Below are 144,179 nucleotides of genomic sequence, written 5' to 3'. Positions count from 1 at the left end.
GTCTCACGAGTTGCAGAGGGTCTCATTAAGTAGCTGAGGCTGTCCGCAAACCCAGATCCTTCTGTCTCAGCCTCCCAAGTACTAGCATTACAAGCGTGTACCACCATGCCAAACTGACCAAATGGTCTTTGACCAAAAGAATTCTAACTCTTGTATATGTTTAGAAGGTCACTGCTTCCCAAACTCGGTCTTTCTGGACATTATATGAAGATGTGCATTCTGGTGTTGTCTGCCTGGGATGGGTGTTTGAATTTGTACATTACAAGCCTCAAGGCGATACTTATTTTGCATGTGCAGAAGGTTATACGTTCTTCAAAGGAAGACTCTCAGGCAACCTGAGTTATCAGAGAAATTAGAAAATGTAACTGATCAGCCTTGGCAGGGTATGTGACTCTGAGGCATGCTTGAGAGTCCAAGTTTGAGGTGCAAACTTGAGTCCATCATGTACTCGTACACCACTGGACACGCTACTGGACTAGTTTGAACTTTAGATTCCTTCTCTGAGAAACAGACACATGGGAATTTTTTTTTTTCAAGAAGGTGAAATTAGATGATACTATTACTTGTCAGGCTCTTAGTTGAACATGGTTCTGGATAAATATAAATTATTGTTGGCATAAAGAAAAACCACAAAGACCATGTGTGAGGAATCACTCTGCAGTATGAGCCTTTAACGCTTTCCCTTCAATGGTATCCATTTACGGAACTCCTTCTAGATGCACTGGAGACAAACTGGGAAAAGCTCTGGCCTTTGACTCAGGAAGTTGGCTGTTGTCTCTGCTGCAAACGTGTCAAAGTCATACTGTTGCCTGGGCCTCAGTGTACAGGCTGGTCCAAAGAAAAGATTGATTCCATTGCTTCCTGTTGCAAACATCTTAGCGATGTATTTTGGCTCCCCCTTAGCTATAACACTGAGCTCCCAAGAACCAGTTCCTCTTTAATGAACAATGAGGGGAGAAGGCTTATCAGACTTGGATGAGAAGCTCAGACCCACAAGAATCCGCTAAGCAGGGATCTATTTTAAAATCCAGTTCTTTTTAGCAACAGAAAGCCAGGACAGTGATTTAATTACTGATGGCCTACATCAGAGGCAAAATTAGAGCCAGCAGCCCCAAATCAGGGCAGGCAGCGGGTTAGCTGGCAGTCTCGGAGAGAAGGCGTCCTCTGAATCTCCCCACTACCTTTTCTCTTCTTAGGTCTCTGATGTGCAGATCTTCTGACTTGAAAACGAATATACTTGGGGCTCTATGACTTTGTCCATTTTGAGAACGATTTTATAAACATCTGTCAGCTCCTGTCTGAATCATACATAAATGTGTATATGAATCATTTCCCCTTCCCTGCCCACCCCCATTCTTGCACACAAAAAAACACCCTTCCCCCTACCAGTAATTGCATATAATAAGGGAAATAGGGGTTTTATGATTATTATGCTAAAAATGTTCCTTATGTGATGCCTCAGAGGCTGGTAATTACTTGGAGAGGAGGGACTTCCCTGCGAGAGGGATTCTAGGGGACACGTAAAGGTTAGTTCTTGCCCTAGGAGAACAGTTTGTCCTAAGGAGGGCTTGACCACTACTGTGGTCCAAACAGAGAAGAACAGGAACATCGTACGAGCCTCAAGGTGATGATCAGTAGAGACTGAGTTTTTAGGGACAGAAACATCCTGAAACCTACTGAGTGAAGCATAGGGGATTTGGTAGAAGATGTAGGCTTTTGAGGGAAATGACTTGGACTCAGATTTCTACTTTACCACTGACTAGAGGTACTCAACTCAATGGGAGACCATTTTGTTGGACTGATTACCTAGCCTCTTTTTATATGTGTATTACTGGGGATTGGACCCAGGGATATTCTACCACCACTGCGCATACTCCCAGCTTTTTTTATTTTGAAACTAGGTCTATCTAAGTTGCCCAGGATGGCCTAGAACCTCTGATCCTTCTTTCTCAGCCTCCCAAGTACTGGGATTAGAAGTGTGCACTATTGTACCCACCTATAATATAAAGAGAATAACTATCTTTGTCTTAGAGATCTTGTAAAGAATACTTGGGATGTTGCCAGAAACATCATCTTAGCTGTAATAATAATACCAAGACCAATAAAAACATTCGGAATACTTCCTAATGAGTAGATTTTAGGCATTTTTCTACTTCCTCCAGTGTAAAATTAAGAGTCAGATTGTCAGATAGACAGCCTATAGGCCAGAATCTATCTGCAGATTGTTTTGTTTGCTGTTTATAGTAATGGTTAAAGTGATTGTTTTTTAAATGTGTTACTTTCCAGCATTTGAAAACAGATGTTTTACAATTCTGTATCACAATCCACATTTCTTGAAACTTTCTGAAATGTCAGACCTGAGAAACCCCAGGGGCACAGTCCTGCGTGACAGGCTTCAGGTAGAGGTGAGGCAGTGCACCACCCTCTTTGGGGAAGTCACCTTCCTCCCCTTGGCCACAGTCTCCTCCACTCTGCCACTCACTACAGCTTTGCTGTTGTATGTCATGCATCTTGCCTTCTCGAGTTGTGTCTGCCATCCCTTGATAGGATGCCAAGTTCTATCACCATGTTTTATTATGGTGTGACCAGCAATGGAAATCATACTCATGTTCTTAGACATAGAAACATCCAATAATGATCTGAAGAAACACCAAATAATAGGATTCAGCAGCCTATTTGGGGCACCTGCCGAGATCGTGATATATTATTTAAAATCTGATGCTCTTCCCACATTCAGGCTGACTGGGGAGGAGTTTATCAGTATCACCTGAGACAGCCTTATCCTAGACCACGAATTCATACCTTATCTGAGACAGACCAGGTTCTCTTGCCCAAAGGTTCTGAACAGGAATGGGGAGAAGCTAAAGATGTAGCAGCTGATGGCAGTGTTGAAACTAAAAGCCGGGCGTGGTGGCGCACGCTTGTAATCCCCGCGCTTGGGAGGCTGAGACAGGAGGATCGCACGGGTTCGAAGCCAGCCTCAGCTACTTAGTGAGGCTCTCAGCAACTTAGTGAGACCTTGTTTCCAAATGAAATATAAAAAAGGTCTGGGGAGTATAGCCCAGAGATAGAAAGCCTCTGGGTTCCACCCCCAGTACAACCAAAAAAAAAAAAAAAAAAAAAAAACAAAGAAAGAAAGAAAAAGAAACTAAAAGCTCAGACACAGTCAATCTGGAAGGAGAATAAGCCAGATGCCATGCAAACCCAAGTTTTGGAGGAGCAGGTGTTAGCCAGGAGTCTCCTGAGGGCTGTATGCCAAGAGAACTCAGAAGGCAGAGGAGACTTGCAGAGGGTCAGTAGATATGATCATGGAAAGAGAGTGGGTTCAATTCTTGACCGTCTGACCCCTGGAGTAGAGCTGAGTGGTCATACAAGCCTCACCAAGATCCATTCTTCGGTCTTGATTCTTTCTTTCTTTCTTTCTTTCTTCTTTCTATGACATGGTCCTCTTGTATACTCCTCTACTTCCCACACTACTCCCTCCCACTCCTTTACTGACTTATGCACGAGATCGGTTCCTTCGATTTAGGGTCCCATCACTTCTTGATGATCTCATTGTAACACTACTTGCATCACATAAAAGTTTTCAGATATATATTTATTTAAAATACCTACCGTAATCACAGCATTTGGACATTTGGGAGGCTAGGACTAGAGGATCACTGTTCACGGACAGCCACAGCTATTTAGTGTGGTCCTTTGCAACTCAGTGAGACCCAGTTTAAAAATAAAAAAGAATAAAAATAGGGCTTGGAGTGTAGCTCGAAGGTAGAATGCCCCTGGGTTTCACCTCTAGTACTACAGACACACAATATATATATATATATATATAATCTCCCAGCCGGGTGGCACATGTCGGTAATCCCAGGGAAAGCTCACTAAATGCTGTGTGTACGTATGTTACTATCACTTTGAACTACATTATGATGTGAGACTATAGTGCACCAATAAAAGTATAAACAATATAAAATAAAAAAGCTATAGCTCAGAGGTAAAATCCCTTGGGTTCAATCTCCAGTAACACACACACACACACACACACACACACACACACAATAAAAATAATAAAATAAAATATAGATAATTACAAAATCTCATCCTATTAAAATGAAGGTCAATTATTTTGGCAAAACTTAATCTGTCTGCTTCATAGCACGACTTGCCAGAAAGCAGAAACTCAGAAAATGTGTTAAGTCATGAGAAAATGAATACACTGCACTTGCGTCTCCTGCAGAGACCCAAGCCATCCCCTGTATGCTGCCCAAAGCCCCGCCGCGCTGGATGCCTTTCATTCTCTCTCATTTGCCAAGTTATTCTCTGCCTTGGACACTTGAAGGTACCTATTTGTTTACCATGTATTTATCTGTGTGTAGCTCACTGTGATGTTTTATTTTCTCATCTAACTATGAAATTAACACCTCCTCCTCCTCCTTCCCCTCTCCCTTTCCCCTCCCCCTCCTCCTTCTTTATCTGTGTGTGGCATTGTGGGTTGAACCCAGGGCATTCTACCTCTGAACTACACATCCCAATACACACACACACACACACACACACACACACATATATATATATATATATAAATACATATATATGTATATATGTAGTTATATAAATACATATATACATATATGTATTTATATATACATATATAAATACATATATACATATATACATATATAAATACATATATACATATATATACATATTTATTTATTTATTTATTTTGAATCAGTGTCTAAGTTGTTGAGGATCTTGCTAAAGTAACTGAGACTGGCCTCCAACTTGCGATCCTCCTGTCTCAGCTTCCTAAGTAGTGGGATTACAGGCCTGTGGCACAATACCCAGTTATGCCATTCAATTTTTGAGTCAAATATTTGACTTGCCTCGATAAACTCAGCACTGAGCACACTCTCTAGAACAGAGTAAGTAGTCAACAAATACATCTTTAATGAATGAACAGTTATCCATGATTACCTTTTATTTTCCTCACAAACCTCATTTTACATACGCAGCTTGATTTATGTATTTATCTGTTCACAATCAAAGCTTTGACTATGACAATTATAGCAACAAGCACAAAGCTTTACTGTATAGAACCTTTTACAATTAGATTTTTGATAAACTTGAAAAAAACAATGAACGTTAGCAATGAGCTGAGTGACATTGATCACCCACATTTCTAGAGTTTACAAGCTGCGTCGACATCTATCACAGCAGTTCATTCTCAGGACAATCTCGCGCAACAAAGGACACTTGAAACAAAGAGGGTAAACTAGCAAGGAGGAACTAGGATGAGATCCCAGGCTTTCTGTTTTTATTGACATCTTGCTCTATGATATAGACCACGTGGCTTCTATTTTTAAAACTATATTGGTGCTACTGTTATAACCACTTCTAGAAATGATCAACCAAGCATTTTCTGCAAACCACTGAGCTATGGATCTTCCCTTAATTCTATCAATTAAAAATTTTAAGAAAACTCTTGGGATTAGTACTTTTCTTTTTTTTTTTAAAGACAGGAAAAAAAAAACAAAAACAAAACTGAAGCTCAGAGAGATCCGAAAACTAATAAGTAGGTACTCTGAAATGTAAGTCAAGGTTTTTTTGACTTCAAACCAAATTCAAAACAACTATACTATAGTCTTTATTGTTACAAAAAAAGTGGAAGGAGAATATGTAGGACTTTGAAAGTCTCTTGTAGAGTGTAATCGAAAGCAGTGTTTTGAGTAAAAATCTCAGGCACTCAGAGGTAAAATGAGGAGTTATGCAAACCTAATGTGAAGAGAAAGCATGGAAAGACATGGCTGACTGTGAGCCACTTCACCAGTCTCCCTCTGATACAGGGCTTAATTAATGCACTTAATTGTTGAGAGATACATAATGAGATTATTCAGAGCCTTGGCTGCTCACGCCTTTCCTATTGTTAACTGTGTTGATATGTAATGACGCTCATGATGCCAACTGAATGAAAAGTCTTTTTTTTCCCAAGTGGGAGCAAATGTAATCACAGTGGATAATTTGATTCTGATGCTCTGTGTTTCCTCTCTTGTTTCAAATACCCATCATCTTTGTATGTAGGTGAAGGTGCATCACCATTTGGTAACTTACTGGTTACCCCCACACTTTCTCAAGCTCTGGAAAAAACACTATTTTTTTTTTTTGGTGGTACTGGGGTTCCTGGAAGCCCTTCTACCTCTGGACTACACTCCCAGACCTATTTTTACATTTTTATTTGGAAACAGGGTCTCCTAAGCCAGCACGCGCGGCTGGCTTCGAACCTGCGTGATCCTCCTGTCCACCACGCCCGGCAAAAAAAAAAAAAAAAAAAAAGAAAAAAAAACACTATTCTCTTCTGTGCTTCTTTGAGATAGACTTAGCACACACATGGAAGTGAGAACATGCAGTTTTTGTCTTTCTTTCTTAATCTGTTTCATTTAGAATGATATTCTCAAGGCTTATCAATTTTGAGGAAGGGAAGAGCAGAGAGAGGATGGTTAATGGACACAGAGGTGTGGTTGTATAGGTAGGAGAAATGACTCCTAATGTTCCATTGCATGGTAGGATAACTATGGCTGACAATAATTGATTATTTCACAATAGCTACCAGAGAGGATTTCGATTTTCCCCAATACAAAGGAATGTCAAGTGGGTGAGATGATGGGTATGCCAATCATCCTGATCTGACTAATACATATTGTATGCATGTATTGAAATGTCATGCTGTTCTCCCTAAATAAGTATTAGTATGTGTCAATTAAAATATTTTTAAAATATAAAAATTATAATCAGAAAATAGTTTAATACTAAAAATAGTTAAATGGTTGATTGCCACAAATGAAAAAAAGGGAACTTTTTTTTCACATGACACCATACTGGATTATCTGACATTCATGTTAAAAAACAAAGAAGGAAGAAGGAGAAAGGAATTGAACTCAACAGACCGGATTCTTTGTAAAGGTGGGGATTGGGTAGAGGCTAACTGGGTGAGGTGTGCATGTATGTCTACACAAGTCTTTTATCCCATTAAGATGAATGACTACAGTGCACCCATAAAAAACATTAAAAATAAAAAAGCATTGCATAGGAATGTCTTGAATCCATCTTTAGCTGGATCCTTATAAAACTCCTTGGTAATTCTATTTTAGAGATTAAAGGAGACTTTTATTTGGTTTATCCTTTGTCCAGAATTGAGAAAAATGTTAAAAGATTCAGCTGTCACATATAGAAATACACTCAGGGGACACATTGAGATGTTTGAAAAACAAGTAGAAAGGAAATGGAGGGTGTGGAGGTGAGGTTATTTCATATCAGCACCAAAGAACCCAAGTATCCATATTATCAAAGTAAAATTGATAATTACTGAGCGATTTGGTCAATCAAATGGTTGTATAATTTAGAATATTTAAAAAATATATTTATTGGTGCATTGTAATCATACATCCTAATGAGGTACAAGAAAGTAGAGGCATACACACACATCACTCATTTAGCCCTTCCCTAATGGCCACCCCATTCCCTCTCCCTTCCCTTCTTTTCATTTTGGTTACTGATTGACTTTGGTATGTTTATGACTGTAGGTCATGTACATTATGGAATGTCCCTCTTTCCCCCTCCATCCTCCTCAGTTACATCGCCTTACTTTCTCATTTATAGTTTCTCCTTCTTCATCTAGAGTTTCTCCTATGACCCTTTTTCTCCCTAGCTTCTGCATATTATGGAGAACATCAGATTTTTACTTTTTGTGACTGACTAATCTCACTTAGCATAATGTTCTTTAGTTCCATCTATTTCCCCACAAATTACATAAGTTTGTTCTTCTTTATGGCTATGTAAAATTACATTGTATTTGCATATATCCCAAAGTTTAGTAATCCATTCTTCCATTAATGGACATCTTGGCTGGTTCCATAGCTTGGTAACTATGAATTGTGCAGCTATGAACAATATATTTTATAACCTAATTCAAACCTTCATTGATATTAGCAGTGACTACAACAAAAACTGTACACTTTCAGAATCAAACTAGAAATTCTTCCCTAGTTGATCTCATCACATTTGAGTATTTATTTGGACTTTCATTCAGCCTTCCAAATCTGAGGCTGAGTTTAAAAGTAAATGTGCTTTATCAAGACCCTAACCTATTTGGGTGGCACAGGAAAGGGCTTTTCAAATAATTTTCCACTCAATTCAAACTCTGAAAGATTAAAGAACTCTTCTATATGCCCATTGGAGCAGTCCTCCTGGGTTTGGCCCATCACTAATATAAATCATTGAATTTGTTCTGTTTACAGAATACCCACTCATCACCCACCTTTGAATTTTTTTAGAGACATGGGGTCAGACCTGTTCACACCTTCACAAGACTACAAGCTTTGTGCCACCAAGTGAGCACTAGAGACGATTAGCTACTCACTGCTGTGGCTGGAGCCAAAGGTCTCCCCCATGGGGACTGGAAGAGGCATCCTCAGAAAGCAGCTCCATTCAGGCATCTAGTGAGGCTCTTGGCCAAGGAATACGCACCTCTTTCTTCCCTCCATCGTCAGGTTCAGCTTTTGTGTAGCAAGATAAAAGCAAACAATGGACACCCTTTCTCTCCTAGAGGTGACAAAAAGGGGAAAGAATAAAGCTATCTTTTGAGAACTCAGCTATTGAACTCCCTGCCACTCCAGGAACTTGACCTGAATCCACTTTCTGACAACCTCAGGAGGCCATTGCCCTTTGCTTTAAGAAGCTGTCAGCTTGGAAAGAGACCACCAAGAGGGAAGGGTTGCCTTCCAAAAGGGTGTTAAAGAATAGCAAAACTAAAAGGTCTCTTAATGATGACTGACTCCAACCTCCTTAATTTTTAAATGAAACTTCAAGGACAAAAAGGATTATTAAATTATAAGCCATACAGTCCATACTTGACTTTCCAAAATATTATTAGAGCTACGTGTTAATAAGTCAGAGTCAGCTTTCCACTTAAGAAAGAACCCTACTAGGTAGACTGTATCTCAGAGGGGGAAGAACAAATTCTGAATATTTACTGAGATTCTAAGATCTTATGTAAGGTTCAGTGTGTGTGTGTGTGTGTGTGTGTGTGTGTGTGTGTAATACTGGATATGAAACTCTAAGTCATTTTACCTTTGAGCTATACTCTGTCCCTATTTGTTTTCATTTTGAAACAGTCTCACTAAACTGTGGAGGGCCTCACTAAGTTGCTGAGGCTGGCTGCAAACTTGTGTCCTCCTGTCTCAGCCTCCCTAATACTGGGATTACAAATCTGTACCACCAATTCCTGCTTTCAGGAGCATCTTTTAATAGATTAAATTAAGACTAATTAATCTGATTATGATCAGTTTAGGATCATGATCTAATATTTTAGAAATAGTAGACACAATGAAACAAGTCTTTCGAGGCAAGATACTGAAAGAGTCTTGGGTTATAAACAGCTGGCTGGTGTTTTATTCTGAAGAGTTAATGAACCTTTCAGAGAATTCTGTGAATAAAGAAAAAATGACAACTAGCTTATCTCTGGACAAAATTTTCTGAAATAGGGAACTAATGCTGATGAAGTCAAGGGACTAATAAATGATATCAGAGTTGACAGTAAAATTTGTAGGGGGAGGCACTTTTGGTTCTAGGTCCTTCAACTTACAAACAAAACTGTGTTCTAGGTCACATGGCCACTTAGCTGCAGAAGATGAGCTCAAAGCCTGCTTTTCAATTCTCTTTCCATTAGTGTTTGATGACCCAAGAATGTATTGCTGTAACCAAATGAATTAAAAGCATCCAAGCATCCATGGACTTAATCCTTTTTTAAAGAAACATTTAGGGGAGAAAGTCAGAATAGTTAGAAATTAGGTATGTGGGAGAAGCTTGGAGATCTCAGAAAGAGGTCCCAACAAATGTGAATAGGTGACATTTGACATGTATTCATCAGAAGGAGCTCTCCCAACTGAAGGTGAGCAAGGACCAAAGAAAGCTATAGCTTGGGGACCTTTTGTATGCCTATGTGCCTGGATGGAGCCCAGCCAACAAGAGAAGACAGATAGCAGACAAGTTAGGGCTGGGAGGCAGGCACAGCTCACCAAGGCTCTGGAAGTATCTGGTGGGTTGTGTTGCTCCTGAGCATATGCAGAATGCTGCTGGTTGGCCTCATGGGAACTCACAATTGGAGCCACATTTCAACAGATGGTAAACAAGACCTATATCCACATTCTCCAAAAGAAGGGGTTGGGAAGTAAACAGTCACTCATTTTTCCCTGAACAAAGTGAAAAATACATCCACTAAGCCAGCTGTGGAACTTCACAGAGCAGTAAATTATCTTTTCTCATTTCTTTTGATTTGTTTGTAAGAAATGCATATGATTCCAGAATATCTTCCTCTTATTCTTATCCATTATCATGGTTCAACATCCATTTTCAATTTCTACTGTCGAGCTGAATGGTTTTTATGGTGTCTCAGCTAAAGAAAAATGAAAATGAATGCATATAGTGAAAGATAAGATTTATTTATTTTGTGAGTAGAAAGAGAACTTCTTGAAGTTTCCTTTGAAACCATAAAAGAACCTTTTAGTAGGATTTAATTAGGCATACCATTTCTTTTATTTAATCTTCACACAGGTACTAATTGGACAATTTGCATCATGTATACCGGCATTATCTATAGATGGTGATTAAAATTTGAGAGTGCTGTTTGAGGCTTACACGGAACTACTTAGTAGTCTGTGTGTGAGCTTATTGTGAAGCAGATCTCAAAAAGCCAAGAATTTGGTGACTAATAGAAAACAGCAAGGCACTGAATTCATCAACTAGAATACTCATTGTGTGCATTCAAACACAGAAAGATTTGTATATGCTGACATTTGGTTGTAGGTGAGCCGTTTTAAATCTCATTCTCTTTTCACTAGAAGAACTCAAGGAAGGAACCCTACCCTTGCAGGTAAAATTTATGGGCAGAATCTGTAGAAGTTAAAATGGTGCTTGTTTTAGGACAGACAGGCTTTCCATTAGGACAAGATAGGATGTCTGAAATTATCTGAGAAACAGTCCTGCCCAGCAGTTAAGGCTGTGAACCTTTTATTCTGAACAACTCTCCTCATGACTTTCAGAATTATTTAGCCTCTATTAGCCTCAGTTTCCCAGATTTCAATATTAGAATGATAACAGTAACTCACTCATAGGGTATCGATGAGGATAAAATCAGACTGTGTGAAGCTTCTAACTCAGGACCTAACCGTTTTCAATTTTTAGCTATTGTTTTTATATAGGATGTTTAAAAGATATAGTGGAGTAAATATTAAAAGAAATGTTTGCTGCGTTGGTGCCTCCCCGTGCCCCGCTTATGTGTGTATGTGTGCTTATGGAGGCAAGAAGATTGTAAGTTCAAGGCTAGTACATGATTACATCTAAAAATTAAAAATGAAATAGGCCTGAAAGTGGGAGTGCAGCTCAGAGGTTGAGAACTCCTTGGTTCAATCTTTAGTACCACAAAATCAATAAAGAACACAAATATGGGCCTGGTGGCTCACGCTTGTAATCCCAGTACTTAGGAGGCTGAGACAGGAGGATCACAGATTTTCTGCCTTAGCTACTTAGTCCATCTGAAACTCAAGGAAACCTTTTTTCAAAATAAAGCTTCTGTTCAGCAAAGGAAACTATCAAGAACCTCAATCAAGAGCCAACAGAATGGGAGAAGATTTTTGCCACCTAAATCACCGATAGAGGACTAATATCTAGAATATACAGAGAACTCAAGAAACTCAACACTAAGAAAACAAAGCATCCAATAACAAAATGGGCAAATGAACTAAATAGACACTTCACAAAAGAAGAAATTCAAATGGCCAATAAATGCATGAAAAAATGCTCAACATCACTGGCAATCAGAGAGATGCAAATCAAAACTACCCTGAGATTTCACCTAACTCCAACGAGAATGGCAATCATTCAAAACACAAACAACAACAGATGCTGGCGAGGATGTGGAGAAGTGGGAACTCTAAGACATTGTTGGTGGGATTGCAAATTAGTGCAATCACTTTGGAAAACAGTATGGAAAATCCTCAGAAGAATGGGAACAAACCTACCATTTGATCCAGCAATACTACTGTTGGGTATCTACCCAAAAGAAAAGAAACCAAACTACCAAACTAATGCATGTGTATCTATGTTCAGAGCTGCACAATTCACCATAGCCAAACTATGGGACCAGCCAAGATGTCCATCAACAGATGAATGGATTACAAAACTGTGGGATATGTACACAATGGAATTTTACTCAGCCATCAAAAAAGAACTCAATTCCATCATTTTCAGGGAAATGGATGGAACTGGAGGACATTACACTAAGTGAGATTAGTCAGTCACAAAAAATAAGAAATCAGATGCTTTCCCTAATATGTGAGAGTTAGGGAGAAATGGGTCATAGGAGGAACTCTTGAAAGAGGAAATCCTATAGAGGAGCAAACAAGAAAATCTAAAGGAGGAGAAAGGAGGGGGAAGAGGAAAATCTCTAAAATACACAAAGTACTTAAACATATTGAAGTCAACCACTAAGCCGAGCAAGGGAGGGAGGGACGGGGAGGGAATGGGGTGGGAATTGGGTAGGGGTTGAATCAGTGATGTGTACATGTATGTTGAAAAGCTATAGTCTCTTGTTTGCCTTTTTCTATTTCCTCATTGTACTCCTGAAGGAAAACATCTTTTACCCACTTCTATTTTTGCTTTTTCTGACTATACCCCACATATCTATATAATATGCCTGAAAACGATTTCTTGATTCATCAACTTTAGGTAATGTTTTCTCACTCCATTATATAAGAATTGAATATTTATTTGGTTCATTATTGTCCCTTCTTCTCTCCTTATCTTCACAATGTTTGATGGTTATATTAATATGTTCATTTCTTCTGTTGCTCATATTTATAACTTTCAAACAATATATTTGTACCTTTTATTAATTTAATTTTACATACTCTCTGGATGTTCTCTTCTAACTTGATAATCCTTGTTTCCCACTTCTTCCTTCCTTCCAAGATTGTTTGCTTGCTTCCTTCCTTCCTTCCTTCCTTCCTTCTTTTTCTTTCTCTTTTCTTTCTCTCTCTCTTTTTCTCTCCCTTTCTTCCTTTCTTTTCTCTCTGTCTGTCTTTCAGGATTGAAATCAGGGCTGTTCTATCACTGAGCTGCATCCTCAGCCAAATTTATTTATTTTTTATTTTTAAACAAGGTTTCTCTGAGTTACCACACATTACCCTCAAACCTGTGATCTTCCAGCCTCAGTCCCCCAAATATTTGAATTATCGGCATGAACCACTGCTCCTGGCTCCTTTCTCAATAATTTCTGAATGCCATCTCCGTGAATTCAGAATTTTTCTTAGGAGGGGATTCTTCAAATTAGAACCTGAGATGGAGATTCCTGGACATTTTATATATAGAGGGTGCACTTCAAGTGAGGCTCTGTAAAGGAAGGAAGCAATCTTGACAGAAAAAAATGGAAGAAGCCAATCAAGACTGGAGTGTTCAGCAGGAGTCTAACTTCAACTTGCTCTTAAGAGAAGATTAGAAGCTTGAATTTACTATTGGGGAAGGTCACTCTGGTTTTCCTCTATCAGGAATTCATTGCCAGGGAGCTTCCAGCAGGAGGAAGAGCCGCATTTTGCTGTTGTCTTGACCCTGTTAGCTAAGAGTAAAATGGCAGCTCTGAGCTGTTACCAGGTAGCATCCTCAGAAGCTTGGGAAGGGTACACAAGTAAGGAAGACCTGGGTGAAATATGAATAGTTTCTACCATACAATGTTTTAAGAACAAGGATATGATGAGGATGAGGATGACTTTTTTTTTATCTCTGTCCCCTTCTCCACTTCTGATTTCATATAAATTCTTACATTTCTTTGAGGTTCACTACATCCAGAGTATTTTCAGTTGAATTTTCTCATCTGGTCCTCAGCCAAATGTATTTACCACACACATACCAGCACCACAAGCTGGTATAATCAATAAAGCAATGGGAGGTCCTGGTGGTTTTATTTTGTGTGTTTTCAGAATTAAATACCTGATACGAAAGAAGTTACATGGCTTGTTTAAAAACCCTATAGTAACTGGAAAATATGGTACTTAATCCAATAATCTCACTTCAAGTATAGTATTCTATGGAAACACTTTTTCATAGCAATGTGCATTTGCTATCTATTTATTTTTTATATAATTGGCCTAACTTTTAGTTCCATTTCTTTTCTCTAAGTACGTGTCTTTCCCTCTTTTTTCTTCTCCTCCTCCTTCTCTTTCTCCTGCTTCTCAAGCACTTTAGAGTGTTCTCACAGTCTTCTCACTGGTCTTATTGTCTTAGCATACTCACAGCTATAATCCAAAGATCTGATCACTTTACTTAGAAAAAGCAAGATTTAGCTGCTCACAGTTTCCTTGGAGATTTTGGGCTTTAGTCCATGTGAACATGAGGACTTCAGCTCTTGAGATATGGAAGCAGGGAAGAAGGGAAGAAAAGCATAAGGCTTCACTCTCATATGATGAGTCCAGAAGGAAGGCAGTGAGCAAGGGGAGGAGGAGCCATATATAATTGTTAAAGAGGCACCCCAGGGGCCCACCTTCTGCTCCACAACTTACCAGCTCAGGCTACCACTAGACAAATCTATTACATTGGATTTATCCACTGCTGAGATTAAAACCAATCCTCATTTCCAAAATTTCTACCTTGTTTTTATGAGGGTCAGGGGACATTATATTTCCAATCCATTACACTTACTCATTTCCATAATTTTTCTTTGGCTCATGATATTTCTTCATCATGTGGAACACTTTTAAGTCACAAACAATGTACTAACATGGCTTAGGAAATGGGGATGTTGGTTACTTCACATGAAGCATCCCAAAGACATAATTGTCCCAGATCAAGCTTGTCACCACTGATGTCATTTGTACCAGGCTCTCTTCCTTCTTCCTATGTTTTGGTGTCATTGGTACCAGGTTCTCTTGCCTGCTTCCTCTGGCATTGCCTCACTGCTTAAGGCCAGTCGTGCCTGGATTGCAGAGAAGCTGGTGGAGTGCCAAGCTTCATGTTCTCACCACACACCCCATATGCAATGAAGGGAAAATTGATTTTTCATTCTCTTAATATAACAGAAGAGAAAAATATTTCTCAGAATCTCCCAATTTTTCTCAGGCCCCATTGAATGAATTAGACATATAACGATGCCTAAGTCACAAGAAAAGCTAGAAAATTGAATTCCTGTTATTTTTCAATTGTGTGTGTGTGTGTGTGTGTGTGTGTGTGTGTGTGTGTGTGTGTGTAGGAGCTATCTGACAGCCAGGAATAGGAATGTGAATTCTTTGAGAAAAAGCAACTGACAGACCCTATCTCTAGCATTTTTCCCATCATGGACACAAAAACATAGAGATGAGATGATACGTAGATGAATAATTGATTTAGCTCATTTCTTTTTTTGTGTATTTCTGGTTGGATCTTCATTAGTGAAGTGCCATGAATCCCAGTTAATGGAGTACTTATTTGTTTGTTTACTCTGTGGTTGTAATACAACACAAAGTATTCTGGTAGAATTGTTTTGTAATTGTATTCAATACAACAGATTCAATACAATATCCACCTGTAATCTGTAAAGTGATTCTTTTGTGGCAGATCTTGGGACATATACCATCAACTACTGAGATTGTTGTATCTGCCTTATTCTCTTTGGAGGAATAAAGATGGACTTTTGTGCATACTTGGAGCAGAGTTAGGGAGATGGCAAGAGCAGCCAGGAGTAGATATTTAATTCAGACTTCATAAGAGCTGATACACGTAATTCCAACACGACTAGGGCAAAAACAATGTTCTTTGACAGAGTGGACAAGCACTGAGTGTGCATTTCTCAGGGGTTAGCAGAGATAACTTCTTTTTTATTTTAAACAATTTTTTTTTTATTGAACATAAATGGTATACATTTAAACTATATTTGGTGCCCTCTCCCCCACTGCCCCCATTTTCCCTTCCCCCCTTCCACCAATGGTTGTCCAGGTTAACCATGTCATATTCATAATTTTACACATATTCAGATGTACACCCTCATTAATCAAGATCATCCTTCCTCCTCTCCTATCTTTTCATTCAAACTTTGCTGATATTTCCCCTCCATTATCTGGAGTCCCACTGGTATCCTCTGTGTTTCCTAGTTGGGGCATATTAGAGGAAACATATGTACCTTCTCCTTCTGTGTGTGGCTGATCTCACTTAACATCAACAGATGAATGGATAGCAAAACTTTGGGAAATACACACAATGGAATTCTATTCAGCCATAAAGAAGAACAAAATTATATCATTTGCAAGAAGATGGAAAGCCCTGGAGATCACTTCTTATAGAAAAATAAAATTCTGGAAGTCTATAGGATGGGGGCCTTGGAGGAAGTATTAAAAAAAAACAGCAGTTAATTATACAAAAAAAATATTGTCTCAGGTAAGTAATACCTGAACATAGGGGTATACCTGCCTTTCGGCTCTACTGTAATTAATGGATCAAACATTGTCTTTGGAATTTAGTAGTCCTAATCCTTCAGCTTCCCTATGTTGGCAACTTTTGCAAATCTTTATAAGGACATAGTGGTGGCCAAAAAAATCTGTACTTACATTCTTTTGTGTTCAAGGTGGATGGCAAGAAGCAGCCATTATTATTTTTTAAGTACCTTCTTTTTTGTTTATGAAAGTATCCTTTATTTATTTTTTGATTGGCATTGTAGTCATACATCCTAATGGGGTACATAATGGTGGAGGCATACATGTACTCATCACCCAGTTAGCCCTTACCCAATTCCTGTCCCATTCCCTCCCCATCCTCCTTGTATTTGGCTTAGTGATTAACTCTGGTATGTTTATCAATGTACATTTTTTGCATTAGAGAATTTCCCTCTTCCCCCTCCCATTCCCTCAGTTAGGCTGCCTTATTTGCTCATCTATAGTATCTCCTTCTTTGTCTAGAGTTCCTCCTATGACCCATTTTCTTCCTAGGTTCCACATATTAGAGAGAGCATCCGATTTCACTCTTTGGCCTAGAAAAAGAAATAGTTTGATTAAATAAAATCTGAACCACTTTAAAGCTAGCAGATTGTGTCTCACCCAAATAATGTAGACTAGAAGTGATGCTGAGAATTACATGACTAAAGAAATACAAAGTAGAAAGAAAGACCCTGGGTTTTATAAAAAACAGTTATCCACTATAGTTTCATTCTTAAAGGAATAAAACCTTGAGATTCACTGATTGTATTTCACTTCAATTTTTAAATTGTATTCATTATAATTATAATTTTATTAAATACGTGTTTCAAAGAAAAGATCTCATTTGCTAGTTTGGATACTGGGATTTACACAAAGCATATCATTCTGCTCCCTTTAGCATTATAGCATGGCAAATGAGAGATTACAATGCAGTTTCATATGGCGTCCACATGACTTGAGAAAATGAATCTATGCTGTCCTAGACCCCATCTCCCTGCCATGACAAGTGGCATGTAAAACATAAGCCACTTGGGCACACGCTTCCAGTTTGGGTGTAGACCAAAGGTGATTTACGTTGGGCCGAAAGTGAAATTCCTGGCAAGAATCTACTAGCAATGGGGTCAGCCCTTTGGTGACAACATGGAGGTGTGCCATCAGGTACATTTGTCACTTAACTCTAAGGGCAGGTATGAGGTGCTTTAATTATGTTAGGTAGAATTATGGGTAGGAAGAAAATCATAGTTGATGTAGAAAAGAATGTCAGAATAATTCCTTTGAATGGGTTACTTTTCCCGTGTGAGAATTTTGATGAGAAGTTAATAGTCTATATTTATACAATTACTAAATATATATATATATATAGATATAGATATATAGATATATAGATATATAGATATAGATATAGATATAGATATAGATTTATGTAAATATATATTTATTTTTTAAATGGTCAACTCTTTCAAATTTATCCTTTTATTCCCATGCTTACAAATCACTCTCTCTGAATACACTTTTTTGGTGCAAACTGTCTCAACTTGAATAGCAAAGAGGAGCTGAGTATGGTGGTGCATGCTTGTAATCCCAGCACTCAGGAGGCTGAGACCAGAGGATGGCGTTTCGTGGACAGCCTCAGCTACTTAATGAGGCTCTCTGTAACTTAGTGCGACTGTGTTTTAAAATAAAGAATAAAAAATAGGGCAGGGTGTGTAGCACAGAGGTCAAATGCCCCTGGGTTCCATCCCTAGACCCATAAATAAATAAATAAATAAATAAATAAATAAATAGCACAGAGGCTCTCATTGCCCACAGAAAAGCTCAAACTCTACTACTGGACATTTAAGCAAAGGAAATCTGGTATATTTTTTCAGACTTTGTTTCTGCTATTTTGGAATAAATCTGGATAGCCTTGTTTATGTTGTGTGCCTTTGTTTTTTATTGCTATATAAAAAATGACCATAAATTTAATAGCTTAAAGCAATAGAAATTTATTATCTCTTGATTTCTGTGGGCCAATGATGTGGGCATAGTGTAATTGGTTTTTTGCTCAGAGTCTTGCACCTATAATGTAGAGAGGCAGGCCACTATTCTTTGTGGATTTGGGGCCGTCTTCCCATATCATGCCTTTTCTATAACGGTCAGCCAGAGGTCACTTCTAACTCCCAAGGGCTCTGTGATTCCTTGCCATATGAGTCCTCACAGGCCATCTCACAACATTGAAACACATAGGAGAACCTCTTACATTACACTGGAGTCATGTATCACATCAGATTATTGGTTAGCCATCTGGTATATTCCATTATTTAGAAAAAGCAGGTCACTCATCAAGCAGAGAGAGTTACACAAAGATGGGGATAACAGGAGCAAGAATGATGGGAGCGTTTTAAAAGTCTACCATGTGGTGTAACAAGCAACCTCAAAATTTTATCCCTTAAAGTGGAACTAACTTTTATCTCTCACATACTGTCTAGGTGGAGAATTAGTTTAATGGAGATGCCATAGCCTTCTTCCACTATCAGGGAGGTAATAAAGGTCAACTGTAGTAGATCTTTCATCCACTCAGATATCTTTGGTCTAGGCAAATAACTTTGGCTACTTATAATTTTAAGAGGGTAAAGGAAGTACAATTCTACCTGATGCCCCAATGAAGAACTAGATATTTTAAATAACACAAAAGAGGGCTGAATTTCTCTCTCATTAAATGTATTTTTACTCTGTTCTGAAGAGAGTTAATCATTGTCTGTTTTCTGAAGAAAGCTGATCTCTAATGACATCACTGGCTCACTATGTCCTAAATCTCAGTGACCTTTCTTCTGTGTCCTTGTTTCCAGATAACTCTAGCACTGCAAGGTCCAGCTCAAGGGCCATTTCCTCAGCATCTTCTTTCCCCATCAAATTTAATTTTTCTTTTTCAGATTTCACATTACTCCCCTCCTTACTTCATCTATTTTGTATGAAATTTATAATGTTCTCATTGAATCTCAGTTAACTATCTGGGAGAGTGAACCTCTCACTTTAGATTATGAACATCTTGAGGACAGGAAAAATATCTGAACTGTGTTTTTCATTTAAGAATTTAACACATGCCTTATTCAATGTGATTCTAATGACTGCTGATAGAGTAAAACTGATCTTGCTATCCAGAATGTCTACTTTCAAAGGTAGCTTTTGGCAACCTTTGAATTATTTAAGGGGAAGGATTGCCTAATTTCTTTATTCCAACAATTTTTTTTAGAACTAGTTAAACTTTTTTCTGAGTATAGCCTAAATTCTTCTTGAAGCACTTTTTTGGTCCATTTTCTCTTGTTTACCCATAATGAAGATCATGGGACATGTATCTCAGTTGGAAGAAACTTCAATTCCCTGCGCATCGTTTAGGTCAGTGATTTGAAAGTTTCTGCTTATTTTAAGAAGCTGTCTACTTTATTAAAGCTGTACCTTAAGCAGAACTCAAAACTATAAAATAGCAGCAACCACTGAAAAGATGCTGATTTAATTGAAGTGGGTGTGATTAAATCTAGAGGCCTGGTCACTGAACATCTCATAACTAGTTTCTAGTATCCTGAGTGAATATCTTGCACCACTGTGGAATGCTAGGTATTTTGTTTACCACTTCTTGGCATTTATTTAAGTTTCAATATTGCAATTTGGAAAACAAAAGCTAGACACAGAGGCCACACAGATATATAACTGGGGATTTATTTAATAAATATTTATTAAACATTTAGAATATTGGAGTTTGATAGAGCAATCCTCTTGGAAATAATGGAAGCCATATTTGAATTCTCAGCTTCATGGTATATATCTTTACAATGATCATGTCTTTCATTTCATTTGTATCTATCATGTGGCTTAGCAAAGTCAAAGTTGAAGAATAAGTGGTTAATTTTAAAGTCTCAGTTTCTACCATAGATCTGAGAGTTGACTTCACACTGAGATCAAAGGCTGATGAGGTCCTAGCTCACAGCCAGAGCTGCTGTGAAGGTGTGTGGCTGTGCTATTCGTGCACCTTGAATTCCCGGAACTCTTCTCCTAAAACACGGGAGAAAATGTCAATGTCTTCGATGAGCATGCTCCCTCACTCTTGCTGAGAATTCATTTATATTTCATGCAGATTGGCAGCCATGTGCATGAAAAAAGAACAGGAAGGATAAGTTAGTCTTATCATCCAGCTGCACTTGCGCAGGGTGGTCCTGTGGTAACTCAGCTATAATTAGACATTAATTTTCTGCACACATGCCAAAGACTTCAGTACACTGACATTCCCTCAGTAGCTCTTATTGCCACAGCAATATTATAACATCCCAAGTAATCATGAAACACATATGCTGTGAGGAGGTTAGAGAATGCACATAGAAAGAAAAAACAAGTGGAAAATATGTTAACACTTGATAAAGTCTTAAATTATGTAATATGAGCTTTAAGTGGTCCTACAGTTTGGAAATGACACTAATCAGCATATATTAGAATAATTGGTAGAAGTGTTCAATGGGGAAGAAATATCAATGAGTCTTGAAAGATAAGTCAAATTTGGTCTGGATGGATGTTTGGAGGTCAAAAAGGCAGGTTATCATTTCAAACCACAGGTATGCTACGATCAAAGATATGAAGGATGGAAGAAACATGTTCATAGTAACTAAAATGCAATGAAGACTTGAACATATTATAATTCATATATATAATCACCTGATAGTGATAACATACAGCATAACTTCAAGGGGAGGTTGTTTTACTGTTTTTACAATGAATGAAACATAAGTGATTAAGTAACTTGTGTAAGACCATAGTGTTAGTAAATTATGAAGCTAAGGTTTAAACCTATGTTTCCATACCAAAGCCAACATTACTAAACAAAGCTCCATACTCTCTTTCGATACATATATGAAATAATGAATATTGTGGTCTGGACAGGGGTACGCTGAAGAAAGAGTGATAGGGTGTTGGATAATTTAGGCGTGGAGAGCATAGGTTAGTGATCATCAACTGGAGGCAATTTTGCCTACAAGAGATATTTGGCAGTATCTAGAGACATTTTGGCCTGTCATTCTTGCGGAGGGTTTGTTTCTTGCATTTAGTAGGTAAAGTTGAGAGATTTGCTAATAATTCTGTGTTGCACAGGGCAAACCCATACAACCAAGGATCACTTGGCCACAAATATCAATAGTGCTGAGCACTCTTATCATACATAGAACAAAGATGCTGAACTTGTATCTTTAAACAGTGGGTCTTTTACAATAGGTTGGAAAAGACCAGAGTAGTTGGAAAAGACCTAGAAAGGTTTGATATTTAATATCAGCTATTACCCATTGCCTAGTTCCCCAAGGCAGACTCTTAATTCCCCATCCCAAACTGACCCATTTCCAGTGTTTTCTGAAATCTCTTTTCCATCTTACCACTTATTTTTCTAACTACCCATGGCACTCCACCAACTTGCCATCTTATCCCACCTGGAACACAGCAAGGGGCTTCTGATTAGGCCAGCCATCTTCCACATGGAGCCTGCATTAAAAAAGTGCTCCATGGAGTAGATGCAGTAATTCTGACAAAAATGGTAAATTTAATCAAATCAATTACTGCATAAAATACTTCAAAGTCTTCCCAGTGCCTCAACTAGAGGGCCCTGTGTGGTCATTTGTGCTTCAGATCTTTTTCTTTCCTGTTCTCCTCTCAGCATTTAAGTTTCTTGGAAGGGCTTCTCTTCCTTCCCTTTAGGCTTTAAATAACAATTCCTTTGCTGAGACAATAATCCTTGAATTCATCTCTCATTCCTCACTATTTTTATCTGGACAATGCCTCTACATTCTCCCAATTCCAGACAGTGTATCACTAAGTCTCGATGTACACCCCATATTTCTCCGGTATGCTTTTAACATATCTGATTATTGAATTATTATCTATCTTCCATGATACACTGTGCTTATATGATGAGTATTGGCATTTAGTAGGGTCTCAATATTTTTTGAATTAACCAATAATGTAGCACAGACCTGAGCACTGATCAGGACAAGATCCAGGGCCTGATGCCATATTTCAAAATGTATGCAGCATTGCAGGACATACTGGTTTCAAAAACAAGAAATACCAGGAAAATAAGTATTCAGATGGTCATAGGATTTGGATAATTAATGGAATAAACCTTTGTAGAACCACAAAAGAAGCTATCATTTCCTGAGAAAAAGCCTCTTACCATTCCCCCTCCACCCTCAGCATGGTCACCGTGGCTTATTAAAATAATGTCTGTCTGATGACTAGGAACATTTCAGCCACGTAGATTATAGACAGTCTCATGCAATTATTTATACCTGAAGTTAAAATCACTGCTTTCCTCTCAACCTGAGAAGATACATAAAAGGTACAGAACATTCTCCTCAGAGCAGCAAGCCATTAAAATACCATTTTTTGCTGGGAGAACAAGTACTTCCCACATTTTCTTTATGAGAATGTCAAATTGATCTCTCTCTCTCTCTCTCTCTCTCTCTCTCTCTCTCTCTCTCTCTCTCAACTGCTATTAATTCCTAGCCTTTTTTTCTGAAGGAGGTTCCAGTTTCAAGACTAAATTTTCTACTGCTTAAGAAGGATACAGCTATAGCACCCTTACTTAAAATTTACTGACTGCCACATCAGTTTTTTTAAGTGGTATATAGAAAATCCATTTATTTGTTATAATTCAGGAAGATGGTGCACTACAGTTTGATTTTTGTCTTTATGTAATTGTCTCTAATGATCTTTAATTTCACTGTTGTAGTGAAAATGGGAGCCTTCTTACTAGGTGTTTGATTAATTGAACTTTAGCTCGACATGACAAAATGCATCAGGAAGATAACTTGTATGAAGACAACTTATGTTCCACTCAATAAAAGATAATAAATAGCTCAGCTCTCTCTTCTCCTCTATTTTTGAAGGATGGGTATACCTTTATTATTATAAATTTAACACAATATCATGGAATTATTGTTCTTGTAGAATTAGGTATGGGGCCAGTTCTAAAATATTTTTACACAGACCATTTCCTTCTTCCCGCCCTCCCTTTCTTTCTTTCTTCCTACATGTACAGATAAAATTTCTTCTCTGAATAAAACCTTGTTCTGTCTAGACCCTGAGGATTCAAGACAAAATTGCATGCAAATCCCTAACTCTCATAGAATTTAAATTATAATAAAGAAGAGAAAATAAAGCCATCACTAAAAAGCAAAATATAAAACAGTAGAGTTACAACAAAATAAGATGAAAATGGAGTGATGGAATGTTCATGTAAAGATGTGACAGAAGGGTGTTTTTATCAGAGAGACTAGCAAACAAAAAATGACCCTGAGCTAGAAATCAGCTTGGTCGATCTGTGGCCAGTGTGGCTGGAGTACAGGGGACCTTGGTGGTGGTGGGAGAAGTTGCGGAGTGTGCTTGGGCTGGGTCTGGAAATAAAGATAAGGCCTGAGCTTGTAAGGACTTGAGGACCACAATCAGGATTTTAAAATATCTAAAACTAGGAAACCCTTGGGAGAATTTGAAGCTCAAATTTGAGCTAACATTTTTCAGCATAAATATGATCCACACATGCAGGTAGACATGATATGCTCTGGGCATCTTCTCAATGATTAGGCTTTAGATCTCAGGCTCTTTTCTATTGGCAGGATTTTAGAAGGTGGTGCCTATAAAGCACTAGGTTGTAGGTGGCAGATAATCATTAGGGGTTGACAATATGAAAGAGCTTTCATAGATTATTGCAATGTTCTGGGATGAGAGGTAATGGTAAGGTGAACCAGGTGATAAATAGTGGAGACAGAGATGTGGATAAGCTTGACATAATGAATTGCTGCCCTGCTTCATAACCAGTGGAATGTGACCAGCTTCCACATGTCCATGTCTAAGAATTGCATCTTCTTGACCATAACTCCACTGTGTAGGAGGAGACGTAGCTTTCTTCAGAATCAAACAGTATTAAGTCAAAGTCTGAATGGTACTGATGTATTTATCTAGCTAGTTTCTAGTAAATTTCAGCCTTAAAATTTTTTGTTATTATTTCCGCATATTCAATACTTTTAGGATACTGAAATGATTTCACAAACTCTTTACTGCTTATACCATCTATGGAGCATCTACAAATTTGATTCACATATAATCAATGTCATTATCCAATCCAGACACAAACAATGTTTACTGAAACCCAGTTCCCACCAAGTCTGTGTGGAATGGTACTACAAATGCCCTCCTGATTGACATCTGTGTGCTACTCCGTATGCTAATTAGTGATTTACTTGGTTCAAAATACATCTAAATATGCCCTTACTGCCATATGTCTTTTCAAATTATGGAAACTTTATGCATCACATTTATCTCGTAGGAGAGATGCATTTGGTCCTGTAGATCCTTTACACTCCTCATTGCCCCACCTAAGTCTCCCTGTCAATATGAAAGCTTCTTGTCTTGCCATCATAGCGTCTAGTCTAGGCCAGATGGACCAAAACCAAGTACAGGCTTTGGGAATTGTATCCATTAAAGTAAGGGATTACCAATAAATTTTTGTTGCTGTTCAATGAAAATTTTACATGAATCTTTTACCTTTGGTTACTAAGAAGCTCAAAACCCATATTAATTTACATTTTTGAAACCTATCTGTATGTATATGGTACTTACCAATTTGTTTTCCACTTTATTAACATCCTTTCCCTTATACCTTCTATTGTTATCCTCTTCCAAATATTTATACATATTCTATACTTTTAAGTAGGCTTATGCTTGAATAATTATACACATGTTAAGACATATCTATACGTTAATGTACACACATGATGGAAGCATAATTTCATTCTCTAGTATTAAAATTAGCGAAACTTCAATATTGCTGCAATTTAATTTTTATTTTTTAAGTTTTTATTGGTGCATTGTAATCATACATCTTAATGGGGTACAAGATGGTAGAGACATATATGCACACATCACTCACATAGCCCTTCCCCAATTCCCACTCTATTCCCTCCCTCTCCCCCTTCTCATGTTTGGCTTAGTGATTGGCTTTGATATGTTTGTGAATGTACATCATGTACCTTAGGGAATTTTCCTCTTCCCTTTCCCATCACAACCAGTTAGGCCTCCTCACTTGCTCATCTATGAGTTTTCTTCCTTTGTCTAGAGTTTCTTTTATGACCCTTTTTCTTCCAAGCTTCCTCATATTAGAAAAGCATCAAATTTCTTACTTTTTGTGACTGACTACTTTTACTTAGCATACTGTTCTCCAACTTCATCTATTTTCCTGTAAATGACATAATTTTGTTCTTTTTTATGGGTGAGTAAAATTCCATTGTGTTTTATAGTTTAAAAATCTATTCATCTGCCAATGGACATCTTGACTATTTCCATACCTTGGCAATGTGAACTTGTGAAATGTGCAGCTATGAGCATAGAAACATATGCTTTAATTTCTTAGTTTGGTTTTCATTCTTTTTGGGTAGATACCTAGAAGTGATATTGCTGGATCATATGGTAGGTTGTTCAGGATCATCCATACTGTTTTCCAAAATGGTCACACTAATTTTAAATCCCACCAACAATGTATTATAACACTTCTCCACATCCTTGCTGGCATTTATTGTTTTTAATGATTGCCATTTTAGTTAGGTTAAATCTCGGTGTAATTCTCTCATGTCTTTAATATCTCTGAAGATTGTATTTAATAGTCCTGACTTCAGGCCAGCTGGGAAAAAGGACAATGTGGCTTTCCCAGTGATCAATGGCAGATGTATTCACAACTGTGTGTGTGTGTGTGTGTGTGTGTGTGTGTGTGTGTGTGTGTGTTCATATTGGGGTTGGAACACAGGGGCTTTTCTGCCTCCAGGCTATACTCCCAGACCTATTTTAGAGTTTATTTGGAAACAGGGTCTCACTAAGTTGCTGAGAGCCTCACTAAGTAGCCGAGGCTGGCTTTGAACCTGTGCAGTCCTCCTGTGTCAGCCTCCCAAGCGCTGGGATTACAAGCATACGCCACCACATCTGGCAAGGAATTGTTTTAAAGTCTTCACCTCAGGTGCTGGTTTCAGAAGACACCCAGGATATGAACCTATTTCTTCTTTCTCTCCACTGAATTCTTGAAAAAAATATACTAAAAACATAAAACAGATGAAGGATACTTTTAGTTGCTTGATAAAGTATCAAGTGACAGTCACTCAAGCCAGTGCTTTCTAACTGCAATATTATACACACACTGAAGTAACTGGAGGAAGCTAATTGGCCTTGGGTTGAAAGATCAAGACTCAGGCCCACCCAATGGGTTCGAAACTCCCTGACGTGAGAAGTGAGTTATGAGAGGCAGAATTCATCTGAGCCCACTAATCTGAATATGCAATCACTCATTCTTAAACCCCCTGATATTGACTTCCATGCCAACCAATGTGTTAAAATATCCAGTGGTAATGGACTACATGACTTGGAATGGAGAGAGACTGTTAGTAGACTGTTGGGGGAATTTAGGTAAAAAAAAATAAAATAAAGCACCAACATGGAGCCTCCAGAGCACATCTGACTTGACACCTCTTTTAGAACCTTGCATTTAGATTCTTGATCAGTGTTTAGGATATGAAGGAGTAGAGGTATGCTGGCATGGGTTCTCCACTGTAACACCAACAACAACAATAACAAGTTGCAATGATAATAAATTTTTTACTGACCATTCTATGATAGTCTATATCCTGAGTGCTAGACATAAGTCTGAGAGTAAAAGTATTGCAAGTCAGAATCTTGGTAATATGGTAAACTATAAGAAACGATGCAGACAAGAGAATGAGCAGTCTCTTATAGGCCTAGTGGGAGTGAATATGGGTGCAGTCACCAGTAAACCAATTTGGCTGGTGAAATTTTGCTCCAGAGATTCTGTCTCTAGAAATCTCTATTAAATTTGTGAGGGCTGCCATCACACAGTACCACAGCCTGGGTGACCTAAGAAGCAAATGTATTTTCTCGAGTCTGGAAAATGGAATTCCAAGGTCAGGATGTCAGCAGAGTCAGCTTCATCAGAGGCCTCTTGGCTGGTTACCACCATTCTTCTTCCCATTCCTGTATTTTCTTTTTTCTTAATTTATTTTTACAGTACTGGGGATGGAACCCAGGGGCATTATAATTCCAAGCTACACTTCCAGCTCTCTTTTATTCATTATTCTGAAACAGGGTCTCACTAAGTTGTGGACAGCCTCACTAAGTATCAATGGCTGTCCGCAAACCATTATCCTCCTGTCTAAACCTCCCAGGTACTAGTATTATAAGCATGCACCAACACGCTCAGATACATTTTCTTGCTTCTGTATTTGGTTTCTTTTTGTTGTTGTTGTTGTTGTTCAAATGGGTATTTAATAAGCACTTTTTATAGTAGCGATTCATTGACTTTTTTGTAAATGGGATTATTCATTTTTTAGCATCTTTTACTTTATTGGTGAAGTAGTCTCACATCAAAATGTGGATCATGTCGACAATGGCATATATTCACAAAGTACTTCATGCCCTCACCCCACCTGCTTCCTCATTTCTCTTCCTCCCAATACTGAGTGTCCAGGTTAACATGTTTTATTCACATTTAATGGTCACATGTAGCTTTTCCATTCATGAACCTCAGCCTTTTTCCTCCTCTACCTTTCCTTCTTGGCTTCACTGAGGTTTCCACTCCATTTTCTGGAGTCCCTTTGTTATCCTTAATACTACATAGTTTGAACATATTAGAGAGAGCATATGACCCTTTTCTTTCTGTGCTTGGCTAATCTCACTTAACATAATGTTCTCCAGGTCTTTCCATCTTCTTACAAATGACATAATTTTGTTCTTTTTATTGCTAAGTAGAATTCCATTTTGTGTATTTTTCATAATTTTGTAATCCTTTCATCTGTTGATGGATACCTAGGTTGGTTCTATATTTTTGTCATTGTGAATTATGCTACTATGAACATGAGTATGTACATATTACTATAGTTCCCTGAGTTAAACCCCTTTGGAAATATGCCCAGTAGTGGTATAGTCAGATCGTATGGTGGATACATTCCCGGTTTTCTAATAAATCTCCACACTGATCTCTATAGTGGCTGAATTAGTTTGCATTCCTACCAACAGTGTAAAAGAGTTCCTATTTCCCCATATCCTTGCCAACATTTGTTGGTATTTGACTTCTTTATGCTTGCCATTCTGGGGTTAGATAAAATCTCAGTGTAGTTTTTATTTGCATCTCTCTGATGGCTAATGATGTTGTACATTTTTTCATGTTTCTATTGGCCATTTGCATTTCTTCTTTTGTGAAGTATCCATTTAATTCAGTTGCCCATTTTTTGATTGGATTGTTTGTTTTGGTAATGTAAAGACTTTAAGCTCTTTTTAAATTCTAGATATCAGCCCTCTATCAGAGTTGTAGCTGGTAAAGATCTTCAACCATTCTGTAGGCCTTCTCTTTAGACTCTTGATGATTTCCTTTGATGAGCAGAAACTTTTTAGTTCAATGCCATCTCACTTCTTAATTCTTGTTTTAATTTCCTGTGCTTTGGAGGTCTTGTGCAGGAAGTTACTATCTGTGCCTATATGTTGGAGTGTTGAAACTATGCCCTACTCTACTAGCTTCGCAGACTCTGGTCTGATTTCTAGGTTTTTGATGCATTTTGAACTGATTCCTATGCACAGTGAGAGGTAAGGATTTAATTCCATTTTTCTACAAATAGCCAGTTTTTGTTCTCAGTTCTATTTATGTGGTGGATAACATGTACTGATTGCATATGTTGAACCAGACTTGCCTTCCTGGGATAAAATCAACTTGACCATGGTGTACAATTCTCTTGATATGACTATGAATGCATATAGCTAGTATTTTGTTTACAAGATTTGCATGTACATTCATCAAAGATATTGGGTTGTAATTTTCTTAAGGTATCTTTATTTTGTTTTGGTATTAATGTGATACTGGCCTCAGGGAAAGAGTTTGTAAGAATTCTATTTCTTTCAATTTCCCAGAACAAGTCAATATTGGAATTACTTCTTCTCTGAAAGTTTTGTATAATTCAGCTGGAAACCTGTCTTGGCTTGGGCTTTTCTTTTGTGGCAAAAATTTAACTGCTGCTTCTGTTTATTTGTTTGCTATTGCTTGGTTTTGGCTTGCTATGTCCTCTTGATTCAATTTAGGTAGATTATAGGTGCTAACAAATCTATTGATTTCTTCTATGTTTTCTATTCTATTGAAATGTCAATTCTCAAAATAGTTTCTGATAATCCTTTGAATTTCCCCACTGTCTGTGGTGATGTCTCCTCTTTATTTTCTGAGTTTAATTATTTGAGTTGATTCTCTCTCTCTCTCTTTTTTTTTTTTTTTGGTTAGGTTGGCAATGGATTGTCAATCTTATTAATCTTTTCAAAGACCCAGCTTTTTGTTTAGTTGATCCTTCATATTGTTTTTTTTATTATTCTCTATTTATTTTTTTCTGCTCTGATTGTAATTATGTCCTGCCTTCTGCTTTGGGATTAGATTGTTGCTATTTTTCTAAGTTCTTGAGATGTGTCATTAGGTTGTTTGCTTGGTGACACTCTGTTCTTATGTGAGTATTCAGTGCTATAACTTTCCTTTAAACACCACCTTCAAAGTGTTCCATAGATTTTGGCATGCTGTGTCTCTATTTTCATTTAAGTCCAGCACTTTTTCTATGTCTCCCATTATTTCTGATTTTATCAACTCCTCATTCAATAGTGTATCATTCATTCCCCATGTATTTATATTGTTTCTTTTGGTCTTTCTGTTGTTGATTTTTACTTTCACTCTGTTGTGATCTGAAAAGGTGCAGGAAATTATATTACATCTTGAGAATTTGATGGTACTTCCTCTGTGACCAAGGATATAATCTATTTTGGAAAAGGTTCCATGGGCAGCTAAGAAGAATGTGTATTCTGCCGTTCCTGGTTGAAATAGTCTATATATGTCTATTAGGTCCATTTGATTTATAGTTTTCTTTAGTTCTAAAGAGTCTTTACTCATCTTTTACCTTGAAGATAAATCTAGTGACATGAGTGATATGTTGACATCTCCCAATATTATTTTATTTGGGTCTATTTGAGACTTGATGTCCTGAATATTTTGTTTTACAAATGTGAGTGCACCCACATTTGGGGCATAAACAATTTATCATTATATCTTCTTGCTGGATTGTTCCCTTTAAAAAGAACTTCCCTGCTTTACCTCTTCTGAAGTAATTTAGCTTAAAGTCTCTTTTATTATACATCAGTGTTGCTATTGTCTGGTTGTACTTTCCTGTAGATCATTTCTCTGATCAAGTAGTAGCCATAAGGATATAGAGGTGACAGCAGGTTCATGCATCAATAAATGGTGTTATTTTCAATGGTGAGGATTAGATGAGGTGGGAGGAGCTGGGCTGCTGGGTTCAGGACTAGGGTAAAGTAGAAGATATGATCTAGTTGAGTAAGAGTTTAAGTATAATAAGGTAGCATCTGGGTTAGATGAGTGATAATGAATATATAGTAGGATTCTCGTAGTTATTGTAGAGTATTTAGGTATAGAGTTATGAAATAGCTTGAATATAAAAGAAGAAGATACAGAAAAAAAGAAAGAAAAGGTTTTGAAAGAAAAGTATATATAGGATAGAGGGAGGAAGCTTGTAAAAGGAATGGGGAAGGTAGCTAATGAACTTTCAGAAGATGATAAAACAAAAAAAGCTAAAATATTAACTATAGCAAATCAATGACAAAACCAACCAAAAAAAAAAAAAACTAACATTGAAAGAAGAGAGAAAAAAATTCTGAAAATTTACACATACAGGGCCAACTTGGCATCTGCAGACATCAAGTTCACTGTAGTGTCTGTGCACTGTAGTAGATTCTAGGGCATGTTCCAATATCTCTCATTTTCTTAGTAACCTATTGTCAGTCTTTGTACCCACTTTATGAATGTTTGCACCCCTCTCTCACCTCTCACTGCCTTGTGCTCATATCTCAGGTAAATGGGTGTCACTGTGTAAGCTGAGGGCTTTGTGCTTTCCAGTCCTGGGCCTGCACCTCCCTACTCACACTGGCAGAGGGTATCCAGTGTAATCTTGGAGCAACCCCTTGTAACCCTGTTTGAGTACTGTGCCCTGGACACTACAGGCCTTTCCTGTGTCTCTGTAGGTTATAACCCAACCACCTCAGGGGTGGACTGCCAAATCTTAGCCCACAGGGGTCCCTGCAGTCTCTGGGTTGTTGTCCCCTGAGAAACACAGTTACGCAGTTGCCTGTGGGCCTGGGACTATGAAGGTCACAGTGTGCGTGGCTGAGGGCACAGGGTTCTGATGAATGTACAGGCTTCTGCATATTTTTAAAATTTTTTTCTCTGTCCCTGATGTGTGGTGTTGGTCACTTAAGATGTTGGCGTGCTGCCCCCGCTTACTTCATCTCAAGTTCTTGGTTTTCTTTCTGGAATTCTTGGGGCTGCAGACCAAGCTGATAGAGTTGAGGGTGTTAGTCTAAGGTGGTGCCAGCTACACACCAGGTCAGCCACATGCTCAGGCTCTTTGCTGCCAATCTCGCATTCTGACTTTTGGATTTTATTTTGCCATGGTTCCCTTTTTTGTGTTTTTGTTCATATTTATCCTTGCTGCTTTGTTTTTCTTGCAAAGTGCCTGCCTTTTCGATAGTAGGTTTTAGTTTGTTACAGCTATTGAGAAGTGCTACATCCCAGAGTTGCCATGTTTCTGTATTTGGTTTCTAATTTCTCTTCTTATCAGTATAGCATCCATATTAGATTAAGGCCCCTCCTAATGACCTTTTTTTTAAAATACCTCTTTAAAGGTCTTATCTCTAAATATAATCATGTTCTGCTATACTTAGGATTAGGGATTTAACATAAGAATTTTGAGGGACATACAAATTATCTTGTACAAATGCTAGTTCTGGCAATATAGCTCAGTGGTAGAGTGAGCGATCCTCCTTGCCTAGCATGCATGAGGCCCTGGGTTTGATCCTGAACATTCCATTTCCCCCCTCAAAACTATAATCATAAATAGTTTTGCTGGGCATGGTAGTAATTGCCTATAAATCCAAGTACTTGGGAGGTTGAAACAGGAGAATTGAAGGTTAAAGGACACCCTCAGCAATATAGGAAGATTGTCAGCAATCCAGCTAGACCCTGATTTAAAATAAAAAGGGCTCTAAAATAGGATGCCCCTGTTCACACCTAGTATCAAAATTATTTGATTTGTCTATTTATTTTGTGGTACTGAGGATATAACCCAGGGGCATTCTACCTCCAAATTATACTCCAGCCTTATTCTTTATTCTTTATTTTGAAACAGGGTCTCACTGAGTTGCAAAGGGCCTCACTAAACAACTGAGGCTGTTCATGAACCATGATTCTTCTGTCTCAGTCTCCCAAATGCTGGAATTACAGGTATGAGCCACCATGTCAGGCACTGTAGATTGAACTCAGAAGTATTCCATCTCTAAGCTATACCCCCAGTCCTAATTTTTTATTTTTTGTTTTGAACCAAATTGCAGAGGGACTCATTTAGTTGCTAAGGCTGGTCTTGAACCTGTTTCCTCCTGTCTCAGCCTTCCAAATACTGGGATTACAAGAATGCACCACCACACCTGGCTTGAAGTAGTTTATTACAAAACATTTTATAACAGAAAAAAATCAATCTAAAATTACATCAACATGTGCTTAGTTAGAAAAATCATGTTTCATTCATATTTCAGAATAATAGGCAACTAGTTAAGAAAATAAAGTCATATGGGTGTGGTGGTGCACACCTGTAATCCTCGTACTTGGGAGACTGAAAAAGAAGGATCACAGGTTCGATACCAACCTCAGCAACTTTTCTAAGTTGAAACCTTTCTAGGTCTCTCAACAACTTAGCAAGACTCTGTTTCAAAAATAAAATAGAACTGGGAGTGTAGCTCAATGATAAATGTCTCTGGGTATAATCTCCAGTAACAAAGTTGGGAGAAAGAGAGAGAAACTAAAGTCAAAACATTACATGCCAATATGAAAATATCTCTAAACATACTGTAGAACAGAAAAAAAGCAAAGTACTGAGTAATATGTATCATATGAAAGAGTGTTGGTAAATAAGTATATGTTTATATGTATATATGTAATTTATATATGTATATATATGTAATTTATGAAATGGATACTAGAAAGACTAATATACAAAACTTGTTTACTGATGTAATCTGTGGGGAGAGGTACAGTGTAGAAGCAGAGGTGGGAGAATGTCAATGGCTTTATTGGTTTTTTATTTTTTGAAATTGGCATTGATTTCTTGGATATGATTCCAAATTCTTGTTTTGATTCAGCATAAACATTTATTCAGGATTTTTTATGCACTAAAGTCTCTTCTATACATCTCAGGTGTATCACCTTATGGCTTTTACACTTACCATGAACTATATACTGTTATTATCCTCAAACTGTGAATGGGCAAACTGAGTCAGGGAAAGGATCATGTCAGACAGCTGTTCAGTGGCTGAGCTCTGACTGAACCCCAGGCAGTCTGAATTCTCAACCTGGGTCCTTAATTACATATATGCTAACTGTTATTTCTAAAGCAATACTTCAACAAAAAAGTGTGCAAGAGTTAAAAAAAATCATCCATCTTTAGTTAGTTTCTAATTTGGACTTTAGGCTCAAACAATCCATCTTTCCTGCACTTAGACTTAAGAATAAGAAGAGATGTTCACTTTTGTGTACCCTCTAAATATCAGTGAGATGTAATAGAAGGAGATTGTCAAGGTATCTAGTTACCAGGAAATCAGCTTGGAGGCTCTATCCCACCATCATGTAGAAGCCACACTGGCAATGTCTCCAGGGCTCTTTCTTTGACTCACAAGGGATGAGATGATGATGGGATGATGCGGCTTCCTGATGTGTTACCCAGCATGGCTGTGAGGCTCACTTGAAACCTTGCATCTGGAATTCATTCATGGAGATCTTTCTATACACACCCAAGTCATTGTCCTGTAGTAAATATATCTCATATTGATTGGCAGATTTCCAGGAATCCACTAGAAGAAAATGCATGTATTTATAGAATTAAATCCTATGGGGATTTACAGGTTTTAAAAAAGTCTTGATCTTTGAGAGTGGAAAAGACATCATCACAAAATGAAGGACCTACAGAAACTAGTTTAGGTGCGATCACCTTGCTGGTAGTCGTATCTCACTCCTATTATCCTTCTTGTAATAGAGGAAGACATCAAAAAAGTTTATTGGATGAAGGTGAAAGGTAAAGACATAAGAGATATAGTCTTTGCTCTGAAAATGTTTTCCAAAGAAATGGGGAGATAAACATAGCTAATAGGTGAATAATTAGTTGATAAAGACTCTGTACTTTGCAAGATTAATAAGAAAGAGAAGTACAGAGCTATAAATATAGGCTCAGACAAGGACACATTTTGGAACTTGGAGAGATTATAGAAGTCAAAAGCCCATGGTTTTCGTTGTTTTACAGAGTCCTAGGAATATCTGGATTATCGTACAGTCAAAGAAGTGATTCTAGGTGGCATATCACATTCAATCAGGCAAGCTATACAATATTTCTTTCAAATATTAAGTTATCTGGAACCACTTTTTTTTTGTGGGTCTGGGGATGGAACCCAGGGGCATTCGACCTCCAAGCTATACCCCCTGCCCTATTTTTTATTCTTTATTTTGAAACCGGGTCTCACTGAGTTGCAGAAGGGCCTAAGTAGCGGAGGCTGTCCATGAACTGTGATCCTCCGATCTCAGCCTCCCAAATGCTGGGATTACAAGCTTGCGCCACCACGCCTGGCCGGAACCACTTTTTGAACAAATCATCTGTGGCTAAAGCAATTTGATTTTCCTTTGTTAGCAGAGGGGATACGTTACTCAGCTTTCTGTTGCTGTCACAAAATACCTAAGATAATCAACTTTAAAACAGGAAAGGCTTATTTTGACTCATAGTTACAGAGTTGCTTGGTCCTGTTGCTTTAGGACTATGGTGGTGCAGTGCATCATGGTGGGAATACATGGCAGAAGAGGCCTGGTTAACTCGTGTTGGCCAAGAAGCAGAGAAAAAGAAGGGATTAGGGTCCCAATATCCCATTTAAAAGCACACCTTCATGGCTTAACCTCCTCCCACTGGGCCCAACCCCTCAAGGGTTCTACCACCTCCCAATATCAGCATAGCTGGGGACCGAGCCACTAACACACGGGCCTTTGGGGAACATTTAATATCTCAACTATATCAGGAAAAAATTAAGGTTTGTGCAGAAGTTGCTGCATCTAAAATCCTACAGAGTTCAAACTTTCCCACTGTAATGATGGAGATTGTGACATGCAACTTACAATAAATGTAATGAAAAAGAAACCATGCCAGGTATTGTGGCACATGATTATAATCCCTGTACTTGAAAGGCAGAGACAGGAAGATCACAGGTTCAGGGCCAGCCATAGTAATGGAGACCCTCAAGAACATAGCGAGACCAGTTGTAAGGAAAAAAATAAAAGTAAAAGGACTGAGGTTATTGCTCAGAGCTAGAATGCCCCTTGAATCAATGAAGAGAGGAGGGGGAGGAGGAGGAAGAGGAGGAGGAGGAGGAGGAAGAAGAGGAAGAGGAGGAGGAGGAGAAGAGGAGGAGAAGAGGAGGAGAAGAGGAGGAGGAGGAGGAGGAGGAAGAGGAAGAGGAGGAGGAGGAGAAGAGGAGGAGAAGAGGAGGAGGAGGAGGAGGAGAGGAGGAGGAGGAGGAGAGAGGAGGAGGAGGAGGAAGAGGAGGAGAGGAGGAGGAAGAGAAGAGGAGGAGGAAGAGATGAGGAGGAGGAAGAGGAGAGGAGGAGGAGAGGAGAAGGAGAGGAGGAGGAGGAGGAAGAGAGGAGGAGGAGAAAAAGAATAAAGAAAAACAGTAAGCTAAAACCCCCAAGTTTTGAATCATAAAATGCTTTGTAGTTGGTGTAAGTCGTAAAATAATGAAATAAGGTTGGCTAAAATTATCTGCCTTTTTGTTTTTACTGTTTAACTTTAAATAATCAGTTATATTTTGGACCAAGTTTTGGGCAAAATCTTGAACAGACAATAATTTGCAGAAAATTGCTGAATCAGACAAAGCAGAAGGTTCAGTGTGTTGAAAAAGGTGGGCTGGTCTTCCCCGAAAGCAGCAGCATGTTTGGATCTACTCCTTGTCTCCTGATGAAGTGTATGCTAATTCAAGTAAAAACTTATATACACAGTTATAACTTGTCTTATTCATTTCCAATTGGAGAGGTATTTTCTTTTGTTCTTTATACCTATTAAAATCATAAAATATGTTTCCATAAAAACTTTTACCTGAATTTGCTTGAAATATTTTTTTGTCCATCTGGACTAAAATCCTTGCATATTTTGGGAAATGTAATGAAGATTGATAATGTTTATCTTCCATATCCCTCAGCATTTTTCAAGGATTAGATAAAATGGACCAAAAAATAAAAAAGAAAAGAAAAAAGTCAACAGATTGTTTTTGAAAAGGATTTTGCAATTTTACAGCATCACTTGCCAAGAAAAATGGCTGAATAAATATCATGTCCCAGTGTAAACATAAAAAGAGAATTGGTTTATCCTATTTCAGGTCTTGGTCCATATGGCTGTAAGAGTTCCCAGAGGGCACTCTAAACACTGTAAAAAAAAATTGTCAGAAAGTGCTCCTTCTATCCACCAACACAATAAGTTGAAATGTTGAATATTATAAGTTATCTAGAATATTGAACAGTATGACTTAATATTATTGAATAGTATGAATTAATGTCTAGGATGTAAAGGAGATTGCCTTGGGAGTCTATGGTCCCAGATTTCTAGCATTTCTGTGCAACCTTAGGTTCATCTGTGAATTGTATCACCACACAGAAATGTCTGTCTGCAAGGAAATGGAAAACCTTATTTTAATGTCTTGTAAAAATAGGAATTTTATTGCCTCATGCATGGAGTAGACAGGGGATTCAGCACTGCCGTAGCAGTACAATGATTCTTTGTGCTTACGTATGGCTCCTCTTGGTCATTAAGATGGCCATGAGATGCCTCAGACCTCATTTTCATTGGCCATGAAGAAGCAAAGTACAATATGTTTTTTAATTAAATTTATGTTTATGTACAGGAAGAAATGTTCTATCCAAAAATCTTTTCCTAATTTTTTATCTTTTCCCAAATAACACCACCTGTATGTGCAAGTAGGAGTAGGAAATTGAGAATCTTGGCTTTCTATATTTTATAGTGTAGGAAGGCAAGAGGATAGTAAGTTGTAGAGACATTTGGGACAGAGAAGGCATCATGCTTTCCATAGGAAGGTCAACTTGGTAAAGTTTATCCACAGAGCCACTGTGGCATATGAATCTGAGCATCACTTTTCCCCCATGTCTAAATGCTAGATTGGTTTTTGCCAACTCTCCCCTCAAAATTTACCTATATAAATACCTGATAATTTACTGGATGATTTATATCTCTGGGATGAGTTTATACTAAATAAGTAATTATAAATAAAGACTTTCTTTGCCCTGCCATAATATATATCTGTATTCTTTGCTAGCAGAATTCATCTCTCCTTCCTCTGGCAACAGAAAATCCAGTTTTCAATTGGGAAGCTAACTACCCACCCATCAGTCCATATGGCTGGAGAGGGGCTGGACTCATCTCTGTGGGGGCCCATAGCTCATACTGGAGACAGCACATGGCTGTCCTTTAAAAGTTATGTTAAACGTACTGATTTCTCAGTAAGGTCTATGAGCTGTTTTGAGTTTATGTGAAATGAACCTAACACTGTGGTTGGTCCTGCTGAGGAAGAGAGGCTCCATTTTTGGTTAGCTTAGTAAGAGTCTAAGCTCAAAAATATCAAGGAACACTGATAGAGTGTTCTGGAAGGTGAAACCAATATGGAGAACGAGGTAAAAGAGAAAAAAGAGACAACATCCTAACCTTATGTGTCTACTACTTGAATCCAGCCTGATCTGACTCTAATTCCCCAACCGTTTTTAATTTTGCTTAATTTGGCTTAAGTTGATGTTCTGTCTCCTGATAATGACAATACTGTGAATAAGATTCAAACTAAATAAAACTTTTTCTTTCAAAGTAGACTGCATCCTCACTCAGAGAAGTAAATTTCTCTTGGTGAAAGTCTAAGCACAAGGTCACACCACTGTGGCAGGCAGGTAAATTTCATCTCATTAACTCACATTACATTTTATATTTATATGTCACTAAATACGTGTGTATAAGCAGATTTTAAGATGATAGTACCTTATGTTACTGGCTCGTAGAATCAATGTTCAAGAACCAGAGTTCTTGTTCTGACCCTATAAACAGTTTGATCTGTGGTCTTGTCAGCTACTTGAGCTTTCTGAGCCTTAGCACTTCCGTTTCTAAAATTGAGTTCATAACATCTGCTATATCAACCTGCCAGTTGAGGCTCAAACATGACAAAATATGCCATGGTCCTCTATGAGGATACACACACACACACACACAGGAGAGGGAGGGAGGGAAGAAGAGAGAGGGAGAGGGAGAGGGGGAGGGGGAGGGAGAAGGGGAGGGGGAGGAGAGGGGTAGGGGAAGGGGGAGGGAGGGGGAGGGAGGGGGGGAGGGAGAGGGAGAGGGAGAGGGAGAGACCACAAAAGCATAACATATTTCACCTCTTTATATTCATAAAATTTTATTGAAATAAAGTCATGTTCCATTGTTTAAGTATTGCCCATGACTGCTTTTGTGCTAAAATGTAGAATTTTATTAGAAACCACAGTCTACAAAATCTGTTATATGAACATTTACAATAGAAGTTTGCTGACCTTCAATCTGGAATCAGGACACAGCTTTTAATAATACAAGGAGAAAAACTCTTATACCTAATCATCATCCCTTGAGAAATTAGTGCAAATTCACTTGCTCCTTTCTTTTTATATTTCCACTCTTCTCAACTATGGTTTTAACAGCATCGACACTGCAAAACTGAGTAGCATGAAAAAACGGAAATGGGGAGTCATTAAAGAGTGTTCCTTTAAAATATGCATTGCACACAGCTGCAGAACTAAAATTTGATTATTATTCTATTGGAACAAAGACATTGTGGACATCTAGACTGGTGCTTTAAAATTCATGCAAAAAAATGTCTCAAGATAGAAGCCAAAGAATAACTTCTGCTTCATCAGCTGTCCTCATCATGTCAGCTGTTTGCATGTGGTCCACACATGTTGGATCCATTGCTCAAAGAATCTTGTCCTCATGACTTTACAGAGGGAGGAATAAAATTATAGCCTTTACTCTATACGATGAATCACTTAGCAAAGCTGTGCATCAAGTAAGTATTCACTCAGTGGAATAAATATTATTTACAGAGGTCTACTATGGACCTGGTATGGTCCCAGGCACTAGAGGTAAGACTTTTGAGAAGCAAATGGCTACTCTGGATCCCTGATCATATGGCAGTTAAATTATATTGTGGGAATGCAGCTTTCATTTAGATTCTACTTGATGCTGATATGCAGTTACTTAGCTCTTCCTTAAACAGAGCTAGCCATGACTGGAAAGGTGCAATCATTAGAGGAGTAGTTACTATTATTGTTATTAATTGCAACAAAACTTCAGCTTTCTTCTGAAGGTGAACTCAGCACAGAAAGCATGTAAAACTCTCTCCCCACCTCACATCTTCTCAGACAACGAATCACTTAGCAAAACTGTGCATCAAGTAAGTATTGAAAGGGTTCTCCACATCAATGTCAATTCCTGAAATTTCATAATCTTTCTGGCTTTGAAGTTCAGAACTCTAGTTAGGAATTTATTGAATAGAAACTAATGTGTTCATTCTAAATTATCCTGAGGTTTTGTAAAAGTTGAGACTTGCATCAAAAGTACTGTGGGGCTCAGATAAACTTATTTTATACTTATGTATTAAATAATATTTATTTATGAAATAAAAATAATAATTTATTATTAGAATCTTACTAATTCTAAGAAGCACCTATTATTATTCACCTCACCCTGAAAACTAGAGCCAGTTACCTCTTGAAAAAATTGAGTTGGAGGATATAAGATCTTTTTATTTCTAGAAATTTCTAATTAATGAAATGTTGGGTAGCATATCTTTTTACTAATTTTAGGTTTAGCATAAAAGTGTTTTGTCTTGCTTTGTGTGTGACCCCTTGTGACAGCATATAGATTCACTCTAGATAACATTATCCTACAAGAATAAACGGCATGGGCTCTTATTACTCTCATTACTAAAATTCTTCTAATGTTCTCAGTCTTTGCCCTACTTAAAGTGTATTGATTTGAACAGTGAAATTGCACCCAACAACAGATTAAATAGCTCCTTTCTTCTCACAGTGTCTTCCAGGATTTCTTTCTCATCTGTTTAATTTTTGCCTATTACGGCCAGAGTAGGATCATTGGTTTCAATCAGAAAAACCTGTACTGATTTCAAAAGTACTTTTTTTGGAAATGCTTGGAGCATGCAGGTAGTTTTGTAGTGTGAATGGTTGAAATGAGATGCCAGGATGGTCATCCTATCTTCTTATTACCAAGAAACCCTTGAGAGTTTCCCCACCATCCTCCCTAGACAAAAGCCTGGTAGGATAGTCATTGTAAACAACACAAAACTTAATGGTCTAAAACAACATTGACTTGCTCACATATCAGTATTATAATCAGGAACAGCTCAAATTCCAAGGGGTGGGAGGAACTAAAAGCTTACTAACTCTCATGTCTGGTACCTGATCAAAGAAGACACATGATTCCAGGAGCTGAAAGATGTTGGACTCCTCTATGACTGCCTAATACCATAGAGTCTTACCACATTCTCTCTCCAGCCTGAGAGCTTCAAGGTGTGAAGACTTTATATCTGTTGGCTTATTACCTGCAAGGTGTATGTCCCAAAAGAATAAGACAATTCAAATCTCTCCAGCTCTTCATAGCCTACACCCAAGAATAATTTCCACTCTTGTCACCCCCACTGGATTTCAAAAGGGATGAATAGATTCTATTTCTCAATGGAGACATATCAAGATTGCATTATAAGAAGTACATGTGGTATAGTAGATATTAGTAATATTAGTGTGGACATTTTGGTCAAGGCAGTTTGTCAAAGATAAGCACAGGGACTCTACCCTACCTCTTGCTATTGAGAACATACTGTATTTTAGAAATTTGTTTAAACTGGAGTGTAGTATTAAGAGGAGTTTTAAGTGTCATTTCTCATACTCATTACCTCCCTGTCTCTGAGTATACAAGTTTTAAAAATTAGTGGAAATTACCCTCCTCATTCTCTGCCCATCTCTCAGCATCTGTAGAACTCTTCATCTTCCAGCACTGCCCTTGATCTACAGCTTCTACCCAGAACCCACATCCCTTCAGCCTATCACTGCTGTCTTTTCATGAGAGCCTCCTTCCAGCTGTCACCCCTCACCATTCCTACTCCACCATTACTCTGTCTTCAGCAGAACTTACAGTGATTGCCCCACTTTCAATCAAAGACCCCCAACATTACTCCACTGCCCACACCAACTCATTTTGATCTAGTGTATAATACCCTTGGGACCTTGGCAACCAGACTAGAAATACTTCTGTTTGCTTGAATCTGGCATTTCAAGTTTCAGCCACCCAACATGGATGATGGGGCAGGGTACACCTTTGTTACTATGACTCTGGTCCACATTTACAGGTTTTGTAGGAACGGTTGTTGTTTGTAGTTTTCCTCTTTTTTATCTGCCATTTTTCTTTTTCAATATCAATAGTTTCCCCATTGTTGTCATCTAAAGTTTTTATAGAATTTCACTTAGCTCATGATGAGCATTTAGTTTGCTTTCAATTCAGAACAGTTGTAAGTAACATTACAGTCAAAACTCTTCTACAAAGCTCTTTCCATACATGCTTGTCTTGGATTCTGTTTTTGGAAAACAAACTCAGAGAGATTTTTATTCAGATGCTTGATAGGAAATGCATTTGGAAATAGCACCAGTTAGGCAGTGAGGGATATGGTGCAGTTCAAACAGAGGCTTAATCCAATCCTTTAGAATGGCCTGAAACTGGGCTGCCCAGGACTTTGTATCCTGGACACATTGGTCACTGGGCATGAGATACCCTGAGGGTAGGATACAAATTGAGTACAGCATTTCCCTTGGCTCAGAGCTATTCCAGGGAAGCAAATCTCACCAATACACAGTATTATTGACATCGGGGAAAATTAGTGTCTTGAAAGAGGGACATAGGCAAAGTAACACTCTACCCATTGCAATACCTGATTATTCTTCAGATAAATTCACAAAGATAAATCTTCTGGATCAGCTGATAAATACATTGAAAAGACTAATTTGGAACAAAACATAATTTCCATACTTAATTTTTTTCAATTTATCAAGACTTTTTATGGTTACACAGATTGTCGGTCTTGGCAAATGTATGTGTACACTTGAAAAGAACCATATTTGGCTGATGTGTAATGGAGTATTCTATAAATGCCAGGTCAAGTTGTTTGAAAGTGTTCTTCAAGAAGTTTGCATCTTGACTTCTTTGTAACTTGTTGATCTGTCAGCCATTTGAAAAGAGTATAAAAAATTCCAACTATAAATATTAATTGTGTATAACTTGCAATCCTCTGCTTCTTTTTATTTTGCTTCCTGAATGTTGAAGCTCTGTTAGTAGTATTTGAACTTTTAGAATTGCCACACAACCTTGATAAATTGACCTGCTTAACACTATAAAATCACTTTTGTTTCCTTTGGAAATATGTGCTTGGAAATTCCCTTTGTAAATTAGCCATATTAGCTCCCTTTTGACTAATGTTAGAATACTGCATACTTTCCTTCCTTTACATTTTTAACCTAACATGTCTTTATATTTTATGTTTTTCTAATGTGAAGCATATATTTGGATCATAAACTTTTATTTAATTTTAAAATATCTGATGTTTCACTGCTGTGCTTAGAGTATTTCTCTTTAGTATAACTGTTGACATGATTAGGTTTAATTGTATTGTCTGATTTGTTTTCTAGTTGTCCTGTTAGTTGTTTCCTTTTTCTTCATTTAATGCCTTCTTTTGAATTAAATAGGTATGATTCTATTTAATCTTCCTTATTGAAATTATTTTTTAAAAAAAGTTTTGTTAGTGAAGATTGAACCCAGTGGCATTCTATCACTCCGATATTATACTTTTGTTTTTATTTTAAAACAGGATGTCACTAAGTAGCCTCACTCAATTCCTGAGGCTAGCTTGGATCCTATATTCCTCCTGTCTCAGTCTCCCAAGTACTGCAATTATTATAGATATGAGCCACCATACCAAGATTCCCTTATTGGCTTATTGACCATTACTTTTTACTTTATTTTAATTTGTTTCTTTAGGGCATATAGTCAGTATTTCTAACTTATCAGAATCGAGAGGGATCTTAGCAAAATGATTTATTAGAAAATATCAACCCTCAACCTCTCACAAAAGCAACAATTATTCAGCCCTCCCTGAACAGAAACAGACCAGCAAGTTCTCCCAGTCCAGAGTCCAAAGGAAGAGAGAGAGAGAGAGAGAGAGAGAGAGAGAGAGAGAGAGAGAGAGAGAGAGAGAGAGAGAGAGAAGAATCATAGAAAGGACTGCTCAGAATACTTGCATACTTGTGACCTCTGGAGAGAGGAAAACACACAGACTGGAGACTACCAATATCAGCTACGTGGCAGGTGCCATCATGGTCCCTGGTGGCTGTCTCTTCAAAGGACCTGTGTAGCCTTTGCCACCGAGGACCTCAGTGAAAGAAGCAATGTAATAATAGTAGGGGACGACAATAACCTACTTTTAACAACAGATACATCATCTAGAAAGAAAATCAATAGGAAAACATTGGGCTTAAATGACATGTTGGGCCTAATGGACCTAACAGACATATCTAGAACATTCCACAACACAGCAGCAGGTGCACATCCTTCTCAAGCAGAGAGGGAACATTCTTCAGGATAAGTCTTAGCAAAATTAAGCTGAAACCTTTCCAAGTGTATTATCTGGCCATAATTATATAAAATTAGAAATCAATAAGAAGAAAACAAGAAAGCTGGGCATGGCAGCGCACACTTGAAATCCCAGCATTTGGGAGGCTGAGACTAGAGGACCATGGTTCATGGACAGCCTCAGCTACTAGTGAGGCCCTCAGCAACTCAGTGAGACCCTTTTTCAAAATAAAGACTAATACATAGGAGAGGGGGTATAGCTCGGAAGTCAAATACCACTGGTTTCCATCACCAGACCTGAAAAAATAAAGAAAACAAGCTAACTCACAAGTAGGTGAAAATGACACATATTTATGACCAACCAATGGATCAAAGATAAACAGAAAAGCAAATTCATATTTTATTTTTTATTAAACCTATTTAATGGGTCTATAAAAACAAAAACTGTATATATTATTGGAGTAACATGATGTTTTAATCCATTTATACATTAAGTAGTATTTAAATTAGCTTAAACATGTAACACCTTAAATATTCATCATTTTTTATGGTAAAAAGATACAAAATCCCTTCTTCTAGATTTTTGAAATGTACAGTGCAGTGCTGTTTTCTATAATGACCCTACTGTAAAATTGCATGCCATAGCCAATTGTCCCTGTCTAATTGTAACTCAGGACTCATTGATCAGCCTTCTGTATCCTTCCCACTCCACCATTCTCCACAGCCTCTGGCACCCACCTTTCTACTCTCAGCTTCTCTCAGAACAACTTCTTCAGATCCCACCTATGAGTGAGGTTGTGCAGAACTTATCTTTCTGTACCTGGCTTAGTTCACTTAATATAATGACTTCCATTTCTACCTATGTTGTTGCAAATGACAGATCGTATTTTTATGGATGAATAGTATTGCCCTGTGTTTATGTGTCACATTTTGTTCACCCAGGTCAGTTGATGCTTTTATTTTTTAGGTTGCCTTTTTTTCTTGGCTATCGTAAATTGTGCTGGGATGAACATGCAAGTGCAGGCATCTCTCTGAAATGCTGATTTCATTGCCTATGGTTCTATTTTTAATTTTTGGAAGAACTTCCCTCCTGTTTTTCACAATTCTTGTATTAATTTACATTTCTGCCCATGATTCACAAGTGTTCTCTTTTCTCCACATCCCTGCCAGTATTTGTTATCTTTAGTCTCTTTGATAGCCATTTCTTCTAGGAGAGAAAACTTATTGTGATAAATTATCAATAAGATAACTTATTGATTTTTTTCTTGATAATTACTGATGTTAAATTTTTTCTCAAATATCTGTTTGCCATTGTTAGGTCTTCTTTTGAGAAATATTTATGTCTATTGCCCATTTTTAAATTATTTTCTTTACTATTGAGCTTTTGGAGTTTTTATATGTTGTTATCATCAACCTCTAATCAGTGCACACATGTTTTATCCTCCTTGTAGGTTTTCCCTTTATTCTGCTGATAGATATCTTTTCTCTCCACAAGCCTTTCTGTTTAGTGAAATATCATTTGTCAATTTTTGCTTTTGTTTCTTAACCTTTGGGGAGTTTTCCAAAAATCTCTTCCCATTCTAATATTTGAAAGCATTTTTCTATATTTTCTTTAAGTAGCTTCATATTTTATATTTAAGTCTTTTATCTACCTTGAGTTGATTTTTGTAAGCTGTGAGAGATAGATATGTAATTTCATTCTTTTGCATGTGGATATCCAATTTTTTCAGCACCATTTGTTGAAAAGACTATCATTTTTCCATTGTGTGTCCTTAGCACAGTTGTCACAAATCAGTTGGCTGTAGATGCATGGATTCAATTCTTGGCTTTCTATTTTGTTGGTATGAGTGTCTATATTTATACATATATTATGCTGCTTTTATTTTTAGTATGTCTTGATGTCAGGTAACATAATGCCTCCTGCTTTGTTCTTTTTGCTCAACAAATCTTTGGCTTTGAGAATTTTTGTGGTTCACATTAATTTTAGGATTCATTTTTCTAGTTCTTTGAATTATGGCATTGGTATTATGATAGAAATTGACTTGAACCTATAAATCACTTTGAGTAGTATGCACATTTTAATAATATCAGTTCTTAGAACACATGAACATAAAATGGCTCTCCATTTTATTTATGCTTTATAATTTTATTAAAAGATGTATCACCTTTTGATTAAATGTATTTTTAAGTATTTCCTTTCCTTTTTACTTTATTTTCTTTCATAACTTTTATCAATGAGTTGCTTTCTTAATTTCTATTTTAGATAACTTGCTGGCCTATAGTGATGCTACTGATTTTTAATGTTGATTTTATAGCCTATAATTCTGCTGAATGTATTTATTATTTCTAATCAATTATTTAACAGAATCTTTGGGAACTTTCTACTTATAACATCATGATATATGCCAACAGTGGTAATTTGACTTCTTTTCCAGTCTGGGTACTCTGGTACTCTGGTTTCTGTTGCTTGATAATTCTGGCTCAAACCCCCATCATTCTGTTAAAAGAAATGGTGAGAGTAGACATCATTTTGTTCCAAATCATAGAGAGAAGGCTTTCAGCTTTTTCCCACTCAGTCTAACATTAGCTATCAGTTTATTATAAAATTTTCTTTATTGTGTTGAGGCACATTTCATCTGCATTTAATTTGTTAAATACTTTTACCATAAAGAAACACGGAGTTTTGTTAAATGACTTTCTGCATTGCACCGAGGTGGTCATGCCATCTTTCATTCGGTTTCTGTAGTGTATCAATTTGTGTATGTTGAATCATCCTGCATCCTTAGAATAAATCCTACTTGATCATGGTGAATATTTTTTTTATTGAGCTCTTGGTTCCATTTGCAAGTATTCTGTTGAGGATTTTTGCATCTGTGTTCATTAAGGATACTGGAATGTAGTTTGCTTTTGTTGTTTTGTCCTTATTTGGATTTGGTATCAGGATAATGTTGGTCTCATATAATGTGTTTGGAAAAATTCTTTCCCTTTTATATTTTGGAATAACTTAAGGAATAATTTCTTAGTTCTCTTTTTAAATGTATGGTAGAACTAGGCAGTGAAGCTATCTGTTTGAGGGGCCTTTACTTTGATGAGAGACTTTTTTATTACTGATTTCATTATTTGTTATTAATCTGTTCATTTTTTCTATTTCTTCAGATTCCATCTTGGTAAAGTGTATGGGTCCAGAAATTTACCTATTTCTTCTAAGTTATCAGGATTTTAGACTTATAATTGTACTTCCCTCTGTCCCTATGGACTACTTACCAATTCAAGTTTCCATTATGTCTAATAGTAAGCCCCTAGTGAGTATTTCTTTCCACGTATGTCCCCGTGGCTGGCCACAACCAGCTTTACACACAGGAACCGTTTGTTAAATATATTGATGGGTATTGCTCCAGATTGCTGCTGGAAGGAATGAGTTCAGCTTATGCTGAAGTGTACGGCTGAATTGTCTATTTCTGTTGGGTCCATGCCTGCTGACTGCTTTCCCTGATGGTCTGTCGTTGTTAGCCTCACAGCAGTCCACAGTTTCTTCCCGAATGCCTCTGGAATCTGCAGTGCTGCAACAGCAGGCTCCTTCAGTGTAGCCTGTCACAGGTGGGACTGCCACTGGTCTCTAGTCTGTTTACCAGGCCAGTCCTGCAGACCAATTTATAGGCCTCTGCTGTTTATTCTGTTTCTGGTTCCTCTGCTTTTCGACTTTCATTTTTGTTGTTGTGTGACTTTTTCACTGCTTTTCTTCCCTGATGGAGGAATAGTCTTCCCAGTGGTTGAGTTGTAGATCTCAGTGCACTAGGGTTTAGGGTTATGCTGCCAACCTCAAAGCCACCATCTTGAATCTGCTGTTGTTGGGCACCACTCTGGATCTCTGGAGGATGTGGTGAGCTCGGCCATCATTGCTGTAGGTCATGACCGCACAGGTGTTGCCAAACACTTACAATTTCAATGAGCTGCAACAGCTTACTTTGTTTCAAGTTGTTAGCTTTTTTTACTGGCGGTCTCTGACTATCCCTGCACAGTGAGACAAAATGGTGCCTCCGTGGTGCCCACTATGCTCCCATCTCAGCTTCCCAAATACTAGGATTACAAGCATGAACCACTATGCTTGGCTACACTCACTCTTCTCTCTCTCTCTCTCTCTCTCTCTCTCTCTCTCTCTCTCTCTCTCTCTCTCTGCGGTACTAGATGGAACCCAGGGGCATTCTACCTCTGAGTTATAGCCCCATCCCTATCTATCTATCTATCTATCTATCTATCTATCTATCATCTATTCTTTCTTTCTTTCTTTCTTTCTTTTTTCTTTCTTTTGTTTCTTTTGGTGGTACTGGGGTTCCTGGAAACTCTTCTACCTCTGGGCTATACTCCCAGACCTATTTTATATTTTTTATTTGGAAACAAGAGTCTCTTAAGCCAGCAAGGCTGGCTTCGAACCAGCACAATCCTCCTGTCTCCACCTCCCAAGCATGGGGATTACAAGCATTTGCCTCCACGCCTAGCTTTTCTTCTTTATTTGGAAACAGGGTCTCACTAAGTTGCAGAGGTCTCACAAAGTAGCTGAGGCTTGCCTTGAACCTTGATCCTCCTGTCTCAGCCTCCCAAGTACTGGGATTACAAGCAAGTGCCACCATGCCTGGCTTCTAACAGACTTTTGAAAAATTTAGCTGCATGTAGAAACCACATTCATAGTTTTTTGCTAAATACTGCAACCATAAAAACTCAGAAAAAAAGAGGGAAAAGAAATTCAAGAAGATGTTAACTTTCTTCAAAGGTTTGCTGCAATAGCCACCACTTCAGATATTTCTGCTACTCTCTCTTGTGGCTAAATTACATTAAAAAAGATGGCTGCAGTCACATCATGCTGAATCCACACACAAGTACAGTTGGCCAGCACAGAAAGATCCTTAAAAATAGAATTTAACGACGGGCATGGTGGCGCACGCTTGTAATCCCCATGCTTGGGGGGCAGAGACAGGAGGATCGCGCTGGTTCTGATATATATATATATATATATTATATAGAAACAAACTGTAAAAAGGTGGTTGTCAGAGGTCAAAGTGTTAGGGAAATGTTGGTCAAAGGGTAAAATACCTAATTTACAAGTTCTAGAGACCTGATATTCAGCAGGGTGCCTATAACTAATACTTATATCCCTTCAGAGGTTACTTTTGTGGCTGCTATCCTTTGGATATGGAGTCTTCCTCAAAAGCCCCTGTGTTCAGGTTTTGCTTGCTGTTCTGTGGCACTATTGGGTGCTGATGAAACCTTTAGAAGGCGTGGCCCCATGGAAGAAAATTAAGTAATCTGGGGTTAGAGCTTGAAGGGGATGCTGGGACCCTGGCCCCATCCTCTCTCCCTGTGCATCATAAGCACCATGAGGTGAGCTGCTCTGTGCTTACACATGTGATCTGCTGAACTATCACAGACCCAGGGGAGTGAAGACAACAAACTATGGTCTAAAACCTGCAACCATGAGTCTTGCTTCTTTATAAGTTGCTTATCTCAGGTGTTTTGTTTCAGTGATGGAGAGTTGACTAATGCCCTGACCTTTGATAGTACACACACACACACACACACACACACACACACACACACACACCTGAATATTAAATGAGGACCCTCTCTTTATCTCTCTGTGTAGCTCTCTTCTCCCCTCTCTAGCTGTTAGCCAGATAAATGCTAGTGTCTTTGATTTTTCCAAATTCTCAGTCGTGTATCTTCCATCCAGGAACTCTGCTAAGCTCTACTCAGCTCCCTGCTCCTGTGCCAGTGCCTGAAAAGTAACCTCGGGTGATCATATGATTCACCACCTTTACTGTTTCACTGCCTGATGTACAGAAACTCTATAAACCATTTTTATATATTTAATTTGTTTGTATTTGGTATTTTTACACAAGAGGGTAAGTTTGGTCTCCATTATTTTGTCTTGTTTACATATAAAAATAGTGGAATTTGGTTTTTTAAAAGTCATGCCCATGGAAGGGTTTTTGAGTGCTTCTACCCAAGTGCAGATGAATGGATGAAATGAACTTGTCTTCTACCAACTCCACATTCTGTTTTCTAGTAAGAGTAAGTTGTTTTTTTTGTTTTTTGGAGGGAGATATTCTTTAGATATTAAGTTTTCTCTTGGGGTTCATTTTTCATTTCTGAATCTTATCAGGCCATGACTGGCGTTCTATCTTGAGAAAAAATATCTAAAATTGCCGCTTTTCTTTCAGGCTGTGGACCCTCACAAGCTGGTATTGTGATTATTACCTTTATCTGATTCAGTGTCATAGAAACACAAGTCTTAGACAAATTATCAATAGAATGCTGAAAAAAAAAAGGGTAACATCTGAGAAATAATTCCCCACCTTCCTCACCCACATGAATTTTTATGGAGACAAAATTGTTTCTGTAGTTTCCTGACACATAAAGGTACTGTCAAGATGATTGTATTTAAAAAGGTGGTGAATATAGAACAAGTTTAATACCCCTGTGATTCTTTTTAAATTTCTTTTTCTAGTCTCATGTACTTGGTACCAACCTATGGAATAGGCCTCCACCTAGAAAATTGTAGCTTGATGGAAATATTGATTGGCCTTCCATGATGGGGTATAATTTTATTCTGAATGCCATAGTAATATATATGGACATTCATGGTATTTCCTAACAGTAGTGGCTACCTGTCTGCCTGTCTTTCTTCCTCCTCCTCCTCCTCCTCCTCCTCCTCTTCCTCCTCCTCCTCCTCCTCTTCCTCCTCCTCCTCCTTCTTCTTTTTTCCTTCTTTCATCTTCCTCTCTCTTCTCTTCTCTTCTCTTCTCTTCCTCCCTCCCCTTTCTCTGTTTCTCTGATCTCCTTGGATACTGAATCCAGGCCTCAGCTCCACTGGAATTCATTGTAGCATATTAGCTCCCTGACCCTGCAGTAAGGCTGCTCAGCATTCACTCAACATTGAGTTGTGAAGCATGGTATCCAAGTGTCAAAAATCTTTTCCAACCTTGTTTTTAATGAAGAATTAAGAACTTAGCAAAAATGTAAGACATGTCCAGGTCCCACATCACATTTATCACTAAATCAGAGATAGAACATAGAATGCTCTACATCTAGCAAATTTAAATACCATGGTCACCAAGGCAACCTCTCCAGAAAACATCAAAGGAGGTGGAGATCATCCATATGCTTCATAGCTTTTTCATAGGATTATAGCCTGTGAAAACATTTCTTTGTATTACCTCATCATCAAGGAGGCTAATCAGGCTCACAATCCTATATCTTTTCATGTTTCTGGTCAGACTTCTCTGCAAAGATGCCCAGATCCAGTAATTAATACATATATACAATTGCAGGAGGACAATAATAATCTTCCATATTGATATAAGACTGTGTTTTTGAAAACAGTAGTACTTTTGTTTTCTTATTTGACTATGCAATAAGACTGGTTGTTTGGGGGTTATCCAGCACCCCAAAACCCATTCCTTCTTCAATGCAGGATGTGTGTGTATGTTTGTATATGTTTGTATATATAATAGATATGATAAATAACATCTTCCCTATCATGGGAGATCTTGGGGATAATGCAAGTCAGAATATCCTACCTTATTACCACAGAGCTCAAAGTATTACTAGGAGAGTTCTTTTTTTCAGAGACTTTTCTCTGCTGCCTTTGTAAGCTACAGAATAGCCATATGACTCAGGCTTTTGTAATCAACATAGTAACACTTGAACATGGTGAGGACAAGGTCAGAGGTTATTCACTAGGGTTGTATTAGGCATAAATATGGTGTCATGGCAGATGATGTCATAGTAATCATATGATACATGTGTTTTATAAAGACATGCCATTTTACTTCCTGATGAAAAATGAATGTGGGCCCAGTTATGCACCATGATAGTAGTGAACAATATCTCAACTTCTCCTGGTTTCCTTCAGTTTTCTTCTTTAAGTGGGTAGAAACATGAGCTGTGTTTTGGAAATGGAGTCCCATCACACCTGCGGACTGTCTTGAGAAGTGAGAATCCTCGTGACTTGACTGATTACAGAACTTATCAAACTAGACAGGACCTAGTGTAATAGTATATACATTTAGCTGACTACATCTGAAACATATTCAAGTGATTGACAAACTTGGATGCTTTATCTTGCAGGCCACAGTCCTTGCAATGCTTTCTCAAGACCTCTGCTATGTCAGTATCATTCCCAAGAAGGAAAGCCATATAGTGTCTGCTTATATAGAGAAATTTTGTTTCTCTCAGTTCCAATTATTTTTAAGTTAACTGAAGACCTTCTACTAAAGACTTTCTTACTGATCATTAGCTAAGATAGCTTTTTGTTACTTACAACCAAAAAGTCATAGTAATATGGATCCTCATGCTACTTGGGGAAGTTAGTCAGGACTGATGCTGAGGTGCTCATTTATTATATGCTGAAATTTTTTTAAATTTTTTATTGGTGCATTATATTCATACATCATATTGGAGTAAAAAAACTTGTATGTACATACATGTACACATCACTGATTTAACCCCTACCCAATTCCCACCCCATTCCCTTCCTGTCCCTCTTTCCCTTGCTTGGCTTAGTGATTGACTTTGATATGTTTAAGTACATTGTGTGTTTTAGAGATTTTCTTCTCCCCCCCCCCCTTTCTCCTCCTTTAGGTTGTCTTGTTTGCTCCTCTTAAGTCTAAGGGAGTCAGTAACTTAGCATTCTAAGATTATACAGTGAGTTCACAGTCAAGTTAGGATTGCAATTTAGCTCTTGAATTTTAAGTTTATATAATATATAGACTTCTGCACACTTTACAATTAAGGACATGATAGATAAGCACTTATTATTTTAGTTTTAGATATTACAGAAGCTTGTGTTGAGGCCAAAACAGTAAAATAAAATAAAATAAAATAAAACATACACATGTAGTTTATTTAGAAAGCAATTGTTGGAAACCAGTAGGGAATTAAAGAATTCAGGCAGAGAAGGAAAGAAGACCAGATGTGCCCTCTCAGCTGAATCTAAATGTGCTGCAACATATGTTTTGTTTTTGTTTTTGTTTTTGTTTTAGTACTGGGAATGGAAGGGGCATTGTATCTCCAAGCTATACTACCAGCCCTATTTTTTATTCTTTATTTTGAAACAGGTCTCACTGAGTTGCAAATGGACTCACTAAGTAGTTGAGGCTGTCCTTGAACCGGATCCTCCTGTCTCAGCCTCCCAAATGCTGGGATTACAAGCGTATGCCATTACACCTGGCTATGCTACAATATAATTGCTTGAATAATTGTGGAAGCCAGTATTGTGGACTGACTGTTCTCCAAGCAAATTTCATATGGGGAGGCCTGTCTTGGTCAACATTATCCCTGCTATAATCCAAAATAACTGACTTCGCAATTTGGAGAAAGGGAAACTTACTTAGAGTAAGGGAGACTTACTTAGAGGAAGGAAGACTTATTTTCTCACTGTTTTGGAGATTTCCGGGCTCAGTACATGTCAGATAAATCTGCAGCGATGGAACTCAGGACATGGCGGTTGGAAGCAGAGAAAGAGAGAGAGGACAGGGGTTCTGCTTTCACTCATCAGAGGCCTGAAGCAGAGAGAGGTAGCAAACAAAAGGATTCAAAGACAAAAGCACCATCCCTAAGGCCACACCCCAGGCCTGTTCCAGCCACACCCTACTGGTCTAGGTTCCAGTACAATGGATTTACCTAGTAATGACATTAACAACCCTCCTGATGTGACTGTATCGACTCTGAATGTTAATGCCTGAGCTCTTCTATATCTAACCATAACAAGGCCTTAACCCCTATTTGTGGCTGTATTTGAAGCTGGGCTTTAATGGTATAGGTTGCATTTTAAAAGATAATAATGGCCAGGGATGGTGGCACATACTTGTAATCCCCGCAGTTGGGAGGCAGAGACAGGAGGATCACGCAGGTTCAAAGCCAGCCGTGCTGGCTTAAGAGACCTTGTTTCCAAATAAAATATAAAATGGGTCTGGGAGTATAGTCAGGAGGTAGAGGGTTTCCAGGAACCCCAGTACCACCACTAAAAAAAAAAAAAGATAATAATGGAGGGCTGTAATTCAATCTGACTCGTGTCCTTATGAGAATAGAAAATTTGGACACAGGAGAGAAAGCAGGAATGCATTACAGAGGCCAAGTGAGGACATGGCCAGGAGCTGAGCATCTGCAAGCCAAGCAGAAAGAGCAGCCTTAGAACACCAAACCTGCCAGCACCGTGAGCTTAGATTTCCAGCCTCTGGAACTATTGAGACAATAAATTTCAATTGTTTCATTCACCCACTCTGCAGCATTTCTTTTTATGATAGCCCAGTACACTAATGTCTCCAGAGTAGACCAGGTACTAGCGGATGAATGAGGATGGTGCTGTGCAGGTATTAGAGTGGTTCTCAAGATACTGCACCGAGCTGGGTATAGTGGTACATGCCTGTAATTTCAGTATTTTGGAGGAGGCTGGAACAGGTTTGCAGGCCAGAGGACAGCTTCAGCAATGTAGTAAGACTCTGAAACATGGTATTATCTGTTTCAAAAATAAATAAAATGACTGGGGGTATAACGAAAAGACATTGTACCTAGAGCATCAGCATCAGCATTGCTTGGAAATCGGAAATGCAAATTTTAGGCCTGCCATAGACCTACTGAATAAAAACTCTAGGTGTGTGATTGAGCAAGGCTTCTACAAGTGATCTGATGTGCACTAAAATTCAAGAGCCGCTGGTGTCTATTGGTTCTCATCAATGATTAGTTAAGGGCTGGAGACATTAATTCCTATGTATTTTTAGATTTCCAGAGAGGTGAGCAGAGTGGGCTCCAAAGGCTAGAGAAAGCTTCAAGCAAAGAGATGTAGGCGTGTGTCTGGTAAGCAAGCAGATTGTGTGATGAAATGATAAGCTCCAGGGGATGCAGGTGACACCGTACCAGCTGAACTAACTGGCCTTAACTATGGCAATGACAATGTGCAAGAATTGTACGATGCAGCACTTACAGTTGACGGTGCTTCTTCCAGTGCATTTATGATTTTCCCTTTTGACTAGAAATTTAAAGTGGCTAAAGTTTGCCTCTTCATATAGGTGGTAGTATCTTTTACTTGCAGCAGAGCAAGACAGAAGAGCATTTGTGGCTGTCTATTATAGGCCAGGGGAAGCAATCAAAACCATACATGTTCTTAATCTTTGTAATAATCCAGGAAATTAAATACTACTAATGTAACATTATAGCTGAGAAAGTTGAAAGACAAAGGAATTTGCCCCAAAAATATAAGAGGTAAAGCAAGGGCCTGGAACTGCATATATCTGACTACAAAAACCCAGGCCCTGTTCCCTATTGAACTCTGAGAATTTCATAGTGATTTCTCAAGTGTAATACATTTAGACATTTTGTTTTGAGAATGTCTGGAAGAATCAAAATGTTAGCCTTGGGTTAGAAACTTCCACTTAATCAACATGAGCATTTGGGGAGGAAGCTTAGATTTGATAGCAGCTATCATGGCCACTGGGACTTTCTCAAAAAAAAAAAAAGTGTGTTGCTATTACAAATGGCTGTTCCTAGGAGGCACCTCGTCTTTCCTAATAAACTCTGCTCAATACAGCTTTCTTAAGAATGCTGGGCACCATGCCAACACTCTTAGCTGCAGTCTTGTATTTCTCATGTGTTGGGTTTAATTGTGTATGTAATGTTTCTTTAAGAAAGTTGGGCCACTTTGCCCCTGCCCTAGTAATGTTGGAAGTTTCTATGAGAATTCTTGCACAGTGAGAATACATAGGAAAAAAAAAAAGCAATCAAACAAACAAACACTGATACAAAGCTTTGGGGCAGGCAGGGAATTACCAGATTTCTGAGTGAGAAGAGATCTCCCGATGTCCACTAAGTTCTCACTCAAGGATAAAATACTCTCTTGTACTGATAATAGAAAATGACTCCGCTGAGACATTTGGGGCACAGAAATGATGACACAGTCCCTTCTAATAAGGACTCATTGGGAAAGCAAAGAATAATCATTATTTTTGAGAATTATGATATTACAATCTGAATGTGACCTTCAAAACTGGGAACAAAGAATGTCTTTACTTTGTTACAAACTACATTGACACTCAGATATATCTTCCTTTTTTTTCTAATTTGAAGTAGGAAAAGTTCTGAAGCAGGTTTTCAGAAATATCCTTAGCCATTAATTAATAAAATACATCCTGTAACATTTTTTTTCTGGGGAATTGTCCTTTTGAGAAGCATAGCAATGGCTAGTAAATCCCTGAAATGCTGGATACCTATTCCTATGACTAGATTTGGAGTTATTTAAAATCATGGTTTGTTTTCTTTGTCTATGATATCTTTCTCCCTCTATAGTATCTATCTACCTATCTATCTAATACATTTACATATATAGATGCATATATATTAGTTATGCATCATAATAAGAATCGAAGTGATATAATCATACACACACACAGCACTTGTGTTTATTTCTGGCTCCCACCCTTCTACCAACTCCCTGTGCATATTAGTAAGATTGGTAGAGATATCTTTATATACAGACACAGCATTATTTGAGCTCTTTCATCAGTTCTCCTTTTTCTTCTCCCCATCTCCTTCACCCAAACCCCTTTCACTATTCTACTGGTTTCCCTCCTCTTATATTTAAACTGTCTTTTACTTATTATTTCTATCTTTCACATATAAGACCCTTGACTTTCTGTAACTGTCTAATCTCACTTAGCATCATCTTCTCCAGTTCCACCCATTTCCTTGCTTCTGGCCCCCATGGTGTGAAGAGCACAGCCCATGCACTCTCCTCTCCAGCTCTGCCACCATACCCTGGAATCCATGATCCCAAACTGTAAGGATATAAATCTTCTTTCCTCTTAGCTACATGATCAGATCTTTAGAGTATGGTGTTAGAATGCTGAAAAATACAGTCACAAACATTGGCCTACATGCATCACTATAATGTTATTCTGACTTTAATTATGTTAAAAAGAGTCGTGCTGGTAGAGCCATAGGGTGGTTCCATTTCTAATCTTTTGAGGAACCATCATACTAATCTCCAAAGTGGCTGTGCTAGTTTGCAGTTTCACCAAAAGTATATAATAGTTTTTATTTCCCCATATCCTTGCCATGAATTATTTTTGTTTGTATTTTTTAATTTTTAATTTTATTTTCGATAAATTTTATTAATACATTATATGTCATAGTGAGATTCAATGAGATACAAACATACATGCACAGAGCTATTGGTGTGATTTCCCTCCAGATCCAAGTCCACTGTCGTTTTCACCCACCTTTCCTTATATATAAGTGATATTAGTAATACCACCTTCATATATGGACATAGATTTAGTTGAGCTGTTTCCTTTATCAAGCCTCATTTTCCCTCTTCTCAACTTTCTCCCCTTATTCAACCGTACTCTAGTACTTGTCTCTTGCCTCTTTTGTCCAAAGTTTCTTTCGTTTTCTATTTTCTCCCTAGCATTTGTTATTGTTTGGATTTTCGATGATTTCCATTATAACTAGAGATAGAATATCTGTGGTTTTGTTTTGAATCTCAATGATTGGTCATTATGCTCAATATTTTTTACATAGTTATTTGCCATATGTACTTTTTCTTCTGATAAGTGTCTATTCAGGTCAATTGCCCATTTTCTTATTGAATTTTTTTAAGTTTTAAGTTTTCTAAGTTCTTTGTATTTTCTAGAGTTTATTACTCTATTAAAGGAGTAACTGCCAAAAATTGTCCCCCATTCTGTAGACTCTCTTCATAATCTTGATTTTTTTCTTTTGTTGTATAGAAGCTTTGTAATTTTATTCCATTTCATTTATTGATTATCAATTTTATTTCATGAGCCTTGAATGGCTTCTTGAGGAAGTCTCTACTCTTGCTTATATGTTGAAGAGATGGTCTTGAGTTTTATTTTAGTAATTGCAATGTCTCTGGTCAAATTTCTAATTCTCAACCTATCTTGAATTGACTTTAGTGCATCTTGAGAGATAGAGGTCTACATATGAATCTTTTTATCTCGTTGAAGAATGAGATTGGTATTTTAATAAGGATTCTATTAAAATTTTATATTGTTTTTGGTAGTATGGCCATTTTGGCAATATCCTACCTATTCAAGAATATGGAAAGTACTTCCATCTTCTAAGGTTTTCTTCCATGTCTTACTTTATACCTATATACTTTCCATTATAGAGGTGTTTTACTTCCTTGGTCAGATTTGTTCCTAAGTATATATATTTTTAGGTGATGCATGAATTTCTTTTTCAGTATATATATATATATATATATATATATATATATATATATATATATACTATTGATTTATATAAGTTTATTTTATTTTATATCTGGATATTTTGTTGAATTTGATTATTAGCTCTGGAAAGCTTCTGGTTGAGTTTTTAAATTTTCTAAGTAGAGGATTATATCATCTGCAAACAGATAATTTCAGTTTTGTGTCTCCTATTTGTATACCTTTAATATTCCTTCTTGCCTTATTACTATGGCTAGAATTTTAGTACTGAATGGAATATGAGTGTTGATAGTGTGCAACCTTGTATTATTTCTAATTTTAAAAATATCTGCATATTGTCATTATATGAAATCGATCTGGAAATAAGAGTCACTTGGTTTCTCATTGACTCTCCATTTTTTACAAGATCTGGACTTTTTGTTTATTTTGTTCATTTGTTTATTGTCTTATATTCTTCTTAGAAACACCACTGAGCCAATATTTTAAAGTCAGACCTTCCTAGCTGAGCATGGTGGCAACATGCCTGTTTTCCCAGCTACTTGGGAGGCCAAGGCAGGAGGATTGCTTTAACTTACAAGTTCAAGGCCTACCTGGGCAATGTAGTAACAACAAACAGACAAAAAAAAAAAAAAACCACGAAAAAAATCAATAAAACCATACTCTCTCAAACACATCCTTCAAAATAAAATATATCTGTTGAAATTTATCACGTTTTGGTATTATAATAATAAATTAAAAATTACTTACATAGTTGGAGTATGCTTTACACAAATCTATATGAATGATTGTGCCCTTTTACTATATGATTCTCAAATTAATAATTTTATCCAGTAGGGCCCCTCGCAACTTCCATCGAGAGATTTGAGTAAAATTATTTTCTCATATTTATTTATCCTTGTCTTATTAAACTTCATCTTAGTTCTTTAAAATATTAGGTGCTTTTTCCTATCTGTCTATTTATCCATCCATCCATACATCCATACATACATCCATACATACATACATACATACATACATACATATATCTACTATAATAAAAACAAATCTTTAAGCCGGGCGTGGTGGTGCACACTTGTAATCCCTGCACTCAGGAAGAGGAGACAGGAGGATTGTGCTGGTTCGAAGCCAGCCTCTCTGGCTTAAGAGACCCTGTTTCCAAATAAAAATAAATAGGTCTGGGAGTGTAGCCTGGAGGTAGAAGGGTTTCCAGGAACCCCAGATCCACAAACAACAACAACAACAACACAAATCTTTGCAGTTCACTCCAATCATATCCCAATTATGTTAAACTTTTAGCCATGTTAATAACTCTATCAGTGTTGACATGCACTAGGTTGTCCACTGTCAGCATGTATACATGTTGTAACATATACGTGTACATGTATACAACATGTATACATGCTATAATTTATGTATCTCATCTCCTACTTTTTAAGGTTTAGTTTATTGCCAACTTAATAAATACTATTACTGCACAGTCTTCCTTGTTCACATTTCCCATGATTTTCTTAGAATAATTTCTAGGCGCAAAGTTGTTGGGCAAAAGATTATGTTCATTTGAAGGCTTCTAATATATACTGCTGAAGGCAAGGTAAACTAAATCAGATGTTCGGAAGCAAAGTATGGGGGTTTTTCTATTCCCTGTCTTCTCAATATTATCATTCTTTCTCCTCTTTCAATTAATTTTTAGACAAATTATACCCTTTCATAAGTGTATAACTGACATAATTTGGCATGAAATGGGGATTCTAACAAAAAACTGAATCAGAAAAAACAAACACACATACACATACGCATACACACACACACACACACACACACACACACACATATCCAGACACCTCATATGACTGTGTTTTTCTTCATTCACCTTGTAAATTAAATTTTTCAGCATTGATGAAAATATATTTTCTTCTGTCTGATTGAATTTAGCCTGTGAACCATTATCTCATTCTTCAGGCTAATGTTGCCATTAGCCTCTTCTTGAACACAAGTTGTGCCTTCTATGACACATATTATATGCATATTCAGTAAAATTTAACAGTCATCCATCAAGAGGTTATGCCTGGCCCTGGCATTTCCCAGGGAGGAAATAAATATGACATAAACCCTGTACACTATGGGCCTTTAACTCAGAAAAATACTGTGACTATGACCACAAGCCCACTTGGTGTACCCAGGCTTTAAAAGAAGTGCAAAATTCAGTGACAGAGCACAAAAGTTGCAAAAGTAATAAAATCTCAATAAAAATGACAAATATATGGCCACTTCATATATCAACCATATTAAACCATATTTTTAAGGGTTGATCATATTAAAATCAACCCTTAAAAAGCATTTAAAAATTCTCATGATGAATCATGCAGTGAATTGAATACTTTACGTACCTTAGATCACTGAATCACCAGATCACAATGAAGTAGATATTATCCACATTCATGTACATGAAATGTAGGCACCAAAGAGGTCAAACAAATTGCCTGGATGCACTGAGGTTGTGTTGTTAGAAAATATTTCAAGTATTGGGAAGTTATTTTTTTTTCTGTACTGGAGATGGAACTTAGGGGCATTCTACCTCCAAGCTACACCCCAGCCCTATTTCTTATTTTTTAATTTGAAACAGGGTCTCACTGAGTTGCAAAGGGCCTCACTAAGTAGTAGCTGAGGCTGTCTGCAAACGGCCATCCTCATGTCTCAGCCTCCAAAATGCTGGGATTAACAAGGGTGTGCCACCATGCCCAGCTTGGGAAGATCTCTTGGATCAAGTAGGATATATGATTCAGGGAAAGCCTTCCATGAATAAAGGCTGGAATAAGAGATAAAAATAAAGCTTGAGCAAGAGTACTATAATGAAAAGGGCAGGTCTTATTTAAGGAAGTAAGTTAGAGGAGCTGGAACAAGGATACAGTTAGGTTTGGTATAAAAATCCTAGAATGCCAGATACATATGTTTGGATTTTATTCAATCGGCAGTCAAAGGGATATGTTTTAAGGCTTTTGCCAAATAGAGAGGTAACTTTAGAGCATTGGAAAGTAAGTCTTATAACTTTTTATTGAATGAGACTCTTGCTAGAGTCTAGACTTTTATATGGAAAGACAAGTTCAAGAAATATTTATGCTCCTAAGTCTCATAATTGGCACCTTGTGGGTGGAGATGGAACCAGAGAAAAATATAAATAATAACTCAAGTTTCACTGGTGTTTTCTCTTGCTATGGGATTGCCCTCCTAGACTGTTTTTCTTCTAGCTTGTAGAGCACTTTTATTTCTCATGAGTTCTTAGATGCTCACACACACCCATGCCAATGCAGAAGAAAAAGGTAGTTAATCACATAAGTAACTTTGTATTGCTGTCCCCTTGCTTTCTGTTATATCAGTTATTATTGTCATTGTTGTTACCTATAAAACCGAATGAACACAATCTAGAAGAAAAAAGATTTATTTGCTCACCCTTCTGGAGGTTTCAGGGGTTCTCTCTACATTGGGAAATGCAAAATCTGGAGAGCTCAGAACATGGTAGAGAGATGCAGAGAGAGTGCAAGGGCTTTGTTTTCACATCTTGGAGACTGGAAACAGAAAGAGCAACAAGGGGAGGAGAGACCATATATAGCTCCCAGGGCCACATCTGCAAGGTGCCCTCCTCAGCAACCAAGCTCGACCTCCAACATGGCTGCCTTGTCTACACTGAGTCAGGGGAACATTCTCATCCAAACCATTACATCTGTATGTACGTTTAAATTTACTTCTAAATAGACTTGATGCTTTTGTGGAATAGTTTAGACTTGGTTTACTTTTTTATTTTTTACTAAGTACTTAATATTATTCAGTGTTTTTTTCAGAGTTAGTGTTAAAAATTGAATGAGCAAAGCACAAATGGACCCAGGCAGTGTCACACTTTGATGCCCACACCTAGAAGCAGATTAAGAGCAGTGTCCTGCGTCTCTAGCAAACTCGGGCCAATGTCCATTAACAGGGATAACATTTAGCACATTTGGAAATGAGGAGCCTATTTACATTTATATTGGTGTCTATAATCATCTGTTGGGACTGAGCTCATCTTAATTTATTACGGCCTTTACTGCCTGCCAGGAAGCAATGATGTGCTCGAATTCTACTTGCATTTCTTAGCAGGAACCTGGCCTCAATCAATATTTGGGAGGATTCACAGTTCTTGAGAAGACTCAAGATCTGATTTTAGCTAATACATTATGATCATTCCTAATGGAACTATCATCAGGGCTCTGATGAAAGGACATGCTAACAGTCGTTCTCTGTAGTTGTACTTGTTTTTGTGTGTCACGGATGATCAACAGACAGACTTCTCTGAGGATATATATTTTGCCTCCAGAAGTCACTTTTTAAAAGCACACTGAAATGGGAATCTAGAGCTAATTTCTCCCCAGGGCTCAGCTGCCTCTGTGAGATGTATAATATTGAAAGTGGTTCTTCTGGAAGATGGAGATAAGTTTCCAGCATACTTGGACTTTGAAATCACCTTAAGGCTAGCTGGCTGTGGGTAAGGCCAATAAAGCCCTCTTAGTCAACTGAGATTCAAGTTAACAGAACCTCCGCGGGAGCAATCTCATTAAGGTTCAGTTGGATCAAAGGCTTGGGGGTGAGATGAACCTTCCAAACCATCACCTGAAATTCACCTATTTACTTTTAGCCATCAGCCTTTATAGCATTTTTATGGAGCCTTTTCTGTGTAGTCATTCTATTAAATCTCCTCCCATAATGTTCCTCTGATTTCCTTTCAGTTTTTACAAACCTTCACAGTCCTCAGGTATTCCTTTATGTGATGGAAAGCCCACGAACATGGCCTCTTTCCACTGGATGAGATACAGCCCCACTTTCTCCCATCCGAGTATTAATAGAGAGGACGAGGGAGAATCCAGGTCCCCACAGTCCCTCCCAAGGACATATCCCCAGTTACCTGAGGACCTTCCGCCCCTCCTGATAAGCCTTTAACACTTGGACCTTTGGGTGACTCCCACCAAAGAGTAGCCCAGGTTGTTTTTCTGCGCTTTTTTCTTTACTCTTTTGAGCCTTAGTGCATTCTCTGAAACTTCAAATATGAATGGCAGGAAGAGGAGAAGTTGGGCCCAAGCTGTGCATTAAAAGCAGCCAATAATCATTATTCCTCCTTCATCATACATTTGACAAAACACTAATGTTTTTTCCCCAACACAAAAGAACAAAAAATAAAAAGAGGCTATCAAGTCAGATAGACCTCTATTGTAAGACTGTCTGAGTAAACTTAAGCCTTTATTTATTTATTTATTTATTTATTTATTTATTTATTTATTTATTGGAGTACTGGGGATGGAACCCAGGGACATTCTACCTCCGAGCGATACCCCCCAGCCCTATTTTTTACTTCTTATTTTGAAACAAGTTCTCACCGAGTTGCAGAGGGTCTCACTAAGTAGCTGAGGCTGTTCGCGAACACAGATCCTCCTGTCTCAGCCTCCCAAATGCTGGGGATGACAAGTGTGCACCACCATGCCTGCCTAACAGTAGCCACTTTTTAAATTTCTCCCAGTTTTGTCTATTCACATTTAACATGGAAATAATAATAGAATCATCTACTTCATAGGTTACTGGGAGGTCAAATGAATGAGGCATTGAAGTCCTTTGTCCAGGGCTTTGTGAATACATAAAATCTATTCCCATTAGATGGTCTGGCACATATAGTTTAATATGCTTTTATTTTAATAGCTTTATTGTTTCATGTGACATCCTGAGATCTTTATCGCTTGTGATCTTCAAAGGAAGCCTGCCCCTGTGTCCCCTTTTATTATTTTTCATTCCCTCCACACCAATTTCTATAGTGTATGCGTCATTCTTGCAGGCTTTGTTTGGAGTCAACTAAAGAGGAATCACTGAGACCCTTCTAGGGACCAGGCATTATACTGGGCATTATATATTCCCTACTATGTAATCCTCAGGCAGAGCCTTCCAGTTAGGTAAAATAATATACTTACATAGAAGTGCATAGAGATTGCAGCTCCAGGCGTGGTGGCACACACTTGTAATCCCAGTACGTGGGAGGCTGAGGCAGGAGGATCACAGATATGAAGCCAAACTCAGCTACGTAGTGAGGCTCTCAGCAAATTAGTGAGACCTTGTTTCCAAATAAAATATAAAATAGGTCTGGGAATGTAGCCTGGAGGTAGCAAGTCCCTAGGTTCCATCCCCAGTACCACCAAAAAACAAAGTGTATAGAGATTACAAAAATGGAATTGGAGAGAATTACTTTGCCAGAAAAAGGTAGAAGAGACAACAAAAAACAGAGTGATGAGAAGAATCATAAACTGTGGTTGCTTAAAATAATCAAGATGAGCTGGGTATGATGGTGCTCACCTATAATCCCAATGCTTGGGAGAATGAGAAAGGAGGATTGCAGGTTTGTGGCTAGCCTCACCAACTTAGTGAGATTCTGCTTGAAAAAAAAAAACCAGATTTTTAATCTATTTTTATATATTTATCTATTTTTAAAAATAGCAAATAAATAATAATAATAGATAATAGAATAGATAATAATAGAAAGAGGCCTGAGGTATAACTTGGAGAGCTCAAACCTTAGTACCATTAAAATAAATATAAAAATAACCAAGGTGTATTTCTTGCTCATTTTCCTGTTCATGCTGGTTATTTGGAGGCTTCAGTCTGCTTGTTCTCATCTTTATGCTCAGGTCAACAGAGCAAACATACTGAGTCACTGACAGTCAGTGAGGTGAGGGAGGAGCAAGGTTGGCCAACGGTGTACTGGCTCTTAAATATTCACCCTGATGCCATGTGTGGCTTCAATAGATATAGCAAGTGATGGGGCCACATCTCCTTCTAAGGGACAGAAGTTCCCAAGCCTATAACATGTCCCCATGAAGAGCTTACGATATTTAGTGAATGGTGACTGCCATATTGCTCAACGCCACCTGTGACCGCGTGGGTCTGTCCAATCTCTAAGCTTCTGTTCTTAGGTATAGCATCTATTGCATCTTAGCTAGGAGTCAGCAAATATCTCACCAAGGTCGTAATTGTTAAGCTTTTCCATCATTTCCTCTTTGGAGCTTATATTTACCGTTAAAGAACAAATATTTTATTTCTAATGGTGAAATTTTAGACTCTGCGTAATAAGATGGATATAAAGGATTTAAGCCAAGGTTGTTTCAGTGGCTCTTTGGATTATACAAAGTAGGACTCTGTTTATGGGAGATAATGGGCACTAAGCTTTGACATGGCAAAGAATCATCTCGTGGTCTTTGAGTTTCACTTTGATGACTGTACCAATTCCTGCTGAGGATGAGTCAGGCACTGGGTAGTGAAAAACAGAGCAGCAGTCTGGGTGAAGACAAGGGCATAGACATAGATACAAATATTAAATTTTATCCTCAGCGTTGCGACCCAAAGGCTGAATGCATTTGGGCACATCTGTGTCCATTCCTGCTTTTAGCTGCCCCCCCCCCGCCCTGTGTTAGATGAAGCTGGTTAAAATGTAATGCTTCTCCAACTTTAATGTGCAGATGAATGCCCTGAGGATTTTTGTTAAAATGCAGATCCTTAATCACTAGGTCTAACAGGATGGTTGAGAGTTTACATCTCTAAGCGGTTTCTAGATGGCGCTAAAACTATGGGTTTCCCAAACCATATTTTGGGTACAAAGACTTCAAGGATTCTCAAGGCCAATTTTTGCCAAAAAAACAAAAACAAAAAAACATTTACTTGTTATATGTTTTGTGACAGGTACTTTGCTAGGGGCTGTTGATACTGAGAGACAAAGAAGATGTAGTTTCCACCCACACTCGAAATGCTTGTATTCAGACAGGAAAGACAAACACATACATCATTTCAAAATAGTGTGAAAACACAATTGAGATTTGTGCAAGGGAGAAAGGGTTCAGAACATGAAAGGAGGAACTTATTTGCAAAAGGGGAAAGGATGTAGATATGAAAAGTCACATATCACATAAAAATACTGAGAACTGCCAAGCATTACAGGTGTAAAGGGGCTCTCAATCTCAGCGAGCACTGGAGAACTCCTTTATCCAAGGGAGGTGGGCCATGGGTGCAGGAGAGGAATCATTTTGGTTTGTAATCTTGAGTATTTTGTCTGAGTTCATGATTGTTTTCACTCCGCTTTTCTATCTCTTGGATGCCTGTTAGCAGCATGCTGATGAAAACTTTGCTTCTCTGACTGAATCCAGCTTCTGTTTGGAACCTCTCGGCAGCAGGGTGCTGGTAAAAGTGAGGCTAAGTTGCACCTTCATCCTGCTCAACCTTCAGCAGGCCCACAGCAGGGAGTCAGTGAAAAAAAGAGCAGGTGGGCGGAGAAAGGATGCAATCTGTGTATACTGGGAGCAGTGATTGTTTTATAATAGGAGACCTGAACACAGCAATAGCCACCCTGAGGAAGGTAGGTGGTGTCCCTTCAAAATATAAACCTAGGCAAAATAAAAACCTAGCCTGACCTAGGAATTGCAGAGAAGGGAGGAGGAGCGTGAACAGAGGGATGTGGATGGCTGGATTCTTCATGGGGATGATTATAGATTTGATATTGGAACAGGTTTATTCTGATCCCTGAAGGTGATCACATCAAAGAGTCTTCAGGTGGCAAATGCTGGATGCTGGCATCTGTAACCCCTCAGTATGTGTCTTGAACAAGTCAGTCCCTACTTAAGACTCAGGGTTATTTTTAGCTCTGTAATACAATGTTGGATGCCATATCTAGGATGACTTCTAAAAGTCTATGAAGAATGGAAGGGTGATTACCAGGAGCTGGGTGGGTGGGGTTAATGGAAAGATGCTGGATAAAGAGTTTAAACTCCTACTTCTGAGATGCATAGGTTCTAAGGGTCTAATTTACAGCACGGTGGTGGCTATAGTTGATAATGGATCAAACAGTTGTAACTTGCTAGGTGTGCACCAAATTTAGCAGTTTTACCACATACACATATACAGAATGGGAAACTGTTCTGATGTGATGGACCTGTTACCTAGCTTGATCATTATAATTATTTCAGAATGTAAATGCATATCAACTCATCATATTACATACCCAAATTTATGCATTTTTTATCAAAAATACCTAAACAAAGCCAGAGAAAGAGGGTTTGGAATTAAATTTCTATGTCCAATTTTGGTAATGTTGCATGCTCAATGTCTTCGATTTTTATCATGTCCACTTAGCAATTTTGGTACCCCATTAGATTTGTGGCCAAATTTGGTGAAGATACAATTCATATAGTTCTTAGAATATGTAGGTCTGTTTTCTGTAGATCATTCTAGTACATTCCTATCTTAATCCAGGCAGAAGCCTTCATGTCCTTTCAGAGAAGACACTTGGCTCTCATTGCTTTCCACATCATCTAAGCCATCGTTATCCCCTACCTGGGTTCTAGGAGCAGTCTTCTGGCCATCCTAGAGCCAGTCATGTACCACACTCTCTGATTCAGATGCAGCCAGATAAATCGTTAAATGTAAATTAGATGGTGCCTCTGTTGTTTGCGATGCCTTCTTTAAGTCTATATGAGAGACAAAGAAGACGTAGTTTCCACCCACACTAGAAATGCTTTTATTCAGATGGGAAAGAGAAAGACATACATCATTTCAAAATACTGTGAAAACACAATTGAGATTTGTGCAAGGAAGAAAGATTTGTGTAAGATAAAGTCTGAACTCCCACTTGGTCTACATGACCCTTCACCATCTGACCACTGATATCCCCTCAGATCCCAGTCCCTATATGCATCTCGCCCAAACAGAGCTTTCTTCTATTCTTCTAACACTGTAAGCTTGTTCCCGCCTCGGGGCCTTTTGCCTTGATCTTAGCACATAGAATATTCCCCTTCCAGAAACTAACATGCAAAGCTCATTCTCACCTAGTTTTTAATTAAAACAATACTTCATCAATCAGAATATCCTGGAGTACAGGGGCCAAACACTCCAACAACATCGCCCCATTGCCCTTAATTGAGCTTGTTCCATTTAAAGCAAGAAGTGTCATCTGACATCGTGTGTGTGTGTGTGTGTGTGTGTGTGTGTGTGTGCGCGTGCACATGTGTGTGTGCGTGTGTGTGTGTGTGTGTTTCTGTGTCTGTGTTTTACTGGGGATTGAACCCAGGGGCATTCTACTTAAGAACTACAGTCCCAGTCCTATATTTTTGTTTTGATACAGGGTCTCAATAGGTTAATGAGACTCTCACTACTTGCTGAGGCTGTCCTCTAAATTGAGATCCTCCTATCTCAGCCTTCCAAGTATTTACTGAGATTACAAGTGTGTGCCATCTCCAAGCCTGGCTTAATTCGCCTCTGCATCCTGGGTCCTATCTTCTCTATTCCCCATGTTCTTTCTATAATATAACAGCTATGATCAGGCCAGAGATTTTGCCTTATTTCTTACCCCTACAATAGTAAATATCTCAGAGTAGGTGCTCAAGAAAAATAGAAGAAATAGTGAGACAAAGGAGAAAACCAAGAGATGGAGAAAGGAGGGAAAATGTAGAACTATACATTATTGAAAAGGGATAGTTCTGAAATTTTTATTTTTATTACAAATTAATATATTTATTAATGTATTAATTTATGTAGTGATTTTTTCTCCTTAGCTCCCTTCCCACCCCATTCCCCTTACCCTTTTCAAAATATTGAGATTGACATTGGTATTCTCACATATGTACACAATATCTGGAAGTATTTCTTTCATTAATTATGTCTCCCTTCTCCCTCTCCAAAACCACCTCCCTTGCTCCACTAAAGTTTTTCCCCTTATCTAACAACTCTCTGATATCCCAATTACTCCCTACCTTTCCTATAAGATAAAAAACTTATGACCCTTCACTCTGTGTGCCTGGCTCATCTCACTTAACATAATGTCCTCCAGGTCCATTCATTTTTCCAGAAATGACATAAGTGTGTTCTTCTTTATTGTTGAGTAGAGTTTCATTGAGTGCATATCCCATAGTTTTGTCATCCATTCATCTCTTGATGGATACCTGTGTTTCATAGTTTGGCTATTATTAATTGTGCTTCTATAAACATGAATATCCAAATATTACTATAATATTCTGATTTTATTCCCCTTGGAAGATACCCAGGAACAATATGGCTTGATCATATATGGTGGATCCATTCTCAGTTTTTTGAGAAATCTCCACACTGATCTTAATCATTGTTACACTAATTTTCAATCCTACCACAGTATAAAAATTTCTATTTCTCTACATCCTCACCAGCATTTATTGTTGCTCGACTTTATGATGTTTGCCATTCTAACTGAGGTTAGATGAAACCTCAGTGTAGTTTTAATTTGCATATTCCTGATTGCTAATGTTGTTGAACCTTTCTTATGTATGTCTTGGAGTTTTTTCATTTTTACCGGTGAGCTGTTACTTCATCCTCACAACCAAAGGAAGAAAGCAGATAAGTCTTTTATGATTTGCTTCTACGTCTTTCTGCCTTCAAAACTCAGGGGAGTTTGGAGAAGTCAAAGCACCAGCAATTGTAATGTAATACCACCCAAAGCATCTCTGTCATCCATTTAAGGAAGGGAAATGCCCCAAATGGTAGAAATGACTTCCAGCAGCATAATACTCACTGGATAAGTCCTTGCCTACTTTCCATCAGCGCCTAAGGGTATGGTTTCTGACATTAGTCCCTATTTTTAAATAAAAATCTATTTGAAATGAACAAGGCTTATAGCTCTTCTCTCTATTTAATCTCTCCTTTTAAATAGCATTAGCATTCCTCACAGACATAGATAGGTTTGAATGTGTGTCAGAAGATGAGAGGACAGGGCAGGTCCTGAAAGAGAACCTACTGGATAGGGATTTTCAACCCTGAGTGTGCATTGCAAATATTCATATCCAGGACCACACCAAGTTTCTCATTCAATTTGGTCCTGGGGGTGTCTGAATAAAAATGTTTTGTTTTGTTTTCTCTCCAAATTTCCTCTGAAAATTAGTCTGTGTAGTTAGAACTGAACCGACTAATCTAAAGGGCTCTGGGAAGATGCAGCATGTTATTGTTTTAAGGCGTCCTCCTTACTATGTGGAATTTTGTGGTGAGATTGGCCAGGCATCTGGCAGTCCCTGAAAACCAGGTGCACAAAAGGTCTAAGAATCACAGCTATGTAAACAGGTAAAAAATGTTTCTCAGGCTCCTTACCCTAAGAATCTTACAAAACATTCATAATAGAGATGCAGAATTTAATGAACTATCAAATATATTGTTTTGATATATAAATTTACAGCATATTTTCTTAACTTTTTAGCACAATTTTTGGTGAGAGTGGGGGAAACTTCCTTGTGCATTGTAAGGTGTTTGTCCATATCTCTGGTGTCTACCTATCAGATGCCAGTACCTCTCTCTCCTAGTTGTGACAATTGAAAATATATTCAGATATTACAAGATGTCATTTGTGAGGTTAGATCACCTACTTAAAGACTATTGGTAAAAGGATCAAACAAAGTTCCTACAAGTATCATAACATGACCATAGAATTATGAAGAGATTGTGTTAGCCTGCTTTCCATCATGATAACAAATTACATAAGATAATAAATTTTAAAAGATAAATGGTTTCTTAATCTTATGGCTTCAGTGGTTTTAGTCCATGGTTGATTGGCTCTATTGCTTTTGGGGCCTGTAGTAAGGCAGAACATCATGGTGGCAAGCATGAAAATGAGCAAAGGTGCTCACACCATGGTGGCCAGTAAGTAAGGAGAGAAAAAGAGGAGGGACCTTTGTCTCAGTACCTCCTCCAGGGTCATGCCCCCAGTGACATTACTAACTTCTAATGGCCCTAACCTCCTAAAGATTTCACAACCTCCCAATGAAGTAAACCCAACTGTATAAAATGGTTAACTACAAAAGTGTTCCTTTTACCTCTGTTATCCTGAAACATTGAAAAATATGGACACGTTGATCAATACAGTACTGGCTAAATACATTTTGTTTACACAAATGGTATAAAACCTATGTTATGGTCAGATATAGGATGTCTTCTGAAGGGCTTAGGGTTGATATACTTAAGATGTGAGGGTTGTAATCTTATCAGTAGATAAATACATTGTAATTACATTGAATTTACCTGGGCAGAATCAATAGGTTGTTGCTGAAGAAGGTAGGTCCCTGGTAGTATGTGACCTTAGGGATTGTGCTTGTGTCTTTGAATTTTCTTGCTTGTTGGGTCTCTCTTGCTTCATGTCCCTATAATGTAAGAGTGAAATTGTTTAGTCAGTCATTTTGTATTATAGCAGCAAGAATGTTTAAACTATAAAGACATTATTGTGGGAATATCTTAATTATTAGGAGGGAGTAAATATAGATTTTATGTAGAAAGTAGGTTAATTAATAATAATAGGTATAGATGCATTAACAGAACTAGAAACATATATATCAAGGGTTAACAGTAAGAATTTGTTGGTGATGAAAAATATGTTATTTAATTTTCAGCTTTTTGTTTGCATATTTTTATTATCACTTCTCTACACTAAACATATGCTGCTTGTAAAATACAGTGTGGAAAATTAAAAATGAGAGAAAAGGTATTAGAGGGAACATAAATCTCATCCCACTGTGCTTGACAATATTGGGGAAATGTAAATTGAAATGGATTTCATTCATCCCTGACAAATGCCTGGTATCTTATCCTTGTTTCCTTGATTAAATAGCCATGTTGGTAGACTGGTAGAGGAATCTTTAACCTCTTCTAAAATCATATTGTTTTTAAACTTCTCAAACTTCCCAACAAGCTCAGCATAATATGACCAAGGTGAAACATTTGCATTAAAAAGATTGGCTCTGTCTCTTAAAGAAGAAAAACCATAAAAAGCATGTGTCCCCAAATTCTAGTCTACATTGTTCTCTTTGAAATTCCAGAGCATCTACTTTTGTACCATACAATTTAACACCGGACCGCAGAGCATTCTATTTTATGCTCTAATTCTTTATCTTTTTCTCAAGTTGGATTGAATCTCAAATCCAGGATTCTGTTCCTTGCTATTTCTCTATTCTTTTCTCTTCTTATTATCATCTTTAACATTATTGTTGGTTAGTTTAAGCAGAATCCCTTAGAGAGGAAGAGCTTGAGTTTTGATGAGTGTGGCTTTGATGAGCCCATGATTAAACAACATTTTACAAGCTGAAGGGAAAACATAAAATATTACTTTAAATAATTATTAATTTTTTTTTAGTAAGGCTCTTTTTATTGGCAGAGTTGAGTATTTGTGACAGAGATTAAATGGCCCACAAACCCACAATATTTACTATCTTGCCCTTTCATATATATATATATATATATATATATTCTTTTTTATTTATAAGTGGAACATATTTAAAATGGTGTACATTTAGATTGTGCTTCGTGCCCTTCTCCCCATTTTCCTTCCCCCCTCCCAATAAAGAATGTCCAGGTTAACCATGTTATATTTATACTATTACACACATTCGGATGTTGCTCCTCCATTGAGCAACCTCAGCTTTCTTCCTCTCCTATCCTTCCATTCAAGCTTTGCTGAGATTTCCTCTGGAGTCCCTCTGGTATTACCACGACTCCCTATGATATTAGTCAAGCACAGAAAGAGAGGGGACATATGTTTTCTCTAATACTTTAAATAATTATAATAATACACAAAATAATAACACATATGTGAATAGTTATATAATATTTCCTCTAAATAATATTTAAAAATAGTATCTCATCAGTTCTCACAAGAGGCAATGAAATGAGTAGGTAAGTAGTACTTTCCTTACTTTTATATAAGAGGGAAATAATGTGCAGAGAAATTACGTGCTCACCTCACAGATTTGCAATGATGAGTTGTGGCAGAGAGGCTAGAGCACCAGTTCCTTGATTTCTTAACTGAAACTTTTTAAAAAAATTTTTTCTGTGGGTATGGAGGTGGAACCCAGGGACATTTGACCTCTGAGCTACACCCCCTGCCTTATTTTTTATTCTTTTTTTAACATACTATAAAATGCATTTTATTGGAGCATTATAATTATATATCAGAGTGAGGTTCAAAGCAATAAACACGTACATGCCTGCAGCATCTGTTGTGTTTCCCTTCAGTTTTCATCAAGCTCTTACCACGCATTCTGATAGTTTTTACATCAATACAAATAACTAAACCAGGTCTCACTGAGTTGCAGAGGGCCTCACTAAGTAGCTGAGGCTGTCCACGAACCGCGATCCTCTGGTCTCAGCCTCCAGAATGCTGGGATTACAAGCGTGCACCACCACACCTGAAACTTTGAATATCAGCATAGAGCATACTTACAGCTAAACTTTCTTATGTTCTCATTCATTCAAGGTTCTACAAGTCTTATAAGTAATGCACCTAACCTAAAACATTTTTGTATACATGTAAGCTATAGATCCTTTGTGACGTCCACTAGAGAATCTAATGGCAGAACAGATACTCGGACTTACCCTTTCCCATGACATTGACCATGGAAGCATGCATACAACAGCCACTAGTTCAGAGGAATAAAAATCATTTTAAATTTCCATAAAACCAACCCGGTTATCCACCAAATGCAGAGTAGTCTAGTAAAAATAGGCTGGAAAAATGAACCCTAAACCTGATACTCATGAGGTTCTACATTGCTGTTACCCACCTGCCCCTCCACCAAGACTTTGGAAGAACTGGTTTTGCAGAGCAGGTCTGGAGGTCAGCTAGAAGGCAGAATTCACCCGGGAGAATGGCCAGCAGCCACACCAGGGAGACTGTGCCAGGTGTGATTAAGTACATGATGAAAAGCAGGAGCAGACAGCTTCATGTTTAAAGTGTGGGGACTTTTCCTACTCATTAAGACACCCTGCAATGCCAGAATTAGGAAAATACATCCTACCTTCTTTGTGCAGAGTAAAAGAGACTGTGTTCATTCTCGTCTTCTTTGGTCTCAGAAAAACCCTAAAGTAATACAGAAGTCAATAGATGTCATATCATCCAACTTCCTGAAGTATCAAACCTACATACTCATGGTGGCAAAAAGACCACTCCTATCCTGGCTCCCTCTTCTGTTTGGCCTCAATTTCTACTATTTTAGCCCTTCTCTCTGTTCCAGACATAGTAGCCTTTAAGCTGCTCCTAAGCATGCCTGGCATACTTTCTGCCTCAGGGCCTTTGCACATTTTGTTGCCTTGCATTGAGGTCTCTTTACTCAGATATCTATCTCTCCTCTCTATCATGTCCTCATACCAGGATTATCTACTCAGTGAGAACTTCCTTGTCTACTGGCAACTATAGTAAAATTGTACCCACTTAGTTGGTTTCGGTGGCCCATGCCTGTCATGGCAGTAATTGATAGATAGGCTGAAACAGGACGATTGCAGCACTGAGAACAGTCTCAGAAACCGTAGAATGACCCTGGGTTTAAGCCCCAGTAACACATAACGGAAGAAAGAAAGGCAAATTACACCCATCAAACACGCTTGTAGTTTATCTTACTCTATACTATTTATCATTCTCTAAAATTTTATGGCTTCTACTTATTTTGATTATCATTTGCCCCTCACTAACATATATGCTTCATTAGAGCAAAGATTTTATCTGTATTGGGCACGGCTCTGTTCACATGGCCCCTCCACTCAGTCGGTACTGGTGAGTGGGTGGTAAGAAAATAAGTGCTTGCTAATATATGCAGGCAGAAGCCCAGAGAAATGGCCTGACTTCTTGAAGGTCACGGGGGAAGTTTCTGGGCAAGGAGTTCTATCCATTAGAGCCCAGGTCTCTTGGGTTCCGCTTTAACTCACATCCCATTACCACCCCAAGACACATTTTCACATGGAGGATCCCGGTGCTATTGAATGACTATGCATGTAAAGATTATAGAGGAGCGTTTTTTATTTAGCAAATTAGCATATTTAGAGACAAAGGAAGAGGACAAAGTCAGCTCTCCAGCTGGAATAGTCGATCCCTGCAGGGAATTTTAGAATTCGACTTTTCCATTCTATTCCTACCAAAGAACTGCTTTTGAACTAGACAACTTAAAATTTGCATAACAGCAAAAGAAAGCACAATAACTTTCCCACCTGGTACAGACTCTCCATAGTTGTTTCATGAATGAAGGGCATACTCAAAAACTAGGGCAGGGATTTTGCTTAACTTAATGGTCCTCCCTCCCTCCTTCCCTCCCTCCTTTCTCTCTCTCTCTCTCTGTCTCTCTCTGTCGTGCTATCGCTCGCTCGCTCTCTCTCTCTCTCTCTCTCTCTCTCTCTCTCTCTCTCTTCCCCTTTCTCTCTCCCTTTCTTTTTCTTTTTTCCTGGGGATTGAACCCAGCGGAAATATACATCTGAGATATATCCCAAGCCCTACTTTATTTTTATTTGGAATAGAGTCTCTCTTAGTGGCTAAGAACCTTGCTGAGTTGCCAAGGATGGCTTTAAATTTATGATCATATTGTCTCCACCTCCCAAGTACTAGGATTACAGGTGTATGCCACCACACTGGGCTACTTCTTTCTCCTTAAGTCCTTCTATAGCATTGTAAAACCATCAATTGCAGGAGACTTCCTTTTTAGCACTGGAAGGGCTCAGGGAGGCTCAGGGACAGCCTGGTAGTGAGACACCCTTCATGAAGGTGGGAATGAGAAATACAGGCTGTTTTCCGAGCATTAAGTACTCTTGATCAACATTCTCATATAATTCAAAATGGCTGACCACACAACTGAGAGGAAGTATGATGTATTTTCCCACATTGTTTTGGAGTTTCTGGGCTCAGTCCATGTGAGACCAGTGTCTGAAGCTGAAGGTTTTGTGGCAGGACATGGAGAAAGAACAATGCCAACTCCACGCTCACATCAGGGAGGCCTGAAGCAGAGTCAGAGAGAACAAGAGCGAGCAAAGGCTGTGCACTCACACCACAAAGGCTGAGAGCACAAGGGAAGGAGAGGACCCTATGGAATCCCCAAGGCCCCTTCTCCAGAGACCTGCCTTAGAAACTAAGCCCTCTTCCTAACATTGCCACACTGGTTCTGTGAGGGTCAGGGGGACATTCTATATCTGAACCATTACAAGTACCAACTATATACATATGTATAAGATTATAATATATGATAATAGATTATGATAATAGACTATGATATATAATATGTAATATATAATATAATAACAAATTATAATATATAATTTAGATATGCATATATATATATATAATAGATTATGATATAAGATAGAAAAACCCTAGAGCCAGGCATGGTGGTGCACACTTGTAATCCCAGCATTTGGGAGGCTGAGACAGGAGGATTACAGTTCGAGGTCAACCTCAGCTACTTCGTGAGGCCCTTTGCAACTCAGTGAGACCCTGTTTTGACATACAGAACAAAAAATAGGGCTGGGGGTGTAGCTTGGAGGTCAAATGCCCCTGGGTTCCATCCCCAGTACTGCAAAAAAAAAAAAAAAAAGAAAAGAAAAGAAAAGAAAAGAAAGGAAAATATTTCTCTATTTTTCAATCTGGAACATGATTTTATGTTTTGACACAATGTGGACTTTTGTCTGTGAAGTACAGTTTTTCCATTTTAGATTTTCTTATGAGTTCTCTCCCAGCTCAAAGTACAGCCAGCCATACACAATAAAAAAAGTCTCACTATATGCTCCATGAGGTATCTGTTTGAGCTCTTCTCCCTTTCTCCTTTTCCTTTCTTCTGGTCTGACCATGATGATCTTCAGCCCCTGGTAGCTCATCACTTGTCCATCTTCAAAGCTTCTCCACCGACCACTCCCTCCATATGGACGCCTCATACCACTTAACCCTGGGAAGCCATGCCCACTGCTCAGATCCCAGGTGCAGATTGCTTCCTTCTTGGAGAACCTCCTCCTCTGACCTTGATTTAATTTTTAATAGTACTGAAGACCAAATCCATAAGCAGTCTACCTGTAATCTACACTCCCATTTTTTTTTTTTAATTCTGAAACAGGGTCTCACTAAATTGCTGAGGGCCTCACAGCCTGGAACCTGACATCCTCCTGTTTCAGCCTCCCAAGTCCTGGGATTACAGGCATGCACACCATGCCCAGCTAGATCATACATCCAAGAGGCACTGGAAGAGCCTTCATGGATTTAATTCTGCTGAATCATTTTTATTTATCTCTTAGATTTCTCCACTTTCACCATCCTTCTGTGTGTGAAAGAAGCTGATAATTCAGACCCACTCCAATAGGCTTCTTGTATTGCTGCTTTCAGGCAAAAGTCCTGCCACCAGAGATCAATGGGGAGAGAGTGAGGGAGGAAGGAGCTGCTGTGAGTGGTCCTGTCTCTCAGGATTACAGCTTCTGTCAGGCAGCTCCTCCATTCACACTCATGAATTATCACCTGTTGCTCCTGAGCCTTCCAACCTAGAGATTTTAGAAGCCCCAATCTCTTCATTACATCAAGATAATGCACTATTCTTTGCTGGGTTTTCCTCCGGTCTGGGTTTTGGAAAGTCTTTTAACCACGGCTATGGCCTGAATGTTCCTGTCTACTGAAGTTCAACTGTTGAATCCCTAACTCAGGTAAAGATATGAGTAGGGTATTGGAAAGTGGTCAGGGTATGGATAGAGACCTCATGATTAGGATTAGTGTCTTTATTAAAAAAAAAAAAAAACATGAGATATAACTCTTTGCTGTCATCATGTGAGGACCCAAAGAAGAGGTGCCAACTGAGTGTCAGTCTGCATTTTGTGGCTGAAACAAAACACTTGAGAGAAACAAGTTGAAAAGAGGGAAGATTTATTTTGGCTTATGATTTTAGAGACTTTAATCCAGAGTCATGTAGCCCGGTTACTTTGGGTATTGAGGCAACAAATACATCATGAAAAATGGAGAACATGACATAGAAGACCCCTCACCTCATGGTGTTCGGGAAGCAAACAGAGGGGAGAAAAGGAGAGGCCTAGGTCCCAATATCCCCTTCAAGGTCATGCCCAATGACTTCCTTGCTTCCACTGAGCCACTTCCTAAGCTTTCCAACACCTCCCAATAGTACCATCATCTGGGATCAAGTCTTCAACAGAGAAGCCTTGGGGAAAATTTGAGGTCTATACAGAAACATTCTATGAACCAGAAATGTGTTTTTTTACGAAACACCAAATATGTCAGAGGCTTAATCTTGGGCTTTTCAGTTTCCAGAGCTATAAGAAATAAATCTGTGTTGTTTACAAGCTATTCTGTTTATGCTCCTCGTGGTATTTATGTTATAGTAGCCTGGATGGACTAAGACAATTATCCAATAATGAGCATGGTACTCATTTCTGTTGAAACTATCATGGTTTGAGTTTAGAATGCTCCCTTAGCTTTCACAGAAACAAAGAAACAATGCTGGAAGCTGGCCAAGGATAGGTCCCTGAGGGTGTGGCCTTGAAGATCATACAAGGTCTCTTCTATCTCTCTGCTTCTGGCATCCAGGATGTAAGAGCAGAGTTTGCACTTTCCCTCTCTCTGCTTCCCATTACGATGACCTGAACTCCACAGACCTACCCTGGCATGGATTGAAGTCTGAAATCTCCAAAGCTGTGAACAAATAAGCCTTTTCTCCTCTAAGTTGTATGATTGGTCAATTTTATTGTAGCAGTGAGAATGTTGACTGAGACAGGAGCCAAACTAATATGTTTATGAATTACATTGTAATTCCATTGTTTTTTTTTTCTTTGTTTTCTCTGTATTTTCTCCTCTGCTTCTATAGATAGCAAGTTTTCTTATTAAAAGGTCATCCTTGTTCACTCTAATATTTAACGTTCTGCTATAGTGCCAGATACTTTGTACATGTATTAAATACACTGTTTTGAGCCTATTTTACTTAAAATATAGTAGATTCATTTACATGGTTATATATGGAGGTTTAGATTTGGTTTCATTTGACAAGAGCAAAGGCTATAAGAAAATCATTCTGTCAAAAAGATCAAGAAATAAAGTGAAAGACAAAGGAATTTTATAGATGAGGGAAGAGAGTTTTGTTATTGTTTAAAGTCCAAATTTGAAAGGAATAGAAGAAATGTTATAAGAAGAGAATCTTGAGAACAAAGTTATATACTATCAGCTAGAGAAAGGTGTTGTGATCATTGACAGAGGCAACATCAACAGAGGGTGAGCACCTGAGGGATTTTTCCTTGATTCATTTCTACCTCCCAGTGTCACTTGTGAAATAATGCATTGCAAAATTTATTGTTTCTGTCCACAATTTGTTTCACAATAACATTTCTTCAGGAGAGGCAAATTAATAGTCTTAAATATTTTTCTAATGGAAAATGTGTTTCCTTTGGGCATGGTGTTAAACACCTGCAATCCAGTTACTGAAGAGGCTGAGAAAAGAGGGTCTTCAAATTCAAGTCCATCTGAGCAACTTAGTGACACATGGCCTCACAATAAAATAAAATAAAATAAAATAAAATAAAATAAAATAAAATAAAATAAAAAGGGCTGAACAGGGCCTGGTAGCACAAGGCTATTTATAATACCAGTATTTGGGAAGCTGAGAGAGGAGGACTTTAGATTCAAGAACAGCCTCAGGAATATAGCAAGACTCAGTTTCAAAACAAAATAAGTTGGAAAAAAAGGGCCGGATGCGTGGCTCAGAGGTAGAATGCTCCTGAATTCAATCCCTTGTGCAACAAAAAGGCGGGGTGTTGGTGGCTTGGATATAACTCAGCAGTAGGGCATCTCTGGGTTTAATTCCTAACACTGCAAAAATAAAGAATGTGTTTCATTTAGAATTTGAAAAAGCCAAGACAATTCTATCGTTTTGTTTTCATCAGCTCTTTGGTAAATCAACTGTTGCAAAAATTTCACATTGATGAAAATCTAGTCAAGAAATGTAGTACTTATTCCTTTAATAAGACCAATATACAGATAATAATCTAACACAGCTATTCAAGCTATTTTTAGTTACAGAATTGAATTACATACTTGTTGAGGTAGTAAAAACATAGAATAATATTGTAAAGGGCAATGAAACATTGTATAGTTTTATAAATGATTCTTCATTCACTTATTCTTTTATCTCTCAGTATTTTTTACTTGTTTATTGGTGCACTGTCGTCTCACATCACAATGTGGATCGTGTTGACAATGACATACATTCACACAGAACTTGGTGCCTGTCTCTCCCTGGCTTCCCCTTTCCCTTCTTTCCCAATACTGAGTGTGCAGGTTAACATTGTTATAGTCACGTGTATACGCATATTTGAATGTAGCTTTTCCATTAATTAAGCTCAGCCTTCTTCTTCCTCGACCCTTTCTTTCTGGCTATGCTGAGGTTTCCCCTCCGTTGTCTGGAGTCCCTCTGGTATCCCTAATACTCCCTAGTTTGAGAATATTTGAGAAAACATGTGTCCCTTCTTTTTCTGTGCTTGGATAATATCATATAACATAATGTTCTTCAGGTCTTTCTATATTCTTGCGAGTGACATGATTTTGTTCTTCTTTATTGCTAATAGAATCCCATTGTGTGTATTTTCCATACTTTTGCAATCCATTCATCTGTTGATGGATACCTAGAGTTTTGTTTTCTGTGTGTGTGTGTGTTTTTTTATGGCCAGATGAATAAAAGGCTTTGAGAACTCAAAGCGAAGCTTGTCCACATGAACTTTCCAGTTTTTTCTTTCTTTTTTCCTTTTCTGTGTGTGGTGCTAAGGATTGAATCCAGGAGTGTTCTACCTCCAAGTTTCACCCTCGGTCCTATTTTATTTTTTATTTAGAAACAGGGTCTCACTAATTTGATGCAAGCATCACAGTTGTTGAGGCTGTTTTGAACCTGTGATCCTCCTGTCTCAGTCTCTGAAATACTGAGATTATAGGTGTGTGGCCATGTAATACTGAATGAGAGCTCCATGAATCACCCATTTCTGGATAGAATATCCAATCACTATGTTTTCCAAAAGTTCCCCAGAAGATTTAATAATCGCAGTTGACCTTAGCTTCTGGCAAATTGGTGGTCTAAAATGTTGGGATGGGAACTCTTATTATAACACACACACACACACACACACACACACACACACACACACACACCTAGATAAAATAGAAGTGGAGTTTTTAAAATGCAGTTGAGCTGACCTTGGGAGACCTTGAGGGGAAAAAAGCCACATGATATAAAAAGCAAGAGCAGGGCAGGAATCCTGAATATTAAACTTATGAATTCAGCCCCAAACAGTAGCTGTCCTTAGGCATACTAGAAGCACCCTAACCCCTTGTAGATTCTAGCCCCCAGCAAGAGACCAAGCCTTAAAACACAGCCTGGTAGATTCTCATAAAAGAGACCCTCATGCCAATCCTTACCAGGTTAAATGAAGACTTTCAGCAAAAGAGAGACACACATCCCATCCCTACTTGCTCAGGACCATTGTGATTTGTGCCTCTTATCTCTGCATAATTACCAGTAGCACCTAGGTTAGGACACCAGAATCCATTGTCACTCTGCTCAAGGACTATTTAGTGAAAGGACTGGCTCAGAAACAAAAGTAGCACCCAGCATCAAAGAGAAGAAAAGCAGAGCATGTTTTGTTTGGCTTTGGGTATAGGTAAGACAGATTTAAAAATAATAAAAGTATGTCCTCTAAGAATTAATAGCTAAAGCTATGTTGTTACTTCTCATGGGGGGTCAAATATTGTATATACATATATACATTATATTTAAAACCTGGGAAGCTTAGAAGAGAAAAAAAATCACTTTTTTCTTAAACCAAATAAAAGCAGTATGAATGTTATCTTTCTTCTATCCATAACTTTTACACCAGTTTATTTTTTCAGTTTTATATTATATCATATCTCACAAATAATTTTATGTACTGAGTTGCCACTAAACATAATGAAGAGTTTTGTCTCCTTGTTGTAAACCTTGCAAACGCTATTTACAATATCTATTTTTAATCCTATTTACTGGGTGCAGCTTAAGGAAAATCCTATGTGGGGCATTTAAATTGTTACCAGTGTTCACTATTAGAAGAAATATTGTGATGGATATCTTTTGAGGTTAAACTTTTCTTAACATTTAGAATAGATTCTCTACAGCGAAATTCCTCCATCAAAGAGTTGGGCGATGGTGAAAGTTCTTGAAACATACTGCCGCCACTTGGTTTCCAGAAGAGTGTATTAATTTTCATTTTGCTTCTCTTTGGCAGAATTGAGCAGTCATTTATTAAAACATGTTCCTGCATAGGTTATGAACGTCCAAAGCTTTTTTTGAATCATGCCCTTTTCCTTCACTACTGTGGGAACTGCCCAGGAATTATTCATAAATAACTGGCAGGTTTAGGCCCATGAATCTGAAATGAAGAAGAAGGGAAGGAAAGAGACCCAATAAGCCACAACCTGTCGCTGGGAATCTTGGCAATAGGAACCTCATAACTCAGAGAGCCAGGATATAAAATGGATATTAAAACTGTAAATAATTTCCAATTAGCACTATTATCTATGTCCTGAGGTGCTTAGCTCCCAGGTTTCTGTTGGTAACAGAGGAATTGGGATTCCCCATCACTTTTTTGAACGGGTGCCCTCAAGCTCTATATGACAGAAAAGCATGGATACCCAGAGCTCAGCCCAGAGGTCATTTATGAAATTTTTAAGAATTATTCCAAAATTAAAAGCACCCATATTACTTGGGAAAATGCAGACACACACACACACACACACACACACACACACACACACACACACACATATATATATATATATTTTTTTTTTCTGGGATGGATTTTTCCATCTTCATATGGAGTAGTATTTTGGTGTTTACATTCTTTATTTCTTCCAAAAGTAATAATCATTTGATCTTGGAAAAGATAAACAGGATGCTAATGATGAGAAAGAAAATGTATTTATCTTTAATTTTTTTGTACTGGGGATTAAACTAAGAGGCATTCTACCTCCAAGCTACACCCCAAACCCTTTTTTTAATTTTTAAGTTTGAAACAGAATCTCACTAAGTTGCTGAGGGCTGAGGCTGGCCTTTGATCCTCCTGACCTTGCTTCCCAAGTACTAGGATTACAGGCATGTCCTACTACACCCAGCTTTAGGAAAGAAGATTCACGCAGCATGTGTTTATCATGTGCTACAATGAATATGATATTTTTCGTGACTGGAGATACATGAATGAGCAAAATGAACAGGCACTGCCCCACAGAGCTAGCTTCTGTTCCACCAGTGTGAGACAGGCAATAAACACAATGACTGATTAGACTTCAGGGCGGGTTAGAAGACAATATGGTGGTTAATTTTATGTTTCTACTTGGCTGGAGCAAAGTGCCCAGATATTTGGCCAACCGTTATTCTGTATGTTTCATTAAGAATGTTTTTTTTAATCAAATTTTAAATTGGTGGATTTTCATAAAGTAGATTGCCCCTATAATGTGGGTTGGCCTCATCCAATAAATTGAAGGTCTTATAGATGAGTTAGATATAAAGTCAACTAAAGAGCTCATTGATTAAGATTCAGGGCTGATATAGTGGAATCATGAGGGTTGTAATCCCCAAAGTGGACAGATGCATCGTCATGGACTTACCTGGGTGGTACCTGGCAGGCCTGTAAGTTGTGGCTGGAAGACGTGGTCCCTGGAGGTGCAGCCTTGGAGATTTTATATATACGGTTCCTCTTCCTCCTGCTTACTATCTTGCTTCCATGATGTTAGCACAGCCTAAGTGGTCTCCCTCTGCCTCCTGACCTCCTGACACCATGCCCTGAGACTGAGCCCCAAACTGTAAGAACATAAATCATCTTCTTTACTCTCAGTTACATGGTCACCCCTTAGATTACAGTTATGAGAATGCTCCCTAGAACACATCCAAGCAAGAATCGTCATGGGAGAAGGGCTGATTCAGTTAAGGGTTCAGAGCAGTTCCCAGTGAGGCAGAGGCTAGAATTCAATGCTGGACAAGACAATTAGGGTCCTTGTCTTATGTGAAGAAAAAGAACTTTAGCATGTGCCAGTCAGATATGTAGACAGAAACTTATTTAGCAGCAAGAAAAATGCATTCAAGGGAGAATGTGGACTATCTCCAAAATGAGGCACATTTTGAGGGTTCATGGCTGTTCTTCTTTTTTTTTTTTTTTTGCAGTACTGGGGATGGAAACCAGGGGCATTCTACCTCTTAGCTACATCCCCAGTCCTATTTTTTATTATTTTTTATTGGTGCATTATATTCATACATCATATTGGGGTAAAAAAAAACTTGTGTGTACATACATGTACACATCACTGATTTAAACCCTACCCAATTCTCACCCCAATCTCTCCCCATCCCTCCCTCCCTTGCTCGGCTTAGTGGTTGACTTTGATATGTTTAACTACATTGTGTGTTTTAGAGATTTTCCTTCTTACCCCCTCCTTTCTCCTTCTTTAGGTTGTCTTGTTTGCTCCTCTATAGGATTTCCTTTTTCATCTAGAGTACCTCCTATGACCCTTTTCTCCCTAGCTTTCACATATTAGAGAAAGCATCTGATTTCTTATTTTTGAAACTGGGTCTCACTGAGTTTCAAAGGACCTCACTAAATAGCTGAGACTGTCCTCAAACCACAATCCTCCTGTTTGAGCCTCCCAAATGCTGGGATTACAAGCGTGCACCACCAGACCCGGCTCATGGCTATTCTTTTATAGGAGACTTTTGTGAGTATGATTAGGAGGAGGCATGTGAGTATGACATCAGTCTTATAGTTACAAGATAATTTCAGGTGTTCTGATCATTTTGAGACGTCTTGATAGAACTTTCATTAGCTTATCAGTAACTATCTCTTTTGTTTAAACAATTCAGGGGTGGGCTAAGAGTGCCCAAGGAGATTACCTCTGCCCTCTGACCAACCAATGTCTCTCCTGATTAACTATTCTGAGGTTGGTTGATTAATCCTCCAAGATTTTTAGTGAGTAAATTCCCAAAATAGTGTCCAGCCACCTTTTCAGATCTTTTGTGTGGTCCTTATTGTCCGATTCATAAGTACCTCTCTGAGGATAGTCACTAGTATTCAAAGTAATTATTAAATAAATACTAAAGTTTCTCAGAAACTTAAGGCTAACAGAACTGGCCGAGGAGTCCGCGTGCTGTGGAATGTTGCCACAGGCTCCCATATTAAAGTTACATTTCTCTGTTCTTCTTCTATTTCTCTTTTTCACACTTTTTTAAAAATTATTTATTCTATCCTACCTCAGAAAAAAATTCTGTCAGCAAACTGCCTGAATGGCAACATCGACTATTTCCCCTGGTCTTGAGTCTACCCACCTCGCCTGCAGACCTGGGACCGGCCAGCCTTTATAATGCTGGGGGCCATTCCCTTAAAATAACCTCCAACCCCTGTCTCTGTCATTCATATATACATATCCTATGTTTTTTTTTTTATCTTGAGACCCTGACAAACATGAATGATATATATATATTCTGAGAAAAAGGGAGCCAGGAAAGAGACATTGAAAGTCTAATCCTTTCTTTCTTGAATTTCTTCTCCTATTTTTCTCCCACTCTGACTCAGAAAATTGGGGTTTAACTTGAAAAATCTGTGTTTTTTTTTTGTATTATGAACCATGGGCGTGAGTTTAATATGCAGACACTCTTGAGCTCATTCTTTTAAAATAGTCTGGAGTTTATTCTCCAAGATTTACTTATATGTGGAGATGATTGTTGTGGCTTCAGCAGCAAAAATGACATATATTTTTCTCTTGTCAAAGTTTATGACATCTTTGAGCTAATAGGAACACAAGAAATTATGAGAATAAATAAGACACTTCAAAATAAAATAAAAAGAAATTATGTAGATCATAGAGCTTGAGTTTTAGGAAACAGGGTGATGGTTATAAAACAGATTCCCAGGCACAAGCCTCAAGTTGCTGGTATCTGGTCTTGAGCCCCAAATCCTGAGTAACCAGCCCGACTGCAGATCATCAAAGACACACACTTGAGAAGCAATAATGTAGTTCAGCTAGGACTGAGAAAGGGCGAGCAGTATATTTAAGTTAACAAAATGTGCCATTGTTACAGTTCAAGTCCTGTTTTCTTCTTTTGAGCTCTGGTCTCTTACCCTATCCTGGTGTTTTCCATGGACCAACAGCATTTATTTACAGTCTTAAAAGAAAAGCACATTCGGAGACCTGGCCTTAGACTCCCTGAATCAGAAACGCTATGCCCAGAAATTCTTCTTTCAATTTTTCCAGGTGATTTTCATGCACACTAATGTGAATCACTGACCAACTTCATGTTTCTCTGAGATCTGCCAGTTTCAGCTTATGAAAGTAGGATTTGCCCATGTGTCCCTAATCAAGCCTGTTGTCATTTTCCTTGATTAGTCCGTGTGGCCCACCCCTCTTCAGTCAGAGACTGCCCAACAGCATTTCAGAGGTACGCATGAGCTCTGTTCCTTTGGACTTCTGCAAGCCAGTCCTCAGTGTGGGCCCTGAGGCCCACCTGCTCAATTCCCTATGGCCATCATGGGCTTTCAACCCTTGGCACTAACACTGAGTAAGTATCTTCTCATTATTAGCTACAAAAGAAATGACATTTTCAAAAGAGAGGTGCGAAATTGAGTCAGTACCAGGTCTATTTATGAATTTCAAAGTGCTCAGAAAGAACAATTCACTTTGTTAATGAACCTAGACTTGAAAGATCAAGTGTCAAAATTTCCTCCTGATCTGGATTTTCTTCTCTCAATGGACAGGGACCAATCTTGTCATTTTCTTTAGAAGGGAAGGGGGGGGGGGTGTAGAGACTGAGCTTTACTCTTAACAGTTGCTTAGTGATAATGATAATGAGCTGCTGCGTTTATGGGATGTCTTTCATGCAAATAACTACAAGCTCGATTTATGCTCACTATTGCTTAAAACAGAGTCCATAGAGTCTCATGGGCATATCCTTAAGAATTCTGTAACCTCTGAATTTGCTGTTTCACGGTCTGTGTACACAGTCTGAAAGAAAAGATGGATAACGAGCAATGGTGGTGCTGTAATTAAAGCTGCAGACTGACAGAAGGAGGTGTGATCAATCAGTGACTTTTTGGTGAGCTGTCGATCCGATCCATTGATGTGTTCTTCCAATTTCACATCTCTGTCAAGGGTTATCTGGGGAGGGACTGCACTGGAGGGTGAGTACCATAGAAAGTGTGGCTGAACAACAGTAGAAAAATCAGAATGCTTCAGACCATTTGTAGCACAGTGGTGCTCTGTGGACTCAGGAGGCTCAGATGAGTTATATTGATGGAGATTGGCTTCCTAATCACACAGGAATGGGTGAGAAAACTGAGTTGAAGCCTATGGATGTAGAGAATTAGCAAGTAGAGAGTCTATGGCAATGAACGCTTCTGTGTTCATAATAATTAGAAATTAGGGTCAGTGGAGTGTGGGCTGCGGTGCACCTACCTCTGGGTTGAGGCATGGGGGAGGACTGCAATTAGGGACCCTAAGGAGGTGGGTGGAGAAGACCTGCCCTTAGCTAGCATCCGCACCAGAATGGGTTATCAAATGAACAAGGGGGCAAAGGTGAGATGACAGCAAAGGAGACTTCAGTTTTACCTGTAGCATTGTAACTTCTTTTTACAAAGTATAAATCCAATAAATATAAATTTTTTCATTGCTAGATAATAGACATAGAAGTATTTATGTAATATCTCTATTATAAATATATATTACACAGTATTTCTGTGCTTATATCTAACTCCTTAGATAACTAAAATTAAAAATAGATTTTACTTAGTCTTACCACCCAAAGTCTCTCTTTCTCATATAGTATGGGGCAGGAACTCATATTATTAAAGTCTCTGGTGAGTCTGGTGAGTCTGAGGGAGGTTTCTGAATAAGTTTGGAATTTGGTTTACAGGAAACTGGTTTCTGAGTCTCCTAGTGATGACAAATCTAAATCAGGATTTTTCCAGCAAGTATTCACTCTATATCCATTTTTGCTTGACCCATGTTACCTCTGGTTTCTTGATTATTCAGATCTGTTTGATTCCTGACTTGGGCCAATCAAAAGAATGGTGACAACATCAGTTACATTTTCTAAGCATTATTATCAATAGTGTCGTCTGTAAAGCCAGGCCTCTGGGTTCCTGGCTAAGTAACTTAGAACAGTTTCCTTCAGTATAACCTGTTTCCTGTTTCTGCTGTGTTTGTGAGAATTAAATGCGAAATTGCATAAGAATATGACCCACTGTCTCACAAACACAAGGGCTATACTTGAGGAAACAGGTTATACTCATATAGCTTAACAAGTATTTGTTCCAGGTTACCTAGTTAGAAAGGGCTGAAGCCAATATTCAAACCCAGAATCAGGTCTTACAGACTGCACCATTGATAACCACGACATATTAAGACTCACTTATTTCAGGTTTCTCAATTATATAGTTGAATAAACTGAGTACAGAAGAAAAGGGAAAGACCTAAGACCAAATGTATTGAAATCAATTATGGAACATTTCTGGCTTCTCGTCCAGCTTTGGAATTTGTGCCCAGCATACTTCTTCTGTACACTTTTTAGGCTATTGTTAACTCAAAATGGTCTCCCTCGTTTCTAGTCTTGAATTTTGAAAGTACCCAAGGGCTTCTCACTCACTTGGTCTCTTACTTACGGCTTCTCTTCTGGATCTTAGCATGGAAGGATGACCTCTTTCACTCCGTAGCTCCAATTTCTTCAGGAAGAAGTGTGCACTTCAGGAAGAAGTGCACAACCTTCTCTGCAAATAAGGGTTATGGCTAGGGATTTGGGCTTTCTGAGACTGACATATAATTGATTGCTAGATAAGACATTATTAAACTGAGAGAGAGATTGCAGGCTGACAAGGAATTGATGAGTAATGGGTAGGTGGTTTTCTGGAAACTTTTCTTTTTTTTTTTTTCAAAGAGGTAGACCAATCATATCAATCATGAGATATACATAATAACACATGTTGTTCAAATGATCCTCAAAGGTTATTTTTCTCTTGTGTTTGATCAGTAAATTCCTTTTAAATTAGACAAAATCTTTTCTTCTCTTTGGTATATCTAAAAACCCTTGTCATTAAAATGTGGAACTCATGACATATAGCAGGCACGTATAGAATACATATATGAATTAGTGAAGGCAGTGTTTCCTATAGATAAAATCTTTGCTACTAAACCGATGAGTTAGGGTAATTCATGAACATTTTCTAAACTTTGCTATTTATTTTAAAGGGTATTAAAAGGCAGTTAAAACTGTATAAAATGACATAAACTTAAGTAAAAGTGAGATATCTTATATGACATAAATGGTAGAGTTAATAAGTATGGAAAATTATTTATGCTTTGCAGATGTAGCTACAGCTTCAGACTCAATAAATGGATTGGCAGTAAGTGCAAATTAAATTTGATATTTAAAGTGGAAATAGAAAAAGCTGGTGAGTAGAATAGGGGCCTCTGGACCCAGGAAGTACCTGAGCCTGGGTTCATGGGGCACTGCTCACTTTCTATTTTGCCTATAGAGTCACCCTCCTTTCTCTTTCTTTGATTTCTTCTCACCAGCTAGTCTAAGCAGTCCTCTTAATGAGTTTTCTAGTTGCTGTATGTTGAGTTATATTCCATCCTTACTGCTTAGAACCAAAGAAATACCTTTCTTTCTTTTTTTTTTTTTTATAGCTTCCAACTAGATGGAGTGGAAGGAATGCCAGGAAATCTGAAGGCATGTATATTACTTAGTCATAAAATTGTTAGGGTGAGCTAAGGAAAGACACAATTCTGTGATGACACCCTAGTTTGCTGATATAGCCCAAAAGACCAGAGACATCATTTTGTTAAGGTTGGTTTCTCTTCTGAAGAGGAAAGTATCTGAAGCTCAGAGATAATCAGGAGCCTAAGATCAGAACACAATGAGGGGCAGAGACTTCTTTTGTAAGCTGAGAGGTGATAGTGGTGGACACCACATAGTCTATCTCAGAGCATTTCAGGTGCTCATAGAGAAGTAGAAGAGAGCTATACGTCAGATCTGTATAAATCTTATACCTACGGTTGAGGAAGTTGGCTTATATATTCTTCAAGTACCTTTCAACTTAAAAAGTGTATGCAATTTCCAATTACTTTACTAAAGCAGTAATTTTAAAAAATTATTTTCTAAATAAAGGGCATCTTGAGAATTTTATAAAAACTATGAATCTTCACCCCAGAAAAACGTATGCAGACAATATAGCATAAAAGGTTGTTACATTCCTATAAAACCAAGATAAGACCACCATGGGCTAAATAGTGGACACCTACCTCCACCACCATACAGCCACATCCTAATCCCTGTAATTGTGTTGTTAATCTCGTCAGGTATCTATAAAAAAAAACTACCATAAATTGGGTGACTTATAAACAATAGAAATGTATTTTTCACAGATAAGAAAGCTGGGAAAGTCAAGATCAAGACTATGGCAGATTTAATATCAAAATAGGGTCTGGTTTCTTATTCAAGAGTAGTGTTTTTGAGCTGTGTCCTCATATGATATAAGGGAAAATGTATTTCTCCAGGATCTCTTTTATAAGGAGACAAATCCTGTTCAATCAGAACCCTGTCTCAGCATGATCACTTTCTAAAGGCCCTACTTCTTAAAACCATTGCCTGTTTATATTTCAATGTAATAATTTGAGGGGATACAAACATTCAGTCAATTATACTCTGAATATTACTTTACCTGGTAAAAATGAAATGTTATCATACATGGCAATGGCTAGGTTAAAGACTCAAGAGGAAGATCTTATACTGGATTGTGAGGGTGAACCTGAAACCAAACCAGAAGTTCTTTGAGCTCAACAGAAAGACATTTGACAGATGATACCAAAATGTGGTTCAGCAGGTAGAGATTGTGGTGATGGGACCAACATGGTCACAAAACCCTGGTACCCACCAGAAGGCAGAAGAAGCAGGCAGTGGATTCTTTAGAGCCTCCCAAGGAACATGGTCTACTGTTGTTTTGGTTTCAGGATTCTGGCTCCCAGAACTATGAGATTATAAATTTTCTGTTTTTCTTAGTCACCCAGTTTGTGATTATTTTTTTTTATTAATCCCAGCGGGGAAATTATTTTCCATGTCCTAGAATAAAAACAAAAGACCCTTGAACATCAACATTACCATAACATTGGGAAGACAAAGCCTAATTATCACTGTATTGGTCAAACCCACAAAAATTTTCCAGGTCCACAAACATAAGTTCAGATTTTTCACACAGCTAGATATGATGGTGTACACCTATAATGCCAGTTTTATAGAGGCTGCGACAAGAAGACTGCAGGTTCCAGGCAGTGTGTGCTAACTTAAGACTCCATTTCAAAAAAAAAAAAACAGAGCTCAAAGGTAGACCACCCCAGGGTTCAATCCCCAGTTACTACAGACAATTTTTTGTGCATATCTCTCATTTGTTTTTGTCTACCTAGAATTATTTTCTCCACATAAGTTCTGATCCCTATGAATTGGGAAACTTTCTAAAAGTCATTTCCTCATCTCATTTGAAAGGGTAAACATAAGAGTCACACCGAATACAGTCTCATTTATTGACTGCTTGAATATATTTTAGAGATATTTTGCATTATTCAATAAGGGTTTGCTGTGAGATAATAAATGTCTATATTTATATTACTGTTGGCTTCTCTCACAAAAAGTAAGGCAATGAATTAGATGTTGCTTTTATAAGGAGATTATTAAAATAAAATCTTGATTCTGATGCATTGATCAATGGAACAGATCAGAGTGAAGTGGATTCTGCTTCCTCTGGATAAAATTTGAAGAGAAGCTCTGCATAAGACTGAGTCCTTGTGAGAGACAGAATCACTTTGGGATTATATATTGAAACCCAGTTTGACTCTTAGTTTACTGGTTCTCTAACTTTAGTGATTTGAAGAATACCTTGGGAAGCTTGTCAAGATGCAGACTTCAGGGCCTTTCAAAGACATTCTTTTATTTTTATTTTTATTTTTATTTTTTTAATTTATTTTATTGAAAGTAAATGTTATACATTTAATCTGTATTTGGTGCCCTCTCCCTCCCCCTCGTTTCTCTTCCCCCCTCTCGATACTTAATATCCAGGCTAACCTTGCTATATTCATACTTTTACACCTATTTGGTGTAAATTAAGTTCAGCCTCCTTTCTCTCTTAGTTTTCCATTCAAACTTTGCTGGGATTTCCCTTCCATTTTCTGGAGTCCCTCTGGTATCCCCAATGCTCACTCGTTTGGGCATATTAGAGGAAATATATGTCCCTTCTCTTTCTGTGTTTGGCTGATCTCACTTAACATAATGCTTTCCAGCCCTTTCCATCTTCTTACAAATGACGTGATTTTGTTCTTCTTTATAGCTGAATAGAATTCCATTGTGTGTATTTCCCATAACTTTGAAAACCATTCATCTGTTGATGGGGGCCTAGGTTGTTTCCAAATTTTGGCTATTACAAATTGTGCTGCTATGAACATAGGTATGCATATGTTGCTGTAGTTCTCTGTTTTCAACCCCTTTGGAAAAATACCCAGGAGTGGTAAAGCTGGATCATATGGTGGATCTAGTCCCAGTTTTCTAAGGAATCTCCACACAGATCTTCAGTCAATATTGAGATGACTGGCTGGTCACAGAATTTACATTTTTTAGATCCATTTCAATATGATCCACATAAAAATAAATTTAATAAAAAAATAAGAATAAAAAATAAATACCACTAACAGGAAAAAATAAAGAAGATCCTTAAAGGATTTTTGTCACGTTGTCCAGGTAGCATCATTTTGAGCTCACAACCTTAGTTTTTTTTTTCAAAGAGTTAACTTCATGAGTCCCAGAAAAGGAATACTGGGGTCCAAAAGAAGGATGTTATTGATTCCCTATCCTCTCATCCTCTGATAGCCAGGTCACCTAGAGAGAATGTCCACATTATGAGACTATTAAGTGTTGAGACCCAGTGGAGGGGAGTGGGATACTAGGTTTTTGTCTCTTTCCTTGTCTAGACCAGCAAACATCCTTGTCCAATATGAGGAACAGATCATGTAGATTTTGAGAAAAAGATGCTCCTTTTCTGTTATCTTAGCTAAGTGAGATGCCTTCATGAGCTAATTCTTCTCTCTGTATCTTATTTTTGGTGGTTCCATATGTCCAACATTTTTATATCATTCAAGATTGTTTAATAGAGGGCAATAGAAACTATCTCTACTAAGTTTGAATAGAAAGTTATATTTATTTGGTGTTTTTCTGTTCATGGTGGTATTTTTTTTTTCTTTTTACTGTTTTTCTTTATTTCTCTTTTTTTTTTTTTTTGTATGAGGTATTGAACCAAGGGGTATTCTACCTCTGAACTACATCCCAGGTTTTATTTATTTATTTTTTTCATTTGAAAACTGTCTTACTAAGTTGCTGATGGCTTCACTAAGTCGCTGAGGCTGGCTTCAATCCTGTAATCTTCCTCTCCCAGTCTCCCACATACTGAGATTATAGACATGTGCCACCATTCCAAATAGAAAGTTATATTAAGTATATATGGTAGCATATAAAGTAATTCAGGAGAGTCAGAAAACCAATCTTGAAGTAATGAAACAATGAATAATGCCCCCCAATTCTGCCTCAGACTTGTCTGTGTAGTGGAGATATTCTATAACTGTTGACAAGCAGTCTTTACCTTCAAAACTCACCTTCTCATTGAAGCATTTTCAAGAAGCATTTTATTTGCCCAGTCCAGGTCATGGGCCAGAGTTTAAATTCAAAGGGCTATTAGAAAGCATTATATGCCATTTTTAGTCTGTATAATGGTAGTCTTACTCTGCCTTACATAGTAGGGAACTTTTCAAACATTAGGAAAACAGTTCAGATATTGGGTGGTCAAAAATAATTAAAATATTCTAATTTCTTTTTTTTTAAATTCCTATAATGTTCTTACCCATTCTTCGCGTGTCCACACAAAGTCAGCCTCCTCTAAAACTTTCCTAGTGACTCAAACCATATTGATTGCTCCCTTTTTTGATCCATCACACTAATAGACTGAGTCACACAAAACAAAATCTAATTATAAGCCATTTTGGTTTGTTTGCCAGTCACCCCATGTGAATACATCTTTTCCCCCCAAATCAATTGCAGGCGACTCCAGAATAGACTCTGTATTGACATACACAGCTAGGCATCCATTCGGGAACATGTGTGACCCTGTTGGAGGTCATCAACGAACCCTTGCTGCTTGGCTTCCGGAATTTATATTTGAGTTTCATATTTGTGTGTATAAGCAACTTGCCTGTGAACTATAAGATGACTGTAATAAACATAATGGCAAAAAAAAGAAACTAAAAAATAAACATAACATGGCTGTAGCCATAAAGGAAATAAACTTTGGAGAAGGACTTAGAAAAATGTCAACTATCTATCCTTAAGAGGTCATTTTTAAAGTGGCTCAAAAATAATATTTATAGAAGAGAAACATGATTCTTTTTAGCAACAGAGTGCTCCCCAAATTTCTACCCAAATTTCCATATGCTCCTGAGATAGAAACAGCTGAGGTAGAACATAAGTAGATATTCTGCACTAAAGTTACTGGGGAGTGTGTTCTTCTAATATGTGCCTTGCATAATGGCGGCATCTGTCAGATTTAGTCTTAGGTAAAATATTTAAGCGAATGTCTCCCTATCTTCCTCTATAAAATTCTCATTATTTTCCCAAGTGGTTGGTATCTTCTTTCCCATTTAAATATGCCACTAGTGAGCCAGGCGTGGTGGCGCACGCTTGTAATCCCCGCGCTTGGGAGGCGGAGACAGGAGGATCGCGCAGGTTCGAAGCCAGCCGTGCTGGCGTAAGAGACCCTGTTTCAAAAATATAAAATAGGTCTGGGAGTGTAGCCCAGAGGAAGGAGTGCTTCCAGGAACCCCAGTACCACCAAAATAATAATAATAATAATAAAAAAACATGCCACTAGTAAAGGACTTGATAGCTGAGTAACCTTGTTTTTCCTGGTCATTATCTGGTGATAACAGCTGAGATTACATGTACTATTATTGGACAAATGAATTTAAATTTTCCCAAACTACTCTGCCTTCAATGAAAAATCTATTCATAGCAGCCCCTCCATCACCACCTATATCTGTCCCTCCTACTTCACTTATACAGTTTATTTTCTCAGATCCCCAGGAAGCTATGTGTGGATGTTCTCCTTATTTGCAATCCTGTAGAGCACCGCAATGTAAGAAGAAAATTGGCCAATGAGCCAGAGCCTCCCTGTACCATAGTTGGAGAATGGTGTATGGTGCAGCCAATAGAAAGCCTTTCTGTTTTTGGCCTTTCCCTACCAGATGGTCCTCAAATCAATGCTGCCTTGCCTTCCAATAAAGTAATCACATGGTTCTTTCATCTGTTATGGTTAACATGGAATCTACTTCCTATTCCTCCTCTTTTCCCTCCATTCCTCTCCCTTGTGTGGAGGATCATGTTAGGTCTGGACCTATAGCAGCTGTTGTAGTGAATGCAGACTTCAGACTTCTCCACTGTGGTTCATTTTGTCATGGCATTGAGATGGTTCTGTTGGGCATCTTCATCCCATGTGAATTGCAATCCTTCTCCCTTCTCTCTTCACTTCCACCTAAAGAGATTTCTAACATCAACAAGTTGGTGAAGGACACTTGAATTGTAGGGGTAGGAAGGAAAGTGTGGTAGGAGATGGGCCTTTCTGAGAAGTTTCTAACTTGAAAAGGCACTGAGCTTTCTACCTCTGAATAAGAATATCTCTTGCCTTCAATGATTTGCTTAGCCATGAGAATTAATTTGCTTCTATATCAGGGCAAAGATACTATAACAGGCAGAGTAAATAGTTAATAAATGGCTGCTTTTGTATTTCTCCAGTTTATTTTGCCATCTCATAGTAGCAGCCTAATTCTAAAATCTTTAATCTCAGGAGGCTGCCATGAAGATCTTTAATACTGTAGTCATTGAGACAGCAAATCTCATCAGGAAAATGTCAGGTTTATCTCTTTCATTCTTCATGTCTGAGCTGTATAGTCATTTAGTATTGATTTTCTGTGCACAGGGCTTCTATCATCTCTGGATTCTGGCTCTTCTAGGAGTATCTTTGCTCCAGTATTTTGATTCAAATGTTTTGGCAAGACAGCGAAGAGAAAGTCAGATCCCAGAAAGTTGAGTGCAAGATAAACAAAAATAAATTTGGACTAAGGAGACTAAATTGTGATAATTGGACTTTGCCCCATTCTTACAGGGCTGCAAGTAAGTTGGGGAAAAAATTTGAGGGCAAAGTGGGTATGTCACAAACTAAATTCTATTTAATAAGCTCTTAGTGGGCATCTCTAATATGTGAAGTTTCTTGGTTTGTTGAAAAAGAATGGTTATGACCTGCCCAGGCCTACCTAATGAGTTTCTCTGGGGATGGAATCTATAGGTCTACCTGTAACACAAAATAACTACAAAGTCCCTCCAAAGTTGATTCTTCACTTATGTCTGCTTGAGAGCTTTTTTACTACAAAGTCCAAATATATAATTCACAGGGTCTGTTCTTCAGGTGTGAAATGAACAATGGGAAGGAGTTGGAATTGTAGCTCAGTGGTAGAACACTTGCCTTGCATACACAGAGCCCTGGGTTTGGTCCCCAGCCCTACCAAACTAACAAATAAAAGAGCAGAAGAGATGGTGAAGGTCTCAACTCACCAGAACACAATAACATGTTTATATTTTTCCACATTATTTTACACCCACATAAACAAGTAAAATAATTAATCATTATTTCTAAAAACTTTCTTTTTCTGGTGTGGTATTAAGCCACACCAGTCTCATAATATTTTCTTTCAATTTTCTGAACTTAACAAAAGAGATAGATAGCTACTCCTTGTTGGTTGGTTTCATTTTGGGTGAATTTATTTTTTTTCTATTGAGGTGCAATATTTTTAATGCTAATCATTTTGGTTCGTTCTAATTTTCTACTGTTTGAATCAATCAATCATTTTGCTTGTTTGCACGTTTATCTTTGCCATTCAACTGTAGATAAAAATTAAAAGTGTGTCATCTCTCCACTTAGGTTTTTTCGGTTTTTTTTTTTCCTCCTGGTTTTATTTACTTATTTACTCATTTCTTTCTTCAATAAGCCTAACTAAAGCTTCCTAGAGATGATAACTTTGGCTTTTCATACCTTTTCTATCATTTCTTGTTTCTGTTAGATTAATGTCTGCTCTTACCTTTTAAAAAATTTCGTTATCTTTTTTCTCTCATTTGGCTGTGCTCTATTTCAGCTTTGGAGGATGAATGTTTATCTCATTTATTTAAACCTTTCTTTGTTAACAATAAATCCGTGTGACTATAATTCTACCTCTGTCATTTAGCTCCTTCTATCAGTGCAGTGTGTGATATTTTGATTGCCATTCAGTTTCTAAGAATATTATTTCCAATTTGATGAGTTTTGTATTAACATGAACTATTTTAGGTTTTCAAACCATTTTAAGATCCTCTTTGTGTTGATTTCTAATCTAAATGCATTGTTATAAATGATCTTTTATGATCTAGCTGATACCTAGATAGGCTTTGTGTATATTCCATATGTTTTTGGAAACATGTATAATATTTATTAACTATTGGCTACAGGGATAGGTATGTCCAAACGGATTACCCTAGTTTCCTCATTTGTTAAACATATTGATAGTCTTATTAATTTATTTCAATAAAATAGCTAAGCATGGTGGCACATGCCTGTAATCTCTGTATCTAGGAGATTGAAGCAGGAGGGTCACAGGTTTGAAGCTACCTTCAGCAAATTAGCAAGGTCTTGGGTAACATAATGAGAGAAACCCTGTTTTGAAAAATAAAAGTAGGGGTGATGGTGTAGTTCAGAAATAGAATGCTCCTGGGTTCAATCCTCAGTAACACACGTACAAACACACACATACACACTCACACACACACACACAAAAAAAAAATCTATGACTAAATTTAAAAAGAAAATTTCAGATTATGCATGTTAAAAAGGATCTAAGTTTTCTGTGTAAGTTTTTAAAAAATAAGTATAACTTCAAGAAAAACACTAAGAATAAGGGCAGTAAAATGAATATATATTGTTTACCTGGACTCAACAATGTCTAATATCCTGTATTTATCAGGTATGTGCTTGTTGTATGCATGTGTATGTATACACACACAAATTTTTTCTGGACAACTTGTTACTTACTTACATCATGGCACTTTATAGTTGATACATATGTATTCCCTAAGAATATGAGTATTCTCTTGAATAATAGCAGGAAATTTATTAACTTTAACTTTAATAAAGATAACGTTGTTGTAATTCTTTTTTTAATTTTTCTTTTTTTGTACTTAAGGTTGAAACCAAAGTAATTCTGCTTCTGAGCTACACCCCCAGTGTTATTTTATTTTTATTTTTATTATTTATTTATTTAGTGGTACTAGGGGTGGAACCCAGGGGCTTTCTACCTCTGGGCTATACTCCCAGACCTTTTTTTATATTTTATTTGGAAACAGGGTCTCGCTTAGTTGCTGAGAGCCTCACTAAGTAGCTGAGGCTGGCTTCGAACCCGTGCGATCCTCCTGTCTCAGCCTCCCAAGCGCAGGGATTACAAGTGTGTGCCACCACCCCCCGCTTTTATTTTTATTTTGAAACAAAGTTTCACCAAGTTGTGAAGGGCCTCACTAATTTGCTGAGTTTCCCAAATATTGGGGCTACAGGCATGCACCACCATGCCTTGCTTGCAGTTCTTTAATAGACTGTCCAAATTTTTTTTCAGTTCATCCAATGTCCTAGTAGCATTTTGCCCCTTTAATATAGAACCTAGACTAAGTTTAGGGATTGCATTTAACAGTGTCCTTTAACTTTGGCACATTCCTGTAGATTGTTTTTCATGACATATTTTTGAAGAATAAAATTTCTAACCCTTCCCCTTTCAATGGAATTTTTCTCTTTGAATTTACCTGTTTCCTTGAAATTGGTTTTAAATTATGCATTTCCACTTGGAAAACAATAGAGGTGGAATGCCATTATTAGGGTATTACCCTGGGGCTATAATACTGGTGGCAATTTTTAATAGCAAGGTTTTGTTTGATTTCTCCACTATATAAATATTATTTTTACCCTTAAAAAGGGGGTAGGAGTAGGAAAAGGAGACTGCCTGGACATTATATTGTGGTCAAAAGATGAATGGGGTTTTGATTTCAAATTCTTGCCATTTAAAGATGGGAGTTTTCTAAACAGCTTGCTTTCTAAACAGCTTTCTAAACAGCTTGCTCAGATATGTTTCAGAGAGAAAAGGAGGAAGAGGGGTGAGACTTAAAACTTGTGAGCACTAAAACGTCTGACTACAGAGTCACCCTTTGTTACAGAAATCATACTGTCCTGACTCTCAGTCTAATGCCCCTATTAGTGATTCTTTCATGAGTAAGTCTATTACAATGTTTGAAAAATGCCTATTGTCCAAATCTAGCATGCCTTCTGCATTTACCAGTTAATGCTTTGTCGCTTCCTCCTTGTTGAACCTGTCATTTCTTACAACGGAATGGTAATGTGCAACTATTAGAAAATAAAAGCTTAATTAAAGCAGATTATACTACTGTTGCTTTCAAAAATTTACCAGTGCTTTTAAGTCAAGACTTGAGTTCACTGTGTTCTTGGAAATGTTACGCCTTCCTTTTGAGTTAATGCTTCTTCCTTTAATAGTGGTTGGAAACAGAATCCTTCTAAAATTGACAGACTCCTTCAAAAATGGACAACTCCTGATAACTTGTTTTTCTTCAGTTCCTTATGATGAGAACAGATACAGGGCAGCCTGTACTCCCCAACCTCAACAAACATGTTCCAAGGAAGCTGAGACCTGGCTAGGACTGGCAGATTCTCTGGCTGTGTGTGTGTGTGTGTGTGTGTGTGTGTGTGTGTGTGTGTGTAAATATATATATTCTCTGGCTATATATATATATTTTTTTTTCTTTTGTCTAATACCACCTCTTGTCTTAAAGTTTTCCTTCCCATTGAGTTCTAGAAGATAGTTTTCCTTGCCCTTGAGTTCAAATTTGGAAGATTTGAAATAACAACAACATTTCTTCAATCTCCCTTCAAAGCTGGCTTTGATTAAAACCTAGTTTCATGACAAATTGATTCCTAGAATTTATGGAGTAAAGAACTAGAGCCCACCCTCTTACTCCACAAGGTAACAGTTCAGTCCTATAACAGTTTGGGTTTAAGTAGATTATTCTAGTTTTTATATGTCTGAAAATTCTTCATTTTGGTTTGGATTCTGAATAATTGGATGAGTACTCTTTCTTGGTTGACTGTTTTTCCTTAGAACTATGACATTTATTATGACTAATGAAAATTCTGATTTTAGTTTAATTGACATTCTTTTGAAGATAATTGGCCTTTGATCCATGGTAATTTATAATGATTTTGTTGGTCCTGTTCTGGTTTTTCTGAACAGTGATAATGACATCTCTGTGTTGACTTGATCTATTTGTCCCGCTTGGTACTAACAGTTTTCTTTTTATCTAAGATCTGTGAGTTTTTTTTATTTTGGAAAATATTAAGCCACTTTTATTCAAATACTGCTTTTCCCATCTTCTCTCTTTCTTTGACCCTTTAGAATTTCTATAAAATATATGTTCCTCCTTCAATCTATTATTTCTTTCAATTTTTTATTTCTCTCTCTAATTTCTTTATCTTCTATTTACATTGTCTGTATGAACAATGCATAAGGTAACATGATCTTTATATGACCAAGAGTTACATTCACTTCTTTAATAATTAGAAGTATTTTTTGTTGTTGTTTATTTCTTTCTCAGATAAAGACCCATTGAAAATTTGTACTCTTCAGTTAAAAATGTTTGCAGGATAGCAAACAACCCTAATAGTAATTATTTTATTGCTTATTCATTAAAACAGAAATTTTGCCATCCTTAATACAGTTTCTCCTCAAACCTCCATACTTTTATGGATTGAATTCCATATATATAACCAGTGTGAAATTTTTTGGGGGGAAGAAAAATATACCTGGTTGTTGCTTACTTTAGCTGTGAATTATTATTTTTGATTCTCTAATATAAAGGCTGTATCCTTGGACTTTTCATTGATTTATATTCATATAAATGTCAAGCTTAATAATTTATAGCTCCTACTTTCCACTTAGATTAATTAGAATTAATTAGCCCAGCACAAACAATTAATCCAGTTCTGAGTTTAAGCCAGTACTAATGATGCAGGTTAGAATAAATAGGTAGAAAGGAGACAGGAACAGAAAGAAAAATATAATTTTAATATAAAAATCTGTTGCTAAAGTACCTCAATATTTACTGCCCAAATAACTTCATTTTGTCAGTATCGTCTTTCCCAAATTTCAGAGAAATCTGTATATCCTAGAGTTAATTGAAAGAATTTATATTTGCCTTGTATATTATTAACAATACAGACATTATATTGTTAGAAATATGTAAGGTAGTACATTTTACAACTTATCAGTTGATCAGAAAATACGGACCTCAATCAGCCTGAGGACCCTAAGAATAACTAGAAATTACCCTCGGACTACCAGACTGAGGTCATCATCACCTACCTCCTCTAGCCCACCCTCATAAGAGTCCTCTAAAAGAAAAGAGTCCTGCTTTCCTCAAAATGTCTGTCTCCCTTTGGATACGGCTCATATTCTCCCTTGAATGTGTATTTCCTACTTTTTAAAATAAATCTATGTCTCCTCCTGGCATGGGGTGAAATTCTTTTCTGTCACATTAGCCAAAGACCCTGCCAATCCTGAATTCCTTGGTTGAGGAATGGACTTGCCTCCCTCTAACCCCCAACACTAATATCTGACACTAAAAGGCAGTCTTCATTTTAGTTTGAGAAATTTCAACAAATATGTTGAACTAAATATGTATAAAGAGACACAAAGAACGTGTTTACTTATAATGAGCCCTCATCAATTCATATAGGTCATGTAGGGAACTCATGCAATTATAGTTAGGTTTCCTATGAAGGGACAAATGGGAAACTGTTTTGATAGAAATGACAAGTATCTCATTCAATACACTGGACTTTCAAAGTTTTATAGGAAGTCTCTTTATTGATAGGGATGGTTTTATTCAATTAAATGTTGCCTGTAAATGAAACCAGTCCTCCATTCCTCTTCTACATTTTTATTTTTTATCTGTGCATAGACACAATTGATGGTTTGTCAAATTATTCAGGATCCAACTATTTATATCTGCCACCGCTGTTCTAAATGACAAGTAGTCACCCAGTGTTTGTGGAAAAATCACCAACTCTAGAGAATTTAGTCAGAAATAACACATATGTAATATATAATATATACACACATATATAATTATATATGTAATTATTTATACAATTAAACATATAATTATATATGGAAGGAGAGATCCAATAATATTACAAAATCTAATAATATTATAAAAATACATTCCCTTTTCTTCTCCCCAGTCCCCTTGTGCCCATTTTGAATCCAGCAATCTTTCTTGATTCGGATTGTTAAGCAGGCAGCTATAAAACCTGCATCTTTAGTCTTTTCCCTTGAAAGGTGTTCTTTTTTTAAACCTGCATTCAAGTTGCACCTGGCTTTGTTTACTCAGTTATTCATGCTGCTGTTTGCCCAGACTGGTAGCACTTTTCAAAGTGGTGAAGATGGCTTTTACAGGGGCAGCCGAAGTCACAGTGGGGAAACCGAGGCCACTGAGCAATCTGAAAGCCGAGCTCAGTGGCAGGTGAAAATGTGATTCTGAGAGGTGTGACGGCAATTCTGAAGCATCTTCTGCCCCCCAAGTGACCGTGTGCACCTGCTCTCCCTCTCCAGATATTTACATTTTCTCAGAATATTGCTGTTAAAAAAAAAAGAGCAGTACCGTGAGTTCTGTCATACTGAACTGAATTTCAGTAGAGGCTGGGCAAGGATAACAATGGTGATAAATGTGCTAGGAAGGGAGCTAGCTGCTGTTTCCAATATATTCACAGGATTTTCAGTTGGAAGGTGTTAAAGAGGTTCATTGTTTGCCCTGGGGAGGTTTAATATTAAACAGAATCAGGTTGAATGATGCAGAATCATAGAAGCCCTTAGATTCTGACCGCTCCCTCCAAGCTGGACTGATGAAGAATTCTTTTTCCTTCATGATCTAATAGTTCATATAAGACCCTTTATTTTATTCTTTCCTCCACTAAAATCAGAGGTAGGAGTGATGGAAGCCTTTGTGCCTCTTGAGATACAGCATATAGGTAAGAAAAAAGAGTCTCATGTGTCTTTCCATAATACAGTTTTGATGGTCTAGACAATCGTGATAGTTTAAAGGAAGAGAATTCTGAGAGATTTGCCTACACACTGATTCATAAAAACTTAAACAGAAGTAATTGTCATTAGCACCTTTACTTGACTGAGAAAGATGGCTCTCCCAGGCTAAGCTGCCTAAGGTCATAGTGCAAGTTTATAGCTATGCTTATACGTCAACCCATGGCTCTCAGACTCTGCAGTTGGCCTTGCTATTAGCAGGCATTCACTCAGTATTCTCTCCATGTTATAGGGAATCTATTTAACTTAAGAGTCTTAAATTGTGGATATCATCAATTGTGGTTAGAACATATGTTAATTTACCAGAGTTTGGGAACCCTAAAAGTCTCTGGAATTGGGGTTACTGGTCATACGGTATCAAAAGAAGCCAAAATACACAGCTATGAGGACTACTAAATGTCTATTTTTAAGAAAATTTCAGTTTTGTAGGAAGAATAGACACTAGCCAAATGGTTACCAAAAGGACCCTATGTTTATCATTGTCCTATGGATGCTGAGAGAATCATTTTGGCTGAAACATCTTTCACCAGAAGATCTTCATCTTACTGTATGTTTTTGTTCTTCTCAGTAGACTTTTATTTTTCATTTTAGAGACTAAAAATAAACTTGATTTTTCTTCCTCATAATTAGAAAAAGAACATGTGACCCATGCTGGCCACTCATAACTAAGGAATAGAGGTGCTTCTGGGAAATGTTTTAAATCCTAGTAAAGACATACAGGAGGGGACATGTGGGTCCCCTGTAGTGCCTGCTTCTGCAATGACTACCTTATCAACACAAGGGGAAAAAAGAAGGATGGGAAGCCCTCAGAAACCTGATGAGATTATTGAACATCTGAATTAACCTACATATCTCTATCTCCAGATGGCTTGTTATGTGAGGAAATCTATTTCTCATTGCTTAGGCTATTGAAATTACACTTTTCTCTTGCACACAGCTAAATGTACCCTAAAGGACTAGGAGGCTTCACTGAGGAAGTGCCATAGGGCTCTTTATGAAGGGTGCGTAGTAGCTAACTGAGTAAAGAGTGTATAAAGAGAGTCCCAGGCAGAGAGGGACTGAGACCGTGAGAGACTTCAATTGAATGGGTTTGTTCTATGTGTAAAATGGCAGTTAGAACAGCGTGGAACCAGGTTTCAAAAATAAGAGGTAAACATGTTGTGTGACAAAACTGGAAAGTCAACAAATACCAAGCCCTGAAAAGATTGGAAGTCATGGTACTGGGTTTGAACTTGATTTAAAAAAGGGGTATTTACAAGACACTCTAAGCAGGGCAGTGATATAGTCATATTTGCACAATCTGACCAAGTCAATGCACTAGTGAAGGACTTGAGAATGTCTGGAGACCAGAAACTGAGAAAGGATGAGTTGAAATGTGGCTTCTCCATTAGGCAAGGAGGAGTCTGTATCAACATCAACGGTAGGAACAGCTCTGCCCACATTGAAGTGGATAAGAGGGTCAGCAGTTCTGCCATGAGTTTTCTCTTCATCCTCAGCTGCAGCTCAACAGGCACAGTTGTGTGACCTGGTGGTTATTCAGAACACTGATCTACTCTAAAATTTTCTTCTCTGCCACCCATTAGAAAATATGGTGACTGAGATGTAGAAAGGGCACAGGACCCATATGTGTCCAAAGCCTCAAGTGATTTAAAGACACATCTGACCAGGAATCCTGGTTTTTTGACTATAGCCAATAGATCATTCCAATCGATCATCTATCTTAGAAAGGAATTTCAGAAGATCTGTAAGATTTGAGTAGGGTCATCCAGCATGTTTTTAGCTTAAAGTATGTAGCATGACTCTGTGATTACTGCACAGTTGTTATGCCTGTTTTTCTATCTCTTAGACTTTCTGAGCAGAGAACAAAACATAGAATGTGGGATAAGAAACCCAAAAGCAATGAAAGAATGATATTGATAAAGATTGGACACTACAACTCTTCACCATTCAATAACTAGGTAGGTAAGATACATGAAAACAGGTGGTTGGGAATAGAAAAACATACACTCCTAATAGGAAAGCCAATATTCAGATTAATTGTATCCAACTGCATGTATGGGTACTAGGTCTAGCTATGAAAATTTAGGTGCTGGGCTGCCATATCTTCTAATTTTTCCAGAGAACCTAGAAGTTTGGATTTACATGTGAAAGACCTTGTCTTTAAATAGTTGCTTAAATTATTTTAAAATGTTTTGTAGATAACTGAAACAGAATGCCTCAATGAATTTCTACTTCAGGGGAAGAATAGTTTTCAATCTTATTTTAATCATATTCATGATTTTAAAGAAAAAGTTTACTTTTTAGATCACATATAAAAATTACTAATGCCATATAAGTTATCAAACCTAGACTCCAAACTAGGCTGTGCCAGTTTTGTGTGACTTTTGTAACAAATCACTGCATTTTATTGTTTGAAATAATAGAAAAAGCCCTGGGAAGAAACACAGCTTCGGTTATAACATTGTTTTGTTTTACATTAAAATTGCTCTTGTGATTATGGGCTCATTTGGTTACTATTAAATCCTAATATTATCATTACGAAGCCCTAATAGTAAGACAGAATAGAAGTGAGCCTCAGTAAAAACACTGAAAATTTTGCAAATCATCTTCCTCATCCTCTTTGCTAGTTAGGAACCAGACATCACAGATTACATTATCCAGTCTTGAGTAGGCTAAATGGCCTTTCTTGTACTGTCTTTACGCTTTGTTTTCTTAGGAAATTGCTTTTGAATACCTTGCCAAACATTCATTTCATTTTTTATTAATGCCATTTTTTTTGGCTGCTTGATAGAAATCTGGTTTCAGTTAACTGACAACCAGTGTGATTATATATTTTTTTCATGAAATATTTGATTCATAAAATATTTGGGCTTTTAAGTGGCATATTTCCATGCACAATTGGGTGAGCATCCTGGGTATGTGTTGGCATGTATTGGTCCATGGCTTTGGCACTATTTTAGTGCAAATGAGAAAATACCAGCTCTGTCTCAAGCAGCAATGAAGGGGGCTGGTGAGGAATGGAGGGGACTAGGACCAGTGGCTTACGTAGCATAAGTTGAGCCTTCCTCCTATCAGACCCAGAGAGGGTTTTTCTACTTATTTTATCTGCTGGTCTTTTTTATTAGTTCTTGCTTTATAACAGTGTACGGGGAAAGACTTCATGCTTCAGTGCAAAACTATTCACTGTTCTTAGCACACCGTATGCCTATGCCTTACTTCCAGGTTCCAGAAAAACTATATTAAAACTCAGTAAATTATACCTATTAAATTGGCGAGCAAATTCTGGGTGTTCACCTCCGTTTATTATTCCTTTCAAGATCCCTTTATTACAAATGCATTTATGCTTCTGTGACTTTCCCTTTGTATAGGTTACAGCATCTGCTAATTCAATAATGAGTTAAATGGAATTTTAATGCATGTTCACTTTTATATTTGTGTGAAAATCAAGAATTACCTTTCTCATGAAAAATATCTTCTAACAGTAGGTTGACCTTGTTGGGACTCTGGATGTTGTAGGGATACATGCTTCAGTTGTTCAAAAGCAGGGCTTTGCTGGAGTCTAGATGGCTGTCATTTGAGGAAATAGAATCAGAACTTAGATTTTGTTGCCCAAACCTCTCACACTAAGTTTAAATATAGCCATTTGCCACATCTCACCCCAAACATTTTTTTCCCTCTACCGGCATGGACACAGTTTGTGTCTTATGCAATTTCTTATAAATAGGAGAGAAATTGTGAATTTTGTCCTATTACTTTGGCATTTCAAAAGACTTCAGGGCTTAAAACTATTGTTTGAGGAAACTAGGCTTTAAAACCTGATAACCGTCTGTTTCCAGGATTATTTACTTCGATTGTTTTCATTTTGCAGCAGGGATAAAACCATCAACTCTTGAATAATAAATTCACCAGCTTAGGTGTTCTGCATAAAGGAAAGCTATAGGTAGCAAAATCAAAATAAGCAATTTAAATCTGATGCTTCCCTGATTGACAGAGCCATTTTTTCCTGAGAAAATGGCAGGGTCAGTTCAATCTATCAAAATCAGAAATGTCATTCTAGCTAGCTACTCTGTTTCCGCAAAGCTCTGCTTCAACAAAGAATCAAACATACATACGTGTGTGTGTGTGTGTGTGTGTGTGTGTGTGTGTGTGTGTGTGTTTCTTGGTGGAACCATTATCTTTCTTGATGAGATATAAGCATATTTAGTCTCATATGAAATTGCTGATAGTGTTAGATTGGATGAAGGACAAATGAAAATGAATTCACTTCAAGCTAACCAGATGTGGCATCAGAGATGGGAAAGATCAGTGGATTTAAGCCTTAGATCTTATTTTTAATGAATAAAGATCACAAACACCTGGGAGATGTGGTCAGGTGAAACGTAAAAGTGAAATATGTTTAGGAGTTCCTGGAAATCTGATTGCATTTATTTTTGTAAGGGTGAGGTGCAGTTAATACAAACATTGTTGTCGACCAAAAGTTTTAGAGCCAGAAATGTGATGTGTATCACTTTTGCAGGTGTGTGTGTGTGTGTGTGTGTGTGTGTGTGTGTGGTTTGGATCCCATACCTAGACTGAAAGTATAATGTTGATTCTATTGGGGCAGAACATAAATAGAACCTTCCTTAGAGCTACTACTTGGGAAAACTTTCCCTTTCTAGTTTTCAACCACTCACATGACTTTTCCTTATTGTCTATCATTATGAGAATTCTATTTTTTGTCTGTGTAATGGGATGATCCTTGTGTCAGGGCTCTGAGATAACCTCCACAGGCCACAAATGCATACTGTTAGCCTAAAAGCAAGATAGAAGAAGGGTGCTTGTCCATTTCACTACCCTTCCAATGAGGACAGTGCTAGAAAACTAAATCTCCTGGCCCTTCCTGACTTTGATATATCAATTGGGCACCTTCTGGTGAAATAGGGATAAAAACTAAAGCATATTGATGAAAAGAGGCAGCTCTTCTCTTCAGAGCTTACTATTAGTGGAAAAATTAGATATTCAGCCAATAGTTTATGAACGCATCACTAAATTTTTACTCTTTTTTTTTTTTTTTGCAGTACTAGGGATGGAACCCAGGGGCATTCTACCCCCAAGCCACACCCCCCAGCCCTATTTTTTATTCTTATTTTTTTTTCTTTTTATTTTTTGTGGGTCTGGGAATGGAACCCAGAGGAATTCAAGCTTCAAGCTACACCCCTTGCCCAATTTTTTATTCTTTATTTGAAACAGGGTCTCACTAAGTTGTGGAAGGCCTCACTAAGTAGCTGAGGCTGTCCATGAACCACAATTCTCCAGTCTTAGTCTCCCGAATGCTGGGATTAAAAGCATGTGCCACCACACCCAGCTCTTTTTTTATTTTTGAAACAGGATCTCAGTTGCAAAGGGCCTTACCAAGTAGCTGAGGCTGCCCACAAACCATGATCCTCCTGTCTCAGCCTCCCAAAGGCAGGGATTACAAGTGTGCACCACCACATAAATACAGTTTCTGAAATCTCTCCTTTTACTCTTCTTTACTGATGCTTCTAGGGTCCTTCCCTCAAAAAATGCTTTTCTGCATCTCTTTAGCACAGGAAGCCTGCACTAAATTTTCCCCTCTGTGTATCTCTCCTTATAGAACCACTGGTAATTAACGATGAGGAATCAGGAAGGGGAAGCAGAATAAAAGAGATGCTGGGTTGAAACTAATGCTGAGGAGGGAGTAGTTGAAGAGACTGAAACTGCAATATTGTGTTTCTTGGTTTTTCTTGTAAAGAAAGAGGAAGCTGAGTTCTCAATGCTTGTGCTGATGTGGAGCATCCAGGTCAATAAGGATGATACTGTTATCTTAAAGTATAACCAATAAAGGAAAGAGGCTCTTCTTAGAAATTCAGGAGAATGAGTGTGATTCTGCTCTCAGCCAGCATGTGTATGCTAGAGCAGTAATAGGAGCTTCATTGCAGAAAAGACATATGCAAGATGGACCCAGTTTCTCATGTGTACAGTTTTCCCTTATTTTTGCTGACCAATCAACTTAGTGGCACAGTGAAATAGGCATTTTCTGAATCAGGGGACACTGGGAATTAACCTTTTAGAGGGCCTATTGGCAAGATAATGCTAACTGCTCTTCTATAGGTATAAGTCTGAAATAATTTTTCACCTTTAATGTGGTCATATAAATCAGTCTTAATGCCCCATTAAAGTAAATGAACATGTGTTAATGATGCCAATATATGCCTCTTTCTTGCATGGTAATTGGGGCTGGGACCATGGGGCTGTGTCCAATGGAATGTGCCCATGCAGACTGGATTGCACACGCTCATGGACAAGCTAATCAAATGCGGCTCAAACAGAAATCCTAATCAATCTCTTAATCAGTGAGTCACTCCAGCAGCTCCCAGCCCCTGCAATCGACTTGGAGATGGCTTCACCTGGAACTGCCTTGCTGGCTCTGAAAAGTTAAGATCTGGCACATTTTACAGAGTTTGATGAATTTCAGAATAAAAAAAAAATTGTCATTGACAAGAAACTTAGTTTCTTATTATTTTTTAAAGTTTCAGTGCAGTTTTTAGACTCTGTAAGACATGTTATTATCTCAGTTTCTCAGAGAAGGAAATTAAAATTAGAAGCTATTTCATTCTAGTCACATGGCCATTATGCATCACAACCAGAATTCAGAGCCAATTCTGCTTAAATGGACTTTTAGCCCATTATCCTGTAGTCTGCATACATCATTCAGATAGGGGATTGCATAAGAATAAAGCTGAGATTGATAATGTTGTGGGTGGCACTGAAATTGGGTGGGAAAAGAATTCCAGAACCTCAAATTCATGCCTCTCTAACTATTCATGAGGATCTATTTATATAACTTGTTCATACCAATTTGTAATAAAAAATAATTGTTATGAGGCTCTCCTAACACACTGACCCCCATTATTCTCAGTTTTGGTTATTTAAGCTGTTTACGTCACTCTTCTGTTACCTATCCTGTGCCTTTCACATCTTTCCAGCATTGACCCTGTAGATAGCATTCTTTTTTTGTTTGATTTTTTATTATTTTTTTCTCTCCTTCCTGTCCTGGTAGGATAATGAGCTTCCTTTTAAGTAATTGCGAGTAAAATTATATTTGCAAATTGTACTTTCCCTCTCTTGCTAAGGGTAACAAATCATCTTTTGAAAGGTCACTTTTATGAACCCTGGTATGTCTGTAGAGAGAGTTAATTTAAAGGGGAAGAGTCTTAAGTGGAATAGTATATGCTTGATCCTTCTTACAAAGAGATTAATGAACATCACTAGACTGTGTCTAGTGTGGGGTTCTGTGGCAATGAGTTTACATCCCTGACCTGAATGCCTTGTTAAATGTCTCCATTAGTTTCATTACTTTCTCTTCCATGATATTAAAAAAAAATGGCTTGTTAGATGGTTTTCATCTAGTCAACTATAATTCCATGAAGACGGCCCCTGTGGCTGCTCTGCTCACTGCTGTGCTCTGCACTGCGAGGCTCAGGACTGTGAGTTACTAATATGTCTTATTTCATTGAATTGTGCTCTTACTCTCTTCACAGTAGCCTCCACTATCATTCAAATGTTTTCTTGTGCAGGGTCCGATGCTTGATGTCCTGGAACGGAAAGGGAAATTATAAAATTATGTCATTTGCAGGAAAATTGATGTATCTGGAGAACATTATGTTATGTGAGATTAGATAGTCTCAGAAAGTGAAGGGTCAAATGTTTTCTCTCCTATGAGGAATCTAGGGAGTAATTGGGATACCAGAGAGACTTCAGATAACGGAGGAGAAACTCCAGTGGAATTAGGAAGACGGTCTAAGGGAAGGGGCAGAGAGAGGGAGAATCAATGAAGAAATCACTTCCATTGACATTGTATACATATTTGAGAATATCAATATCAGCCTCATTATCCTGTATGGGGAAGGGGTGAGAGTATGAGGAGGGAGCTGGGGGGGAAGCCCATCAAGTGTTATATGCATATATGTCACCATCACTATACACTACATTATGATGTGAAGCTATAATACACCAATAAGGGTATAAAAAATAAGCCACTCCTTTATTGTGGATTAAAAATTCAGTGAGAAGACTGTCAAGAAAATATATATTTATTAAACCATTAAAATTTTATAGTAGCATAGGGAGAATGTTATGTGCTACTTAGCTAGCAATAGTTGTTATTAATGATAATGTAGCTACCACTGACCAAAAACTTACCTTCGCAAGGGTGTTACACGTAATATGGGATGTCAGTCATATATCCTGCCCTACGCTGCAATCATTTCAGGTTTTACAGATGATGACTGTCATAGGCAACAAATTATTAACTGGAAAATCTGAGAATTGGCCCTCAGCTGTCTGACTCCACAACCAGGCCTTGGCTCCAGAAGGACACCTCAAGGGATCTTATCCACACCTTTGTAAGAAGGGACAGCTAGCTCATACTTGAGGGCTGGTGTCCAGCAATCTTCTGGACAGGAACGCTGATTCAGAGCCAATTTCGTTTAATGGATATTCAGCCCATTATCCTGTAGTTTGTGTTCTTAGACTAAAAGATGTGTAGTGATACTTCAGGAGGATTTTTCAATGGGTTTGGATTCAACTGGGTGAATCTCTCAACTAGTGGGAACTGCTATCTGACAGCAGAGACTAAGGAATCATTGCAGGAAGCACATGTGGTGGAGGGGCAAGGCCAGATCAAATTGCTGAATGATGCAATTTATTTTTATTTTGCAACTCTAAGAGGAGTTCAAGTCGAGGGCCTCCCCTAGCAAATCTTACTTGCAACCAGGGCAATGTAGCTCTACGAGGTTTTGTGGAAAGAGGTAGCAGAAACATTATTGACATAAAATATCTTCATACAGAAGATATGTGATTTTATAATGGGCAAGGCCTCTGCTTCTAAGAATGGACAAGTCACAGGTGGGTAGGTAAGAAAGCTGGAGGCTTGACAAGCACTGTGTTGAGGACCAACAAGATGAGAGCCATGGTAGAAGACTACATTAGGAAGTCTTGGTGGAGGGAAAGCCGAGAGTGCCTACAAGGGGAAGTACTATTAGAAGTGACATCAAGGAGCCATCACACTGTACAGCCACTGAGAGTATCAGGTGAGAAGGAAACTGTCTGAGCAAGTATGAGGAGCTGAAAGGAGGTACCCAACATAGGCTGCAAAGACTGCTTGGGTAGGGCTGGTGGAAATTTATTTAGCGCCACCTTAGCCAAAGCAAGCAGAAGAGTCTGAGTGGTTCTCAAAGTTTAGTGAGTTGGTCTACATGCCTTTTAAAACCATCACTCTGCATATTTGCTCAGTGAAGCTTTTTTTTTTTTTCAAGCTACAAAGGCCAAGTATATCAACGTTAGATGTTGCATAGAAAATAATAATAAAATAAAAGGAAAGGATAGTCTGGGGCCGGCACAACAGCTATACAGAATCACCAGAGACCAGCTGGATGTAGGGGCACATGCCTGTAATCTTAGTACTTGGGAAGCTGAGACAGAAAAATTGTAAAATCAAGGCCGGCCTCAGCAACTTGTGAGACGCTCAGCAACTTAGCATGACCCTGTTTCAAAATAAAAAAATAAGGTCTGAAGGTATAATTAAGAAATAGAATGCCTGAGCTCAATCTCTAAAACCAAAAAATAAATATTTTTTTAAGAAAAGAATTATCAGTGACCTATAGTCTCATCTTTTTTTGGTTCTGCTATCTTTATTGCTAGCTTGTACCTTCAAATACTTAAGATGACTTCTAAAGATCCAGCATCCTTTCCATCTTCCAGATAGAGCCCAGGAAGGAGAAGAGAAGGACCCACAGATAGTTGCGTTTCTTGATGTCATTTAATGGAAATATTTGGGCAAATAGCTACTTCTGATTGCAAAGAATACTCAGAAAAACAGACATACCATAATTTAGGACATTGATACTCAGGAGGAATTTCAGTTTCTGATACTATAAAGAATACTTACTGGGAAAACAACCAACAGTTTCTGCCATACAGGCTGAGTGGTGAATGGATTGGAGAGGGCAAAGTTCAAATAAGAAATAAGCTATCATAAAGACCTAATTGAAATTATTGGCTCAAACTAGATGTGGTAGTGGAGGTTAAGGGGTTAAAGGTTAGAGGAAAAGGAAGATCCTGAGATCTACGTTAAAACCCAAACTAGCTGAGTGTGGTGGCACACACTTGTAATCCCAGTACTTGGGAGGCTAAGACAGGAGGATCCCACAGGTTTGAAGCCAGCCTCAGATACTTAGTGGGGCTCTCGACAACTCAGTGAGACCCTGTTTCCAAATTAAATATAAAATAGGTCTAGGAGTATAGCCTGGAGGTAGAAACCTCCTGGGTTCCATCCCCAGTACCACATACTTACACACAACACACACACACACACACACACACACACACACACACACACACAGAAAGGCAAACATATAATTTGCTAAAATTTTATTCTACCTCAAACCTACTGCTTAAGAATTGAACATTGTCTGATTTAAGCATAATTATTATTTACTAGTATCATAAAATGATAAAAGATGTGGAAAAAAATGACTGGACAGGGTTGGAAAAATGTGAGATTTTTCTTATTTGTAAATAGCATTTCTTGTCATAAAGAAAGCTAGCAGAGAGCAATGTTACCTGAGCATCTAAGTCCTTCCTCTGTAAAGGGGCTCTCAGGAGAGAAAAGGGACTCTTTTTAATCTTTTTTTCAAAGCCTGAGATTTGCACCATGCTGGGTTTTATAAATTTGACAGCTTCCTTGTGCAGATAAATTCTGTAATTGCTTTGATAACAAACTCACCAGTGTTAAAGGAAGAAGAAGAGGAAGAAAAAAAATAAAGCAGTACCATGCAAATGTGGAGAGAAGGGGCCATTTTAGTAGCTTTCAATCTATCTGACTAAATGTAATATAAAATTTCTTTATGTTAAATACAGCTCAGCAAATACTAAACAATATTGTCGTGAAGCAGAGAAAATCAGGTTAAGCCAACTTATGAGTCTAGGTAGATTGACAGGCCTCGGAATTGGAATTCAAATATTTAGAAGCAATAAAGCACGTACTTCCACATCATGATGGCCCTGAAGGGGTTTGCAATGTTGTAAACTGAAATATTAGCCAAGAAATTAATGCACACGCAATACAGCATAATTTGTTTTCAACACAACATTTGTCAAGCTTCCACCTGGGGATCTACGAGGCCAAACAGAGGCTTTCTCAAGAATGAAGAACAACAGAGCCCTCGTAGATTTATGATCAGTGAAGCCAGGTCATCTCAGCAGTGCCCTGGATAGTTCTCATTTATGTTAGAACACAGGTAAGTATGCACAAGACTTGAGTTTGCACCCTGGCTCCGATACTTCTAAGTTTTGTGGCCCTGGAAATTACTATAACTTCTTTGATCCTTAGTTTTCTCCAGCCAAAAATTACAAGAGAGTTTTTCTTATTTATCTCTGGAATAGTAAGCTTACCATGGATACTTTGACCATAGAGGAATATTGAGTTATTTATGTTGTTATTGACAAATAATTAGGGCTGAGTGAGATAAAAATTCCTTAAAATAACTTGTTTCCCCACATCACTTTTACAAATCTTTAATGGTTCATTGTAGTCATACATCTTAATGGGGTATGCTAAGGTAGAGGCAGACATGGACACATCACTCATTTAGCCTCTCCCCAGTTCCAGTCTATTTCCTCCCCCCTTCTTCCTTCTTATATTTGGTTTACGATTGACTTTGATATGTTTATGAATGTACTGATGGGGAATAGAAGGGGAGAAAGGGAAATTACCACCACCCTCTTTGACCTAGTCAATTTGATTGCCATTTGGTTTATTGGTTAGAATATGTATCTAGTATCTTAATCATAAATCATTCATATACATGAACACATATATTTATATATATGCACATATGCATACATGAATATATATAACATAGGTACATAAATAATACATACATATACAAATAACTGAGTCATATTTTACATACACACATATATGTATGTGTATACACAAGCTCATAAATATACATATACATTTTTCCCATAATATATTGCCTTGTGATGATTTTAAACAACTAAATCAGTTGACAACTAATTTCATATACATCTGAAGACTTCTGGCTTGATTGGAAAACTCACATCTTCCTAAATAGGCTCAGCAGGAATGATTTACTTTCCCACTAGACAGTAAACCATAGTTACTATAATGCGCTGTGAGTTTAACTTTGACTATGGAACCCTTGATGAGTGTAAGCTCTCTGATCTTGGGATCGGGTATGTCGTGACATGGACTAGGTGCCACTAGTTAGTTTGCTCCTTTTGATAGTGCTAACTGGTTTGCCAGTCATCTTTGAAAGAGGTAGAACAGTCACAGGATGAGCCATTCAAGAGTGGAACTATTTTACTTTAAAAAAAAAAATTGTCACCATGGAAAATAATTTTAAATGATCCAAAGAGATTTTCACCAATGTTAAAGCATTCACCCTGTAGTCTTACATTGTAAAATAATTAAGGAGAGTGAATTTTCTTGAAATAGGCATGGATTTGCTTAGAGGCATGTGTGCTCTGCTGTATTCTTCCCCTTGGTGGGATAAAAGGTGAAGTCTTCTGAAGGTAACATATCCATGCTGCTTGTAATTAGTGTTTGACCAACTGAGTCCTGCTTTTAAGCTTTGACTCAAAGTCAAACCAACAGAGAGAGAGAGTTTCTTTCAGTGCAGTGGATTAATATTGATGTAGAGTAGGACTTTACATAACCCAAATATATAATCTATGGAACATACAAGTAATAATATATAATATCTTTTCAACTAAAATCAAATTTATTCTGAAACACAGTTCTTCTGTATCTATCATCATTTAAAACAGGGGTTTTCAGCTAGAAGTGATTGTGTCACCTAGAGGGTACTTGGTATTGTATGGAGATAGAAGGGACTGTTAGGACTGGGAAGGTGCTACAGGAAGCTATTATGTGGAGGCCAAGGGTGCTGCTAAGCACGCTGTAAAGCACAGAGCGGTTCCCAAAACAAGGTAGTATCCAGTACAAAAGTCAGTAGTACTTGTACCAGTATTGGGAAGAGGCTTCAAAATGTACTAATGTACCAGTATTGGGAAAGATTTTCAATTTTTCAAATATATCTTTGGTAGTAAAGAAGCCAGGAACTTCAGAAAAAGAAGATGGAGGATTCCAGGGACCAAGGGAGATTAGCAAGACAACGGAGATAGTTTCGGGGACTTTTCCATTATAAAGATAAGATTTCCCAAGGAAGTGGAAGGATGCCATGAACCTTCAGGAGATCCCAGACTTTGATAGCCATGGGAGGATGCCCGAAGCCTTCAAGAAAGACCAGAATCCAATGATCAAGTAAAACATTTGGGGGTCAGTACCATAAGCAGACAGACGGGCAGGAAGGAATCCCACACACACACACATCAAAAGGGTGGGTTCTAGAGGGGACAGGTCTGGTTGAGGACTGACTATAAAATACTCTGTGTGTAGAAATCTTTGGTGAATTCATTCAAACCACCCCCCATGGCACTCCTAAATGGCTTGGGGCTATGACTGTCTTCTGTATTCCTATCCTTTTAATAATCTCCCTTAAATCTTCAGCAAGAGTCCGGGCTATTGCTTATCTATCCTTAGCTCAGGACAAGAACCTGCGGTTTTATGAAAATAGTCTTGGGGAGCCCAACAAAGGTCCCCCGGGACCCTTCTCCCAAATCATAACAGTCAAAAACGTAACAGTACTGAGGTTGAGAAACCCTGATTTAGTATATGTATATATTAATATGAATATATATGTGTATATATATATACATATACATATACACATACACATACACACACACACACACACACACACACACACATATATATATATATATATATATATATATATATATATATATATATATATATATCTTTGTAGAAATTTTCTTAAATTTAAGGAGAAGGTTAGACCAGGGACGTTGGCAAAAGTTTTTTATTTCTGCTTAAGAGTGAAATGTAAATTGTGTACTTTATAACATTCTCTGCCTGACATCTAAATTCTTTCGTGATAATTGCAGTCTTTGTACTCTATTGACTTAGCCAACCTTGAACTCTCCTGGTCAGACCTTTCTTGGATACCTATTAACTAGCATGGGCTGCAGGAGACATTTGAGGTTTTCTGGATTCTCTTTGTTTCTTTGATTTCTGTTCTAGGTGTTCATGGTGAAAGATGGACACAGGTTTTCATTTTTCTTGGGTATATTTGTAGGAATAGAATTTTGGGATCCTATAAAAAATAATATTTTAAATTGTCGAGTTAACTGTTAAAGTGTTTTCCAAGATGACTGTACATCCTATCTTCCCATTAGCAAGATGGTTACTCTGCTCACAGCCTCATGCCAATCTTTATGTTTATGGCCATTTTAAGAAGGTATCAAGTGATACCTGATTGTACTTTGTTTTTCCCTGATGGCTAATGATATTAAGCATCTTTTCATGCACTCCTTGTGCTTATCAACCATTTGTATCTTCTTTAGGGATCTTCCTATTCAGATACTTTGCCATTTAATTGGGCCATCTGTCTATTTTTTGTTAATTGTGTTGTGGTAGTTTCTAAAGTACTCTACATGTGTCTCATTGGATAAATGATTTGAAAAATATTTCTCCCATTCAGTGAATTATCTCTTTATTTTCTTCATGATGTTAAATTACAGTTGTTTTAAATTTTGATATTGTAAGTCTATTTATTATTTTTTGTGTATGATTTTAGTGTCATGCCCAACAAACTATTGCTTAACCAAGGTGTGGAGATTCACATCTGATTCCATCTAAGGGTCTTATACTTTTAGTTTTACATTGAAATCTTTGATTTTGAGTTACTGTTCTATGTACGCAAGAAAGTAGGAATCCAGCTTCACTATTTCACAATTTATATATCAAATTGTCTCAGAACCATTTGTTGGAAAGGCTACTTTTCCTCCCTTTAAGTGTCTTGGTATCTTTGTTGAAAATCAACTAAATATAAATTTGAGGTTTTATTTTTGTATGTTCTCGATTTTATTCTGTTGATCTCTTCGTCTATTCTTAGTTTGCTTTGATTGCTGTAGATTTCTAAATTGGAATTTTTGAGTTCTCTAGCTCTTTAACTTTTTTTTTAAGTTTTGGCTATCTGTATCATTCAATTTTCCATACAAATTTTAATATCAACCTGCCAATACCTGTGACAAATGTATATTTTAAGCTTCTAAGTTTTGGGATATTTAATTATGCAGCAATAGATAACCACTGTATTATTAAGCTAGCATTAGTATACAAACTAATAATGTACACATAATCCTGTTTGTATATTGAAAATAAGATACTCGGCGAAACAAATGTGCTTTGCAAGGTGTGAGGGCAAAAGCCATAGGGTTAGGAAAGGTCCCAGCCAAAAAGAAATGCAGTCCCAGGCCAAGATGGAAAAGCCAGAAAACTCTCCAGTGCTAAAAGCCCAGTCATTGGAGGGGGATACTCTAGGAGAGACAGGAAGGGCTTTTCTCAGGAACCATGTATCTCTCCATGTAGCTTTCTCCTTCTTTTTATACATGTCCTGTGCCTATCAGAACAGCGCTGCCCACATTCAGGAAAGAACTTCCCCTTCAATCTGCCCTAACACAAGCCAGTCATCTCATCAACACACCTGAAGTCACATGGTTTTAGGTGTTTCATAATTTAGCCAAGCTGACCATCGAGATTAGTCATAACACCAGATATATATGAATTATCAATTATTTTTATTGTGTTCTTACATAATAGGCTGGAGGAATTGAGAAGCAATATTTCTGAGCATATCTTGTACTATTTTGAAAGTTTTACCGGTCAGTAAGAACTCAGAAAGTGATTCTTCTAACCTCAAAGCCTAATACATTTTCAGACATCTAATGAAAAATTTTCTGAATCTTCCCAAAGAGGTAGAATATTCATGTTAAAGTATCTGGCTCTGGAGCAAGAGCTGGAAATTGAATCAATCCTGTTTGCCATTTATCAGATGTCTGAAATAGTTCTAATGCATATCTTCTCTAAACCTCAGCTTCTCTCTGTGTAAAACGGGAATGCTAATGTGGGTTGAATATCCCTTATTTGAAATACTTAGGGTAAGAAATGTCTCATACTTTGGAGGTTTTTCTTTATTTCTCTTGAAATATTTGCATAGATTTAACCTATCGAGCATCTCTAGCCTGAGAATCTGAAACCTGAAACTTTTTTTGAGTGATAACATGATGCTCAGAGCATTCCGTCTGGATTTCAGAACGTAACACATTTCAGATTCTCAGTTCAGGTATGCTTAGCCTGAAGTACCAATCTTAAAGATGCATTTTATGAAGATTAGCCCAGATACTGCCTATAAAGTACATAGCAGGTGCTTGATGCATGGATAGCGGTAGCTACTCATAAATCATACTAGCTTATCCATCCAAACTCAGAGCCACTTTATAAAAGCCACAATGAAGTAATCTGCTCTTATGACAATTAAATATGAAAATGATTTACATAATCAAGAGACTTTCAGATGGGGAAGGAGGGTCACTTACAACATCAATGGCATGTGATATATTTCAGGAACATAAAACTCCTATCTAGGTCTTACCTTCAAACATACTGTCCATTGAGAGAGTCACTTCCTGCCCTCTAAAACCCATTACTGATATACCAAAGGATTAGGGTAGCAGCCATTTCTTGAGGCCCTTTCTGGTTCCGAGGTGATACACTGCTTAGTGAGTGTGTGACATCAGGATGGGGGGAGAACTTGATGGCTTGAGTGTTGGGAGATGTCATATTGCCTACTGAGGAGCAGTCAAAAGCACAGATGAAGAGGGTTGAAAATGACAATGGAGTCATCTTGGTGGTATACATGCATTGATGTTATGTAACAAAGCATACTGGAATGCTGTTTAATGACTTGCCACAAGCCTCATAGGAAATACTTAACAAGTACCGTTTCAATGTGAATTGACAGCTTGAGTCAATGGAATTTGGCCATGTAGTGTCTCTGTGACATGGGTGGGTGATTGATGGATGGGCTTCTTTGGAGGAAAGGACAGAGACTCGAACATCAGACTCCAAGTTGTCCCTGCCTTTTGAGGTCTGAGTGTTTCTCCTTCTGTGTTTACTTGTACAGCTTTGCTTCCTGTTCTGAGGCTAGGTTGATACATGACAAGTCAGAATGGCTTGAAATGAGACAGAAGACCCGGAATTATTTTAGTAACTGACAATAATACATTCATCAGGGCTTTCAGTTATAAATTCAAACTGGCTTAGGCAATAAAAGGAATTCATTAACTCAAGTGGTTTTTTTTTCTTCAAAGCCAAGGAACATATTACTATAAGCATAGCTGAACTCCAGGTATGAAGGATAAATTGTGTTCGTAGGTCTCATCCCCACCTGAGTATATTTAGTTCTGTTTCCTCCAGGAGGTTTTCTGTACATACTGCATGTGTCTTGGCTGAGTACTGTGTCTATCACTAACACCATTTGTGATGAGTGCCTCTCCAGGCCTGGCTTCAGCCTTCCATGAAGCTGTAGATACAAGGTTAAATTATTCTTCCTCCCTCCAGTGTTAACAGAAATGACATGACTTGAGGATGAATTGTATTGGTAGGAGATGTGAATGGTAGGCAGTTAAAGATGAGGCTGGTGACAGGGAGGTTCATTTGAACCTCTCTGCCTTCCTCCCTCATCCATCTCTCTTTGGTTTTAAGTGAACTTTCATATGCTTTGGTTTATAAGATAAAATTGCTTATCCAAGGCTGAACACTGGTAAAAAGATGAGAAGCAAATTTACCTTTGATCCCTCCTCTGAGGAGCTTCCAACCATATCCTGCTACCTCTAACCAGATGACAAGAGAGGTTTACTTATTTCTTTTTTCTTTTTGATGGATTACCAAAAATGTCAAGTATGTGAGACAAGATTGATAAGAATCATTAAAGGCCTTGATGACATATGATGTGAGGCATAATAAAACTGACTAGAAGCATTTACTTGAGACAAGAGGAGACTTGAAAATGTGGGTCAGAGGGAAAAAAAAAGATAGTTGAAGATCACTGACAGATACTTCAGAGCGTCATGATTCATAGAGGGCAAAATTTGCAGAAAAGAGATGGTGGCTGATCCAAAAGAGCTGCTTCCTGGTGACCAGAGCTGTTGAGGGACAAAATGGGAATTTCTCAAGGGTCAGTGAATTTTCAGTTGGCAGAGTATTCAATAAAAACAGGTAGTCTGTAGAATAGCACCATCCAAAATAAATAGAACACAAATCACTCAAATTATTTAACATTTCCTAGAAGTCGCATTAAAAAGGAATAGGTGAAATGAATTTTAGCAATATATTTAACCCAATACTCTAAATATTATCATATCTATTAATAATAAATATAAATTGCTCTAAGTAGATTTTACCTCTTCTCCTCCCCCTCAAGACTCAATCTTCAAAATTTCCTGTGTTCTTTTATACTCACATGGCATTTCAGTTTGCATTAACCATCTCTCCAGTCCTTCAGGAGCCATGTATGTTTAGTTTATTGCATAGTGAGTCTGTGAGGGCATTTTTACTTTGAAGCCTGAGATTCACTGGACGGCACATATAATCTTGAAGGTTTTTTGAACTTTGAGAGGTCACATCATCCACTTCTTGAAAATCTGTAGTACATGTTCATCTCTTGATGAAAAAAATAAAATGAAAAGTTAGCAACTCCCTGAACATCCTGATTCACCATCTACAAGGTTCTAAGACCCAGCATCTGTCTGTTTTGTCCATCTCTATTCCCCAGGACTAGCTGTAACCGTGAATATACAGAACACACGAAATGGTTGAGGTTTTATTTATTTGGGGAAAGTGGTTGAATAGAAGAGTGACGTGGATTTCAACTTGCTCTCCATCTTATCTCCCTGTTTTCTTGTTCATGAATTCTGTGTTATATGTAAACACACCTCCAGTCATCTAATCCTCTTACTAACTAATGGAATGGCTTTCTTAACATCTTACCTTAGTAGGAAGAAGTGAGTCAGTTTCTTTATGCAGGCAAACTTTGATATTCCAGCAAAAATCAAATTTATTTAGAATAGGAACTCTCGCATCAAAGAGGAGGTAGATATCTCTGAGACTGCTGCCTCGGAATGTTCTAGTTTAGTTATTTCTTATACCCAAGCATGTTGACCAAGTCTACATCTGGTAGAACGGGAGCTCTTGCTTAACCTAAGGACAGAAGCCTAGACCACATGGTCCCTCAGAATCTCATCTTCTGAGTGAGAACCTTAAGTCAAGTAGATGACTACAAAAATCTTGAGGATTTTAATATAGTATTTAAACTTCAACACTGGGGACCTATGACCTTTGAATGTAGCTCTTAACCTCTGTGGACATCAGTTCTGTTTCTTCAAACTGATTATAATGATGGCTGTTCAAACACAAAAAAAAATGACCAGTTCGTTTTGTCTGGACAGTATGTATGAATAGTCAAATCTCAGCTCCAATTAATTTGCTAGGGTTTACCTGTCTGGATTTTTGTTTGTTTTGCAGTACTGGGAATGGAACCCAAGGGCATTCTACCTTTGAGCTATACCCCCAGCCCTATTTTTTTATTCTTTATTTTGAAACAGGGTATTACTGAATTGCAAAGGGCCTCACTAAGTAGCTGAGGCTCGCTTCGAACCTGCGTGATCCTTCTGTCTCAGTATCCCAAATGCAGGAATTATAAACATGTGCCACCATGCCCAGCTCAAATCTCTGTTTTTAGCTCAATGGTTGAGTAACAGTAAGTTATTCAACATCTGAACCTCATTTGCCTGTCTTTTTAGGAGGAGAATCATATAATATTATTGAAAAAATTAACTACTAGGATGCGTATAAATACTTAGCTTTTCAACCATTTGTTTTATTTTGTTGCAATCCATGTGTTTGAAAGAATATGACTTAGGAGACTTGCAGCTAATTCTTTCGGCTTTTCTCATTCCCTTAATTTTTTAAAAAACAGAAAATCTTAGCTGGGCGTGGTGGCGCACGTGTGTAATCCCAGTGCTTGGGAGGCTGAGACAGGAGGATCTCACAGGTTCAAAGGCAGCCTTAGATACTTAGTGAGACTTTCAGCAACTTAGTGAGACCCTGTTTCCAAATAAAGTATAAAATAGGCCTGGAAGTATAGCCCGGAAGTAGAAAAGCCCCTGGGTTACACTCCCCAGACCAATAAAATAAAATAAAATAAAATAAAATAAAATAAACATAAAATCTTAATATCCATGCTGTTGTTACAGGGCTGTTGGGAAAATTTCCAAAAGTTATATATGAAAAGGAACTTAGTAAAACATCAAGTTCCATGGTACATGCATTTAAATAGTAAATGAGCATCTTCGGGGTAGATAAGCTACACATATGTCCATACGGGACTGTTGACTGCAGAGCAGATACTGCCCTTTCTGTATCTGTTCCGTACTTTGTAACCTGGCGCCTCACACAAGCCAGCACTGGTTGAAAAGGCACGTGACATGACGGCTCATTTGTCATTTGGCACAAGAGGTGAACATCTCTCCCAATACAAGGAAAATACCCAGAATCTCCTGTTATTTTTTTTTTCTCTGAAAGCACAATCACACCACCGGAAGAGTTACCAAAATAGAAAGTGAAGTCATTTGCATAAGATACTTTCTATGCGATTAGAGACCTTTGTTTCGGATGAGCTGACACCTATTAAAACTTCCAGAGGAAAGTATTTTAGAAGCCAGGTGGCATTATGCAGCCTCTTGCTTATCTTTTCATTTCTTCCCCTTTTTGTGTCTCAAGTGATTTGCATAATAACAGATTCTTTGTTTTTCTGAAATTCAGGTTTCCACCTTGGGCCTCACATGCATTAGAAATCCTGGGATTGTGATGTGGGCCTTATGTTTGTGGCCATGTCTTGATGTCTCTGACTGGATTTGGGCCCCGTCTGGCTCAGATAATGTTTTCATACTAATACTGTCGGTGACTCATCTTGTTTTTTCATTTTCTTAATGGTAGCCGAGGACCTGGCACTGGCTTTTTTATAGGTGTTTGCAATAAAGAGGGAATGCGTATAAAACAAATATATATACATGAGAAAAAAAGAGGTAGAATTGAAAACAGGCTGGTACAGACAGCAGTGTTTGTGTATGGAGGAGTGAGTGGGAGACAGCTTCTTTTTTTTTTAAATAATGTTCACTATTCATGAATGGTTTGGGTTTCTTTTGGTGATGAGAAGTACTATTTCAAACAGAGCATTTAGTATAGTTCATGGATATAACTGAATTTCACCCATGGTCCTGTCACTTCATCCATTTTAGACATTTCCTCTACACCATGAGATGGGGGGGAGGGAGGGAGAGAGAGAGTGTGTGTGTGTGTGTGTGTGTGTTTATTGCTGAATTTAACCCAGGGCACTCTACCATTGAGCTATATTCATGAGCCCGTGTGTGTGTGTGTGTGTGTGTGTGTGTGTGTGTGTGTGTGTGTGTGTGTGTAAGAGAGAGGGAGAAGAGAAGAGGACAGAAGATGAGAGAAGAGGAGAGAAGAGAAGAGAGATACTGGGGATAAAACCCAGGGGTTTCATTTCTTGACTATACTCCCAGCCCTGTTTTATTATTATTATTTTTTTTTTTTGAAACAAGTCCTTGCTAAGTTGCTGAGACTGACTTTGAACTTGCAGTCCTCCAGTCTGTCTTCCCAAGTACGAGGATTACAGGGATACACCACTACACCACTGTGTTTGTCTGCTTTTTATTTTGAGATGATGGAGTCTCCTAAGTTGTCACAGTCAGCATCAAACTTGGAATCCTCCTGCCTCAGCTTCCACAGGTTCTAGGATTATAGGCATGCCCCACTATGCCCAGCTTTGAGCTCTTATCCACAGCACGTTAGACGCTGGAGTGTACGTTGAGAACCGCAGTGAACAAGAGACACAGGTGTCCTGCCCTTCTGGAGCCTGTTATTCTGGGGAGGGAGGCGGGCACTAACCGAATCACCATATGACTAAATACGGGGAGGCTATCAAGGTGCTGTGGTAGGAAGGAAGTGGAAGATACAAGTGGAAAGGGGAGGCATAGGTCTGAATTACCCCACGAGACCTGGGAGGTGCCCTCAGGAGCCAAGTCACCTGAAGCCAGGTGAAGAGCGCAGGGTTGAACCTTTGATAAGGAAAGAGAGTCCTGCATGATGGCCCTGGGGCATGTGCCTGGAGCTGGCCAGGAAAAAGACCTGCACAGCTGGCACACCTGGGGAGCAGCTGCCAGCTGTACCTATAGAGGCCAGCAAGGACAGGTGGGAAGAACAATAGTGAAGCCAGGCGTGGTGGCGCAGCCTTGTAATCCCAGCATTTGGGAGGCTGAGACTGGAGGATACCGGTTCCCGGACAGCCTCAGTTACTTAGTGGGGCCCTCTGCAACCTAGTGAGACTCTGTTTCAAAATAAAGAATAAAAAATGGGGCAGGGGGTATAGCTCTGGGATCAAATGCCCCTGGGTTCCACCCCTATCCCCGCAAAAAAAAAAAAAAAAAAAAAAAAAAGAAGAAAAATAGCAGGTGAGGACTCAAATTTTATCCTTAGTGGAAAAATCACTGGAGGATCTCTGTCAGGCAGGGGAAGAATATGATCCAATTCTTCTTATTTATATGAACTTCAGGTCAAATTCCCCTCGGTGAAAGAGCTGGTTCTCAGAGAATTTCTGTCTCTTCTCAAGCAGTTTGTCACCTCCGACATCCTCACTGCCACGATCCAAAACAACTTACCAGGCAACTTAGAGGAAGAAAGAATTATTTGGTCACATTTTTGAGAGTTAGATGTTCAGCCCATGTGAGGCCAGATCTGTAGAGCTCAGAAAATGGCTGTAGAGAGTGAAGAAAGGGAGCGGAGGGAGAGCACAAGGGCTCTGTTCTGCATCAAGGAGCTCAGAGGCAGAAAGCAGAGAGTGAGCAGGGGAAAGAGACCTTACAGAATCCCTCGGGCCACGCTCCAGGGACAACTCCTTGGCAACCAGCCTCTGATTCCAGCATTGCTACCTTGCTTCCATGAGGGTTAGGGCGAATTAGGGAAGGGCTAAATGAGCGATGTGTGCATGTCTCCTCTACCATCGTGTACTCCATAAAGGTGTATGACTACAATGAAACAATTTAAAAAATTTAAAAATAATAAAAAAAATAGGGCTGGAGGTATAGTTCAGAGGTAGAATACCTCTGGGTTCAATCCCCAGTACTGAAAAAAAAAATAAATAAACCTTTTAATATTTATTTTAAGAAATAAATAAATTCAAACCATTACACAGATGTTCCATTATCAGAAACATTGGTTCCATAACACATATTATAGTCACCTGGGAGGGTTTCTCCACTGTTTAGTATAGCCATGATCCTCGTATTTTATGAGGCAGGTCAAAGAGCATAATTGGCAAGTCCAGTGCTGGAAGCAGGCGGGCTCCAGGTCTATATTTCAACTGAATGACTTCAAACAGGTTCTTTAAACTTCCTGAGTGTCAGCTTCCTCGGTGTTAGGACAAATGTGTAAGATTTAATACAGCTGTGTATTTAAAGCATCCGACACACGTGCAGGGATCTAGTGACTCCTGACTCTTACGTTGATCTACAGACTTAAAAAGATCTTCTCACATCCCTGCTTCCTAGCTGATACCTACAACTAAATTTTTGAAAGAGAACTGTAAAGTGTCAGGCCTTCTGCGGCCTCTGAAATGCATGCTGGAAATTCTCTCCGTCCCTCGCCTCTCTGCACCTCTCTGATATTTTCCCTCCTCCCACCCTATGCTGGACATGGAATTTCCACGTGGGCCCCTCCTTCTCGAGTGTGGTCCTTAGTGCTCTGTCTGTTCCTTTGCCTTCTTCTCCTTCCACCCACCCTGCCCCTTTTTCTTTCTGTTCCCTCCTCACCCATTGAGAATTCTAGAACAGGCTAACCATTCTGCTTTCCTGTTGCTCAGCTGTATACAGAAAAGGTAGAAACAGATTATTCCCACAGAAGACCACCACATACAGCTCTTGAATAGGCTTATCCTTTGCTCTGACCCATAGGATATCTAATAATGGCTTTTTTGAAACTAAAACAGATTTATTTTACCCAGTTGTTTAATAGCAGGCGACATACCTGCACAATATCTTGTTTTCTGGAAGAAATAAATTCCCCTTCATAAATGGACAAAATGGAATTCATTTAACTACATAATTCCTCTCTCTTGGACTTAAGTATTACTACTTCTCTAATAGAGTCATTTATTTTTTATTTGTCAGAAAACACTGCAGGATGTTATAGATACAGAAGTTAATAAGAATACACAATTCCACACGGAGTTTAATGCATTTTATGCATGTCATTTTTAAAATTTTTTAAAATAGGGTCCTGTTTTGTTGTCCAGGGGTGACATTGAATGTATAATCCTCTAACCTCAGTGTCCTGAGTAGCTAGGACTGCAGGTACAAGCAACTATACCTCACTTGATGAGTTTGCATTTTTTGAATTTTAAAATTTGCATTTTAATACTTTTATTGGTGTATGATAATTATATATTATAGTGAAGTCAGAGTGATAAAAACATACATGCACATAACACTTAGTGTGTTTCCCTCCTGATCTCACCTGCTCCCTCCTGCACTCAATACATGTTATTGAGATTGGTATTAAAAGTTTCATATATATGTGTATGTATGTGTATATTTCTGTGTGTGTGTGTGTGTGTGTGTGTGTGTGTGTGTGTGTGTGTGTACACAGAGAGAGACAGAGACAGAGAGACAGAGAGACAGACAGATAGACAAAGAATACATATAAGTAACAAGGAGGCTAGCCCAGTCTTGGGAGTTAAAAATGCCCACTTTGGGAAGTACCACTGCACATAAATTATGTCTAGGCATAGTGGTGCGTGCCTATATTCCCAGTACTTGGGAGGCTGAGACAGGATGATCTCAGGCTTAAACCCAACTTAAGAAACTTAGCAAGTGCCTATTTCACACTAGAAAACCAAAAGGGCTGCTGGTGTAGCTCAGAGGTAGAATGCCCCTGGGTTCCATCCCCTGGTGGGTAAGATATAGGAATCTTAAAGAAACTGCATTTCCAGTGGCCTAAGAAGGCAAGACCTAAGCAGGAGGAAGTCAGTGTCACAAGGAGGAGACTGAGGCAGGAGGCAGAGCATGAAAGATGGATTTTTAATGCTTCTTAAATACAGTCCGTGCTGCCAGTGGCCACCTGGTGAGGAAGGGCTGGCCACCTAAGGGATTCTGCGTGGGAGAGTGAAGATGAATTGGGCCGTGATGAAAAGTCTCAGCCAAGCTTCTTTACTTCTCTCTGCCAGCCAGGGAGGCACAGTTAGGAGTGGGTGGCTGTTGAATGGAGAGCCAGAGAGCCACTTTCCTAGAGGTTTGGTATTATTTAATCTAACGAAGCAAGAGTCCCAGAAGATGATGGAAAAATAAATAAATAAAATCATGTACATTTAAAAATAAAAGGATAAGCTACAGGAGCAGCTGGAGAAAGTTTGAGTTTCTATGGAAACCTCTCCTAAGATGTCTCCCTCAGGCAACAGAGCCAACTTCTCAAATGCCAGGGAGAAGCATATATGGGCTGGAGAAAGCACCATCAGGCTGTGACTGAGAGCCACGTGGGTAGCTGGAAGAAAATGCCTTCAGAGTGGGAAAGTCTTGCCCACCTGGCAATTCTTTTCTTTATATGAGATGGGATCCTGAAACGACTGCGTATTTTACTGCAAGGGGCCACGGCAAAAGAGACTTGAAGGAAATCATGTTGTCAACAAAAATGAAAGAAAGCTGCGAGTGCTGCCTCATGCCTATAATCCCAGTACTTTGGAGGCTGTTACAAGAGGATCTCAGGTTTGCAGCTAGCCAAAGCAAATGAGATGGCCTTTGTTTCAAAAAAAAGACTGGAGGTGTAGCTTGGAGGTAGAGTGCCCATGAGTTCAATCTCTAGTATCAAAAAAAAAAGAAAAAAAAGAAAACATGTTTCATTAAAATAAAAGGAAAGGCAAAACTATTCTTATAGTTCAGCCACTAGAAAATGATGCAGAGGTTCATGGTAAAACCAGACTCAGATGCTTAAAGCCCTTTCTTGCTTACAGCTCTGTGAGATATAGACCCTGCCCATTTTCTCCAATATTGACTTGTATAATTCCCACCCAGGCACAGCTCCTCCATTCTCTACTTTCCATCAAAGAAAAAATAATGGGCTCCTCCTTGAGAGGTTTTGAATTCGTTCTTTCTGTATTGTTTGTTTTCCCTGCTCAAGTGTGAGTATGCTTCCTTATTTTTCAGGCCTATGTTGTCAAAGAGCCATTTCTTTGTCCCCTCATCTATCTATTGAGACTTCCTCTCTTCCTCATCCCAGAGTACCTTTATCATACCACCTGGTTATATCATTTATACTGTGTTATGGGCTATTTATGTTATTCATATATCTATTTATTTGAATACCTGTTAGTAGACTGCCTTTCTTTAGAGTGTAAGCTTCACGGAAACAGAGAGCCAGCTGCCCCAAATCCCCAGGGTAGAGAAAAATGCCTAGCTTAGAGAAGCTACTCAGGAAATAACCAATGAATGATTCTCTTGCTTGAGAAGTTTTTCAAAATCTAGGCATGGTGGCATACACCTGTAATCCTTGTTCTTGGGATGCTGAGACGGGAGGATCACAGTTTTGAGGCTAGTGTGCAATAAATTAGCAAGTTCTTCAAAAGAAAAAATAGGGCTGGTTTTGTAGTTAAGCGGTACTAAGAACTGAACTCTGAACACCCCTGGGTTCAATCCTTGGTACCACTAAAACAAAAACAAAACCACCACTGTCAACAACAAAGACGCTTGTGAAATAGTACTTGTTATGATGACTATAGGCCATGCACTCTGGGCATTAGGTGCTACTCAGCACTAGAAGACCCAGCATTAGCTCATTTCCACATCATCAGGGATAAAGTTAATGTAGAGTTCACTGATATCAGTATGAAAAATTCTATGAAAAATTCTATTAAAACAAACAGTAAGCTCAGAGGTAGAATGCCCCTGGATTCCATCCCCTGGAGGGTAAGATATAAGAATCTTAAAGAAACTGCATTTCCAGTACAAGAGTCTATTTCAAAATAAAAAGGGCTGGGGGTATATCTTGGAGGTAGAATGCTCTTGGATCAATTCCCAATACAAAAAAAAAATTAAAAATAAGAAAGGAACAGGTTCTATTTCTTAGGAACTTCTTTTGACTAATAGGTATTTTACATTCCTTATCTACCTGTAAAACAGTCTTTGAAGTAAGCCACGGGATATCAGTTTTCTGGTTAAAGAAATAGGATCAGAAAGGCTAAGCTTGAGAAAATGGATTTAGAAGTAGGGTTGGTCCAATTCTAAACTGTAGGAGAATAATTTTTTTTTATGTAAGTATAGGACTTTGGGAAATGAAATATAACCCTGTCTGAGAACAGAAGTGATGTGGGTAGGAAGTAAACTGTAAAGTAGAACTTAGTGGTAATGGGGGAATTAAGGTCGGTTGGAATTCCTATAGGGTCAGAAGCAAAAACACATTATGAAATTGTGGAAGAAATTTACCAAAATACCCAGCGGTGGGCCAGAATCCCAGACAAGCAAGGACCTATCGGCGCTGGATTGGCAGTGCCCAGGTCTTCAGGGTGTGGTTTGGTGAGGCATGGGCTCACGAAGGTCAACTGAGTAAGATTGGACCATGTGACATGAGACTTTTGAACTTCAATATAAGAAGTGCAAATTTAAAACAAAATATGTTTATATGTTCACAGAAATTTCAGTCATGTTAACCTCCCTTACCATATATGTGTGTCTGTGAAGGTTTGGTTTTTTTTAACAAGTGAGTTTACAGATACTCAGCTCTCTTTTAACACCAAGGTATTATTATACTAATTTTTAAGAAATGAGAGTGCTGAGGCTCAGAGATCGTGGCCTGGCTAAGGGAGCATGCAGTGGCAATTTGGGAACCTGATATCTGGACTTCTGCTGTCAAATTCTTCTTATGTGAAGAGTCCTTGGTTTTAAAAAAATTCTTCTCTATGTTGATATAAAACACTAACCTGCATCTCTTTTGTTATAGTCATCAACTAAGGCAAACAATTAAGAATCTTTTCTTTCTTTCTTTCTTTCTTTCTTTCTTTCTTTCTTTCTTTCTTTCTTTCTTTCTTTCTTTTATGGTACTGGGGTTCCTGGAAACCCTTTTACCTCCGGTATACACTCCCAGACCTATTTTATATTTTTTTATTTGGAAACAGGGTCTCTTAAGCCAGCGCGGCTGGCTTTGAACCTGCGTGATCCTCCTGTCTCCGCCTCCCAAGCGCGGGGATTACAAGCCTGCGCCACCACACCTGGCATGAATCTTTTTTTGAAATAGATACGTCAGCATTAATTCTTTAAAGCATAAGTAAATTTTTTCCAGAATCAAAGATCTTATCATTTTCTTTTCTCCAATATATTGAATTTAATTCTTTTGTCAGGATATTTTTAAGGGGACAAAAAACATTGGTTTTGTTGTTTTGTATAAATGATGATTAACATGAAAATTTCTCTATTTTTTCCATAAAGCGATGAGTCATTCTCCCCTCTGCTTACTTTTGTATTGGCAAGCAAATAACCTCTGAGCCATCATTTACAACAATTACTTCCCATCCCTTTTTCTCTCTTCCTCCTCCTCCTGCCCACAGTATTAATAATGCCTTTTGGTCTACCTTTAGAATTTAACAGGAACTCCAATGACAGAGTAGTTGTGAAAAAAAAAAAAGCTGTATAAACTAGACGGTATTGTCTAATTGTAAACTATAATCTTTCTTTTATCACCGGCTCATACCATATTATATATCTGTTCCCGTAGCTCTGCAAACAGAACTATTCCCCAGTGAATAGCTGGTCTCAGATTTCTTCCCTATTATTTGATCTTTCTTGAATTTATCAATATCTCCCTTGATAATTGCCAGTTTTAAAAATGCTACTTCCTCACTCTACAATGCATAGGAGAAGGAAAGACACAGGTATCCATCACATCGGATGCCAAGCGGCTATCTCACTGTGCTCTAAGGTCCGGAGAGACACAGTTCAGGAGTCACAAGTGGGAAGTCCTTGGGAATGTGTTGAATGCTCCTGATGGATTTCTTTTTAAACCTTGAATCAACTTTAGAAGCCAAAAAAGTGCATGGAAGCAAATATACTTCTTACTTCATACTTCATACTTCAGCGTCATATTCCACCTGATTCCTTTCCATGTTAGCCAGGAGCATCATCCTTAAGATGGGGCGTGAGTTCTTGGATAGCTCAGACCTCCCACCATGTGCACCCATCATCTCTAAACCGGGATCCATTGTCAATATCCATCCCTCCCTGTGCATGCATTGTTGCTTTTCCTCCAGGAAAAAAATTGTAGATAAATGAAAATTATCTTTAATTACCAAATTATCAAAAATGAGACAAAATGCTTCCTTGTGGAATAATATTTCTGCTTTTAAAATTCTAGCGGTGTTTCTCAGTGTCTCACTCTGCTCATCGCTGGCCTGCATGATTCATTTGCTGGGATCTTCTGCTTCCAAGAGGTATTTGATTCTCTTTCTTCGCTATCATATTTCTACCTTGATGACCTTTTTGCTTGAGGGTTGGAGATGTATCCAGTCTGCTATATTTATTCTCCCACCCCCAGAAGGTTATCCTTTTGACTGTATCATGCCTCATTTCCTTCATTTTTCCTTCCTGGGGGGCGTGTCATGCCATCTCAAGCTCCGGGGCACCTATTCCACATCATCGCATCCCAATCTCCACCAAATACAACATCGGCTCCGTTGTGATAGTGGCAAAGAACAGCCCACCCTTTTTCTTTACCTCCAACTCTCTTCCACACCCAGGCCATGTCCTCTACTTAGACCACAAATAGGTGGTTTTACCTGATTTTTTTTTTCCACTTTCAATGTGCTAAATGGTCTAAATCTGTGTTTCATAGGTATTGAGCGGTGGAAGCCAGGAACATTACTGCAAAAATTATATCATTGTAAATAACCTTATCATATAAGATGTTTCCAGATAATTCAAAACGATAGGTACTATCCAGAAATAATTTTCTTTTTTATCATTATCTTTAGTTATTTTTATTGGTGCGTTGTAGTGATACACCTTAACGGGGTACAAGATGGGAGAGGCCTACATTCACACATCACTCATTTAGCTCTTCTCCAATTCCCACCCCATTTCCAACCCCCTCCTTCCCTCCTCATGTTTGGCTTAGTGATTGACTTTGATGTCTTTGTGAATATACATCATGTACATTAGGGAATTTCCCTCTTCCCCCATCCAATCTTCCTCGGTTAGACCTTCTTATTTGCTGATTATTTGGCTTCTCCTTCTTCATCTGTAGATTTCTTCCTATGAAATTTCTTCTTCTTCATCTAGAGATTTCCAGAGCTTCTGGATATTAGGGATAGCATCTGATTTTTTACTTTTTGTGACTGACTAATCTCACTTAGTACAATGTTCTCTAGTTCCACCCATTTCCCTATTAATGACATAATTTTGTTCCTTTCTGTGGCTGAGTAAAATTCTATTGTGTATATATCCCATAGTTTTGAAATGCATTCATCTGTTGATCCAGCAATACCACTTCTGGATATCTACCCAAAAGAATGGAAACCAAACTACCGAACCAATGCATGCATATCAATGTTCATAGCTGCACAATTCACAATTGCCAAACTATGGAAACAGCCAAGATGTCTATCAACAATTTTTTTTTGATTCACAGATTGAATGAGATATATATTGTTTCCCCTTTCCTTCACCTTTTTATTTTCTAAGTTAACCATGCCACACATAATAATTTTGTCATCAAAATCTAAAATTGTGATAGAGAAAATGGAAAGCATTTTGCCTATCTCATTTGAGAGTTATTTTTAAATGGTTCTGGGTTAGCTCCTAAGGGTTAAGACATGGAGCTCAGGCAAGGAATTCTGATACCCACATTCCCCCTGACCTATACCATTGTGAGATTGTCCCACTGGCCAGAATTTGGACATCTTAAGTTGCTGGGTTTGTTTTGCTTTGGGCTCTTCCACTCTTTATCCAGGAGATTTTCCTAGTGCTAACCTAGTAAACTGTAGATGTTTGTTTTCTTTGCTCTCTGCATTCCTTGGAGGTAGGATAGTGTGGTACAATAGACAAGCCAGTAACAGGACTGAGTGAAGAGGGCAGGCTGTGAGTCAACAGGGATGCCAGGCACTGTGGTGAGCTGAGCAGCCTGCTCCTGGTGGGCCCAGCAGGAGTGTCTGGCCAGCCTAACCTTACTTAGTGACTGTGCAAGAGAACAAACAGGCCGGAGAGAAGAGATGCCCCGAAGATGTGTGTGTTTTGCACTCACAAAGCAGCAGTGTGTGTGGCCCCTGGGACAGTGTGGAAAAGGGTTACTTACTGCCAGCCAGGAGACGCGGTAAGTCTCTTAACTCCTGTAGGCTTCATTTCCAACCTGTTGGGAGAGAAGGGAGGTAGAGAGAGAAAGGAAAAGAAGATAACTGCCTGGCAAAATTAACATGGGGTAGGGAGTTAGGATTCTTTCTATATAAAATGACCTAATATTTTATATAACCTATGCAATCCTCCCATAGACTTTAAATCATCTTTTGATTACTGATAATACCTATTCCATTATAAAATTCACCTCGGAAATAGTACTGATATTGTTTAGGAGAATATTATATGAAAAAGTTTGTATGTGTTCAGGTCAGATGCATTCTTTTAAAAGTATATTCAGTTTATGGGTGGTTGAATCCATGAATGTAGAAGTCAAGACTATGGAGGGCTGACAGTAAATAACTATGTGCTGAATGATTGCTCTGTTGGAGATCAGAGGAGTGACTAGGAAAAAGAAACTAAGTCCAAGTTCGTAGTTGCAAACAGCAGAAGCAAACTCTCTTATTGGACTGAGAAGAATTGAGTAAGGCCTGCTAAAGGAGCAGGCTCAGAATGTGCAGCCAGGGGATCATCTGAAATCACACAGCAGAGCCAGGCAAGATGTTGCTGTCACTGGGCAACAGATGCCCTGCCTTCTGCTGTGAGCAGCAGTGGACTGGTACTCCATCCCCATGACCACAGCGATCTCTTCTGTCACCCATGGCCAAATGGCCCCACTGCTGCCCATTGCTCAACCTTGGTGCTTTCTGCCCACACTGTAGCTCAGAGAGAGACTGGAAGTGAGATTGTCTGGCCTTTCAGCTCCTGTGGGTCTAAAAGACTCAGGCTGGGGTTTATGCAACCCGTGATTCTCTAATGTAAGAAAGTTTAGAAACAGAGACCCAAAAAAGAAAGAGCAACTTTCCCTACCATCCTAATCAAGGAATTTAAAGTATAACTGGAAAAAAGTGACTATGTCTTAAACGTGCTGCACAGTTGTAACCCATAGCCAGTCTATACTGACAGACACTAAACCAGCTCAACCCTGAGTTTGCTAGAAAGATGACCCCATAGAGAAGCTGACTGTCAGAAGACTTTCTCTTATGACAGCTACATTATTCCTGGTGTCCCTGATCTCTATTTTCCTGTTATCTCTGGTCTTTCCTCATCTGGAAATACTGAGCTGACCAGGATACAGTGATCGTCTCTCAGAATAGAAAACTAAAAATACCCTGGGGAGAGAGGCAGCAGGCTCCATCCTGGCTGGAGAGAGCTGGCTACTCTGTAATCCATCTTTCCTGTCTAGCCTTTATTCTAGCACCTGTGTCTTTCCCCAGAGCCTGGGGAGGGATGACACTAGAAAGCTGGCAAATTAACGACAAAGTCTCATATTCCTGTGGTCTGTGGGGTTTGCTCTTATGCTGAGCTTCTGTGAAAAGTCGAGATAGAACTTTAGGCAGTCTCTAAGTTTGTCTCTTACCCACAACAGAAATCCCACAACAGCATCTGAACCGTCCCTATGAGACCACGCACTCATTGAATCAGGGACTATGATTTTATTCTCATCATTTGATCACCAGTGACTAGAACTCTGCATGGCTCATTATTGGCAGTGAAATATTTGTGGAATGAATGATAATGCATTAGTCAGTTTCTTCTTTTTTATTTCTGTCCTTTTTAACCACTTGGAAAGGACTAGTAGGTGAAGCCAAAGCAGGTGGGATATGTAAGTGAATCTCAAAATGCCTTCAGGCATAGGGGGATCCAGGAGGCAGCTAGCCTCTCCCCATCTCTCAAATCTTCTCTCCAGAGCTGGCTTCTTTCTCAGACATATCTTTTCTCTAACTTTTCAGCAACTGTAGGCTTAGAAACTGCAGCATAAAAAGTTTTACCCCCAGGACTTCCTTAAAGTGACTCAAGACTAACTGATTAAATAGCTGGGGCTGCAAATAGATCCAGGCATAAGGCTATTGGGATGTTCTACAGACTAGTGTGGTCTGACCTAGGAGTACAGATAGCCTAGCTAAGTTCCATAGATTGGGAATCGAGAAATTGGGATTCCTTAAGCAAGATGGAGGTAATATTATCAATAAGGAGAAGAGATGTTGGTCCCATTGGCTTTAATGGTGGCTCCCCAAAAGATGCATCACCTAGACCCTGTGCATGTGACCCTATTTGGAAGAAGAGTCTTTGTAGATGTCATCAAGGTTTAGGGTGGGCCTTAAATTCCATGATTGATGTCCTTAAAAGAGAATGAGAGAAGATTCATAGAAAAGGTCATGGTGCTTTTGTGAGAGGCACAGATTGGAGTGATACATCTACCAGTCAAGAAATGAAAAGGCTTCCTGGCATCCACCAGGAACCAGAAGGAAGGCATGGACCACAATCTCATTCAGAGTCTCCAGAAGGAATCAAGGTGTCAGTTCCTTGAGTTTTAAATCTCTGTCCCCAGAACTGTGAGAGAATACTTTTCTATTATATTGGGCTCCCAGTTGGTGGTCATCTGTGGTAGCAGCCCTAAGATACTAGACTGTGGAAATCAAAGCAACTGGTGTTTACTGACAGTCAGCAGGCACGGGTTGTTCTGGACTGGAGCTCACCCCAGAAGCCAAGATCTGCTAGAGTCTGGGTTGGGACTTGTACTTTGACTTCACTCACAAGCCGGTTCATTTGGAATCCAGCTGTGCTGAGAGCCTCTTTGGCTACAATCTCCCTTAATGGACAATATTGAATTTAAGCCACTCATTACATCAATGGAAAACAGATACCAGGGAAGCCCAAAGGACTAAGCCACCTGTGTGGCAGTGGACACATGGCTAGTGGCTGCTGGACGACACTGCTGGTTCCTCTGTGAACCAGATGTTTCTCATCTATCTACTCATGGCTCCAAAGAGGCACTTTACCCCAGGACAGCTGAGATGGCCAGTCCCGCTGGGAGGTTGAAGAGTAGCTGTACGGCTTCTGCAGAGCTAGGTGCTATGGTGTCTGAATTTGTTTCAAAGGAAAAAAGGGGAGATCAGCCCCCATTGCTATTAGTGGTGAAATAATGTTTTGAAGGCGATGGGGATTGTATTCCTTCCCCATCCCCAGTTCTTTTACCTTTTCCTATGAGTAGGAGACAATCAATTTCTGTGCTGATTCTTACAAGTGTGTTATTTTTCTGGCTCATTAGCTGCATTTGTTTTCTTTTTCTAGGGGCCATAGGCAGCACTGATAGAGGTGAGGGTGCTGGCAGCATGAGCACACCAAAGCCCGGGGGACAGGGCCATATGTCCACTGTGCAGCTGTCAGGCTAGGGATAAAGGCACGATGGCGATGCTGGTGTGTGTGTGTGTGTGTGTGTGTGTGTGTGTGTGTGTGTGTGTGTGTGTGTGTTCTTTAGAAAAGCAAGGTGAAGGCATATACTAAAGAATAAATTGAAAGAAATGATTAAGCCATCATTCCACCTTCAGGACAACAAAAGTAGCTTTTCTTAGTCAAATGAATCATTTTCTTTTTTTTTTTTTTAAGCTTCTCACAAGGTAGGAAGTTTTAAAAAGAGAAGGAAGGGGAGAAAATGCAGAAGGGAGGGAAAGAAGGAAGAAACAAAGGAGTAGCTTTTATTTTTTGGTTGAAGAACAAACTTTCACTAATTAACCAACCTGCATTTTAGATAAGCTCAAGTCATAACAACTTTTGTATGTGCAGTATACCCATCCAGCAAACATACTCCTAAGAACAACTTAATTGATAATTACCACCCAGGAAAATGTCACTCATTGGTCCTGTCTGATACAAAGAAAACGCAAAGGACCCAAGTAGGTTCAGTGGCTCCTCTGAGGCCACTCAGATACGTCAGATACAAAGTGTGGTTGTGGAAAATTAAGAACACAAAGGTACCTCACCTCTGTGAAAGAACAAAGGACAAAGTCAAGCAGGTAACGTATCACTTTATCCATACACACACACACATACATATATATTTTTAATTTTATTGGTGCAATATAATTATGCACTATAGCGAGATTCAAAGTGATATATTCATGAGTGCACACAACGTCTCTTGGCTACATTTTGAAATATGACTGCATTAGTTTATTTGGAGTTATGTATCGAGAAGGGGTCTTACTGTACAAATGAAATGATGCTCAAATCAAGTTGGAGTTGTCCATGATAATCTGGCTTTGAGGTGGCTCTGAAAATGCCGTGTTCTTCACAAAGCCCCTTGGCTCACTTTCTCCCCTTCTTCACGCTTGATCTTTTCAACTCACCTGTCTCTTACCAGTTGCCTTCACCATCTTTCTTATTAAGTGAGCTAATTCTACAAGGCAGTAAAACGAAAACACAAACAAGCAAACAAAAAACACAAATCAAACTCTACCATGGAGGTACCTGTCGGCAAAAAGATAGTTCCCTTGGCAAGTCTGAATTTGTTTTTTTCTTGTCTTTCTCACTGTTTTAAAGGAGTTTATATTTTTCTCATGCGTTAATATCTCAAACTAAGTGCTTTCAAAGCATGTCCATGTAGAATTATGTGGCTTAGAGCTAATGAAGCAATTAAGTCCTAAGGACGGCTTCTTTCTGGCCATAAGGTGCTACTACCTTGGGAGTCATTAACAGCAGTTTCTTGGATGAAGTTACCTGGAACATGTGAAGCAGGTTGCTGCGTGACCTCAGAGGAGCCACTGAACTACTTGGGTCCTTTGCGTTTTCTAGAAAACCAGGTGCTATGTCATGTCTGTGCTGTGGTCTCCAGGGACTCAGGAATTCTGCAGTTGTGTGACCTGAATTATTCTAGTGGCTGTTATCAATACAAAGTAATACCTTCAACCTACTGAACACTCTAATATGTGCTGGGAATTGTGATCAGCCCATCGATGTTCCTATTCCGTCTAATGATCCCACTCTGCCTGGTAATTAAGAAATGTTCTTCTAATCCCCATTATATGTGTGGGAAGACTGAGGCTTAGGGTTAATCTGGGGGCCAGTCTTCCCAGAAGTTCATTTTCTTCACAGCTGCACTAGATTGTAAATTCTCATTCTAGCTTATGTTCGGTTTATCAAGTGGGATTGGAATTAATGAGATTTTACTGAACTCGGGAACATTTCTCTGTTAATGTCTTCCCATCCATCCTGCTAATTGGCCTTATAATTTTAGGCTCAGAGGCTTGTCTCCTGCTCGATTTAGAGGAATGAGGGATTGTGACAAAGGGCACAGAACCTGAAATGCTTATTTTGACCTTTCCCTTTATAATCTTAACTCATAACACCACTCTTCTGTATGAGACAGGAAGGGACATCTCCTCCCTTAGACTCTGTAGCTCACAGGATCGCGTCCTCATTCCACATCCTAACATGCTTGGGTTCCATTCTTCTAATACATTTATTAATGAAAAATGAACTATCCTCCTATCTTTGTATCCCAATCAGGAGGTCTAAGCAACTGCCACTTCCAGGCATCTAACTTACTGTGCTTTGCTTTCTCGTGAAATACAGCGGAGGATGCATTATTGGTATAGGTGACCCATTACCCACTTTTTTTTTTACAAGAGGAAAAATATCTATATCCTGCAGGTTAACCTACTTAGATGGCAACATGGGCATTCAGCCTTCTCCTGTTCTGTCTCCACTTGCTGTATTTTCCTCACTCTCAAGCTTGACATTCTCTCTCTCTCTCTCTCTCTCTCTCTCTCTCTCTCTCTCTCTCTCTCTCTTTCTCTTTCTCTCTCTCTCTCTTTCTCTCTCTCTCCCTCCCTCTCCTCCCTTCCTCCTCCTCCTCCTCCTCCTCCTCCTCCTCCTCCTCCTCCTTCTTCTTTTCTCGCTCTCTCTCTCTCTCTCTCTCTCTTCTCTCTCTCTCTCTCTCCTTCTTGTCTTTCCTCCCACTCTTGTTTTAACTGCTGGCATCCTCTGCTAACATCCTAGAGACACTCTCTGTTTCTCATCCCTGCAGCCTCTAGAGACATGTGCCCCCTCTGGAGGGTGCAGGCTGAGCCTCTGCAGGACAATTGGGAGCCTCCAGCAGGCTCAAAGCAAAGCACTAGGTGGTGCCTGTCAGACTTCACTGACACTTGGTTCCTTGGGGCTGTTTTTTCAAAGAACCCCTAGGGTAAGTTCTCTGCATTTGTGTTTTTAACAAAGGGAGAAAGGAAGGAAGAAGGAGACCACACATTGTCTGGAGCACAAATTAAGCAAGAAACATTGCCAGCCCCCCAGCCTTTTACACCCAGGATATTTTCTTTTGCCCTTTGGTAAAGCCTCATTGCAGTGACTTTGTTGCTAGTTTCTTATAATATGTTCATTTTTGCATCTTCTTGAGGACCCCAAAGGCACCTTAGGTTCTACAGCACTGAGGACAGTATTTATCAACAACAACAAATAAAGCCACTCATCCAGGGCTTCTTAGATGCCAAAGCTTGGTGTGGGCCTTGATTCCTTCAATCCTAACAGCAACTCTGGGAACCAAGAGGTGACAATAGTCATGTGCCCATCTTACATGGAAGGGGAAAAAGACGAAGAGCAATGACTTGGTCCAGCAGCTCACCCATAGAAATTGCAAGAGATAATAGCAGAGTATAGTTCTCTGTAACTTTACCCCAGCATCCCTGCCTCAAGCTGAGGGGCTGGTCTTTTCATCTGAGCAGCTCATATACTTTGATCATGCATTTTGGTGCAGCTCATATGCTTTGAACAGTTCGGCAATATCAAATGAAGAGAGAAATGTACAGGCTCCATTGCCCAAGTATCACACTCGCATTTCATATCCTAGAACAGGCAGCGCAGTGTGCTGAGGAGACGGGTCTAAGGAGGCCTATTGCATCTCTGTGGCCCTGGTAAAAGCTAGGAAGGCCTAAGTGTCTATTACTCTGAATGGATTAATAGAGCTGATGGCTTCATATTGCATCGTGCACTCTGGCATTGATAAGTAAACTAAATCCTCATGGATCATGTTTATCACAGATAAAACTCAGATATGTTGGATTGAGAGCGCAAATGGTAAAAGAGATGAGCCCCGGGTGAATAAACACATTTAGAAATACATAAAATATCATATTGACTTTCTATTAGTTATGAGTACATATGTATAATTTGCATAAGGACATCAGTGGGAAGGATTCACATCTACTAGAAGATTGTGGTTTTCTCCAGAGAGGAAGAGGTTGAAATAAGGAAGAAAAGTTAGCAGGAGACGGGCTCTATTGCATTTTTAACACATTTATTTTTCCAGGTAGAAGTTATAAAAAAATTATGAAAACGTTTGATTTTTTTTTGCCTCATACCCAGGTAATAGAAAAAAAAAATGTCTAGTTTTCACCAGGTTCTGATTCTTTGTACTTTTCTATGTGTTAAGATTAGCTAATGACCAATTTATATTTTTCAAGTAAAAATAAAGAAGAAAAGGCATGTAAAGGGTTTTCAAAGATGAGGTGTGTGCTTGTAACCTTCCCACATCATGGGAAAAGAAATAACTCTAGAAGAGGGTCCTAACAAATTTTTCTAGAGAGAAGGGGTAGTTGAACTCAGCACAAGTGGGTTCCTTGACCTGTATGATGACTAAGAATCCTACCACATGTCAGAGGCACAAAAATTTATTTAGGAAAGCAAGGGATATACATTTGAGAGAGAATGTGGGTTTTCTCCAAGACAGTAGTGTTAGGTTCTGGACCCTCCCCATACTGGACAGGGGCGGGGCTGACCCGCCTATCCTGCGAGACCCAGGATGTTCCCACGGAAAGCCACTCCCCTTTGATAAAAAGGGGAACACGGCGAGCTCGGAAGAACAGAAGCCTGTGGGACGGAGAGATTTCTACATCCGTGGAAGGCTCTCTTCCACGCCCCCTCCCACCCCCACCCCGCACCCGCGACACGGGGGTGGGGGAGAGAGCTGCCTGGGACTAATGGGCTGATCTAATAAAGACTTATGCCACCTGCATGGCCGATCTCGCGTGTCTGTGGAACTCACACAATCATACAAGTAGAAAGACAGAAAGACAAGTATTTGGGGGATTCCATGCTCTTGTTTTAAAGAAAGCATGGCGAGGGGTGGGTATGATAAAGTATGGGCAGATGACATCCATTTAGGGGTCACAAAATAGTTTAGGCTGGTTTGGTAATTTCCCAGATCCTTAGTACAGTTTTCATTGTCTGATAGTAGAAAACACTGAAACCCAATCATGAGTTTCTCAAGATAATGTCTTTCTCTTGGTTTAACTATTTATTGGGATGATTAATTAGTGCACAATAAGTGAGTGGTTATCTTTAAGATTTACAGATTTTTTGGAATTTTGGGAGTGATGGGCTTGGGAGAGAGGCTGGCGTAAGGCAAAATGGGCCAGAAAAAGTACAATTTCCTTCTCTTTCCTATCTCCTTTTAACCTATTTCTTTCACATTTTTCTACCTGACTTCATAAAGAAATCAGTATGCCACCATGTCTCCCAGCACACTCCGGGGCCTCTAGACAGATAACAGACCTACTGGGTGGTGTCTGTCACTTCTCAGCAGAACAATCTCCCAGCCCTATCTTCTCCACAGAGCCAGCCAAGATGGCTCCCCACCGCTGGGCTGCTAATTCTTTTCTCATCTGACTTTAAAAGGCAGAGGTTCATATCACTCCTTCAGGGCAATAAAGCAGCCATGGGCTCATTTCTCTTGGTGTCTGGAAGAAATGTTGTGGCTCCTCTCCTACCTACCTGCTCTAATTCTGTCTGAAGCGCTCTAGCATCTGAGCTCTCTGGAGCGAGGAGCGGGCTTTTCCCAAGCAGAGCCAGGCAGGTCCTTTGTAGTTCTGAGCACTAAGCCCCCAAAGTCCTCCTTGACCTTTGGCTGTTAAATGTGATCCACAGTGTGGTTTTCTCCCACTGAGTACCTCACTGAAAACTCACTCTCCTGCTCTACAATTCATCTCGTGTCCCTTATAGGCAGGATGTTGCTAGTTACTCTCAGTGACTCTTCCACATGCGACCTTTCTTCCTCTCCCTCTTTCTTACCCTCCTCTGTCCCTTCCCCTTCTCCGTGTCCCTCTTC

The sequence above is a fragment of the Muscardinus avellanarius genome (genome assembly GCF_963383645.1).
Source record: "Muscardinus avellanarius genome assembly, chromosome: 7".
NCBI lineage: Eukaryota > Metazoa > Chordata > Mammalia > Rodentia > Gliridae > Muscardinus > Muscardinus avellanarius.
Note: the sequence above shows the minus strand (reverse complement) of the source record.